This window comes from Patagioenas fasciata, chromosome 5 (assembly GCF_037038585.1).
Source record: "Patagioenas fasciata isolate bPatFas1 chromosome 5, bPatFas1.hap1, whole genome shotgun sequence".
Classification (NCBI taxonomy): Eukaryota; Metazoa; Chordata; class Aves; order Columbiformes; family Columbidae; genus Patagioenas; species Patagioenas fasciata.
Window position 1 is genome coordinate 23,749,699 of NC_092524.1, and position 112,206 is coordinate 23,861,904.

Here is a 112,206-nt window from a genome sequence, read left to right on the forward strand (position 1 = left end):
TCAATTTCTCTCACACAAAGTGCATGGCAGTCCATTTGTGCCATGTATTGGTTTCAATGCTGAGGGCAGACATCTGGAAATTCTCACTTGTCTGTCTACGGCAAGCAGCTTTCTTTGGAAACCATATTTTTCTCTTTATGCTCTAACCAAAGCTAAAAGGAGCTAATAAAGGTGATTTTTTCACTTGGGTAAGCTGTAGGGAAGGATTTACCTTACCTAACGCTGAAAGCTAGGTGTGTTTTGTGTAATCTCAGCTAGATGAAGTTAGGTAAAATTAATCCCACCTAAATCTTTTATCTCTCTCTGCTGGGCTAATGTTTCTAACTGTCCTTCTCATCTGCCCTTGCCATATATTAAAGCCTTCCCAGTACCTATGCTCCTGCATAGGTAACTGAGGGCCCTTACAAGGACTCTTTCCACAGAAGCCTCACCTTCTCCTAATGAGGGAAATCAAAGAGGACCTCCCCCTTCCTCACAGTGCAGTGGCAGGGATCTTTTCAGCTCTTGCCTCCATCTTCTCCCACAAGTGAGAGTCAAGCCATACATCAGGATGGTCACAGTAGGTCTGTGTTGTGGCAATGATGTCCCTCATAGTACTGAAGCTAGAACCACAAGAGTGTGTGGTTCCCCCTTGTAAAACCCAGAGTTCCACAACTCTGCATGTGAAGGTATTTGTCCCACACCTGGAACGTGTTGTCAAGTTTTGATGCATAACCATGTGAGTTAAAATTTGGGGAAAAATTCCAGCTTGTGTGCTGGGATTTTTATAAGAAAACCTGAGAATGTCTTTCAGATGGAGCATGTCACCTGACCAGGTATGTCAGGTCACCATTCTTTTCACCTGCAAATTCCTTAGGATCTTTGCTGGTCCATGGTTTCACTATGATAAATTACATCCTTGCTTCTGTAGTCAATCTCCCTTTAGTGGCACTCACTTTCTGGCTATTTCATGGGCTGCAGATCGAGACCACTACTCAAACTTCACTTCAGCAATACTGTCTCTGCAAGATTAGTAACTGTTGGCTTGGAAAGAAAGTGCAGAATTAACGACAATATGCACTTAAAATTGTTAGTAGATTAACAGATGCACTAAAATTTTATGCGCTGGATAGGTATGAACTCTCATCATATGCCACATCAGTCTGGAACAGGAAACATGGTTTTGTATGTGTTCATATAGCTTGTAGTTAAGTCCTGCCTGCAAGCCTCAGGTACTGATTTAATGTTGATAATAGTAAATCCTATTTGTATAACTAGTAGTAGCAATAGACAGCAGGTAAGTTTCACAGTACCTCAGTGAGCCTTTGCTTTATACATGTAGAGACAGAAAAGGAGGGAGACATGAGAATACCTCTCCTACAAACAAACACATACAGCAGGTATTCTCATCTAAGCTTGCTATGGATATCTACAGAACAACTTAAAAGTGTTAAGAAAATCCTATCATGGGCTGATGGATTAACATACTGGTTCCAGAGTAGCATCAGCTTTTCACATTTTAAGGCCAGATGTAACTTAGCTGGAAAGTTATTTTCTTAACAAACAGTGCATTGGGTTACCAAGCACTATCCATGCCATGCATAAATTAATTCACAAAATCCTCTTAAGCAGTTAGAGAAAACGATGCTACAGGGTGTTTCATAAATATGGAGCCAATTTCAAAGCAATATATTTCACAACTTTTGTCCAATGCCCTGTATTTTACAAATTTGGTCTGTCTCCTTTAAACACTTAAAAATCTCAGCACTTTAAATTAATGAGCAGCTTTCCAAAAGTCGCCCTCACTATTCGAGTTACAGGTTCAGTTGGAGCGGTCACTGATTGCAACTAATTGCGGCTTTTTAATGTTCTTAAGCACTCCGAATTACAGGTGGTTTTTTTTTTCAGTAGTTTCCTGCGTGATACCTGCTGCAGAACAGAGCAAACTGCACCGGGGCTGCACCTGCCAGAGGAACACTGAACCAAGAGATCAAAATAAAATAAGCCCTGTCTTTAAATGGTACATCCCCTTCCCCATGCTGCACGTTTAATGGGCCGTAGCCCGCCGTTTCTTTATCTGCAGCTGGGTGTAACAAGGCAAATTTCGCGCCCCGAGCCAGGCCTGCGAGGAGTCGGTGGCAGCTCCAGCATCTCAGGAGGCTCCAGGGACCGGGCCCGCCGGCCGCCCTTCCTCGGGAAGGGCCTCTGGGGCTCCTCTGTCCTGTCCTCTCTTGTCTTTTCCCTTCCCTTCCTTTTCTTTTCTTTCGCTACAGGCCAGAAGAATTTAAACTTCCTGACTCTGCCGGGGCGGGCTTCCCCCACCCCGCAGCGGTAGAGGAGGCAGCCCCCGCTGCCTCCACTCCTCCTGGCCCGGCCGCCTTTTGTTTCTGCTGGGAGGAGCCAGCAAGAGGCAGATTGTAAAAATAAAGGCTGGCCGGCAGCCAGAAGTGTAAAATCCTGGCTGGTTGGTAGCAAACTTCGCCAGATCTCGGCGAAGAAGCAACACGTCCGTTGGTCGGAGCCGGAGGGGCGTGGGGCGGTTACGTCCCGGGCAGCCGCCCGCTCTGCAGCCCGGCGAGGGTGAGTGCGAGGGGAGCTGCCAGGCGCTGGCCCCGCTCGGAGGGGACTACGCGGCCGCGGGGGCTCGGCGGCTGCCGGGTGCGTCTGTTTCGCCCGCGGAGGCAGCGGAGCTGGCAGCGGTGCTGGTAGCGCAAGGGCACCATTGGCGCTGCGCAGGGGATGTTTGCCGGGGGGCGGCTTGCGGAAGGGAGCGGGCTGAGACGGCTCCCCTTGCCTGGCGGTGCCTCTGAAGCAAAGTGCAGGCATAAAACCTGGTAAGTTCTCCGTTTAAAATATTAAAAATAGACCCTCCGGCTGCCTAGCACTGCAGAGTGAGTCATTTCCAAACCAAATGTCTCAGTCTAACCCCTCCCCCCAGGAGACACAATAATTCTGAAACCAGGGGTGAAGGGAAAGAGATCTTTCTCCTCTTTCTCTAAATAAATTGCATTAGCACATAACTGCTGCAAGAGGAGACAAAAGCCATAAGCAGAAGGCCATCTGTTTAAAAACCAGCTGCATCCTTTTCTGTCTTCCCTCGGGCCTCTCCCCCAGGGTGATGGCACCGATGTTTCCCCAGCAAGCATTCAGAGCCTCTCTGCCCTAGTAATATTTTCAATGCTGTTCCATTTTCACGGACATAATCTACTTTTTGGCTCCTTCAACTGCCAAACCTGTCCGCTGCCACCTTTTTCTTGATGGAACATCAGCCACAGCTCTGTGGCATGCTAGCAGTGACCCCTGTCAGTGGAGCTCCTGGTTGTCTGTGCTGAAAAAAGTAGTCCACAGCACAGCTACTTTTTTTCTGCGTTTTCCAGTCATATGTTGATTTGTTCATGCAAGTGGGCCGTCTTGACTAGAGTGGTTTCTTGTTTGTTTGTCAGCAACAAGTGCTGAGCCTATTTATCAGTAGTGCTGCAGTTTTGAGGTATAAAAGGCTTCAGTCATTGGTATCTGGATCCGTGTGCAAGAGCTGTTACATCTTACATATAGTACTGTATGTGCCCGCATACTTTATATACCCATATATCTTATTTCACAGTGAGGCAGCATGCACAAGATACGTAAGTTGATGTGCAGGCTACATAGTTTTTCCTAAGAGATGGCACAGTCCAAACTGTGCAGTAGTCCCTAATGGTACAGGTAGATCAGTGGAGACAAGACATTGTGCTCTTCTGATAAACTGACTTTCCTGAAACTAGACAACTACCTAGCTAAGGGTAAAATCCTGTCCTCTGACCACTGTGAAGAACTTTGTTAGCATTCTGGCAACAAAAAATGACCTATAGCTGAAAATACATGTAGTAAGTTATGCCAGCCATTCTACAGCCATGTGAAAGATGTTAGGTTTGAGAACATAATCTGTGGTAGCAACCCAAATCTAATGGCGTTTCCATGTAGGTAAGTGGAGAATCATGATATAAAAGCACTCACATGATTTTTTTGCCGTTTAGATTCAATTTATCTGATTAAAACTATTTTTTTTACAGCCAAGAGAGACTATTGTGATTGATTGAGCTGTCACACAAACTGAGAGAATCCGGCAGAAGGTTTGTGACTTTTTTTTAGCCATAACATGTAAGAGATAAATGAACTTTAAAGTACTACCAAAATATTGAACTAAAGAAAAAAGAAAATATTATTCTCTTGTGTTCTAAAAAACAGGAAAAAGCAGACTTCATATCCCAAGTAAATGAAAAATTCACAAAAATCTAAGGCAGTGTGCACTCTTGATACACAGTTCATAGGCAATGTATGGCATTGTTGCTGAGATTTTAGTGCTGTGGACTTCTAAAGTACATCAGATGGACAAAAATTCATAGACTTGGGGTGAAAAACAGCTGCTTTTTGGTGAAACTAGGAAGAAGCTTTTCCAGAGGTGAATTATTCTGTGGTTGTCTATGGTGGGAGTGTCCTGAATCTCTAAATAAAATAGCTGTCAAGTCAGGAATGGTGCATTGCACTGGGTTCTACATGGATGGTACCTGCAAGTTGACAGTGCCAAGGGTGGGCAGGGAAGTTCAAGTACATTTGAGCCCACATGGGAGTCTTTTTTACTATGCCAGTTTAATAGTAATATTTCCTTTTGGCAGTTTTACAGTAGGGTTAAGGTGATAGTCTTCTATTTGTCTTCAGCCTTCAAGATAAAATTATTTGTAATTATTTTTATGCAGTGTGTTTATGAGCTGTCTGATGTCAGCTGAGACTCTGATAAGACTTCCAACATTCGCTTTCAAAGTTCAGCTGGAACGGAGGTAGTGTTTGCTGACTCCTCAATCCCTTTTGGAAGAATTTCAGTTCCTTAAATTTCCAGCAACCAAAGACATGGAACAGGTGAGATATTTAACTGTTTCTTTGAGAAATAAGTAGATGTAGCTTCCATTTTTATGGGAAGAGAGGAGGAATGAGACTGGAATGCATCATCAAGGGCTTAGAAGTAGCAGGGGAATTAGTGCAATTCAGAGGAAGGATTTTAGCAAAAAACAGTTATACTAAAACTGGCTGTGATGTATAAGCAGGCTACTTAACTGCCATGTTCTCTAGCCCCAGGGTTAAACATGTTGGAGTATACTTAAGTTTTATTAAAAACAACAGGAATGTGAAAGCAAACAAACAAACAAAAAAGACTAAGAAAACAAAAAGGATTGAGTGTGAAGTGCCAGAAAACACGAAGATGATAGTCATTCCAGTTGTAGCAGAGATAGTTCATAAAATAATTGCAGTTGCTGACATTTTGTTTGATTTTTGAGGAAGTGTATCCTGTATGCTTTCTAGTTAATGTTCCTAAAAAATTATATATGTCATTACATTTAGACTGATGTGACTTTTTTTGCTTCAGAAACTGTGTTCTTCCTCCCTCTGTGCTTCTGGCTGCCATCTTTAAGAGAGCATCCCTGTGGCTGTCCCTTGTCTGTTCCCTCTTGTAACTTTATGAATTAGTTTGTGGATTTCACCACATTTAAACAGGGAAGGAAAGGTCTAAAACCATAAAGTTTCTCTGAGCAATGTGAAAATGTTTTTAGAGCTGAAGGAAGCATTCTTAGTGGGCTTATGCCCTCCTGCATGTGTGAAATTCAGAAGAGATTGCAATGTGGGAGAGCAGAGCTGGTTTAGTTCTGCTGCTCATGTAACTACCAAATATGAACGATGTGCTTGTTGAGCAGCTATGGCTTTTATTCATTTTAAATACAAGCTAACAGCTTTTCAGTATGCTAAGCAAAACTGCTGTGATCTCTACAGACTATTCAATGCACTTTGTAGTTTGTTTTGAATGAGTTAATACACATATTTCCTGAATTTTGGAGCATATGCTACGTGGAAGTGATTTGAAACAGGCTGAAGCTGCTAAATTGGTTTCTGGGTTTGAAAACACGTTTGTCAATTCAATCCTAAGGCCTTTCTGCAGCAAGAAGTTTGACAGCTTATTCGTACTCATGTCATTCAAATGATACATTCCTGTCCTGTTTAACTCCAGTAGAGATGCATGTACTAGTGCATCTATTACATTATATTCCCAACAGTGGAAAGAAATAACTATTTATGTGCGTGTCATCTTTTTTTTTCTTATTTTCATTCTATGGCTTGTTTTAATCAGCTTGTTTTTATCAGCTATGCTGATGTAAAGTCATTCTTGGTAATCAACAGAGTTTAGGACTGGTAGGCCTGGGAATAGCATAGGCCACTGAACTGGGGCCCGTTGCTCCTTGAGGTACTACTTTGCTATTACATCAGTTGTGGTTTTTAGAGTGTAACTATTTGAATAAAGCCTTGCTATAGAATTGGAGACAAAGCAATGGTGATTTTAACTCTGCTGTCTGAAGCGAGCTACATCTTGGTGGGTGAAACTCAAAAGAGGGAGACAGATGAGCTTGCTGCCTAAAAAAAAAAAATCTGTGCTAGCTGCTGTGGATTAGGACAGCACTGCACTGAGCTAATTTTGAAAGTATGGTTACTGTAGCTGTCATAGGTACAACTTTATGGAATGCCTTAAAAACCCTAATGCTTTCAGTTAATCAAAAAATGGTGATGTTTCTCTACTGTTCCCCTCTTATCCCTTCCTCCTCTCTATTAGATGGGGTTCTTATTTAATCAAAGATGTAATTGTATTTTTTCAGTCCCAATTCAGTCCAGCAGTTTTATGATTCTGAAACTCCAGTACATTTTTTGCTTCTTGCCTTTCACAGATAGGTTTTTGGTGTGGTAGTTGCTTATACAGGGAATACAGTTTGTTTCAACAAGATTCTATCAGTTATTAGGAGTATCTGATTAAAATTTGTCTCAGTCTTCATACTGGTCAGAACACCTCATTAGCTAAGCTAAGCTAATGAGGTGTTCTCTACCTAAACATTTCAGAGGGCTTTGCATACATGTGGCACCTTTTAATAACCATAACAATTTTGCCCATTTTTCAGTGATGTAAGTCCAAAGAATTAAGTAATGTTTGTAAAGTAACACAGAAAACCTGTGGTACAGAACAAAATAACTTGTCTTAGATGCTACTCCTATATTACAAAATATTTCTTTTTCTCTGTGTTCTTTACTATGACCTGATATTTTTAATTCACATTGAACTGTCTCACTCTGTGTCATTACTGATTACTTACATTTTTTAGTGAGGAATTGTACTATTGTATGAGGTAGCAGCCTTACTTCTAACTGGCCATGAAATCCAAGGGGGTTGCAGTGGTCTCTGAATTACAGAGAAGCTTCTCAGACCATACTGGGACATAAGTGAGGTTTTTCTCCCTCATCTTCTCATATATTTCCTCTCACTCTAAGTAGAGTTTCACTTTGAGTTTCACGTTTGCTTTAACCTCAGGAGCTCAAAGCATAACTAAGTGGAAACCACTGAGTTTCTTTTCAAATGTTACATTGCTCTGCTATCAAAGCCAAGTTAGATCTGTTTGTGAATTTGTTTGAGATGTATTATGAATAAAGGCATGATGTGAGTCCAGTTTGAAGAGGGGAATATGCAAAAGATGTGGAGGAAGGTAGGGATGCTGGGGTCTCATTTATGGAGAAGGGTGTGTACTAGGAAGATAGAGAAGATGAGATCTTGTTCCGTGTAGTCAAAGATTAGCAGTAAAATTGTTGGGTATATGGGTGTATAGCAGAGTGTCAACATTTTGTATTGAGAGGGCTGTTCTCTCATATTCTGTTGATGTCACTTCTACATTCTTCACATGAATTATTAAAATCTATCAAGTTTCATTATGGATAGGTGAGGCTATTTATGGGGCACAAAATTGCTGCCTTCATGGTGGGGTAACCCAGCAAAAGAATAATATTAAAAAAAAATTGACACTTTTTGGTATTGATTCAGCTTTGGAAAGGAGAGGTAGATCAGATGAATCCTTGTTCTTTCTAACTCCATGGAATAATTTGAAAAGCTTCATTAAAGGATCTTTAGAGGGATATTTTTGTTTGGTGAATAGGATCCTGGGTTGGGGGAGGGAAGACCTGGGTAAGTCATTTCACTGGCTTTGCAACTTTATTTCCTCAACCAGAAAATTGAGATAATTTTTTTCACTCTTATTAGTAATCATCCAACAGCTCTTGATGAAAGGAACATTTTGCAGGACTCAGTGGCCCATCCACCAGGGGCTGAGGCTGCGTGGGATACCTCAAGGCTTTCCCATGGTGCAGGGTGGGAGATGTGGGATGGGCAGGTGGGCAACCACAGCAGCCCTTGGCACTGCACGTGCTGGGCCCAGCCAAGGGCTGGCAGGAGGTGTGCAATGGGTCTGTAGGTAATGTGCTTTGGCTTGCTGAAGTCCTGTTTTGCAAGCTAGCATGTAACCTGCACAGAGAGTTTGAGGAGTCACCTTGCTGTCCCCTATGTGACAGCATCTGGGGCACAGCCAAATGAGGTGTTGGTGCAGCACTGTCCTTCCCGCCTGGATCCTGTCCCTGTGCTGAGAGTAGGGGCATGGCCCCTGAGTGTGCCTCTGGCCTGTGATTCCTGATCATAGCTTCACTAGAGTTTTCCCTTGCAAAACTTCTGAGCTGGTTTTGTTGGTGGGATTTCAGAAACAAGTGGCAGTAATACATGGGTTGAAGAGGCTGCCTTTTAAAGTCTGCAACTTGAATCAATCCTGCTGACAAGATTGTCTGACCTGAAGGCTGGTCTTGCACTCTTCCATTTACCTTCCTGCGCTAAGAAAGTCTCTTGGCATGGGCTGTGGTCATGGTGCTAGCATCAGCACACCTGAAGATACTCTGTGCCTTATGTGAGGGGCTGCTCGCAAGATAAAGTATCTACACTTTTCCTTGCTGCTTCAGGGCTTGACTCAAACCACATTAAGACCAATCTTTAGATTCCTATTGTTTTTGATGGGATGTGAATTAACCACTAAAATTTTCATTGGTCAGATTTCCAAAGATGTGAAGGCATGAAAGGATGATGGTATAGGCAGGAGATTGGGCACCAGACTGCCTCCAGAATTTTTAACATCTGACATGCATCTAAGATGGCTTCTGATCAATGTTAAGCAGAAGTGACATTTGTTAGTTATTGAATAAATTTTGATTTGATCACCTAAGCTGACCTTGTTTATTTTTAAGAAACTCTATAAGAGGAACCAAATGTGTTGTTAATTTAACAGTGACAAAAGCTGTTGGTGTTTTCTTAGAATATAGACTAAGTTCGTTCATGTGTAGTTGTCATGACCTAAAAAGCTTGAAGTTACAGGTTGTGTGCTGGTTTTCCACTTCTCAGTATGGCTGCATGACAAATAAATGAGGGTTTTTTGTCAGAAGTAGTGTCTTCAGATCTTGTCAGTTGAACTAAAAACAAGGATTTTGCTAAACACATACTTTGTTAAGGATCTACTGCGTTGGAAGGAGAATGAGCTAACAAGTATCTAGATGGTTCTCTGCATATATTTTGTGTCTGAGGTAGGGTGAAACCACTCATTATGGGTCCATAGGCCTGATAGAGAGTGGAGGATTTTTCTTAAGACTAGGCTCCTTCCACACCCAAAATCATTAGAAAAAATTCTGATGTATTTTATGGTCATGTGTTTTCAATGTCACAATTGCACAAGTCATATGAAGGAGAGGAAAATGGACAAGTGGATATCTTTCTTCATGAAGGGCCTATTTTTTTTACCACTAAAAAAAGCTTAAATGGCAAAGCATCACTTAATTCTGGATAACTCCTTATTTTCTTTTGCTCTGTTTCAGGAGACCTGGGAAATGCTTGTTTGAATGAGCTGACAATCTTGTGATTTCCCTGATCTCTTTCTGTCCCTTGCCATTTGATTTAAAGTTACTTTTTGACTTGTGGATTTTTTGTGTGTATTTGGTGTGAAGCACAGGGTGTTTCAAAAAGATGGATCCAATTTCAAAGATACAGTGATTTCAAATTGGGTCTGTCGTTTTGAAACACTCTGTAGTGTTTTCATGCTCTAAGAAGCAAAAACGGTTATAGCTTTTGCTGCCTTATCACTTCCAGTAGCAATTGTTGCTCTGAGTCTTGAAGAGAAGGCAGAAGAGGAATTTAAAATGGTCTGTTCTTTTGATAAATCTCTCCATGGGCATTTTGTTTGTTTGGCGAAAGATTATAATGAAGATTCCTTATTTGGAGGAATTGCTGCCAACCTTTTGTTTTTTTCCTCCTCCAGACAGTCAGATATATTATTGTCTGTTGGGAGGGAAAGGTCTTTTCATGAAATACTTTTAGAATGATTTCTCTGATGGTTTTCATGGCAAATACAAAACAAATTAAAAAATTCTTAGCAGGATGACTGTAATGTTTTTATAAATGCCTGTATCTATGTGTGTTGGAAAAGTTTTTGTCTCCATGCTTGATTCTTCTCTTTAAAGATGCACATTAATCCTTAAAGTGTTTACTCAGATGTGATGAATTACAAGTGGATGAAATTGCATTGTTGTCAGATTGACTCATTGTCCTGCTTTGCTCACCCAGTTGAGAAGGTTGAGTTTCAGCTCTGAAGAGTTTACTTGCTCAAAGACATGGGTTTTACACAGATGGCATATCTCCCTTGTTAGAGATCTAGAGGGTTTTGATAGCTGGGTTTTGATATGATAATAAAGGATATGAGAAAAAAAAAGACCAGGGTGTAGGGCAGTTGAGAGGCATGGAAGAGCAATACCTATCTCTCTGACTTCCTTATGATAAACTTCTTGCCAAAAAAGATATGCAGGGTCATTAAGGAAGATGAGGGGAGTGGGAAATGTTCAAGCAGTTTGAAATGCCCGGATGCCACATAAAGCATTTCCCCAGCAGCTGGAGTGTGTGACAGTGAGAGAAGATCTTGGTGTGGCTGTATCTCTTGTGTGGTTGCTGCACTTCAGTCTCCAGGTCTTTGTGCCTTTTATAATCAATGGTGAGAGTGTAGCTTGGTGGCTAGAATATGCTGCACCTGGGTGTCTCCCTTCACTCATACAAAAGGGGGAAAATAATAATTGCTTCTTTGTAAAGTTTTTTCTAGTTCTGTGGTTGATAAATAATAGTACTATAATTATTAGAAGTAGGTTTTATTTTGTAGCCTTCTCAAACACTTTAGTCTTAGGAAGAGGAGATGGAATATATGAGGGAGTTTGGACTGAAGGCCTCTAGGAGGGCAATATCTGTTTCCGTATTTCTGGGTAATTCTGTGGGAGTTTTCATGGCAAACTGAAGAGGAAAATTGTTCCTTGCTGTACTCAGCGTTTTGCTAAATACTGTTCATTCCCTATAGCTAAAATAACCTGAATACCATGAGGGCTTCTTACTACCCTATAATTATGTTAATACCTTTCTTGCCACAAGGGTCATTTTTCCTCAGTAAAAAGCCAAAAATTGCGCACTGCAGAATGCACACTGTGGACATTGCCAACAAACTGCTGATGCAACTTCCCTGCAAAAATGAAGCAGTATTTACAAGGCTATGTTACTTTGGGGAAAACCTTCAGTGGAAGCTGATTGCTGTGAAAGGAAAATCTGGTCTGATGGAAGTGTTTGATTGGGTGTTTTGTTGTACCTTCAGGAGCACAGGTCTGCAAGCTACTTATGCCAGAAGTTTGGTTTTGAGTAAATACTCTGTTACTTCAAGCTTTATGAAACTCTGAAAATAGTTTAAATAGGCTGTGGGCATGGGAAGAGTGTGGTCCTTCTCACAGACTTTGGCATTTCCAATTCTGGTAATGTGAGGGTCAGTTATGTGTGGATACCATTTGGTGGCTAGCCTGCCTTCAGGGTAACACTTTGCTGTGCCTGCCATTTAACAGTGATTGGTGTAGATAGGATAGGAGACATTTTTATCTTTAAGTCCTGAAGAAATGAAAACAAGACTCTGAATCTGGTTTCTCTGGTGTCTGATCTGAAAGGAAACCTGAATCTGGTCTTAAAGCTGAGGATCTTGTCTTAAATTCCTGATGTGAATCTAAAGTAAGGTTGACTTGACAGTAACATGGGATGGCAGACTGGAGCTACGGGATGAAGGGGGAAGAGGGGTGTCTTATCTGCTCTTGGCAGACAAGAGCTTGTTATTATCTGTCCGGGTGACTTCAACAGAGGTTAAGGAAATGCCGCAGTTCTGCTGCTATGGAATCAATCTCATAAATCCCAAGCTCAGGCAAGACCTTCCTGATCATGGTGTTTTACCACTTTGCAGAGAACAGGCCAAATAATTTCCTACACAAACTTAAAATATAGGTATTTTAAGGCACAGAGGTGGTTCTCCTGACTTACATTCCTGGATTTAGACTTTCCCCTTGCAACTGAATCTAGCTCAAATTAATATAAATGCAGCTTTATAAAATGTTTTCATTGCTGGTGAGAAAGATACTTGTACACATTAATGGCACGTGGAATGGTGGTACTAGGAGGCTTGTGGACTACCGCAGGCCTCTTAACCACTGTTTGTAACCCCGTTAAATGCCTACAAATGATCTAAAGCAACACTTACATTGCATTTTTTTTTTTTCTCTGAAAAATATATGCTCTTTTCCCAGTGTAAAAATTTTTAAGCTAGAAACGTTACTGCACTGCTACGAGTGAGCTGTCGCTCATTCAGCTCCTCACACTGTCAGCTTTGGAGCTTGGAGATGACAAATATTGGCACAAGCACTTGTTTTGCAACAGGAAAGTCTGTTATACTTACGCTTTGCCTCCCGGACACCTTTTCTGTGTTGTGAGGAAAGCCTGCCTTTGGCTCTCCAAGGTGCTGGAGCCTTTTTCTTTTCATTTCTGATGTGGTTACAATTTCCAATAGAGAAATTGCTGGCAGATTGAGAAGGTATGGGCAATGTCAAATGAACTGTTATTCAAAATGCACACAGAATACCTTGATGATTTGGTTGTATTAGTTTACATTTATTGTTAATTTCTAAAAGTTACTGTTGTTTTTTTTTTAATTGGAACAGAGCAGCCACAGAATCAGCAGATTGCTGCTCTTGTGAGCAACAACAGTAAATGCTAAGCTGATGTCATGAAAGACTGTCTGAGCTCCATCATCTTTAAAGACAGCCAGGAGATGTCTAAAGACAGAAAAAAGTTGTAGCCATGTTCCAGTTCCACAAATATCTGTGCAAACTGTATTTAGCTTGTGGGGGAATAATAACTGTACTTATTTCTTGAATAGCAACAAGAATGATAGTACCAGTTTCAGTGCCTAAAAAATGAGGTGTTTTCTCTGTATTTTCTCCTTTAACTTCCTCATAGCAGGGTGTGTGGTGCCTGTGGATCAGCAAGGGCTTCATGGTGGTTGATCAACAACTGACAAGGCCATGTGGAGGCGGGGTAGCAAAGTGAGGTCAGCATGAAATGGGGCTGGCCGGGTGGGAAGGAAGCTATTCTTTTACACGTAGAAGAGTTAATTATGGTTTGGGGAGTGGAAAGAGGTTCCTGAAGCTGACCTCTAGTCAGATTAGAAGCACTGTGCAGATACACAACATTTCTTTGGCTGATGATCTCTCTTTTCACTTCATGCTGAAGATGTAGTGGAAAAAAGATGACTTTGCTTTACATCTTTCATGTGCCATTCAGTTATACAACTTTTTTTTTTTTTTCCCTCCTCTCCTTTCTCCAACATCTCCATTCTCCAAAGTGCCAACTACATCTACTGATGGTGTTCATCTTAAGTGGGAAGATTTTGAAGTACAGAAACTTTGCCAATTTTTTTTTTGTGGTTTTTATCCAAGCTAACTTCTTGTATTTCTGTGGTTTACTTGGGGCTACATATTCATCTATATGGAGTGGAAAATACGGGCATTCTGTGTTTGGCCTAGCAATTCTCATTCTGTAGAAGACAAAACAAACATAAAACTCCTGCTTGCTCTCAAAATATCTGGTTGTCCAACCACTTTTGCAGAGGCTCCCTGTTGTATCCTTTTTGTAATGAGTGGGTTTATTCCCTTGCACAACACTTCTCAAAAAAAACCCCAAACCAAAACATTGTGTTTGTTGGTTCATTTTTTCTTCTGTTGCTCATCTTTTGTTCCTTTCTGGCCAAAGAATTTTCTCTTTCTCCAGGTTCTAATAGTATTTTATACAGGCTGAATGTCTAACTGTAGTTAAAGGTATTTGTAAAGTGCCTCTGGCAAAAGAGTTTAGGCATCTCTGCTAATTGAAATGGAGAGACCGTGCTTGTATTTCTGGCTGGCTGTGTAGGTTCATTGTTTAAGGAGCATGATGGGAAGGGGGACTACTGTTGAAGAACTCCAGAAGATTTGCCCAAGTTTGCTGTTAATGGGATATGATATTTTTACCCCTCCCTTCTCTGTCTTACTCTTTTCCTTTCTCTTTGCTTTGCAGGACTGCTTCAGTTCCTTCATTGTCTTGCAGTGCATGTTTGTGTCACAACCTGCTGCTGTGGGAAACTGCTAGTCCAAGACTGACTCTTTGCTTTTGTTGCAGGGTGAGTCCTTGGGCTTGAAGACTCATTGACATTACTGAGATTGACACTTGGACCTTCAAGAGCAGAGACTTTCTGATGGCCCTGCTCCACTCCACCTGAATGTGTGAGTGAAGGGTTCACCATAGCTCCATCCTTCGCTCCGCAGTTCCACAACATGGGTTCATTCAGACGGCCCCGACCTCGCTTCATGAGCTCCCCAGTCCTCAGTGACCTGCCGCGGTTTCAGGCAGCCCGGCAGGCTCTGCAGCTCAGCTCCAACTCTGCGTGGAACAGGTGAGCAGGACCCATCTGGGCCGAGCTTTTACCTTGGAACAGCCCTGCAATAAGGGCTGTGCATGTCTGATCTTTGTGCTTCAGGCAATTTATGGCTCAGCATATCTGTTTATAAGCATGCATGAATTCTTGACATGCCCAAGCTTTTCCAGCATTGAAAACCTCCATGGAGGTGAAAAAATTAAACCTAGTAGTGTTTGGCCTTGTTTTTGGCCAACATTGTTCAGAGATATTGTCTTGATGTAAAACAGAATTACTTTTTGTTAACAGTTGATCTTTTTAAGTGCCATTTAGGAAAACACATCCCTAGTATTGTAATAAAAACCAGTTTCTTAATGCACAACAGGAATTTATTTGCATATTATGAAGCTTTTACCACAGCTGAGTTCCTCTGACAACTGCTAAGCTCATGGCTTCTACCAGCATTTCCTATTTACAGCTAAATCCTGTCTGCAATGTGTGTCATGTAGCAATGGCAACTGGAAAAACTATTTATAGGGTGGAGAGTATGATGTCCTGATCTGATCTAATAGTCTACTGCTACCAAAACTGGGTCTTCCCGCGCCTGCTTCTGCCACCTTGCATTAGCTCTGCATTGTGCTGATCCCTCTCTTTTGCTGGCCTAGCTCACCTTACTAATACCACACAAAAGTAGCCCAGCAAAAACATCACGGTTTTACGCTAGGATAATGAGCTGAAGTCTGTGAAGCATGCAAATGCCGTAACTGACCCACAGAAGGGAATGCCCTTTAAGGAAATGACACCTCCTCTTGTTAGCCATGGCAAGCCTTTAGACGTGCTAAATCATCTTGTATGCTGTCACTTTATTACTTCCTCTGTGCTGATGAGAGAAGTATGAGTTAGAAGGTCCTCCAGCAGCATCTTACAGGCATTAACAGGGCTTAAAGTTGGGTCTAAGATGATGCTGGCTGCAGAATGTCATCCAGCACAGCCAGTGTCCTGTCAGACTCTGCAGATTGGGTGGTTCTTGCTAGCATCACTGGATAGTACAACGTGATGTGTTCAGCAGATACTGCCAAAAATCTATGACTTCTCATAGCAACTAGCCTGCAATGCGCAGCAGAGATCCCCCAAACAGATGTGTTAAAGATATATATCTGGTGAGAACATGTTCTTTGTGTACAGTGTCCCTTGCTTACTCTAGGCACAACCTGAGTTTGGTTGCGCCCTGTCTTCCATGAGAGATATAAGTAAATAAGAGTGATTATTTCGAGGGAAGAAAGCGTGCAGTTATTTAAATGCACTTAACGTCTCCACCCCATTGTAACCACTCAGCTTTTGGCGGCTAGCTCACATTGCACTCTGTGTTAAATCATACTGATGGCTGTTATTTATGGATGTTGTACTGTCTTATTTCTTTTTTGGCAGTGTTCAAACGGCAGTGATAAATGTATTCAAAGGTGGAGGCTTGCAGAACAATGAACTTTACACCCTCAATGAAAATATCAGGTAGGTTTCTGAAATGCATGAAAAGGGATTTTTGTTGCTGCATGTTTGGTGTCTGCTTGGTTTTGTTCCCCTACAAAGCTGCAGTTGGAAGATATTGGTGGGAGGAGAAGGGACTGAAACAAACTTAAGTTCAGCTTTGGGGTTTCAGGCAAACTTTGTTTTTGCTGTTGGTGGAGGACATGGGACACTTGGATAATGTTTCTCTGACCTGTGTGGATGTGTAGCTTTGGCAAGGACAGGATCTGTATTAACTTGAATTATAAGGATTTTGTCCCCTCCTAGGGAGTTTGCCTCTTCTGACTGATTTTTACACATAAGGGCATTCATGATGGTAGTAACATCTCTTTTCTAAACCCAAGCTTCTCAGAACCATGAAGTGTTTAAACTGAAAGCAGAACATAGCGTGTCATTTAAAAGTTTCATCTTCATGTGACAATTACAGAGCGAGACCTGAAAATATGAACCCTAAAGATGATAAATGGGAAAGCCTAACAAACGTTTTCTTACACTGATGGTAACTACAATTAAAAGTTGTGGTTTTGGTTTTTTTTTAAGCAGGTTTCGTGATTATCTGTGGTTTCATTCTGATTATTTGGAAAGTTTGGTTAGCAGTAGATAGGACTGTAGAGTAGATAAAAGAACAATTTATTCTTGCTTTTGTTCCAAGTGCTGCTAGGAGAAGCATTGTTGGAGCTGATGTATGTAGTTCCTCCTCCCTCTCTCTTTCCCACTGTATCTATATTCATTCATCATAAATGCTGTCATACAGGGCTCCAATTTTCCTTCTATATGTCCCCCATCCCTACTGCAGTTTTTCCAAGCACCAATTGAAATGGCAATTTGGGCTAAGCACATACTAAGCAGCAGTCTGAACTACCCATTTCCCTACTTTCAAAATAAATGCAGCTTGCAGGGTGTGAGACTCTGTCCTATTTGGTATGGTCCCAAGGTGAAAGTTTAATATAATTCCTTTTGGCAGCTGAGTGAGGGCAGTGTTTCATTCTTTAATGGTATTTTATTGCGTTCAGGTCAGAAGTCCTTAAGTTAGGCTTAAGTGCTTGGAACAGTCTTAATTCTTCATGGGATGCGTATTTCTGTATGTGAAAAGAAAATTAATTTCCTAAGCCTTTGGAAATACCCTAACCTAGAGTCTGTTGGCAGGCTTGGGGACTGGCTTTGGGGTTTGTGACTTGTCTGCCAGGCTGTTGCTCACTGTGGTGGCTGCAGCCTGCACTTCGGCCCCAGTGCAAGCAGGGAGTCCTTCCCATCCTTGTGGGGAGGCAGGACACCAGGCGGAATAGCTGTATTGCCTGGGCTTGGCCACAGTAACTGGACTATGCTTTCTTCATGTGGGTTACTGAAGCGTATCTAGACTGTCAAGAGCTGGGCGAAGAACAGGAAATTCATTGTGAACTGTGTGTGCTTTTCAAGCAGTGCTGATGGTAGGAGTGGAAATGCGCTCTTCCATTGACAGGGACTCTCAGGCAGCGCTTGGAAGCGCTCACCTTGAAATACGTGATTAATGTTCCTGCAGGTGCCCTGAGCATTGGTTACATCTGCAAATGTCATTCTCTAAATAGATCACTTAAACATTCAAGTTACTCATTAATGTCCATCTAAGGAGCAAAGGACGTGCATCTGTATGTTTGTATGCACACCTTCAGTCTCGTACCTATGACTCTTGATGTAACTGGCAACACATTAGCTCTGTGCGCATGAGGTGAATCTCTAGCTTGACAATGGGCAAAAAGCTAGACCTGTCAGGCAGCCAGCTCTTGTGTGCCGTTAGGTTGCGCTGGTGCACTTGTTTGTAGTTCTTCATTCAGCTCCTTGGTGAAAGTTAGCAAAGGCAGTGCTTTAAGACACAGATATTGCACAGCATTTAATTATTTGACAGTGGGACATGCAGAAAAGATTTAAAGTAGAATAGTAATGGCACAACTAAGAGGCGAACAGGTGGTAACATTTTGCTCTGGATTGCTGCCAGCAAGTTGTTGGCGTGGTGGTGTTGTGTTGGTTTGTTTTTTTGTGGTGGTGTTGTTTGGTTTGTTTGTTTTTGTTTTTTACTGGTCTAAAAGTCAGTTGTCATGGCAAGAGGAAATGTAAGAAAGGCCATCAAGATTTGGGATTCCAGAAAGCAAATAGGAAGAGACTCCTTCCTTGCATTCTGTCTAGGGCTCAAGCCTCTAATTGCTGCTCTACCTCTGTGAGGTGAAGTTGTATCATGGGCTTGTCAGTCAGCTGGTGGAGAACCCCCTGGACTATGCTGAAGCCAGTGGAAGAACTTCTGACAAACAGGCCCCAAAAGCTTATCTGGTTTATCCCATCTCATAGAAACATAAATGTACTTTGAGATGGGAAGGGTAAATATAATTGCCCTGAGAGAGAAGGAGTGAAGAATGTTGGCATGCAAATAAATTTAGAAGTGTTACTAAATGGTTAGGGTGGAAAGTTGCTGTCAAAATTGACTTTCATCAAAGATTAGGAAGAAGTGGTGTAGTTTCTTGATAAGAATGCAGCCTGAGAACTGGATGGTCCCTGATTCAAATGCCATTTTTAAGCACTCTTGATTATACTTCATGTTGGTTAAAAGCAAATCTCTTAAAACAGGAAAAATGCAGTATTTTACAGTCAAAAGTGTTGGGCACATATTAAATTTTAGGCAGAATTTACTGCTGCAGGATTTATGCTTACAGTTACTGAAAGCTGAAAGTGCAAATGCTCTTTGTGAGGTTTAGTTTGTTTTGTTTTTTTTTTTTTAATACTGCTTTGGGTTTAAAACAATACTGATTTTTTATATCAGAGTTTTGAAATATAAATATGTATTACAACGTAAACGTTCTATCATAGCCTGATTTAAAATACAACAGTTTTTATCAGAAATACTTGTTTAGAGTGGCTTCTGCCTGTGTGTATTTAAAATACGTCTTGTTAAATTCCTTTTGTCTACAGACGGCTTCTGAAGAGTGAACTGGGATCCTTCATCACGGATTACTTTCAGGTATTACATGATTTACTTGCTTTCTTTTGAGGTTTGCTCCCTCCAGCTTTTTAGCCTATAAAAAAAAAAAAAAAATAGGGCCCCTTTTTACATGCATGTAGCTTACAAGTTTCATTTTTGTCTTGCTACAGAAGATGATGGAGGTACTGGACTTTTTTAATGTGGGCCATATAGCTTTGGGAGTAGTCATATTCATAAATGTATGTGCTAAATTAAGGATAAACTTCCCTTTACACTTAAGAAAGGCTGCTAGTAGCCTACCAAGGTCAAGAAGGAAATAACTTCAACTTTTTAAAAGATAGGATGCCATTCATAGTGTTTTCTTTGATCTATTTGTCTAGTATAGAGAAATCAGGGGTAGGTTTTCTGCAACAGGGGCCAGCAAAGGGGAAAAGAAATCGGCTGTTGGGTCGTGTTTTTTTTTTTTTGGGTGGGGGAGGACAGGCAGAGAAAGAAGTCCCTATCAGCAGGAAATAAACCTGAGTACTGTTTGCCCTTTAGTCCCATAAATATAAATGCAACCTGCAAAAAAGTGAAAGACGAAGAATGAGGTAAGACCTGGTCAATCACAACTGTGAGTAACTGTTATTGCCTTTTACTGATACTATCCAGATAGACAGAGGTTCAAATATAACCACATGAAAGTGTGCTGGATTATTTTCAGAGGGTACTGATGGCTTTCAGTGTTGTAAGTTGTTCAGTGTAGTGTTGATTAAAAGAAAAGAAAGGGAGGCTGCTGAAAGCAAGAAAGTTTTCTTCCCTTTGAGAAAGAGAGAAAATTTCAGTACTTTCTGATGCAGCTGACACTGCTGTGTGCGGTGCTAACAGCATAGAAAGGCAAAAAAGAAGACTAGTGTTGTTTCCTGTCAGTATTAGATTACCTGACTTAAAAAAATCCCCCACGTTGTGCTGTTAAGTGAGAAGCAACCTCCTGCCTTAAGTATAGTGATGTTTTGCTTCTTTAGACCCTATCTGCACAAGTTCTTTCCTGGAAAGAGGTGGCTGCTGGTGCCAAATGGTGGGATGTTTCTTATACCATGAGTGAGGTCTGGTGGCAGCCCAGCAGAAGGGCTGAGAGCCTGTAGCGCACAGTGCCTGGCTTAAGTGGAAATCCGCTACTGCTAATCCAAAACCAGGCAAACAAAAGTTTACAACTAAATACAGGTGTCAAATTGAAATTTGAAAGGTCTTGATCAAGTGTGCAGGTACTACACTGTTAAGCGTGGTGTGCAAAAAATGTCCAGAGGCAACTTCACACAGCCATAAGCCTGAATGGAGCATGGAGCTGAACATAGTCCTGAGGGATGTGAGGTGTTGACATATGACTGTTGTGTGGTTTTGAAAATTCAGACTGCAGTGAAATAGGCCTAGGAGGCTTCCAGTGCTGAGTGAGACACAGCTGTATTGTGTCACTGCACAAGAGGAAGACAATGACTGCTGGGGACCAAATGGTTCCTAGTGCTAGGGTTTGGATGTGTTATTCCCTTTACTCCAGACTGCAAACCTCAAGCCTGTCATGCTAGGGCTAGTGGCATTAGCTGAGACTCCTTAGGTCTCTTAGTAGTAGAGCTGACAACTGGAGAGACTGCTTAGACTACAGCCTGCTCACTGCTGGGGCCTGGATATCTGTGTTGCATCCCTCTTAGCAAGCTGAGGGTATCTGATCTTGTCCTGGGAGAAGAATCTGATCACCAGCACAATTTTCAGCAAAAGCAGGTGCGAAAACTGCTCTTTCACCTTAATGGCAGGGCTGTACTACTTCAGCCACAGGCCAGAATTGCAATGTAGATACTCAGCACTGGACTACTGCTGAGAGAGTGATGGCCTTTTCCTCAGAGACCGTGCAGTGCAAGGACTTGGCTACTTTCACTTCGGCGTTTGTTTTTGTGTCATTCTGTCTGTTCACACGTTCACAGTGTATGTATACTAGTTCACCTGCAGCTGCTGTTCTCCTACTGAAGCCACTGGGACTCAAATTTAATTTCTGGGATTTTTTTTTTTTTCTTTTTGCTCAATGTTAAAAGGATTAACTTGGCATCCATCAGACTTAGTCTGAAGTAAAATTCTTGGTGCTGGCAAGCCATGAGACAAACTGTGAGATAAAGGCCGTTGTAGGAAATGAACTTTTTATTCTGTTGTTAGGTAAGATGCAGGCTTATTTCTGATGTTAGACTGAAGGTGCATGGCAGTGATAAAAGATACTGCTCCCTTCTGAATGTTTTTACTCAAAAATCTTTGGGCCATGGAGTGGGGAAAGACTATTCATGTGCCGAAGAAGGGCTGGCAACATTATTTCATTTGTATATGGGTTCAGTTTCGCTGCTGATGCCAATTGATTTAGGGCAGTACTGTTGCCACCAAAATGAGCAGAGAATTTGGCTGGAAAATAACCTCGAAACAAAAAATAAAGTTTTCAACTACTTCCCTTGGCTTGTTGTGCTCATCACATCTGGCATAGGGGAGGTGATGGGAGTGGGTCACCATGATGGGGGTGGAGTGGAAGTGCATCTTTTGGTAGTGATTTCTTCTGCCATCTGCTAAAGCCCACTGAAAAGCTATCCCGAGAAACAAGTTTACTGTTCTCTTAGATTGAAATGAACCCTGAAGGATCTGCTCTCATGTGTAACCAAGCAGTTTTAAATATCCTAGCAGCAATTAGAGCAGCTAACTGGGTCATGTAATATTTAGATGTGATAAATCGACTTAAATGTTTTCTGTTTCTTATGCCACAGCACTTGTAACAGGAGCCACTAAGATAATTTTTAAAATCCCATTTTCCATTTTTTAAGAGTTCTGGCTCTTAGAGTATGTATATTTTAAACACACATAATTTTTCTAACCACTGAATATTTGAGACTAAAACACAGTAGAGCTTTTATAGTGAGACAAATCTACCTTTGTGATGAACTTGACTTGGTTACTTGCAAGTCCTTTTCACCAACAGTCATGCGAATTGCCAGGTTTTAGCTCCTGAAGTTGATAAAAGAATGTTTAGGAAATGGGTAGAGTTTAGACAGTCTTTCTCTGCTACCAAACTGTCATCATACCAGAGTTACTGAATCTGTTTTGTATTTGAAAGAGAAATGTAATTCCTATAAGTGTTTTGGTGGAAACTCAGATGTTTCGTTCTCAAGATTTGTGTTTAGAGATCTGCTGCCTTCACAACACTATTATATATACAAGGTATCTCCTTGGATCAGAGTCTGAGTGTAAATGCCAGGTAGTGGGGGCTCGTTTGCTGCAGATCTGCTTTAAAGCAACGCATCATGCTCCAGGTTTTCCAGTACTAGCTTTGCCCATGAACTGATCCAATGATTTCCTGCTGCTGAAAAGGGGCACTTTATACCCACCCCTCTGTTCAGTAACACAGCAGGGCACCATTTGCTCTCTCTGCTGGGTTAGTTCTCTGGTGTTCAGCTGAACTACAACAGGGAGGAATCCTGTGACCATTGAAGGTAAGAAGCTGGACTTTGAAGGAACAGGGTGTATTGGTGATTAGGACTTCTTTGGGGCAACTCTGAGATTTATCAGATAACCTCCCTTTGTTTTCATGCTGTCTGACCCTTGTGGTTGTGGAGAAAATTTTTCAAATATGAAATTAGTGTGTGTTGATAAACTCATGCATTACTTTCCTGATTCTGCAGACAGCCTGAAACAAAACCTTTAGAAAGGCTGAACTGTTTCTTTTCACTCTCTGGGGGCTTGTTAATCTTGAAACTCACAGGGGAAAATGGAAATTCTAGCTATTTCACAGTTAACCACTTTAGCAGAACTGCCTGGTTTATGCATATTAACTCCAAACTGTGTCCTCCTGAGGCAGAGTGACCTGATCCCTTCCTGGGAACTGTAAATTCTCCCAGCACCCTTGGGCTACAAATGCAGAAAGTCAGATGCCCAGATTGATGCCTCTCCAGCCTGACATACACTGCCTGCTCTGGCATAGCTGGTAGGTGAGGGATGGTGAGTGGACTGTATTTCCTCATTTAATCCAATGAGAACTTCAGTGTCTTAAAACCAGGAGTGAAGCTGCTACATTTTCTAGCCTGCTGCAGTGAAGAGCCACAAAGGTGGTAAGTCCTGACTCAGTATTAGGCCTAGCTTTCTGTTTGTAAGGCAAAACCGTAGAAACAGCAATGTGCGAGAACCCATGTTGCTGGAGTGTCAAGCAAAGTCAAAATAACAAGATGATAATGGATAGCTGTGAAAGTAAGCAGCAGCCACTATAAGGCAAGCCCAGATCCAGGCCAAATTTGATTGTTGTTCTCTGCCTTCAGAGTGGTCAGAAGTAGGGCTGGTGAGCCTTCCTGTGGTCGGAGGGCCTCTTGCTGTAGGTCAGCTGGCTGTGCAAAGTGGCTGCAGCAGTAGGGGGAAACATGCACTCCTCCCTCTCCTGTGGCACTGTAAAGCTTTTGCTTAAGTCCCTGCTGCATGTCTTTCTGAGACTCCAGCCTATCCAGCATCTCTTATGATGCTTGCTGTCCTTTGAAAGGCTGCTTTGTAAAGCCATGCTAGAAGCTGAAAATGCTTGTGTGTTGCTCTCTCCTGCTTAGTCAAAGAGAAAAATCTGGTGTGTATGACATTTCTTTCCTTGGCACAGGGTTTCTAGTTCTACCTGTTTCACAGTAAGGCAATGAAACAGTTGTGTAGGTTATTAGAGTGATGATTGCTGGATAAAGGCAGCTCTAGCTCTTCTCTGGCCATATGCTGTCTTGTGCCTGCTGACAGGGGCTGCAGCAGTTTGGCTGCTGCACAAGGGGAGAGAGTTCACACTTGTGTGATTTGCAGAGCTCAGCCGTATGTCTGCAATACTCTTTTGGGACAAACTGGTCTTTATTATTGTATTTCTCCCCTTGCTGGCTGGGAACCCCTGTTCATGCAGGTCTCCTGGTTAATTCTGCTTTGTCTGGCACTGTACTGAGCTTTCATGGAGCAGCTCCAGAGATTCCATAGCAACTGCTCAGCTTTGTTATCACAGGTGGAGTCGCCAGGCAGCTCAGCCCCCTTACTGTGAGCTAAGCAGAGGACCTAGTAGTCCTGGGTGGCAGCAGCAGTAGGGACACTTGCCTTTCAGACCCTGTAGGCATTGACTCCCTAGGTGTGTGTGATTCGCTTGAAGTGGTGCCTGGTTGCTGCTGCTCAGACTGTGGCATGGCATGGGACAGCAGCGTGCCATGCCCTGGTAAGCAGGGCTCCTGCCTGAAGTGGCGACTCACCAGCACAGAGCCGGGCCGGCTGTGGGGTTTTCCCATAGCTGCTGCCTTGCCGGCGGGTTGCGGTCTAGATTGTAGCAGTGCTGCTTACTCTGTCTGCTTGGTCTGCTCTCCTTCTTACTCTCCCTGCCTCACTTTCTCTCTTTAGGTGGGCTTTTTTACCTATTTTGAACAAAGCTGTCTATAGAAGAGTCATTTTAGGATGTTATTTCATACTGATCTTGCAGTTTGTTCTCTGCGTAGGACTGAAATTTTCTCTCTGCTTTTGTCACTATTTCCTCTCTTTATAGAGTAGTTAGGGGGGGATGCTCCAGGTGTGAGATGCTACAACTCACACAGATTTGCATTTCGTAAAACACTGCCAAGAAACAGGTAGGTGGTTGTGTGCAACTGGCAATAACTTTGTAGAAAATATTTGTCAAGTAAGTTGTTGTGATGCTTTTTTTTCTCTCAAAATTAACATCAGGTTGTCCAAGTTTGTGTGATTTTTTTTTTTTTTCCTCAAAATTAACATCAGATTATCCAAGAATCAGTGGTTATGTGCTTCTAGAGCCTGTAAAAGAGTGGTTTAACACTAGCACACAAAGCCTCAGTTGGCTGCAAGACAGGCTGCTTTTAAGAAATAACTGTGATGTGTAGAAGAAAAACTGATTTTTTCACTCAGCAAAAAGGGGTCAATTATTTTGACTTTTCTCTGGATTAGTTTACTCCCGTTCCAAGCTTATGTTTCTGTTTGATGAACTAGTATTAATTTCTTAATTTTAATGTGGCCTTTTAAAAGCATACTGTCCATGTTCAGCATGGAGACATGAGAGGAAAACAAAATTTGTCTGTAATTAAAGGGGTGTTCATGTAAACCTTTTTCCCCCCAAGAGTGTTGGCTTAGCAAGAGAATTCCTTTGTGGCATGCTACACTGCAGAGACATGGCTTTCAGATGAGAATTGAAGTCACCTGTGATGGCTTGAACCTCCTTGATGTTTTCTGTGGAGCTGCTCCCAAAACTACTTGTCTGCTTTTTGTTACCATTCTGCTTGGAGGTACCACCCACAGAAGAGCAAGCTGTGCTAGTGGCAGGGCTATCACCACGAAAACCTTCCTGTTGGTTTTGCATGGAGGCCATCACCATGACCAGGCTGCTGTCAGAGCGCTCCCGACAGCGAACATCTAATTTGCCTCTGGCAAAGTCAGATGGGTACCATTTTGCCTGGAGTGTAGTGAGAGCCTGCACAGGAAGGGCCTCCGTGGCCCCTCTTTGAGATGACCAGCTCTGACAAGGTGGAGGGAAGGAGAAGGTGCATGTCACTGCTGGCAACTAACTGCTGTTGTGCTTGGGACAGATTCCATCTGCAGTCATTGTGCTTGGAAACTGAAATTGCTCTTCTGGGTATAGATGGAGAAATTTTCCTCAGTTTATCTAATAGGGCAGGGGAAGGGGAAAATACCTGTGCCAGGAAAAAGAAGGAATTAGCTGGAAAGTGTCAGTTTTATAGCACGGCGTGTGATTGCCTTCAGACTTTTTTTTTAAATTCCCAATGATTTCAGCACAGCTTACTTTGCAAGAGTAGCGAGCACATGCACATCATGGGAAGGGTCTTTGCTGAGGAAAAAATGAAAAGTGATTTTTCTAGAGCTTTCAATCCTGTCTTCCAAAACTCAGTGCATTTGAAGACTTACTTAAAGGCTTTCTCTTAGCTACACTTCTTGGTGATATACCTGAAACTGCTACTGTGGATTTCTGCACTGAGAAATGTAGTGGGGTTTCAACCTGTGAGATTTCACAAGCTTACTTCTATCTGATACAGAATATTTCTCTCCAAATTTCGTGACTTACTTGTACGTGTTGGGGGTTAAGTCAAGTCTTTGTTTCTCTGGAGTGCATTCTTCACTGTAGCAAGAGTAACAGCAGGTTTGTAGCACCTGCAATGAGCATAGCCTGTGTTGTACCAACAGCAGGGTGAGGACTTCACCCGGGGGATCCAGGGAAAGCTGATTTGGGGAGGGAATAACTTCCTTCCCAAGCGCCCAGTTCAGCTGTGATTGCAGAGACGAAGTGTCAGCTAAACTTTTTCTAGTAAATCCACCCTTCAAGCTCACTTGGTGTCTGGTTTTTCTTGCAAATAAAAGTTTGTTTTTCCTTTCAGCTCTGTGCCTCTGCGTTGCCTCTGGCAACTGGGGATAAAGCAGTAAAATGAGACTTGTAATCTAGATAAGATCTGATACAGACTTCCGCTGTTGTTGTGTTTATTAGATTGTACTGATTTGTCAGCAAATGCTGTAGGGTTTTTTAATGAGAATTTACCTGTCTGGCTTGATCTGAAGGGTAATGTTCAGATTGAAATAATTTCTAAGCCTGTGACTTTAGCAGAATAGACAGATAAGTAAAATTTCCAGATATTTTGAAGAGGGGGAGAAGGGAAATGAGTCTCTCTCTTCCACAGGAAAAAGGAAAAGTTGAAAGGATAATTGAAATATCTGCAGTAACTATGCAGAGCTAAGCTTTTTTTTTTTTTTTTTTTTTAAAGAAACATTAAGAATGAGATGATGCAATCTGTTTAGCACATGGAATTACTGATAATACATTCATAAGAGCATTATCAATTCTTTATTACAGGGGGATGATTAATATCTCTATTTTTAATAGGTAGAACTGTGCTGTCCATAAAGGTATACAAATGTGTGTTTTGTTTGCTGACATAGCTGTAAAACGTACAAGAAAAAAAAAATCTCTGAAAGTAGAAAGCATCAATAATATAAGCAAAGTAGCTGGAAATCTGTATCCACAGTACTCAGGAAGTGTTATGTAAATGAAAACCTAATGTTCTAGTGCAGATAGAGAAGGAATTCATATTTCTTTAGAGAAACACAAGAAAATAAGTGTGGCACCTTCGTATATGTGTGTATTTTTTTTTCTGATATAGTAGTTTAAAATGTGTTAAAGATCAGCTGTAAATTTCCCTTGCAGTATGTGAGAGGTAATTACCTAGAGCTATAGGTTGAAAAATAAAGAATTTAAGTACTTTATTAGTAAACTGAAAGCATCTGGAAGGATTAAAGTGCACTATCACTCCAAATGTTATCTTATTGTTCAGGCAGGAAAATACTTACAGTGTAAGTGGGTTTCACTTTTTCCCCCCTCTATAGTTTTTTCCATTCCAGATTTTTCTCCTTTCTCTTTCACATTGTTTGCTGTTGGCTTTGTTTTTTGTTTGGTTGCTTTGTTTGCTTTTGAGTTTTGTGTGTGTTTTGTTTTTCTTTTGTGTGTGTGTTTTTTGGGGAGGGGGTTGTTTGTTTGTTGGGGGAGAGGTGGTTTTTTGTGGGTGGTGGTGGTTGTTGTTGGGGGGTTTTATTTGTTTTGGTTTTTCCTGGAAAGTTTTTGTTGTTGTTGTCCAGAGCCTGACATGTGTAGTCATTTATTTTTGCTGAACAAATCTAAAAATGTAATGGAGATCCCAACAACTTAGTATTTCCCCCCAAAGCCTGTATTTCTGCTTTGCAAAAGTCACCTTTATAACAACATTTACAAATGTTGCAATTTTTTTTTCATCACATGAACACATTTATCCAACTTACTAATTGCTGTAGTCATTGCCCATGTGAAAAGTATCACCTCGTCACATTTTCTTTGCAGTCTACCTGTCCTTTGGAATCCCTGTTTCTCCTGTGCTCTACTGGGAACTCTGTCTTTCTCTCAACCTGAACACTCACCCTAACAGAGGGGTAAGCCCTAGACAAAGCGCCCCAGCCAGTAAAAATTTTTCACTGGCAAGTTCCCTTCACTCCTTACAGTTTCTTTTGACAGTCCTTTGTCATATTGGTGATGATGAATAAATCAGAAAATTGGCTTCTGCAGGGGAAAAAAAAAAAAAAATTGTTCTATTGGGAATTCCAGAGTAAAATAAAACTGCAGAAATTGGACTTTATTTTTGGAATAAATGTATGGCTTTTTGGCAAAAACTGAGTAAGCTGTTGTAAGCAGGTGAGATTCCACAGGTCTTGGAGGTGGCTTGAGCTGCCAGGCAGTGCATGTCCTGCTGGAGGTCCCTGCTAACCTGAGTGGGCACTGGTGTTGTGGAAGTAGTCAGCAAAGACCAAAATGTACCCTCCTAAACTGACCGCTGTGCACTGCATGAGGCCTAGAAGCAGCTGCTTTGCAGTCTGCAGTATTGACAGAGTGCTTTGCTTTTTACCTGTTGGCATCCACAGCTCTTCAGTTGCAGTTAATGAGAGTCATTTTTACCTTCTTTGTGAGTGGGTTCAGAAGGTCACATGCAAAAGTGCTTTGGGTTCCTGTCTCCACATGGTCACCTGTGTGCAGAGCAGCAATTTTAGAATGTTCTGCTGACAAAACAGGACATTCAAGTCAGCTCAGATTCTTTTGCTGAAATTCGTAGGATTGGTTATATAGTAGAGTACTGAAAATTATTTAAAGCTTGACTGTACTGTATGGATAGGGTTGCTTTTGCACGCTGCTAGAGCTAGTAAAGGTCAAAGTCTTGTGACTTGAATGGGTTTCATCCCATGTGTTGCTCCTAAAATGCTCTAGTTTTGCTGTGTAATAATTTTAACAGAATCTAAATACTACATTACTTTGAGAATAAGACTATACCAAATATTGTTGGGCTTGAATTCTGAAAAAAAGCCACCTGCTAGCAGGGCCAAATGACCTTAATTACAAGCATGACCATTAATTATTTTTCCCTTGTGTGCACTACACAATATTTAACCATTATTGCCACTAACACCACTGGTGAATTGGACGGTCATTCCTCCTTGTGTTGTGATTGAAGTCTGGATACACATTAGGGGATGCAGGTGGGGTTTTTGTTTGTTTGTTTTTAAAGCAGTGTCTCTGAAGTACTTATATCTGTCTCATTTAGGACAAGTAAGCCATTGTAGCAAAACATGAGTTTATCTTTTAATGTGCATGAGCCAAAGACAAGGACAAGAGCCAAAGAAAGGTATCCATTTCCTCTCTGTTTTATGACATTACACTTCTTTCACACCATGAAGAATGCAATGTCCATTCAGTCTTTTCTTGAGATGAAACTTTTCATGGAAGCTTCCCCTACTACCCATAGCATGTGAGGCAACTGATGAGCTTGTATGGCTTGTTCTTTCTCCCGGGCCCTTTTTGCTGAAATCTTGACAAAGATGCCAATGGAAAAAATTATCTCTAGTATTGTAGCAGGTCCCAGCCCTAAAGGGTCTTGGACCTCACCTTGCATAAGGTGAGATTCCAAAGCAAAACGAGTTTCTTGAATTCAGCCCCTGATTTTATTAGTTCCAGTATTTTCCTACCTGGCAGCTTCGTGAATGTAAATTCTCCACCAGGACAATGCATCCAGAGATGTTTCCTTACTGATAGAATGTATGGTGGTCTCTTCAGTCCCTCAGCCTACTTGCAAAAGACTTCTGGAGTCTGATTAGAATACTATTTATGGAAGAACCCTTGCCTTTCTGCGCATTTCAATGATATCTGATGCTAACAAGTAGGTCTTTTGAGTGGCAAGTTTTTCTTTTGTTCTGGAAAGCAAAGTACAAGTGGAGAATGTCACTGAACAATTATTTCCTTCTTTTCATTCCCTTCAACAGTAGCTCAGTTTAGTATTGCTTCTTGTTGTAGGGAGGATGCAGAGGTGTGCTGCCTCTCTTTGCTTGGTGTTGCTTACAGTTACCTGCTTGTGTGTGTCATTAACAAGCCAGCCTGGTATATGGTTACAGGGGGCAGGTCTGTCATCCAGAGCAGCAGTGCAAGAGCAGGTATGTGGTACAGCAGCTCATCAGGAGGTCATGGTGGTGTCTAAGGCAGTGGTGTAATAGCAGTGTCCATTGGGAGTGAAAAAAAGATGTGCCTTGTTCCTCAGCTGGCAAAAGGTTGAAAGGTGCAACTTTGACCTGGTTACCTGTTAAAAACAGAAGCTGGCGGATGAACGTGAGAGAGAGGGGGAGGTGTCTGAATGTTATGTGCTACCCTGTTACTGAATTCTTTCAGAAGGACAGAAAGCTTTGTTCTCTAACAGTGTGATCTCTGTGGTAGGATCTGAACCTTTTAGGATGCAGTAATAGTCTGTTATTTGGTGACAGCAGTTCCTTTCTCTGGGATTCTCAAAGCTTTTTGAAATAACTGATTCTTCTAGTGCTGTTGGGAGAACAGAAAGGTAGGTGTTGTTTTTGCACCATTCTTGTGTTTGAGGAAATAGAAACAGAAAGCTTATCAGATGTTTAGATGTCCTGAACTGCAAACAGGCACATCGATATCTTGACTCTATTCCTGTGACTCAGGACAGATCTATCCTTCCCACTTCTGACAGATGTTTCAGCTGTCTACTGTGTTCTTGTGTCTGGCTGAACAAGAAGGGGTTAATGAATGTACAGCACTCACAGTGAGACCAGGTCTGGCGGTGGTGCTGGGGGAAAGTACTATGATATGGCTAATCTTTCAATAACTGCATGCAAAGTGGATAATATCTGAAAAGAACCTTATTATTCCATGTTTATTTTAAATGTCAGAAAAGGCAAATGCATGTCTCTCTTCTCTCTTGGCAGAACCAGCTCCTTGTGAAAGGCTTGCTGTTTATAGAGGAAAAGGTTAAGCTGTGTGAAGGCAAGTATAGTAAGAAACCCATTTCGGAAGGGAGTTGTTTTTTGCTGTTTGGTCAGACAAGATGATTTGCATGTCTGGAAAGCATACAGCCCTTTCTGGTACTGTCTTAGGATGTCATACAACCTTTTGGGAACTGGATTGCACTGCAGCCCTTGTGAGGCTTAAGGTATGGGGCAGGCTGTTTGAATAGCCAAATAACTGCAACACTCCCACCAGCCACGTTTTCATTGCGAGCACAGGAACGTGCTTTTGAGAGCTGAACTAACAGGCTTTGTGTAATTTTAAAGAAAAAAACAATCACTTGGGTGGAAAATAGATCTTTCAGGAAATAAGTTGACCACACATGAAATTCTTTTCAAACCACTGGCGTATGGATGCTTGTTACTCCAGAGACTGTGGACAAAAGCCAGTGTGTTGCAGCGACTCTGTGTTGGATGTGTGGGGAGTTAGTCATGTTTCTTAACAGCTTGCTCAAGCAGAGCAAGTTGTGTAGAGCACATGTCTTCATTCAAAATGAGGCTGGTTTGATTTGACCCAGTTTTGTAGCTTGTAGGGAAGATCCCTTGCTAATCACTGGTCTGCTGTATCTGGGTTGTTAGATGCCAACAGACACTTATAATCTTGCATCATTATTGATGGTGGTTTCCTCCGCACTGTTCTTCACCAAGTGACTTCTCCAGCTGGACAGCAGGCTGTAGGACTCGGACCTGTGGAGGGGTTGTGCAGTTTCCAGCCTCCAGCTTGGTTTATTTTTCTTTGGTACTGGCCCTATAAGGGAGGAAAAAAGGCAGACTCACACATTTTCCTGCCTCTAGGTACCTGGCCTGCCACTGCCAGCTCTTCAGAGTGAGTGCTATGCAGCTTATTATAGGTTCTGTTTTCTGTGTTCATATAAAACACCAGTACCTGTTTTAGAAGTATGAAAATTGAGTTTTGGTCCATAATAAGCAGAGGGCTGCCTGGGAAGTAGTTTGCAGCTGCTGAACGAGTTTGCGTAAGATGAAGTTTCCCAGCCAGGTAACAAAACTTTCTTCCTATGGCTCATTTTTGGTGCCCCAGTTTGAGGTGACAGTGGATCCACTTTGCCTATACAGGCTGGTATCTCTGCAGAAGATGACTCATGGGCACCTTTCTTTCATAATGTGTAGGTTTGTTGCAGCTCTCGTGTAACAGCAACAAGAACTTCTTGTACATACTTCTCAGGTAGCTCTGTCTTCCTGGAAAATTTCTACTGTCCTAGTAGTCAGAGACAGAATAGTGTTCCTGCCGCAGGGCATGACAGTGTTTTACTGTGTCTGTTTTTCAAATCACATGATTTTTCTTTATACAGTCTCTCAGAATCTCTTTCAGTACCTGTGGGATCTATGATTTCTTGAAGAAAAAAACCATTCCCCCTTCCCCTTCAAAAGAAGCTATCTATAAAATTTCGCTCTGGCTCCATACACCAAAGCATTGCAGTCCTGGGGAAGAGACAGAGGAGGGAATAATTTAAAATTCAGTTAGTCTGGTTCTTGTTGTCTTTTTCACTTAGAGTTGGCAGTTTCTGGTAATGGGTAGCTGTTATGGGGGTATTGAGTAGGTGGTCGTTTGCCTGCAGTTTCAGTTTTGAAGCTGGTGTCATACATGACATGGTGAAGCCTCTCTCTGAACGCTCCTGCAGTCATCAGTAGGCTCTCTGCTTGAAAGGAAACATCTGCAGGATCTGGTCCTGCTGGCTCTGGCTATGTCCTAAACAGTACAACCCATGGGCAAGCACAGTGAAAGCCCATGTGTAAGCCTCCAGATGGAGAAAGCACTTCAGTACACTGTGATAAGGCTCCTTTGAGTTGCAATTTTATGTGTAATCCAGTTAATACTGTTGGGCATTTAGTCACCTTGAGACTGAGCCTTCAAAGCTGCCTTGATCTCCCTGTTACTGCTTCTTGAGTCTTGACTGCTTGTGAGCTCCAGCTGAGGCTCCATGGAAGGTATCCTGGAAAATTCTGTTGTCAGAAACTTGTGTTATTTTACCTGGGTCTGTATTTGCACCTGAAATTTCTGGGAAAAGTATCTAAAACTTGAAAAAAACGTTGCAAACCTTTGTCTTTTGTGATGGGAATATCTCTCAAAAAATGTAGACTTTGGACCCAAATTCTGAGGAACACAAAGTTCTATAAGTCAAGCCTTTGAGCATAATTTAAAATGTCTATTCAAATGATTATGTTTAGTAAAACACTTTTTGTTAATAACAGGCTGTTGACCACAGTTGTATGCCTGTTTTAGGAGTCATGAGTTGCATAACTTAGTCTGCCTTCATTTTAAATACCCACTTAAATTTGGGGATATTTGTTTGAATGGGATTCATGTGAGGGGTGGCCACAAGTGGATTTTATTTGGGAATCTTCCCAGGTACCATGTTTGTGAGGAGGATGGTGACTTTGTGGCTCATCAAGGTCCTGACTGTCATGTCTGTGCTTGGGAGTGGGGGGATGCTGGAAGGGGCTTTTGTGAATGACTCAGTTGCTGCAAAAGAGTTGATGTTGGCTGAGACCTGCTGGTTTTCAGATTGAGTTGCTAATGTGTGGCCGTCCTCCTGTGCTAGTTGAGCATGCTAACTGGCCTATGAGATTACACAATCCTTTGCTGTGGAGTTAAGTGTCCAACTGAAGAGAAGATTCACTCTTGTGTTGGAATTGGTCTCATGTTTTGAACAGAGCTGTCTTCTTTGTGATAAGCGACAGAGCAATTGTGACTCCGTCGGTTAACATAAAGCTTAGCCAAGTGAGGTCCAATTTTGGATGGAAACTGTGAATGTAAAGTGTGGGTTTGTATCTCTTGTTTGGGTAATTAGAGTAGTGGGAAAATTCAACTTGATTTTAGTGTCCCTGTCACTAAAGCTCTTGTTCCCAATCTCTGTTTACTCAGGTGAGGATCGCATTGATATCCTGTCTGAAATCTGGGATCACTATTTTACAGAGACTCTTCCTACGCTCCAGGCAATATTCTACCCAGTTCAGGTAATCTTGATTGTAGTTCAGTCTTCAGTCAGGTGAGGCAATGTAACTCCAATGTCTGCTAACAGCACATGGAAACTTCCATTCCAGCAGCACTTTTTGGCAAGTGGCTGAATACATCTTTTAAAACCTTTAAACTACATTTGGGAGGAAGCAGAGTTTGCCTAAGTCCTGTATAAAGACTGCTAAAATCTACAAGGCAAGCACAGTGTTTTGGGCTGAATTTATTGCTATTTGTTTGCCTTCTGTCTGTGCTTATCTGAGCTTGAACACTGAAAATATTGAACTATACCTTGTCTAGACTGAAGCTCTGGCCCATTTGTATTTATAGTTCTTCCATTTTTAAGTACATGGGACTCTGTTGGTGCAGATGACAACACTAACAACTTGTCTTCAGAGTGGGATGAGTCTGAAGACTAGATCAGGAGCAAATGTGTTTAACTCACCCTAACTGCTCTTGGAGGGCTGTGTCCTAGTTGTGCCTTTGGAAAATCCCCTGTTGTTTTTTAAGCTATAAAAGACCACAAGTAAATCTATGGGTAGAGGATGAATGAACAACTTTATGTAAGACCTGTTTACAATGGGTATTTTGAAAGCTAAGTATCCCATCAACTGTTGAGCTGTATCATTTTTTAATGTACTTTTAGTCAAGGTTTCCATGTGAGCAGTCTAATTACCTTCACAGCCTGTTTTGATCTTTTCTTCCATCAGAGGAAAAGAAAAATGTACTTCATGAGGAGACTGATGTTCTTGGAAATACTAGCCTCTTCCTCATAACTTTTGTCTCTTCCACAAGACGTGCTTTCCAGAACCTTTAAAATTATTTTTCCCTTGTGTTGGTTGAAAGCTCAAAGGTTGCCCCTTTTCCTCTAATCCTATTGAAGTTGGCATTTCCTAAAAGAGAAAGGACTTGTGTAAAGACAGACACTAACCTTTCTACTGTGTTGATTTTTTTATTCTTTCCTTGCTGCAGATGCTTAAAGGTAGGTGTTTGGCAGGTAAAACTGCACAATTCTAATATCTTCCCTTTCCTTTTGCAACTAATTCTGTCAAGAAGTGACCTAATCTATTTAAGCAGGATTTTTTCTGCACTGTGGCTATCTATGCACTGTGGAAACAGCTGACCTACCTGTGTGTCATACACAATAATGCTAATAATTCTGCCACTGAGCAGAAAAATCTGCTCCCCTGCTGTTAAATGTCTCTAATGGAAAAGTGGACAAAAGTTTTCACACAGTCAGTACAGCTTTTGGAAGTAACTTGGTGATAGTGGTGAAAGCATGACTATGGGATGTGAAGATTCTTTGAAAGCATAGCTTTCTTACTGTATTTGTCTTGTCACAATATCTGAGTCACTAAAAAATATTTCATAGAAGCTGTTGGGTTAGGGAAGTATTTGACACTGTCCCACATGATATCCTTGTCTCTAAATTGGAGAGACATGGAACTGATGGACAGACCGCTCAGTGGATAAGAAATTGGCTGGCTGGATGCATTCAGAATTGTGGCCAACAGCCTGATGTCCAAGTGAACACGAGTGATGCTCCTGAGAGGTCATTATTGGTTGTTTAACATCTTTGGTGATGTGGACAATGAGACTGAGTGCACCATCAGCAAGCTTGCCAACACCACCAAGCTGTGTGGTGTGGTTGATACACTGGAGGGAAGGGAGAGACCTTGACAGGCTTGAGTGTCAGGCCCGTGTGAACGTCACGAAGTTCAATAAGACCAAGTACAATGTCCTGCACCAGGGTGAGGGCAGTCCCAAGCACAAATGCAGGCTGGGCAGAGAATGGAGTAAGAGCAGTCCTTAGGAGAAGGACTTTGGGGTGTTGTCTGATGAGAAGCTCAGCATGAGCTGCCAATGTGTGCTTACAGCCGAGAAAGTCAACTGCATTCTGGACTACATCAAAGGAAGCATGACCAGCAGGTCAAGGGAGATGATTCTCCCCCTCCACTCTTGTGAGACCCCACCTGGAGTATTGCATTCATCTCTGTTGGCTCTTAACATAAGGACATGGACCTGTGGGAGCAAGTCCAGAGGAGGGCCACAGCAATGATGAGAGAGCTGGAACACCTCTCTTATGAAGACAGGCTGAGAGAGTTGGGGCTGAACAGTTGGGCCTGGAAAAAGAGAAGGCTTTGGGGGAGACCTTATGCCCTGTTTCCCCAAAAATAAGATAGGGTCTTATATTAATTTTTGCTTCAAAACTTATTATTTTTTTATATGTGTAGCTGTCTGAACACTATTTAAATTAACTTTTTTATGAACTGTAACTAGGGCTTATTATTGGAGTAGGTCTTATATTTTGAGCATCCTCAAATCCTGAAAAATCATGCTAGGGCTTTTTTCAGGGTAGGTCTTATTTTCAGGGAACAGGGTAGCAGCCTTCTAGTAGGGGCCTACAAGAAAGCTGGAGTCTTTTTACAAGGACATGTAGTGATAGGACAAGGGTTAATGGTTTCAAATGGAAAGAGAATAAATTGAGATTAGATATAAGGAAAAAATTCTTCACTATGAGGGTGGGAGACACTGGAACAGGCTGCCCAGGGAAGTTGTGGATGCCCCATCCCTGGAAATGTTCAAGTCCAGGCTGGCTGGGCCTTTGAGCAACCTGATCTAGTGGAAGGTGTCCTGGCTGATGGAGGTGGGTTGGAACTAGATGATCTTTGAGGCCCCTTCTAAAACAAACCATTCTGTGATCCTATGAAGTATTGCCATTTTAAGGATGAGGAACTGAAAGGGAACAGACAGCATATTTAAAGCTTTGTAGGCACCTAAGTCTTCACAAATGTGTGAATTTAAACTGCTAAAATACATCCAAGAATTTGACTCTGAGTCAGCTGCCCTAAGCCACAACAGAGAGAGCTGCTGGTGCAGTAAGAAATAGCTTTTATTTCAAGCCAGTGCCCTAATAACAAGATGGGGTTCTTCCTACAAATAGGGAATTACCTATTTATATGGTGTGTCACAACATGTGAAGAGCACTCATCTAGCCAATCTCTTTCAGCATGCTGTAGTTCTTCATGTGCTACTCTTGTAGATGGGAAAGTCAATTTGTTGTTGGTTCGCCATCCTTTGCAGCAAATGTCAACATGATATTCTCCTCTATCCCCACAGTTGCAGGGTGCGATGAGGAAAGATACAGGAAGACCCATCAGATGAATACCTGGCTGTGGGACTGGTGTCACTTGCAGAATTTTGGGTTTTTTATGGGTTGGCTTACATGGCACCTGGCCTGCTAGCAACAAATGGGATGCACCTGTCTCAAAAGGGGGAAAGGATCCTGGGGCAGGAGTTAGCTGGACTTATTGAGGGGGGTTTTAAACTAGATTTGAAGGGAGAGGAAACCAGGTATGGCAGAAGCACACTCAAAGGTGACATGCTGTCATCTGAGGGTAGTACTACTGAGGCCCTTCGATCTGCTGTTCCAGTAGAATTAGTAGGCTTAGCTGAAGTGCATCTATAGGAATGCACGCAGCATGGGCAACAAACAGGAGGAGCTGGAAGCCATTGTGAGGCAGAGAAACTATGATTTGATTGCCATCTCAGAAACGTGGTGGGGTGACTCTCATAACTGGAGTGTTGCATTAGATGGCTATAAACTCTTCAGAAGGGAGAGGCAAGGAAGGAGAGGACGTAGGGTAGCCCTGTATGTTAGGGAGGGTTTTGATTATCCGGAACTACATGGGGTGATAGGGTTGAGAGTCTATGGGTGAGAATCAAGGTGGACATCCAGGTGGGGGTCTGTTACAGACCACCCAACCAGGATGAAGATGCAGATGAAATATTTTGCAGGCAGCTGGGAGAAGTTCCTTGATCGCTAGCCCTTGTTCTTACGCAGTACTTCAACCTACCAGATGCCTGCTGGAAGTACAACACAGCAGAGTGGAAGCAGTCTAGGAGGCTCCTGGAGTGCATGGAAGACAACTTCCTAACACAGCTGGTTAGTGAGCCTACCAGAGAAGGAGCCTCGAGTCTTGCTGGATATGTTGTTTGTAAATAGAGAAGCGCTTGTGGGCAATGAAGGCTGCCTTGAGTATAGTGATGATGAAATGATTGAGTTTACTTTTCTTGGAAAAGTAAGGTGTGCAGTTAGCAGAACTGATACTTTGAACTTCTGAAGGAAAGACTTTGACCTGTTTAGAAGGCTGTTTGGCAGAGTCCCTTGGGAGGCAGTCTTGAAGGACAAAGGAGTCCAGGAAGGCTGGTCTCTCTTTAGGAAGGAAATCTTAGAGGTGCAGGAGAAGTCTGTCCCCAAGTGCCACAAGGCGAACTGGTGGGGAAGAAGGCCGGCCTGGCTGAATAGAGAGCTGTGGCTGGAATAAAAAGAGAACTTACAACCTTTGGAAGAAGTGGGAGGCTACTCAAAAGGAATACAAGAATTCTGTGAGGTTATGCAGGGGAAAAATCAGAAGGGCCAAAGCCCAACTAGAGCTAAGCCTGGCCACTGCTGTGAAAGACAACAAGAAATATTTCTATAAATATATTAGCAACAAGAGGAGGGCTAAGGAGAATCTCCATCCACTGGTGGATGCAGAAGGAAACACAGTGACATAAGATGAGGGAAAGGCTGAGGTATTTAAAACCTTCTTTGCCTCAGTCTTTAGTAGTCAGAACAGTTGTGCTCCAGGTACACAGCCGCCTGAGCCAGAAGACAGGGCTGGGGAGCAGAATGAAGCCCCAGTAATCCAAGGGGAAATGGTTAGTGACCTGCTACACCACTTGGATGCCCACAAGTCCATGGGGCCAGATGGGATGCACCCAAGAGTGCTGAGGGAGCTGGCAGAGGTGATCACTAAGCCACTTTCCATTATGTATCAGCAATCTTGGCTAACTGGGGAGGTCCCAGTTGATTGGAAGTTGGCTAATGTGATGCCCATCTACAAGAAGGGCCAGAAGGAGGATCCGGGGAACTACAGTTCCCCTCAGTGCTGGGGAAGGTCATGAAGCTGATCATCCTGGCTAACATCACATGGCACATACAAGAGAACCATATGATCAGGCCCAGTCAGCATGGGTTTATGAAAGGCAGGTCCTGTTTAACCAACCTGATCTCCTTCTACGACAAAATGACCCATCTAGTAGATGAGGGAAAGACTGTGGAGGTTGTATACTTAGACTTCAGTAAGAGGTATCCCACAGCATTCTCCTGTCATGGCCTGGATGAGTATACTCTTCGATGGAGAAAGAACTGGCTGGAGGGCTGGGCCAAAAGACTTGTGGTGAACAGAACCAAATCCAGTTTGCACACGGTCACAAGTGGTGTTCCCCAGGGCTCAGTATTGGGGCCAGTTCTGATTAATCTCTTTATCAATGATCTGGAAGAAGGGATTGTGTACACCCTTAGTAACTTTGCAGACAGTACCAAATTTGAGGGGAGTGTTTATGTGCTGGAGGGTAGGAAGGCCATTGGGCTTTATGAGGTTTAACAAGGCCAAGTGCCAAGTCCTGCACTTGCCTCATAACAACCCCAGGTGACATTACAGTCTTGGGGAAGAGTGACTGGAAAGGTGCCTGGTGGAAAAGGACTGGGGGGGGGGGAGGGGAGGGTGTGTTGATTGACAACTGGCTGAATATGAACCAGCAGTGTGCCCAGGTGGCCAAAAAGACCAACAGAATCCTGACTTTTATCAGGAATAGTGTGGCCAGCAGGTCTAGAGAAGTGATTGTGCCACTGTACTTGGCACTGGTGAGGCTGTACCTTGAATCCTGTGTTCGGTTTTGGGCCTCTCATCATAAGAAAGACACTGAAGTACTAGAGAGAGTGCAGAGGAAGACAGTGAAGTTGGTGAGGGGTCTAGAGGACAAGTCTTATGAGGAGCAGCTGAAGGACCTGGGGCTGTTTAGCCTGGAGAAAAGGAGGCTGAGGGGAGACTTTATTGCTGTCTACAACTACCTGAAAGGAGGTTGTAGCATGGAGGGTGTTGGTCTCTTCTACCAAGTAGCAAGTGACAGGACAAGAGGAAATGGCCTCAAGTTGTGCCAGGGGATGTTTAGGTTGGATGTTTAGGAAAAAATTATTCATGGAAAGGGTTGTCAGGCATTGGAGGGGGCTGCCCAGGGAAGTGGTAAAGATACCATCCCTGTAGGTGTTTAAAAAGCATTTAGGTGAGGTTCTTAGGGACACGGTTTAGTGCTAGAGTTAGGTTATGGTTGGACTCGATGATCCTGAGAGTCTCTTCCAAATGAAATGATTCTGTGATTACTTATTTGTGTTCTTCTGTGATCCCAGCAACTGCCCATTCAGCATGGAAGTAAGTCAACCAAATGTGTGAGTGTGTATTACTAGAAGCAACTTCCTGTCTCAGCTAAGTTTAGATATGAGGCTCATAGCAGTTGCAGAAATATGACCTTTAAGCAACCAAGTTGGTTAAATTACGGTACAGAGGGAAACTTTGTAAACAAGTCACTGGCTTTTGCATAATTGCAGCTGTTGCTGTAACTACTTCTTGTGGAAAAAGAATAGCAAGTCTTGTTTTGCTTGGCATATCAAGGTGTTTGGATTTCGAAGTGGGGTATGAAGTTAATGACACAATACTGCGTTATATAAATGAAAAGTGTGTACCTACTGAAATAGAGTTCAGAGATACAAACTGGTCTTTTCTAAACCTCCACGTTTCTAAACATGCAATGATGCTTTAACATAGAAAAGTACTTTTATTACGGCCAAACTGCCCTCCAGACTGTCGCCTTTAATTTGTATTTACATATTGATGATGCTGTTAATTATGACATTAAATCCATTATAAATTAATGATTAACTGCTGTGAATTCCTTCCAGGTAAATATTTGCCATGTTTAGTGTGTTATGGAGACCATAAAATGGTTCCCAAACAGATTGTGGGGCAGAGATTAATATGCTGGGAAACACAAGGGAAACTCTTCAGGCTGGAAAGTGCTGGGCAGGGCTGAAAGGAAAATTTCTGCTGCTAAGCTGCAGTGGAGCAAGAGAAAGCTGTGCAGGTGTTAAGCACAGCAGAGGGAAAGAATGCCAAATGGAATCCAAATATGCTGAGAAATACTACATTTTCAGCTGTTAAGCCTGCTCACTTTTGTTGTTGATATAAAAAAGTAACTGGGATGACACAGAGTGCCTTGTGGTGGGAATAAAAGCTGTTGCTTTTAAAAATGAAATTTGTTACAAGCAGTCTCACTAGCTTTGCTCTAGCCTAAGTTCTGAAATCTATAATGGACTGAATTGTCTGTCATATCAACAAGGACTGAAGTGCAGATGTTGAGCAAAAAGAGTCAACACAGGCCAGAAGTAGGCTTAGTTAAGGAATACTCTGTACCAACCTCTTTCCCTACAAAACCTTCTCTAGTTTCTCATCTCTGAGTGGCAAAAGCATGAGCTGCATCTGTCCTGGGCTTTGGATGTTTGTAGCCAAATCGAATGTCAGTTGGGTTTCATGAGGATGTAGTCTTTTGCAGAAATACAGGCCCATTTTTGTCTTTGCTCCAAATCTAGTGGTGCCTTAGGTGAGATGTTACTCATTTCAGAATTTTGTGGGACAGAGACTGAGAGGGAAGTGATCAAAGAGTACCATGAATCCTCAGCCTGAGCAGCTTGGGGTTGCTTTGCCACAGTAGCAATGGGGAGGATACAACCCTTCTGTCTGTGTGCATACATGTGTTGGTGCGATGCTCACATGTCCCTTTACCAACTCTTGGATTTTGCCTTCTGTGTTTTTTAGGGCCAGGAGTTGACTATCCGTCAGATTGCTCTTCTTGGCTTCAGAGACTTGGTCTTGCTAAAAGTAAAGTTGGAAGAAATTCTTCCTCTGGTCCAGACAAAGCTCCCAGCTTCCATTGTCCAGATGCTGTTAATTCTGCAGGTGGGGAGCCTCTGCTCTTCTTTGACTCCACTTGGGTATCTCATCCTCATTGAACTGATATGAACCCTGAAAAGGAGAATGGGAAGATAGAGAGGGTATGATGAAAGGCAAGTGATGTGTCCTTGTTTGGGAGTGGTAAATGTAGAAATTAGAGCTGAATTTGAGTGCCCTGAGATTTCCTGGGAGCAGGTAAGGAAATCTGTGAAAGAGACGGGTTCTGCTCTTTGATGTTAGTATTTTTCTCAGTACCTCTCCTCCCCAGCTAGGAACATTCTCATGACTCTTTTTTTCACATAAATTTTAATCTCTAGGCTTCTTTGAATGCCTATTTGTACCCTGGTTCTCCTGGTTTCTCAGCCTTGCAATGACAAGGTGAGTCTTCATCACAGTGGATTGTGGAATTTGAACAAGCTGTGGCTGCTGGCTGCCCAACACTGGCCCCTTGGCTGGGATTCTGAGCAGAATCACAGAGCAGTGCTCATGAGAGAAGGAATACCTTTTCTCATGAGGCAAAAATGCTATCTATCTTCCAGAGGCCTCTCTCAAAAGAACCAGACCTTCTGTGAGGACTATCTTCTTTATCCAGACCTCAAGAAAATATTTTCGAAGCATGCCAAATACAGCCAAGTATACCAGCTATTTTATCTTTTATATCACCCAGCCTCAGTGTGCTCCAAAATACTGTATTACAGGTGGCGCTTTGGGTTCCTCTCACTTTTATTTCTTCTCCAACATACCTTATAATGAGCGGTGGGAAACAAAACTTTCTGAAGTACAGCCAAAATTGCAAAGTGGCTAAACTGATATTTCTATATGAGTTCTCGCTGTTCTGATGTTCCCAATGACCCAGACTAAAACAGCAGGAGGTACTAAAGTGCTAGCTCAATTTCCCTGAAGTATTTTAATTAAATAATCTTGAGGGCATTGAGGGTCTCAAAGTGGTGCATTTGAGGAAGAAGAGCTTCTTGAGGCTTAGCAGGAAGTTAAGGCTGTGAACAATTTCTGAAATTACTGTTAAATTGGTTAGTGCTACGTACCATCTTCCCAGCTGTAAGCCAGACTGCAGAGGGGGATTTTCCTGCAGTCCTGCCTAGGAAAAGAACAGTGCTTTGCCCAAGGTATGTTAAGGCATTTCTACAAAGAGATGTTTCCTGGTAGAACTGCCATGGTATAGTTATATTGCTGTAGTTACACTGTGCAAATCTGCAGTGTGAGCGTACCTTGTACCATCCTTTCCTTTGGTCAGAAAAAAGACAGCTACCTGCTCAGTGTCCATAGTGTTACAGCTATGATTTGAAGAAGGAGGTTGACCTGAATGGCACCTGAACCTCCAATTGGCTTTATCAGCTGTGCTTCTCCAAATGGTCTACCAATATAGTTGGGATATTCTGGTGGAGAGAGATTTGACAGACCCCAGGCTTTATTCAAAAACCTTACTCAAAACTATGTAAGTGTAATGTTGACTTTTTATGTTTGAATTTCAGAGTGTCCATGAGCCTGCTGGCCCCAGTGAGGGCTACGTACAGCTGGAAGAACTAGTCAGGCAGGTCGTATCGCCGTACCTGTGTTTGTGTGGGGATCACAGCTTCTCTGGTACCACCTGCTTGCTTGGTAAGACATGCACATCATACGGAAGCTCTTGTTGGGGTACACAGGTTGATTAGTGTGAGGCGATGCACATCTGTGCTAGAAAATAAGACAGTTCATGACTCCAGGAGAGACAGGAAACAAAGGCTAAAATACCCTTTAGAAGGTCCTGATTAATGTTTCTGAATGTAAATTTTTGTGACAGACATTTTATTTTTCCATGACTGAATGAACTATTACGGCCTCATGACTGCATACGAACATGTGTGAAGTCTTCCCTCTCTCTGGATAAAGACTGGATTTTTAAACATCCTGGTCCATGCCTGATGTACTGCTCACACCTCAGTGAGAGTCTGCACCTTCTCGTTCACTGCCTGCTCTGTGTCCCTGCTTGCTAGCCCACTTTGGCTGCCTGGATTCCCATGCTCACTGCTGCACCAGCCAGCTTTCACAAACAGCAAAACTGTCAGATGCTCATTCTGAGGGATTACAAGTTGTTGTGTTTGTGTTTTGGTTTGTTTGTTTGTGGTTTTGTTTGCTTGTGGGGTTTTGGTTTGTTTGTTTTTGTTTCGTTTTGCCTGTTTGTTTTAATGGAATTTTAAATGGTGGATAAATGGGTCTAGGTGAGAGAACTGCCACTTCATTTCAAGAAGGGGAGGCTTACAGTGGAAAACTTCTCCACATATGGTCCAGGAACTCTACTTATACACATGGCCAGCCGGAAGAGATTGGCTAGCTAAGAAATGGACATAGTGATACTGATCTGATAATCAAGAAAATTTAAAGAGAAGTAGCGAAGAAAGCTCCAGCATTCCTCTTTTTTATAAGCTTTAGCCTTTGCTTCTATGCAAATTGTAGCAAGCTGGAGACACACGAGCTGTCTTGTACTACACCTTAGCAGCACAGGGGAAAAGATGGTCTTGCAGTAGAAGGACTTATCAGGACTTAGGTGATCTGTGCCTGTAATCAGCTCATGGCATTGTTTTAGGCACACTGTGGCTCAGGTTTTTGTTCTTGTGGTTGATGAGCAATTAACTATTTTTTTGTGCAAGTGAACTTCATTATATAGTCCAGCATTGATTTACAGACTGGATTGTGAGGCTAAATCTAGACCATGTTCCCTTGTAAATGTTGAGCTTTGACTAATTTGATTGGTTTGCTGTTTATGGAGATCTGCATGCTGCTGGGATAGTTTGAAAGGTAGCTGCCTGACCTGTACTGAAGTAGTCATTCTGGATTTCGGCCAGCTGAGCAAGGCATTAGTGTCATTAAAAAAAATCATCACGCGGACTAGCCTTGTAAAGTTTATGTGCCTTAAAGTAGTATTTATTTTAATCCTAGATGTCATTTCTTTCTGTGTATTTCCAGGGCGGCATTTTGCCCCTGTTCCACCCCGTGCTGAGCAGGAGGAAAGGAGGAAAATGTGCTTGCATTACACAACATTGGCAGCAGTGCAGTACTTTTCCACAAATAACCTTGGTATTTTCAAAGTGCTGCTGTGGAGGTGGTTAATTTTCCTTAAACTTTTTTCTCTTCCTCTCTCTCTTTTTCTGTCACTTTTTTGCTTTCTCAGAACTAATTTCTTCTCTCACTGGACAACCTGTAATGCCGATGAAGCCCAGTAGGTTCCCTGTAGTAGCTTTTTGGTAATGCCCTGTTGGGCTTTGGGTGTGCTTTTGCATTCTCAGCAGATGCTGTGGAGACCCAACTGCGCTCTGGACTGGAGCGTTGAAGATGAACAAGTGTTGAGAAATATGACTGAAGGTGTCTGATTGTGGCTGTTAATACACCTGAGGCTTCAGCCTGCAAGGCTGCTGCATCTTAAACTTTATTTGAAGTGAGAGAGGAGTGCAGCAGGAATAGGTGTGAAAGAGGACAGGACAGCTCACAGAGGGGATTTGTGGAGGGCAGTGTCCTCACCTGCTCTTCTGTTACCACCTTTCCTCCTTTGCCTATCTAAAATAGCCAAAACCTGCATTGTAAAGATGGAATATGCTGAAGGGATCCAGTTGTCTAAGAAAAAATGTTTAAATGGGGAATAGGGAAGAAGATAAAACATTTTCCCTATTCCCTCCGTGTATTAAACCAAACATCACTGGTGATTTGAGTTTGCTTGAAAAAAAACCCTTAAAACCTCCTCCCAGTTTATGTTCCCGGCCATAATGCACCAAAAGAGAGATAAAAATGTATAGTTAAACTATGCATGACAGCTGCCTTAAGAGACTGTGGCTGAGAAAGTAAAGGGGGAAAAGTAAAGCAATAAGTGAATGTTCAGAGTTTAACCTATTTTTACCTGACTCTCATCATAAAGGATTTTAATTTTGTTGCACAAAAATAGTCTATGGGTATTTTTTCCTCAAAAGAGTCAAGTCATCCCTCTCTTGAAGAGAATAAACAGTGAGAAATTCCTTACTGTCCGTCTCTCTCTTTTGTTACCAGGTCAGTTGTATGTAAGCCATTTCTACAGCTAGCCTGCTCTTAAAAACTTCCACTGAGGGCAGCTCCTCAACTCTTCTGTAGTTTTTTGCAGCTCTCACCTTTGGCGTTAGAAAACATTGCTTAATGTCATAAGAATGTCTCTGCTACTGTTGTGGGGAGAAAATATGAGCAGAGACCTATCAGGTCTTAACTGATTTAGTAAATTCAGAAGTCAAAAGCCAGGCCTATTTCCTTACTCAAGCTGAAGGCTGAGTAGCCTCAATAGATGGCAACCAAACTGTCATTCCTCTTCTTGTGTTAGTGACACAGCACCTGTCCTCCTTTGACTGCCCAGACAAGCTTTCCCAGTCCTACATCTTACAGCCAGAACTTCAGGAAAAACATTTGCTGGTGGGGGGTGAATGAGGAATTCTTCTAACTTCTTCCATTGAGTGCCACCAGTCACATGTGCTTCCAACACGTTTCACTGGAGTCCTACCCATTTTGCTGTGATAGCAGGATACGGGACCACTCCTGTGCTGCTGGGAAGTTGGATAATACCTGTGGATACATCAGATAAAGTTTGCACTTTGACCTCTTTAGTTTATTTCACACCACCACCACTTTCCTCCTCCCTCCTGTCTCCCAACTTCTGTGAAATTTTATGGTCATGGATGGGCACAGATCAAGGTCTAGGTTATCAAAGGCAATCAGATACTTAAACAGTTGGGTTTCCAAATCCACCAGTGAAATGCTAGCATTTTTCTAGTTGATGGATAAGGCTGTGATAAGAGGAGACGGAGGACAATTTCATTAATTTTCAAAACTGGCCTTTGCTGTCACTTGGTTAACTCTTTTGCTGTCTTCTACAAGTGTTTTGCACTCAGCTGCATCTGAAGCAGTGTCTGAGCAGCGCCCTGTCATCTCAAAAGGTCATGGTGGCAAGAAGAGTATGGTGAAATGCTGCTGTTTCTGGGATAGGAAGTAACAGCTTGACTATAACAGAAAAGAAGGGAGGAGAGGAGTTAAAGTTTAGTTTCTCCAAACTAAAGTATGCACTGAAGATAACGTGCTATCAATTACTTGCCTACTTAAAAAACATGCCTTGTGAATGCTGACTAAATGTGGGTCTGCTTTTAGCATAAATATATTCATGCTGGTAACTAGCTGCATGGTTTAGGTGAACAGCAACTGTGCTGCAGCAGCACGAGCCTCAGCACAAGCTGCCTGCATGTCTGACCAGATTCCTAGGTGGGTTTGCAACCTGCATTCAATTATGGGCTCTGCTCATTGCAGTGTTTCTGGTTTATGGTAGTTACTTCAGTATAGTAAAACTTAGGAGCCTTACTTTATTTTTTGCATGAGAAGGAGGTCCAGTGCCCCTGTTTCCATTCTGATATAGATTTGAGGGGAAGAGCGTGGCCTTATGAATTACTGTCGGTGTTGCCTTAGATACTAGCAGGTTTTTACAATCTCCCTATCCAGATTCTGATTATATTAAAAAGCTAAATGGTGTCAGACTTAGAAACACTGGCATGTGTGTCAGCTCTTGTTCAGTCTGCTAGTCAGCAAGTGTATACATATGCAATCAAGTACATACATTGTGTATAAGCCTATAGTTGATGTAACTAATGATACTAGTTGACCATGTTATCACAGCACCTGAAGATGTGGCAGAAAAGGATCTCAGGATATCTTTGCCAGTTCAGGTGAAGGTAGGGTCACCAAGGTGGGCAGGAATAATTTTATGTTATTACTTCCTATATTATACTTGCTCTTAGTGGACTTCAATCTCTAAGTCATCAGGCTTGGCTCTGTCAGCAGGACAAAAAGTTTACACATAAAATTGGCACTTTTTTCTCATGGGAATATTTTTATTTATCTATTAAGTGAATATCAGACCATGGCCATGATTTTTCTTTTTCTCATATGTCCTGGCTTTTTAGCATAGAATCATTTTGGTTGAAGACACCCTCAAGATCATCAAGTCCAACCATAACCTAACTCTTGCGCTAAACCATGTCCCTAAGAACCTCATCTATATGCCTTTTAAACACCACCACTTCCCTGGGCAGCCTGTTCCACTGCTTCACAACCCTTTCTGTGAAGAAATTTTTCCTAATATTCAATCTGAACTTCCCCTGGCACAACTTGAGGCCATTTCCTCTTGCCCTATCACTTGCTACTCAGGAGAAGACACCAATACCCTCCATGCTACAACCTCCTTTCAGGTAGTTATAGAGAGTGATAAGGTCTCTCCTCAGCCTCCTTTTCTCCAGGCCAAACAGCCCCAGTTCCCTCAGCCATTACTCATCAGACTTGTGCTCTAGACCCTTAATCAGCTTCATTGCCCTTCTCTATAATCTCTTCAGTACCTCAATGTCTTTCTTGTAGTGAGTGACCCAAAACTGAACACAGTATTTGAGGTGCGGCCTCACCAGAACTGAGTAAAAAGAGACAATCACTCCTCTAGACCTGCTGGCCACACTATTCCTGGTACAAGCCAGGGTGCTGTTGATCGTTTTGGCCACCTGGGCACACTGCTGGCTCATGTTCAGCTGGCTGTTCAATACCCCAAGGTCCTTTTCTGCCAAGCAGCTTTCCAGCCACTCTTCCTCAAGCCTGTAGCATTGCATAGGGCTGTTGTGACCCAAGTGCAGGACCCAGCACTTGGCCTTGTTGAACCTTATACAGCTGGCCTTGGCCCATTGATCCAGCAAATCAGATCCCGCTGTAGAGCCGTCTTGCCATCAAGCAGATAAAGGCTCCTGCCCAACTTGGTACTGTCTGCAAACTTACTAAGGGTGCACTCGATCCCTTCTTCCAGATCATTGGTAAAGATAGTAAACAGAACTGGCCCCAATACTGAGCCCTGGGGAACACCACTCATGACTGGGGGCCAAATAGATTTAACTCCATTCACCACAACTCTTTGGGCCTGGCCCTCCAACCAGTTTTTTATGCAGCGAAGAGTATGCCCGTCAAAGCCATGAGCAATCATTTTTTTTTTTCTCAGGAGGATGCTGTGTGAAACAGTGTCAAAGGCTTTACTGAAGTCTAGGTACACAAAATCCACAGCCTCTCATCCACTAAGCAGGTCATCTTGTTGTAGAAGGAGATCAGGTTGGTTAAGCATGACCTGCCTCTCATAAACCCATGTTGGTTGGGCCTGATTGCTCGATCGTCTTGTGCGTGCCATGTGATGTTAGGATGATCTGCTCCATGACCTTCCCCAGCACCAAGGTCAGACTGAAATGTCTGTTGTTCCCTGGATCCTCCTTCTGGACCTTTTTGTACATGGGTGTCACATTTGCCAATTTCCAGTCAACTGAAACCTCCTCAGTTAGCCAGGACTGCTGATAAGTAATTGAAAGTGGCTTGGTTAGCACCTCTGCCAGTTCCCTCAGCACCATTGGATGGATCCCATCTGGCCCCATACACTTGTGTGTGTTTAAGTGGTATAGCAGGTCGTTAACCATATCCCTTTGGATTATGGAGCCTTCATTTTGCTCCCCATCCCTGTCTTCTGACTCCGGGAGCTGGGTACCTGGAGCACAACGGGTCTTACTATTAGAGACTGAGAGAAAAGAAGGTATATAGTACCTCAGCCTTTCCCTTGTCTTCTGTCACTATGTTTCCCTCTGCATCCACCAGAGGGTGGAGATTTTCCTTAGCCCTTCTTTTGTTTCTGATGTGTTTATAGAAGCAATTTTTGTTCCCTTTTACAGCAGTCGCCAGATTCAGCTCCAGTTGAGCTTTGGCCCTTCTGATTTTCTCCCTGCATAACTTCAGGGCCTCCTGAGTAGCCTCCCTCTTCTTCCGAAGTTTATAAGTTGTCCTTGTATTCCTGAGTTCTAGCCAAAGCTCTCTATTCAGCCAGACTGGTCTTCTTCCCTGCTAGCTTGTCTTTTGGCACCTGGGGACAACCTGCACTTGCACCTCTAAGATCACCTTCTTGAAGAGAGACCAACCTTCCTGGACTCCTGTGTCCTTCAGGACTGCCTCCCAAGGGACACTGCCATCCAGCCTTCTAAACAAGTCAAAGTCTTCCCTTCGGAAGTCCAAAGTCTCAGTTCTGCTGACCACCTGCCTTACTTCTCCAAGAACAGAAAAGTTGATCGTTTTATGATCACTATGCCCAAGGTGACCTCTGACTGTCACATTGTCCACACATCCTTCTCTGTTTGTAAACAACAGATCCAGTGGGGCTCCTTCCCTAGTTGGCTCACTGACTAGCTGTGTTAGGAAGTTGTCTTCCATACACTCCAGGAGTGTCGTAGATTTTTTCCTCTCTGCTGTGTTGTATTTCCAGCAGACATCTGGTTTGTTGAAGTCCACCACAAGAACAAAGGCCACCGATTGTAAGACTTCTCCCAGCTACCCGCAGAATATTTCATCTGCGTCTTCGTCCTGGTTGGGTGGTCTGTAACAGACTCTCACTAGGATATCTGCCTTGTTGGCCTTCCCTCTGACTCTTACCCATAAACACTCAACCCTATCGTCACCATCTTAAGCTCCAAACAATCAGAACGCTCCCTAACATACAGGGCTACCCTACCTCTTCTCCTTCCTTGCCTTTCCCTTCTGAAGAGTTTATAGCCATCTAATGCAGCACTCCAGTTGTGGGAGTCATCCCAACATGTTTCTGTGATGGCAACTACATGGTAGTTTTTCTGCTGCACAGTGGCTTCTGTCTTCTCTTGTTTGTTGCCCATGCTGTATGCATTCATATAGATGCATTTCAGCTGGGCTATTGATCCTGCCACCTTTATGCAGTGAGAAGCCCTAGTTGCTTTGTGAGTATTCTCATGTGCTTCGGTGATTTCTAACACATCTATAACCTTTGTGTCTTCACTACCGCACAGCTCTCCATCCCCTACTTCTGCTGAGACAGCAGACCAAAAGGCCTCACTAGCATGCCATCCCTCGAATTCCTGGCTTGTACCAGGAACAGTGTGGCCAGCAGAACTAGGGAAGTGATAGTCCCCCTGTACTCAGCACTGGTGAAGCCCCACTTTGAATACTGTGTTCAGTTTTGGGCCTCTCACTACAAGAAAGACATTGAGGTACTAGGGAGAGTGCAGAGGAGGGTGATGAAGCTGGTGAGGGGCCTAGAGCACAAGTCTTATGAGGAGTGGCTGAGGGAACTGGGGCTGTTCAGCCTGGAGAAAAGAAGGCTGAGGAGAGACCTTATTGCTCTCTACAACTACTTGAAAGGAGGTTGTAGCATGGAGGGTGTTGGTCTCTCTTCCCAAGTAGCAAGTGATAGGACAAGAGGAACTGGCCTCATGTTGCACCGGGGAAGTTTCAGATTGGATATCAGGAAAAATTTCTTTATGGAAATGGTTGTGAAGCAGTGGAACAGGCTGCCCAGGGAAGTGATTGAGTCACAACGTATAGAGGTGTTAAAAAGATGTGTAGATGAGGTTCGTAGGGACATGGTTTAGTGCTAGATTTAGGTTACAGTTGGATTCGACAGTCTTAAGGGTCTTGTCCAATCAAAATGATTCTAAGATTCTATCATCACAATCAAAACACTTCCTAACATATAGGGCTACCCTGCCTCTTCTCCTTCCTTGCCTATCCTTTCTGAAGAGTTTATAACCATCCAATGCAGTACTCTGGTTGTGGGCATCATCCCAGCATGTTTCTGTGAAGGCAACTACATGGTAGTTTTTCTGCAATAGCTTCTGTCCCCTGTTTGTTGCCCATGCTGCATGTATTGGTATAGATGCACTTCAGCTGGGCTATTGATCCTGTCACCTTTATGCAGTAAAGAGCCCTAATTCCTTTGTGACCACTTTCAGGTACTTCTGTGGTTCCTAACACATCTATAATCCCTGTGTCTTCGCTACCGCACAGCTCTCCATCCCCTACTTCTGCCAGGACAGCAGACCAAAGGGCCTCCCTAGCATGCCATCCCTCAAATGTTGGGTTGCTGCCCTTGGGTTTGTCTCTGCTGTGCCTGGGTTTCTCCTCTTCCTCCTTCAAAGCTAGTTTAAAGCTCTCTCAATGAACCCTGCAAACTCCTGCCTAAGGATCCTTTTCCCTCTTTGAGACAGGTACATCCCATTTGTTGTCAGCAGGCCAGGTGTCATGTAAACCAACCCATGATCAAAAACCCCAAAGTTCTGCTGGTGACACCAGTCCTGCAGCCAGATATTGATCTGGTGGATTTTCCTATATCTTCCCTCATTGTATGGTGCAACCTGGGGGAGAGAGGAGAACACTGCTTGTGCTCCTGATCCCTTAACCAGTCATCCCAAGGCCCTCAAGACCCTCTTGATTTGCTTTGGATTTCCCATTGCAGTCTCATTGCTGCCTACCTGAAAAATTAGTAGATGATAATAATCTGAGGGCCTTACCAGGACAGGAAGTTTTCTCTTCACATCTTGAACCCTGGCGCCAGGAAGGCAGCAGACATCCCTAAAAAGTGGGTCTGGTCTGCATATTGAGCCTTTTGTTCCCTTTAGAAGGGAGTCTCCTATGACCTTGACCTGCCTTTTTTCTTCATAGCAGCTGTTTTGATGGAGCATGCAGATTGACCTGCAGCACCTCCAACTTAGTTGAACCACCTTCCTCAATGTTGTTGTTTGGTTCCACCTGCAGAGCCTCATACCTGTTGTACAAGGGAACCTGGGAAGGTGGGGTAGTCACAGCAGAGACACTCCTCCTTCTGGACCAGGCAGGAACATTCTGCCATCGCCCCCTATCCCTCAAGTCACTACATTCCACCATGCAGAGAAGAAGGTAGGGAGTTCTCTGAACTGTGTGCCCTGTCTATGTCCTGGGCCTTTCTGAGGGAGGATAGGGTGTGACTCCAGCAGTCTATCTCCCTCCTACACTCCCTGATACTCCAACCTGCTCACCTCCTCTCAGAGCTCTGTCACTAAGCAGAGGAGTTCCTCTACCTGGTCACACCTCCCACAGCTGTGCTCACTGCTGCCATCTGGTATTGGTATAAGAGCAGGGCACACCCTGCAGGCTGACACCTGTGTGGAAATCTCCTCCCACTGCATCTTGGTCCAGACAGCTGCATCACTTGTGGTGGGGGCTGACCTTATGGTTTTCTGCTGGGTGGGCTTTTGGAAGGGCTGCAAGCTGTCCTTGTTTAAATGAAGTATGTTTACATTTTGAACGTGTTGTATAGGAACAGAGAAGAACAAAGATTCAGCCCTTGCCTACAAAATCTGCAGCTGTAGAGTCTGGAAAACAGTGATGTTTTGCAGAGTTCAGTTTAATCTCCTTAGACCTTTCTGGTCAGTTAAGACACCTCTTCATACTTAGAAGCCACTTCAGGATAAACATAATATAAATATTAAATGAGGGGGTGGGGGATTGCAATGTACCATTACCTCAAGAGGCTACTGAGCTCTCTTTCTCCTCTCAGCTCAAGAACGGAACAGCTCTTAAAGGTGTCTGACTTCATAATGTAGACAGAAAATGGGTACCTAAGCGTGTTTAAATATCTCAGCCTTGGTTGGTCATGTTGCAAATATATAACTGCCCCCACCACTGACTTTTCTCTGTTTGTATCAATATTTCACTTTTTTTCACAGAAATGAGAAATGAAGAAGCCCTGATAAGTTCTAATCAAGTTGGAGAAGCAGCTACTGCTAATGACACCAGTGTTATTTCGGTCTTGTCTATGCTTTCCAAGACCCAGGTGTGAGCAGCAGCAGAACACTAATGCAGTGTGCTGAGTTTGGTGATGCTTGTGCTGTACCAGGATGCTTTCCTGCTGCTGCCCTGCCTGCCGCTGCTGACAGAGCTGCAAGGACAGGTGCTGAGTGGAAGAGTGCTTGCATGGCTCCTCCCTTAAATTACTTTTTCCCAATGCCTTCCAAAACTGTGGCTTGAGCTGCGGAGGCATGTAAGAGTATATTTACTCTAACTACCCTCAAAAATTGTTTGCACATATTCTAAAACATGAAAGAAACCATTTTGAATTAATGTATTACTGACAAAAGCAGGGTTAATTTTTGTCATAGCTTGGCTGTTGCTAGTGATGGAGTTTTGGCTGCTCATCCATTCTTGCCTGGAACAACACAGAGTTTGTTTTCTGCTTTTCTTCCTGATGCAAGCTTCCAAAACTTTTATAACATTCAGTGATGACTGCTTTGCTATGCGTTTTGTTACCTTCTCTCTTATGCTCTGCAGTCTTGGGGGGAAATATTTTGTATGGTTTAAAGACTTCCAACTTTATGAAATGAGACCTTCTACTTCAAAGAAGTTGTAGAGAAACAGAGTCAGGTAGGAAATAGCTTTATCAGCTGCTTTGGAAATAGACCACATGAGGTATTTAACACCACATGGCAATGCTGCATGGTGGTGAAAGACAGCCAGTGAAAAGAAATACTGTCTGATTCAACCTACTAGGTAAGTGAATTATAGTAACCCAAAGCACAGACTCGGACTACAGCTTTTCTTAAAGCTTTCAGTGTCAGAGTTGAAATGGTGGTTCACGATATAGGGCTGGGGACTGCCTTGGGTTTGAGTTTTAAACCTGGTGTTTTTCCCCCTTAATGCCTTTGCTGAGCAGATTATAGACCCTGCACCCGTCAATTCTGTGTCACCTGTGCTCCTCAAGTACTGCCTGTCTCTTCTGTGCCTTTCCCCATGGTCTGTTTGTGGGCTGTTGCTCTGCACTATTAGGTGTTTTCTATGTCTAGCCACAAAACCAGGCATGTTTTAAAGTTGATGAAACGTTCTTTTTCTTGCATAATCTTTTAAAAAATACAGCAGGATAATGCCAGCAGAACCACCTTTCCCTCGGCAGCTGGAGATGCAGCACAGTATAAGGATCAGGAATTTCATTTTGATACCACCTAATGGCATGTCCTGAGAGAAGTTTTCCAGAGAGAGGGATGGCAACTCAGGTCCTCACTGGATGTTTCTTTGGGGATTTGTGCCACTTTAGTGGCACTGATTTTAGTGAACCTGCACATGAGAGCTCCTATGTGGTCCTCACCCGCCTGGGTGAGAGAGACCATCAGGATGCTGAAGGAAGTCCCTTTGCACTCATTACTTTCTGGCTCACATTTCTCACAGGCAGCAGCACCGTTACCTTGCAGCAGGAGGGGAGGTGTCTCCTAACTGGTGGAGCAGCAGACCTCCTTTCCAAACCCCCAGCATTATGAACTAATGAACACCTGACTCTTCCCAGGTGGTAACAAAGTGGAACGCTGTGGCTGCATGCTGAGTCCTCTCTGTTCTCTGGGGCCAGCCTAGTAGTTTGGGTGATGCTTTATCTGTGCCCTGTTGACCTTCTTGCTTCCTTTTTCTCTTCCAGAGAGACGGTATTCTAGATCCCGTCCTAAGATTGGTGTACCAAATTATTCGTCTCATGTGGTGACGTGTCGGCAGCCCAGCGAGATGGCCCTGACCCCACTGACAGAGCAGGAGGGTGAGGCTTACCTGGAGAAGTGTGGTAGCATCCGTCGCCACACTGTTGCCAATGCTCACTCAGACATTCAGCTCCTGGCAATGGCCTCCATGATGCACACAGGGATGGTGATTGAGGAGTCAGACAGTACTGACAAATGCCTCCTCCTGCAGCCCAGTTTTAGCCACAGGCAGTGCTCCAGTGAGCCCAGTATCACCGATGGGCCAGACGGAGTCAAGGCAGCAGGTAGGCAGGACACAGCAGAGCTGAACTGCATGTCTGTCAGCTAGAAGAAGTCTTGCTGAGGAGAGGAGAAATGTATGCGCTAAGCTGGACAAAGCATCATGTCATCCCTGCTAGGAAAAAAGAGAAAAATATGAGTTATGTTCATGTCATTGAAACGGCCTTGAAGGATCTTACGGCTCTTTGGGAATACTCTCTAGATTTGTTTTTCTTACCTGTCAGGGATCATTGTTGATGGAGGTAGCAGGCTGCTCCTAAATGAGCACTGAAGGCTGCAAACATTTCGCTGTTGAACAGTCCAGTCTACCTTCTGTAAGCTTTCTTCCTCTACTAGTCCAAACTTTTTGGCCTTAGGTTTCCTTCTGTTTCTTTGGTATGATACAAATTAGCCTTTTTTTATTTTCTTCATCTTTCTCAGCTTTGTGCTGCTTGTTTGTTCTTTGTTCCTGCACCAAAGAGCTCAGTGCTAAATGTTCTCTTTGCTTCTGGCACTAGGCTGGTGATGGCTGTGGACTGCATTTTTATCTTTTAAAGTTGTACTCAGGGATGAAACCATTTGCATCCTGCAGAAAGATCTGCTCACGTGCCTTGTGATATAGTTCACTTTGCCTACCATGAGAATGGATGAAAAATCCAAACAAATCAGACTTTTCCCAGGCCTGAAGAGAACTGAGTATACATGGGGTTGCAGCTGAGTACTTCATATGTACTTTTTTTTGTTCCAGTCATATGTTTGGGGCTGATGGTGAAAATTGGGTGCAAAGGGAGGGGTGGATATGTAGATTTGGAGCAAAATATAGTCATGACATTTGGCATCAATTTGCCCTCAAAATTTTGGTGGTGGTAGGGCTATAATGAAATGAGAAATCTAAATGGTTTCCTTTGGGAAGGAGGCACTGGGCAGAGTCTGCACTTGTGTGAGAAGCAAAAAGGTGCTTCTCAGCACTGGACTGTCATGATTCAAGATCAGGAGGTGATGAACACGATTGCATCCTTGGGCTGCTCTGGTACTTTTAGCACTTGCAGATTTTGTGACACCAAAGATAAACAGTGGGGTGTAGAAAGGAGCCCTGTCTCTGTAGTGTATTCATGAAGTGCTCCTGACCTCCAGTGATATCTGACTCAGGACAGTGTTGTTTTTAAGATAAAGCACTTTGCAGCAGTCTTGGTTTTTATTTTGAAGATTAGGAGTGGGTCCAGTTTGCAAGTGTCTGTGTCAGGCACTACAATCTGCAGTGTCTGCTTTGTAGCATCACTTGCTGCTCAAATTCTGTTTCTATGGGAACAGAACCAATCTGTTTGAGCAATCCCCTGGGACACTCTGCTGATGTCTTGCTAAGCAGATTTACAAGTGTAATTACAAGCTTAGAGGTGAATTGAAATGCTGCCTTAAATGTCAAATCCTATTAAAAATGTGGATATAACACCACTGCCACTTTAATCTAGTCCCTGTGGTACTGACTGTAAATAAGTCTGTCTTGACAAGAAAATACAAGGTTAGGATGAGCCCTCAGGATGTTTTTTTCCATGTTATGACATTAACTGCAGAATCTGCCATGCTTCTGTTGGTCATTAAACATGTTCTGCTCCACTGGTTGCACTGAGAGTACAGCTCTGACCTGTCAGAATTTGGCCTTAGTAGCATGTGCAGCAAAAAGAAAGCAGATTATCATTTGGTAACAAAGCATCGAAAATATCAGTGATGAGCATAAGTCACACAGCCTTCATAAACAAGGGTGTTGCTTTGTCTCTTGTGGTTTGCAAATGTTGAAAGAGATACTTGAAAGGGCCTGCTTTTTCTTGCAGTCACCTAAGGCACCCTAACTGTTGGGGAAATACTGAGTCTTTTGACCACCAGCTGAGCTTACATGTTGAAGAACAGAGTGCTGGCTGCCTCCTCCTTGGAGCATGCAGGGTCCAGGTAGATGTGGCTTTAAGCAGTCTTCGCTTCAGATAGATTCTATGATAAATTACCCTCCAGTTCATAAATTGGACTGACCAGGTGAAATTATTTGTTGTCATTTGCTGCAGGGTGGCCATATATTGTGGTGGGGCTTCAGAATCTCTGTGGCGGCAGCCAAACCTAGTAGACCATGCTGGTCTCATCTTGTGATCCCTCCAGCATGGGGCAGATTATGGGATCCTGCGTAAAAAGAATTTGTTTGGCCCCTTGTAGTGATTTAAAGCCTTCTTTTAGTCACAATGGGACATGTGGGGAAGTGATCACCTTGCAGCATTTCAGTTCACTTGTATGAATGTTTTTCTTCTTCCTGTTTTTCATCTAACCCATTTGCCTTCTGTGAATACCCAAACCATTTGGATTAGTGAGCAGTGCCTTCTTTTATGGTAAAAATTAGGATGATTTATTTATTTTCTGAAATACTCTTGCATAATCTCTAGGGCTAATAGGAATCCACTCCTAGTTTTAACTTGCATTTATTTTGTTTTACATGTAAGTATAATTTGAATTATTTGTATTTTGTGTGTTACTTTGCCAAAATTTGCACCAAGCCACTCTGAATCATGCGCTTACTTGGTTGTTTTGGTTTTTTTTAAGGAAAATTAAAGCTGGTGGCTTTACTTGCTAAACTGAAGTAAACAAAACTTGTTTTATAAACCACACTGGGGTCTGGTCTTGAGCATCACTTTTATAGCCACAGGAGATGCACAAGCTTCTGTAAGCCCATCCATTTTACAGGCAGACTGGCTCAGAAAGCTGCACCCTGCAGCTGTCATGATGGCAGTGCAATGGTGGCACCTCAGGACCATGGGGGTGGACTTGGGGGCAACGCTGAGGGGCCACCCTCTGCTGAGGAGGCTCTCAGCCTGCAGCAGCTCAGTCCGCTGGAAGCAAAGAGCAAAGAATCTGTCCCCGGGCCAGAGCCTAGGCATGAGAAACATTTTCATTCTCAGGGTTCTGCTCTGGGGTTATACTTCTTCACTGTTCACCATGTCACACAGACATGACAGGGGCACAGGGCAGGTCTCTTCTACCCTCATGGTCAATCCACTTGAGAAAACCTCCTGTAAGAGCTGTAAGAACAGGAAGAAGAGATTTCTCTCACCACCTCCCAAAGTCTGTCTGTTATCTTCTAACCAGGTAATTGTCTAGATTGAGTCACTTCCCATCACACCAAATCTGTGTTTTTACTCTGTCTCCTCTTGTTAAGGTAAGTGATTTATTCTTAGTAAACTGACCTTTTTCCTGACATCCCCCATAGGCAAGCAGCATGTTTTTATTGCTCGCAAGCAGAGTTTTTTCATTGCCCAGATGGGTGGGCAGCAATCTGGTTGTTGTTTGGTGAGGGCTTTTTTTTTGTTTGTTTGGTTTTGTTTGGTTGGTTTGGGTTTTTTGTGTTATTGTTTTCTAAAGAAATGCAATAGATCTTGATGCTGTCACTGGTTGCATCAGAGGGAGCACTGCAGGGTTTGGATGTAGGGTGTTGCACTTTCTTTTTAGGTCCGAATGACAATGGCTTCCCCTGGAAGGAATGCTCTTGATGTTTACAAACCTGAGTAAACAGACTGAAAATGCTTGGCTCTTGCAGGCAGCCTGTGTGTCCAAGGGAGCAGAAATGGAGTGTCTGGTGAGGGACAGACTATGGTGTTTATGGTTTACTTACTTATGTGAACTTCTTAATTCTGCTGTAGATCTAGAGTAGCCGGTTTCGCTAGCTGGATTCCCTGTTCCTTCCCAACCTGGCTCCATCCCCATGTCAGCAGCAGGTCTCCTGGACCAGGCACACACCTTGTATTGTGTGCGAGGATTTCCAGCAAGAGAAAGGAGAGTTAAGTTGTATAGAAACTCAGCCAAGGTTGGTGACACTGATTTGCACCCAGCTGCCAGAACCAGAACTGCATGTTCTGTGCTAAGAGCACAAGCTGCTGTTCCCTGCACTGCAGGCTGCAGATGGGGCCTTGCTGCGACACTCACACTCTGTATGGGTCTGTCTTAGACTTAGAAAAGGCTGAAGAAGGGTGACTTCTAAGTATCAGTGCTATACAAGCAAAAGTAAGCTCCTCTCCTCATTCACAACTGAAACTTAGAGGCAGATAAAAATCTATTTAGCCATCAGAAGCAAGTGATTATATTTTATCCACTGATTTTAGTGCAGGAGGCACCTGTCCATGCCATGAGGCTGGGGCCCCTCCTCCCCAAGCCAGACTCAGGCTCTTTCCATAACACTGCGAATCTTCCAGGCAGTTTGGTCAGTGGCATGTCTTCAATAGGCTGGAAAGGAGGCTGGGAAAATGCATCCTCCTGTTGGCCTGCCCTTTGTGGTAAGCCACCCACTCCTGATAGGAATGTGTGCTTTATATGAAGGCACAAATTTGGCATCTCAACTCCCAGAAGAGGTGGGGTACCAGGTTGCCTGCGCTCCCTGGCTGCCCTCTTCACCTGGGTCTTCGCAGAGCCTGCACCACTTCCCAGGTGGAGCGGCCTGGCAGTGGAGCTCAGGAAAGCAGGTGAGAAAGCAAGACTTACCCTGGCATGGATGGCCCATGGAGCCTAGGTTGTTTCCCAGGGGGACATGAACTGGAAGTTCAGCCCACAGCTTGTTTCTCACTCAGAAATGCTCCAGTTCCATTGGAAAGTCACCACACATTCTCCTCTTAATTCAAAGTGAGAAGAGTATGGCAAGTATTTGTTATCTCCCTAGGCAAAGAGGAGATAATTATTCATCCTATTCATTTTCCAAATGTCGAACGAGGATCTGGCAGCACAATAATGGTATTTTGTTACTTATTTGGAAAGACCTCACTGTCCGCCTTGCTATCCCAACGGTATGGGTTATACTCAACCATTATTCCCACCTTGGAGAGTAAGTACTGTGTAACCGTTCTGCTAGTTTACATCTCCCTTTTCAGGTGACGAATCCTGCCCCAAGCACTTCTCCAGGTCTAGTGAAAACTGTCCTAAGTACACAAGAAGCAGCAGTTTGGGGTATATTAGTAGTTTGGGCTGCATTTCTCCCGTTCAAATGATAAAAAGAAATGACAATTCCAGTGAGGAAACTGAAAATTGTAGTTATTAATTAGTTTTGTATGGCCAGCACACTCTCTGGGCCACACATAATGGTGCACATGTAGGAGGCATATCTGTGTGGGTGAATGTATGGAAGAGGACAAGAAAGAAGAAACAGGCAAAGAAAATAGCTGACTAGATCAATATTTTCCCAGATAATTGGTATAACAGAAGGTAGGGTAGAGGCTCAATTACAGTTTGGTTATCATATTTTTCAATGAGCAAAAGGAAAGCAAACTCCATGAAAAACAACCCTAAAAATAAAATGGCTTGAAGGGTCTCACCTAGTCGTAATTCTACCATAGTAGAGAGCAGTTTTGCAGCAGCTATAAATTACAGCAATATTCAGGGAGTTGCTGTTTGAAGTGTTTGTCGTTAGGCTTCAGACCTAACTCACACTTAGGCCAAGAGCTAGTTTGCAGTTCTTGTGGCATGATTAATATAGACTTTGTTACATTGGAAAATAGAGTCAAGTCACAGAATCATTTTTTCCGTTTTCATAATTTATGAAGACAGCTGCACTGGCTCATACTCAGGAGTTCTATGCAATTGCTATAATAATTAAATTTTCTTTCTTTTTTTTTTTTTTTTTTTTTTTTTTTTTAATGTGAAAGCGTGAGCTCTGTGAGCTCATGGGGCTTCTCCAAGAGCAGATAGGCCAGTTACAAGTTACTCAGAGTTCAAGTCAGTACTGCACCAGGACCACCAGGAAAGTAACAGAATTTGTATATATTAAATGTCATTAAATAAACCACAGCATCTGTACCATAGATCACCTACCCTGTAGGCCTGTTAGACTGATTTTTGCCAGTTATTGGTGCGTAAGCCCTCTTTTCCACTCTGGGTTTTTAATCCACTTCACACTAGATGCTTATCGACTAACATGCGTCCATGGTTTTTGCAGCAGTAAGAAGTCCTCCCTTGTCTCCTGCGTATCTGTCTCTACCAGGCAGCTTTACTACTACAAGTGCTAAACCTGCTGTCTTTCTGCAGGCTCATCTCAAGCCAATGAATTATCATTTATTTGCTCTGTGGTTGGATATAAGAGATGAGAGGGTGGGAGAGGCTGTTCAGAAGCAGGGGACTGATGGTACATGTGAAAAGTCCTACTCAGGTGGTATAAGCACTATTTTTACAAGAAACACCCTGCTCTAATCCTCTTCTTTGTCTCCTTTGGTGGGGATGGGAGGGGAGCTCCAGTATGCATTTGGGACTTTGAATCTCAGGGATTGTAATGACTCCCCTTAACAAGTTTGAGTGGGTGCTGAGGAGGGGAGAGATGAGGGGATTTCTTGTGATTTTTTTTTTTCTTTTTTTTTTTCCTCAGGAGACAGCAGTGGGCAGCTGTTACACGCTGAGAATCACTGCATTTGGTAGTGCAGATAGAACTCCTCTGAGCTCTTCTGTTCAGGCTGGTGCTAGATACCATCAGTTTGTTTTCTGGCTCTTAAATGTTAGACATCTTTCTTCCCTGAAACCTCAGTGGCAGACTGGACACATGCTGCCCACTGCACTCATAGTCCTGGTTAAAACTGGTGGCTGATACTTAACAGCACAATGGCAAAAAGCGGCTACCACCATCTAGTCATTCCTCCATCAGAGCATCCCCTAGTCTTTAAAAGTTCAGCTCTTCGAAGTGAAAATAAATGCCCAAGGAAATGAGGCCTGACAGCATTTGCCAAGAGCTTGCTCCTAGTTTATAGTGAGTAAGCTGGCGTGAACAAGACACCCATGCTTGTCAGCCAAACAACTGAAAAAGTCCATCTTTAAAAGCTTATTTCTTTTACTTTCCCCGGTGCTTAATCTAATCCACTGGCTGTCTGCATCATTATTGCTGTCCTTCTTTGCTCCGGGTTTATAATGTGGAATGGAAATTGGTTAAGAGCTGCACCCTCCCCCCACACCCCCTTTTTTTTTTTCCTGAGTAATTGTGATTAGCTGATTCACCTGCAGAGGGAGTGATGCCTTCAGAGGGCAGCAGCAAGCCTGTGTCCACACCTCCTCTGGCTTGGCAGGGGTTATGAAGCTCTCTGTAAAACAGTGAGAATGTCCTGAGTTGGAAGCATCACGCAGCATCGAGTCCAACCCCTGTCCCTACACAGGACAAGCCCACACTTCACACCATGTGTCTGAAGGCATTGTCCAGTCTCTTCTTGAACACTGTCAGGCTTGGGGCTGTGATTACCTCCCTGGTGAGCCTGTTCCAGTGCTCCACCACCCTCTGGGTGAAGAACCTTTTCCTAATGTCCAACCTGAACCTTCCCTGGCACATCTTCCTGACATTCCCTCAAGTCCCATCAGGCACTCCTATCTGTATGGGCTGTGGAGAGGCAAGTGGAGCAGAATTAGTCCTTCAGGGGAGTGGATATGTTGTAGATGTGTTCTTCCTACATTGCTCCTTTATGGTTGCCCTTAGAGGGGGAGCTGCAAATGGGCTTTTGAGAGCTGTAAAGCACGTTTTTTCTTTGTCACTTCCCTGTCTCTTGCACTGTTTGCAAACTAGCCCTTCCTTCCCCTCGGTTGGCACCCCTCACCTCCTGTACCCCCTGTGTGTGCACTGTTGCGCTGCAGTGCATCTAGCTCAGGAGCTGTGCCCAGTTTGTGCTATGCATAGAGATGCAAAGTGGCTCTGAAAGCAGGTAAATTAATTTTGTCAATGCTGGAGAGGATGTGCACGGTATTACTGCAGAAAATGTGGGTTTGGGAGGAGGAGAGCAGAACCTATGGGCCAAGCTTGCAAGGGCTCCAGATGCTTCGCACCACCACCACCTTCTGGCACCGCTTGTGGTGAAAGTAAGGTGTGTGTGCAGGAGGTGAAGCTTTTGGGTTGGCAACAGCCATGCCCATACTCAGTATATCACTTAAAACTTTCCTATCCTGATCCACCTTCCTGAGACTACTAATTGGTGTTCTTTTTCTCACTAAAGTTAATAAAGCCATGTTTACCTCGATATTGCAGATCCAGCAAAGTGTTTGTAAGTGTAACCGTTGGAAACCAATGAACAGAAGTCCATGGCTGCCCTGCAGGGCTCACTGCCAGGGTACAAATTTTCTCCAACCACAGCACGTTTCAAGGGAGTTTCAACCGCAATGGTGTCCAAACTGGGAGGCCTACACCAGTTCAGTGGTTTTGGTTGTGCCTTTAGATCATACATATCAAATTCTACTAGCAGGTTTTGCAATCATCCTTTCATAGACAATTGTGTCAAAATGTTGGCTGAGATGTGGCTGCTGTAGCATCAAAGCAGGCTTGTATCTAACAGGCAAGGCAGCCTTTAGTGAAGGGATAGCCACCTGCAGAAGTGGGACTAATGTGGTCCTGCCATTAATGGTGGAATCTTCTTCTGCTTCAGACACAGATAATAGATACTGAAAACTGCAGCTCTGTTAGCAAGCTGCCCATCAGAAACAAACTGTTAAAGGCTTGATGGGGGAGGTCAATTATTTAGGTCACTGGACAGCAGGGGAGTCTGATATGTGGAGAAACCATCCATTGGCTTTTCAGGGGTTCATCAGGCAGCTGGATGCAAGTTTATCTTGTGACCTTGAAGGCAAGCAAGTAAATAGGATGGTTAAATGAATCGTAACAGATCAGCGTGCTTATCTGAAGGACAATCAATAGAGTGTAACAACATAGATAGCTGTAAGGGTTGAAGGTCACACTGCAAATGGGAAAAACTGTTTCCGTCTTGCTTTTTATCAGAATTGCTTCTTCAGAGATATTCCTTTCTTCGCTACTTGCCATCACTCAGTGATGAGCAGTGGCATCAGGGTCCTTGTCTAAGAAATGGTGTCTGGGAAACTGGACAGACATAAATTTGTAAAGTCATCAAATGAAAGTCTGTGCAAGTAAGCATCCCTCCCTGCCCCGAGACACAGATTTTGTGGGTACTGAGAAATCTAAGGCTAGGGGAAAGGATAGATTTTGTATGTGTTTGTGTTACTGTGTGCTCTGGTATTAACAGCAAAGGTGTGAAGGTACATCTATGTTGCCCTTCTCATGCATCAAAAGTGACAGGAACAAAGCCTGAGTTCATTCATGGCTTTTCTTTTCCAGACTAAAAGGTGGGAGAAAGTGTGTGGTTTTGTCTGTGGAAAGCCTTGACTTGGTAAAGAAGTTCTGCCAAGGTAGAAAAAAAGGTCTCCCTGCTGAGTGCCAGCTTGCAGGAGAGGCAGGAAGCAGCATGTGATGGGAGTGTGGGACACAGCACTGCACACACAGCAGACATGGAGCGGTGCGGCTAGCTGAGGAAGACTGGGATGGAAGGTCTTGGCTAAAACTAGAGGTTTGTTAAGATGGGCCCCAGACAGCAGAATGTTACAACCAAAATAAAAAATTCCACATATCAGATCTTACATGGAGTTTGAGGCCTAAATGAAAAGGAAATTCATCTATGTGGTCTATTAAGAGAAATTCCAACAAATTAAGCAAGGATCAAACCTCTCAGTTTAGGAAATGACTTGCAAGAAAATGATCTTTTAAGACAGGGAAATTGTAGATGTCCTTAAATGAGGTTTGTGTAAAAGGTCCTCTGAAGAGATAGATGTTCACTATGAATTACAGTGGTCAAGAAGCACCGAGGGCAGGACACTTGACTGGTAATGTGCTTTGGAAGACCCAGCCATAAATTTGTTTGAAAATAATGTCCCCCACTTTTCCCCCAGAAAAAAAAAAAAAGCGCACTGATGATTCAGTCAGAAGCAACTGGAGTGGTCTGCTGTTTTTCTGTGTGAATAAGTGGACGAATGTGTGTTAGTTTGTGCTTATAGTCGTGTTGGTTACACCTTGTCTAGTCCTGGAGAAAATGGTTGATGAGCTGCATATTGCAAGTTAACCCTAGGAGCTTGCTACACCAGTGTGCAGGCCAGTACACCTTGCTGAAACGATCTAATTGCTCTGTTATCATTCATTGACTTTCAGGAGTTTCATTTAATTTTGCAATAGGAATCCGAGACCAAAAGGGACGTAAAGGTATTACCCTGACAAAAGTTTTCCATTAAAGGAGGATTGAGCAAGAGGGTGATGCCTGGCACCCCATACGTGTGGGTATCTTGTATCTCTTCCTTTTTCCATTCCTTGTGGTGGCCTCTTCAAAGAGCATCGGCCCCACTTGGTGTAGGCTAATGGTGCTCTATTCAGCTATATTTTCAGGGAGCAATAAGCCTTGTCCAGTGATTACAATTAAATTGAGAGAGTTTAGTTGCAAGACCTTTAAATGCATTTTGATGCTCACCAGCAGTCCATCTCTGTTATTTCAACAATGTTACTGTGGCTGTTAGAAATGAATCAAAGGGGCTTACTCTTTTTTTTAACCCTTTCTTATTTTGATAATGACATGTGAGGGTGTTGGACACACAGTTCTGGCTCAAAAACCTGGGGACAGTTGGACTGGGATGATTTTTATTAGAGTTCTTTCTTTTTATCATTTAAAAAGTATTTTTATATATATTTTGTATATTTATATATGACCTATTTATATTCTACATTATATTATATTACATATACTTAATACATTATATCACTATTATATCACACCACATACTCTCAACAATTTTAAAGTATTTAATTTGTATATATTTTTATTATAGACTTTTTTTTATTGAGTTTATTATTTTTATCATTACTTCATTATCTTTATCTGAGACTGTTACAGCTGGACTGAGAATATATGAGTTGGAAGTGGGCCGAGGTTAAAATATGGCTGCTTTGCATTCACACGCAGGCTTCTATTGCTGTCCGAAAGGAGTGTACGAGGAACCAAGGAATCTCTGTGCTGCTGTTTGTTTGGTCAGGGTGTTTGGGTGGTCTGACCTTCCCTTTCCCAACAATACTGACTTGCCTTTCGAGATAATTGTTTTCTACACTTAAGATCCCCTTCCATTTCCAGGGGATCCAAACCACACTCTATACCTTTTTTTTTTTTTTTTTTAAAGTCCAGGTGCTGTAGCTGAAGCAAAACAAAACAAAAAAGCAGATCACTGAGTTGAATTTTGACTATTGATTCACTTTCTGAATTTTAACTAGAAGGATGAGGCCAGGCATATGCCTATATAAAGGACTTTGTCATGAAGAAACCCAGGTGTTAGCCCAAGGGGCTTTTTCTAGGAAGTGAATCACACTGGAGGCACTTGTTTAGGTAAGTCTAAGTTAAGCATACTGTTGTACAACTTGACTTCACATGACAGCTTCACCGCATACCCTGCTGCTGTGTGAGTGGTAAGTGAAAGGAGTATCTGTTGCTAAAGACAGAAGAGAAAACCAGCAAGTAACCAACACTGATCTGTAGCAGAGGAGTTGGGACGCTGCAGAAAACAATTGTCTCTACAGATCAGGTGAAAAAATGGAAATTTGTCTTGTTGCCTTTTTTTTTGTTGTTGTTTTGTTTGTTTGTTTGTTTTTTGTTTTGTTTTGTCTTTCCCAGTGTGTCAATTATCAGCTGAGCTTTGTGAAAATAAAGTTCTGGCTGGGAGGAGTAAGAAACCAAACCCACACATTTTTTGGACAGGTCATCACAGGGTTTTTAGCAAGCTATTGCTTCTGCTTTTAATAAGCTGAGAGAATGCAGTTTTTCTTCCAAACTTGTCAGTACACAGCTGCTAAAACTGCTCCACTTAAGCCTTGTCCCCTTTGTTGTTGAGTGGGGCAAGTCTCCTGGACAGAAGCCACCAGAAAACATGCTTATGGCCAATGAATTAATTTTGCTGCATACTGGCAGATCTGGCTGAGCCAAGTCAAACCCACTGGTACCTCAATGAGAAACTATCAGCTAAGATCTTCATGACTGTGAGGAAGACTAGGGCTTTCCCCGTGGTTTAGCACTGGGTGACTGACTCCACAGGGGCTGTGTGCCAGTCAGAACAACCAGCCACAGTTGCATGGGAGAGCAGCTAGCTCTAGAAGGCAATGGATAGCTGACTGGGACAAAAAAGTAGGAAGAAATCACTAAACTCAGGAACCTTCATGGGCTGTATTGTATCAGAGATCAGTCAGAACACAAACTGAATGGAAAAGAAGGCTGATTGAGGCTGGGACTGCAACTAACAGGGAGATGTTTTACCCTTTCCTCCTCTCACGCAGTTTCAGACCTGTGAAACCCAAGGGCTTGTTTTGGTGAAACAAAGGATTCAAAGAACATGATCAACTAAAGATTAGACAGAAAGCAGAGCCCCAGGTTTTGAGCAGAAAGATGATCTTCATGATTCTGTAGCTCAGTCTTTATCTGCTCCACCTCCATCATAAAATGGCAAGATAAATTCATTTTTACAATATCACACAGGGATAATAACAGGCAAGAGGAAACAGAAAAAGAACAGGCGAAACAAGGACAGTTCTGTCTGTGGTGTGTTTTTTGTTTGTTCTTTTTTTTTTTTTTTGTAATTGTTTTCTGTGAACTGGAAAAGACTGCAAAAGTAACATGAACTCTTCGTGCATTCTGAGCCCTGACACGCTCAAAGCAGCTGTTAAATGGCTGTCTCTGCACTCAGAAATGTACTTTTTTCAAGGAGGATAGGTTTAATTGAAAAAATTTAAAACCAGTGAAGGAAAAAGGCATGAAGGTCTAGAATTTTATATTCCAGGTCACTAAGACTCTCATATCCTATAAAGGTGGTTGTAACACCAGGATCCACTTTGTCCAACCTGGTCAAGCTACGCCTTCCAGATGGAGCAAAGGCTCAGTGGTGGGGAAAATGATGAGGGTGAGACAGTGGTGACAGCAAACCATGTTTCCTTTGGTCATTTTTCCTGCTAGCAAAACAATGTCCTCTTTGAGTGGCATGAGTGTGAGTCTGAGGTGGTATGTTGTGGTGTTTTGTTTTTTTCTTTTTTAGCCAAAATGTGCAACATGCAGAATTCATCAACCATCTTACTCAGATCTTACTCAGGGAAATTACTAGGCCTCATTTCCCTACTCACCATTTTTGGTTCATGAACTTGCCATTCTATTGCCTCATATTTATTGCACATGTTAATAGCACACTCAACCCTCCTCGGGGCTAATTTAGTAAGTTTTGTTGAGTTCTGTAAATGCTGTCTAAGAAGAGGCTAAATAGCCACAGCATCTAAATGAGACATGCAGCACATAAGAGCTGAAGTCTGGTACTGTGTGTACTCACTGAGGATAGTGTATTAAGGAATTGTACAAGGAATTTTCTTTCCAGATGGAACAGCCTTAGTACTGGGCTAGTGCATTTTGCGGAGGAGCTACTGGTTTTGCACTAGTAAGGATTTTAGCCAGAACAAACACGTTCCTCCTGTGAAGTCACTGTAATGAACTAGTATTTCTCTGATAATATAGTCAGAATATCCTGGTCCACATCTGGTTTAACAGTACCAAGCCAAATTTTTCAGAGATGTACAAGTAACATGAGACATTTGTATTTATATGGAAAAGAACATACTTTTATAAAGCTGGCACCTTCTATTTCTGCATGTTGACTTTCCATTCATAGGTGCGGCTGCATATACCTATTTTCCCCTGTTTAAAAAAAGGCAATTATTACTTAATCTCATCAAAAGAAGATTTTAGTGCACTTTAAAACAGACTTTTCTATCTTGAAATACATTAGTTGCCTTCTTGGTGCTACATGGTCTCCATTAAAAAACAGCCAACTCTAAAACCTACAAGACAGAAACTATGATAGAGGTCCTGTATAATTTAATCTTTTTGAACAGCCCTCCATACAAATAAAGATGCAACATACAGCGCACAGTTTTATTAGTTTATTTTTTTAAAATCATATCAGAAATATAGCATTGCATTAACTACAAAATATATTAAACAATCTATCAGTACTTCCAAGGGAACAGGAGTACTTTAATTCTGTTCAAATGGAAATCAATACTAACCTTTAACACTGACCCTAGAATAATCTTTTGCATCCATCATCAATACATTTGATGTGAAAGTGACTCTACATAAGAACAGAAATGCCACCCTGATGTTATTTCATTAGCAAGTTTAATCCCTTGATATCAACATGACCAGGCATACCATGAGACCACTTAAAAAATGAGTCTATACATCTCACATCATCTGAGCTCCCACATATACATTACATACCAACATTTTTAGTAAAATAATTTTCCCTGCCCTGCAGGGAAGACATTCAGAGGCAAACCCACATTTGCATTATATTATAATTCGCAAATTTATGCCATAGCAGCTTTGCAAATACACATACTAAGAGTGGCTGACTTAAAACATGTTCTAGACAACAGACATTTGGAAGATAAAAGAAGCCAGGCCACTTTCTAAACCACCTTGAGATAATGGTGCAAAGCCTCAAGAGTTACAGAACTCAAGAAATTACACAGAAAACTGGTTAAATACACATTTCTTTTAGAGACAACTCTTGACATTGCATTCCTTTCTGATTCCACTTAAGTAGTTCTAGCAATTATACCTCGATCCACGATGATTTCTCAGAAGATCAGATTTGCAGGGAGGGGAAAATAAAAGGGGCTGTTTCAGTGAAAATATATTTTCACATAGAAACTTAATCTCTTCATGCTAACCTTAGAAAAGTTTGAATAAAAGACAGTGGTCATGAAGACTATAAATTGAGATGGTAACAATAGTTCTTCCCTTACTTGAAAATAATATTATTTGTAAGAGAAAGCTCTGGAACTGCGGTTAAAATGAAAAGTAGCTTGGAAGGTGGGGGGAGATAAAGTGGAACAAGTTGATGAATAAACATTTTCTTAACATTTATAATTTTTCATGACAAAGATGTAACTGATAGCAAATTGGCTCTGAAGATCTCTCGTAAAACTCTGGCATTACAGTAATTTGGCATCAGTCAGAGTTCTACTTGGTAATATTAAAATACAAAACCAGTAGAATAGCAGCAGTGAATAAGGCATTCATATTACTGTAGCTAATACAGTATTATATATGCAGTAGCTTTCTATTTCCTATTGGTTTGTGCTGTTGTATAATATTAACCTGAAAAATCTAAACTCCTGAACCTGCCACCAAAGTGAGTTTCCTCCCAAGGCAGAAGTACATCAGATAGGGCTCAAAGCAAAATTCAGTTCATAACTTCAAAAGGAAAAAAAGTATTAATGCACTTACCAGGTCTATTAGAACACAGACTAAGGAAATTTCTATTAATATCACTATGGTTGAGAAAGGAACTGGGGCAGGAAGAAGCTCTCAAATTAGAAGTGTCTCAGCTGCATCCCCACTCCCCCACCTCAAAAAAAAAAAAAGGTGGTCTTTCAGCATCTTGGGAAAATATGGATAACTAACAAGAGCTTGAAAGTGATTGGAGAACTAGTGTACAGTGCCTTCTGTATACAGTGGATCTGGGCACTGCCATGTACATTAAAAGCACTTGGTTAAGAATGGTTTAACTACTAGGAATGCTCTAACTGAAGACAACTAATAGGATGAGGCTATTCAGCATGAAAAAAATACTTAAGAGGTTTAAAAAGACCATTTTAAAGCATTATACACACACCTGTCTTCTAAACACACAGAACACACTAAGCCTGAATGCATTTAGCATTAGCCAGGAAGTTCACATTTCAGTAGTGACTAGTCCATTCAACGCAATCCTTCTTGAACTAATAGCCTCTATCTGCAAAACAAATTTTATTCATCTGGATATGATAAACAGTCATTTGTTGGGTCCTGGAACTTTTAATCTCATGCAGGCAGGGAGAATATCCTCCAAAATCAATATCCTATAGTAATCTTTTATTAGCCTTGTATATATTAGGCATATGCACTTTCCCCACTGATGATCCCCATAGGATTGCTTTGATGAGGCCAAACAGTTGGAATACTCTCCAGTATCTTTTAAGAATCAGTGTCTTCACTAGTTTGGAGAAATATCACGCATATGCTTATATAGGGCTTATTTCTTTCTCCAGTATCAGACTGTATACTTAAGTTATGGGGTGAACAAAACCTTTTTCTTCCGTCCTTTTAAAGACAATATTCAGAACTTTATCAGCACCATAAGTTAAAATTTTTAGCACCAGTGGCCTTGAACTACTCAGATTTGACTGATCAAAACTAACATTTATACGGCATACAACCAGTACAGAAAACAATACACGTTATGAAGCTCATGAATTCTTGACATAGTGAATCTAGTGTTTGGTAAATGAGTAGTTACGGAAGCCAGGTTTTTTTCCTAAGAGCAAACAGGATTGCAGTTTTTTCTTATGTTGTCTAATATTCATTATTAGGGCTTTTCTTCCTTTCCAAAGTGTAAAGGGTGGCCCAGCTTCTGTTGTCTAAAGGGATGGGAAATACCCATGACAGCTGGATGTTGATGTGGCCACCTGTCCACTGAGAATTCATAGGAGATTACATAGGTCATACATCATCCAGAACACCAAGAGATCACTCAAACAGATACAACTCACAAGTTCAGATTTAGTACTAATTCAGGTTTCAACAACAGTAAAACAAATTCTCTATCACCCTATCTAGTTAGTACATACCTTTGCTCATGTATCCACTCACAACCTGAAAAATGTAGCACTAGGAAAAGATTCCACCAGCACAAAGGTATCTCATTCAAACATTACACTTTTATCTCTCTGCTGATAGACATTCTGGGCCTGGAGCACGCACAAAAATATTTATTAATATTTATTTATCAAGATAAAGAGAATTGGGGTGCTTTCAGAGCACATTACAAATATTTTTCAGTGAACTCAGCTCAGTCATTTAGCCTTCTCCACACACTATGACATGTCTTTCAGAACTACTAGTATCAACTCTACATCGACATGTAACTTCCTGAAGCTAACTCAGCAGCAAGGAAGGGTCAAAGCATCCTTCAACCCTAGGTTATGTGAGCAAAGTCTTAATCTGACTTCCAGTTTCAAGGGAAGCATAGGCAATTCAAAATTCTAGATAAGTCAATATAGTAACTGTGTCAACTTTCCCAAGCTCTGTGAAAACAAGCAAACAAAAGACCAATCAACCCTCATCTTTATTAATTTAGATACTTCCCTGCTACAGTATCTATTTCAAGGCACTAAGGCAAAAAGATCTACAGATCTTTTCTAATATTACTCATGTTTTACCAAACTGAGATGTACAGGTATTTCAACAGGATTTTCTTCTTGACTGTTAAGTTTTAATTAACACCACTTCATTTAGTTAGTTTGCTATAGAAGTAGCTTATTACTTTAATAGAGAACAATACCAAATATTTGAACATATGACCTTGTACAGAAAAAAGAAGTATATCAGCAACAACAAAGCTGTATTTAGGTGAAGATCAACTATGTTGGCAACTATGGTCTTTTATAAATGCAACACACACTTGTAATCTGTGGTGGAAGAACATGACTAGTGGCTCCATTCCTCTGTTTAAGACTTACAGGCTACATAGGTCCATCCGTACTGCGAGCCTGAAATCCTTCTCTGCGGAGACTGTTCAAATCTAGACGCGTTAGAACTTCACAGCGCACCAGAAGGGTGTCATCCTTTACGAAGGTTCTTTGTTTCAAGGCTTGCAGGTGCATGAATGTCACATAACCGAAACCTTTCGGATTGCGGTGAATTGTTGGTCTCTGGAAAGCTAGTAATTCTGGCTTGGCTTCCATTACTTCTTCATGATTCTGCCTTTCAGGGCCTTCTGATTGATCCAAAATAGAAAGTCGTATAGTGCCTTGAAAAGGCCAAGGCAGATGGCTGTCATATTCTCCCTGCATAGTGTGGACAAACAGAGATATAAAATTAGCACAACGCTGAGCATTTGGTAACTGAATATGCAGGCGCAAACACAGCTTGTAGCCGGGCTTTCCAGTGTAGAAGCCAGGACTGTGCATCACAACAGGTCTCTCTTCTTCCTGGGCTTTCTGAAGTCCACTGAAGTTCTCAATCTTCCAGATATAAATACCATTACATTGCTGTGCCTCCATTTCACTAATCTTCCCCTCCAAATTGCGGATTGTACGTTTGAGTTCTGCCATATGAGTGTTCTGAGTCTCCATTTTAGCAATGAGTTCTCTGATTTGGTGATCTTGTCTTACCAGACGACCTTCCAACTGCTGAATAGTTTCTTTGAAGTTTTCAACTTCTGGATTACAATCATATGCGGTGTGTGACACATGTGAGAAGAGGGCAGGCTCAAAGGGTAGGCCATTGATGAAGGGTACAGGATTTGTAGCAGTAACACTGATATTTTGAAAACTCTGAGCCATCATTCTCATGTGAACCTGAGTGAACTCCTGCATATGTCGTGCCAGTTCATTCCTTTGCATCTAGAATTTAAGAGATGTTGCATTAGGAACATATAAAAAGTTTTCTGCAATCTTAAACGTGGCTCTGAAGAAAATCAAACAACCTGTTGCTTCTGTTATGTGAGAAAAACTGCAATGTGAATCAAGAAGAGGTGATGTGACAAAGTAGCATTTTACCAATGGAGGGCTCAAAATTTAAGATCAATGTTATGACAAATGAAAAAAGTTAAAATGCAAGTGGGCAAATATTGTTCTACACAAAACAGAGACATGGTGAAAAAGTGTTAGTAAAAAAGTATGTTAAGTATTTTTCTGTGTTCTAAATCAGCATTGTAGTCCCTTAACTCCCTTAATTGATTTGCTAAAATGCTCCATATTATCAAAAACAAAGGTGTATTAAAACTGATGTGGACATGGTGAAGCTAAAAGATGCATTTCTTACAAAGCGGTGCTAACTAGAAATAAGAGTATCGAGATTAAATAATTTTAGAATTTAATCAAATTTAAAGCACTGTCAGGCTAGCAAGAAGGGCAGAAGGGATGACCCTGGCAACCACAGGCCTGTCAGTCTCACTTCTGTGCCTGGCAAAATCATGGAGATTATTATCCTGGGAGTTATTGAAAAACATCTGAATGACAATATAGTCATTTGTCCCATTCAACACAGGTTCATGAAGGGAAAGTCCTGCTTAACAAACTTCATTTCTTTCTACAACAAGGTTACCTACCTAGTTGACCAAGGAAAGTCTGTTGATGTGATCTTTTTGGATATCAGTCAAGTCTTTGATACTGTCTCTCACAGTATTCTCCTGGACAAGATGGCCAGCATACACTGGATAAATACTTAATGCAGTGGGTGGGCAATCGGCTGATGGACCAGGCTTAAAGGTTTCTGGTAAATGGGGTTATGTTGGCTGGTGACCAGTCACTAGAAGGGTTCTGTAGGGATCCATCTTAGGGCTAGTGCTCTTCAATGTCTTCATAAATGACTTGGAATCAGGACTTGATGGAATACTAAGTAAGTTTGCTGATAACACAAAATTGGGAGGAGCTGTTGACACTCTGGAGGGCAGAGAGGCCCTGCAGAGGGATCTGGACAAATTGGAGAACTGGGCAATCGCCAACCCCTGAAGTTCAACAAGAGCAAGTGCCAGATTTTGCACCTCGGATATGACAACCCTGGCTGTACATACAGACTGGGGGATGAGATGCTGGAAAGCAGCTCTGTGGAGAGGGATCTGGGGGTTCTGGTTGATGGCCAGTTGAACATGAGCCAACAGTGTGTCCTGACAGCCAAGAGGGCTGTGTCCTGGGGCGCATCCAGCACAGCATTGCCAGCCAGACCAGGGAGGTGATTGTCCCGCTCTGCTCTGCGCTGGTGCGGCCTCACCTAGAGCACTGTGTGCAGTTCTGGGCACCACAGTATAAAAAGGATATAAAGCTATTAGAGAGTGTCCAGAAGAGGGCCATGAAGTTGTTGAAGGGTTCAGAGGAGAAGCCGTATGAGGACCAGCTAAAGTAATTTGGTTTATTCAACCTGGAGGAGACTGAGGGGAGACCTCATCTTGATCTACAGCTTCCTCACAAGGGGAGCAGGAGGGGCAGGAACTGACAGCATCTCTCTGGCAACCAATGACAGAACCTGAGGGAATGGCAAGAGGATGTGCCAGGGGAGGCTTAGGTTGGACATCAGGAAAAGGTTCTTCACCCAGAGGGTGGTGGAGCACTGGAACAGGCTCCTCAGGGAGATGTCGCAGCCCCAAGCCTGACAGTGTTCACGAAGAGACTGGACAATGCCCTCAGACATGTGGTATTAATTTAGGGGTTGTCCTGTGCAGAGACAGGAGTTGGGACTCGATGATCCTTGTGGGTCCCTTCCAACTCAGGACATTCTATGATTCTTCACTAAACTCTAAGAGCCATAAATGTATTTGGTCACAGCTTTGGAAGAAAGGCTAGAAGCTACTTTATTGACAGGAAAGCCGAGAAAAGAGCCATGGATTAATAAAATAAAATTAATCACGCAAACACTTCACAGAGGTTTTTTAAATTTGAAAAGGACTTTTGAAAGGCAGTGTATTAATATGTAGTGGTTTAGAATCAAGGTACCTCAAAACAAACAAAAAAAATCCAAACCACACAACACAAATAACTGAGAATTTGGGCTGGTAAATCAAACAGAAATAGAAAAACACATTAAAAGAACACCAAGAAAAACATGCAGAAAGTCTGTAATTCATGATTCTGATAAAAGGCTTACCTTTTCAGGACACCCAAAAGCACTGTAAAAACATGGCACTGGGGCAGTAGGACAATCATTGTCATAATGGTTAGGCATCTAAACCAAATCAGATTTGAAATTAATTTTTCAATCAAGAGCATTCTTTTATAACACCCTAAAGGAATATGTCTGGATGAACTCTGAATAGGTATCTCAAGTCAGATCACTTTATACCTATATAATTTCTCAAGGAAATATGGAAGTTCTGACCAAAAATGTTAGCCAAATTATCTCATTTTTGTATATACTTTAACAATTCATTGCCTTTGTTTTTACATCAGGCATCAGAAAACATTCAGGTTTTCTTGCTAGAACAAATGGCTTTTGTTTCTAGCCTATCCTCAAGCTAGATCACAGTCCCTTTCCTTCCCTTCTGAAGCACTACTTGCATATAATTGTTGTGTCTCTCTTCATTATCCTCTTCTTCAAAAAGTTCAAGTTACTTCAATTTTTCTTATGGTCTCTGTTCTTCAGACCAAATTATCTCACTGCTCTGGATCCTCCCTATCCATCCCCACCTGAAAAAAGCCAGACAGCCTCAGCTGAGGCCTTACAAGCCCTAAACAGAGCAAAGGATAATTCTGGGTTTCACAGACAAAATACCGATTTGTATAACCCAGTATGTTTGTCTTGTTTAAATATCATGATGAAGCAGAACACAAGCTAAACATAGGTCAGCCATTAATTTTAAACCATTACCCAGGCTAGCATTCTCTGTTCCCTATTTTTGCAGTTCATTATTCTACCTAATGACAGATTTTTGCCTTTGTTGTTACTGAACTCAGGCATGTTTTACAGAGTATTTCCTCAATTTGAGAAGATCATTCTTTAACCCAGGTCATAAACACAGTTGCCATCCCATTCAAGCAGGGTCAGGCTACATATTAAATAACACTGATAATTTTCCTGTCAATAAACTTATTATTGAAGAAGTAATAATGGCTATTGCAAGAGTAATGGCCAAGCAGAATTCCAGCCAGCTTCTACAGTTGGACGGTAAATTATTTCCAAGAGGGGTTTTCCAATTACAACTACTCTCCCTCCCTCTCTGCCCAAATCAAAGCCTTGTCTTCTAATGTCAGCCATAACCACTGGTAGCTGCTTGGTGTTTAACCACCTTTCAAGATCAAAAAACATGCACCACGACCCCTGTCAAGAAGCAGTACAGCTAAACAAAGTTATTTATTTGCAGCCCGAAATCGTACAGAGTTTACCAGATTGCAATTGTAAGCTGGAGCAGCATTTGGAAGAGTATTACACCTGCACTGGATGCACCATTTTCAGAGAGACAGGTAGAGATTTATTACCTAGCAGACAAACTGTTTCTTCAAGTTTAATTTCATATTAAAGAAGCAATATAAATACAAAATATCTGACCCAGATTAAACACAGAGAAAAGTAGTCTCTTACCTGCTCTCTGATGAGCACTGTGTTGCAATATTCACAAAATACATTGGCAAGTGGGCAGGTTTGGTCATGAAGCTTAATTATTAGAGAAAAAGAGAGGAAAGAACCAATAAAGTTACACAATTTAAAAGAGTGCTAATCACCTCTGATAAGATGTTAAATTTTTATTTATGTTTCGAATTTTGCATTTAGCTGTACACAACTGTGAAACAAAGACAATCCCCTGGCCCCTAATAGTATGTTTTCTATAATTACTGTTTTTTCCTGGACTCATAAAAGAGATTCATAAAGTTGCAAATATTTTATTTCCTAAAGCTCTTATGCTCCAAAGGAGTCTGAATTTTTCCAGATGTTCCTGAAATTCATGTTCAGTTGTAGTACAGCTATATTAAAGGCTTTTTTTTTTGTATTGTTGGAATATATGAGGTATCTTCCGCAATATGTTATCGTAAGATATTCAGTTAACATATTCAGATCACAATATGATATCATAAAATTAATGGCCCTTGAGATAGAATGCATCCATATACAGATAATAAATGGAAGCTCAAAAAGGAAAGGACTGTCCCCAGTATCACCCAAGTGAAAAATGTAGAGCCAAAAGAATTCAGAAATTATCTTGGTCTTGTGCCTTAGCAGATATCTCCAAGAGATTCATCTCCTGACATATCTTTTCTGCTAGGTATAAAAAGTGTGTTACTGTGTGTTTCTTTGGCAGTAGATACTGGCCCCTCTGACGGTAAGGCCAAAAAAAAAAAAAAAAAAAAAAAACCCACATTTTTTTTTTTAGACAAGTCTTTTCAGATCATAGAGTTCTCAGCTTTTTTACCTGTTCTAGACTAATGTCCTGAGTTTGTTGCTTCTCACCCATGAAGCATAAAGAGCTCTTCTAGATCAACGCACACCTTTTTTTTTTAACTGATGTTCCATTTACGAGCAAACCCATATGAGGGAACGTTGAAAAACTGAGACTCCTACTAAGTACCTCTTTATCTTCATAGGCCATAGATGTGGCACAGTTTGGACAACAGACTTGACGCCTCGGACACTCCTGTGTCATGTGCTCTTTCAGATGGTTCTTCTGGAAGGCTCCTTGGCACTGTGGGCATTCCACAGTGGAAAAATCACACTGCAACTCGTGGTCCTGAACAAGGACAAAAGAGGGATTGGATACTACAGATAGGTACTACGATCTCATCTGTTTTCATAAAGCACAGTACAAGAGGAACAAATCATAATCTTCATGCAAGCAAGTCCTTATACATTTACGCTGACTTTACCAACAGCCTGTGATTGTCAGGACTTTGTGTATTCAGAGCTTTAAGAATGCTCTCAGGTAAAAATTCACCTTTATGTTTTTCCTTTTAACTTTGTACATTATTATCCAAAACAATTATTTCAACTAATATATCTAGCTGCTTCGAGGGAATATTAAACAAGTTCCCTAAAGTCAGTCTAAAGTACAGATACAGTTGATCAAAAAAGAAACATGAATTATCCTAAAGAGAAAGCTGCATTAGGTACAATTTTCATGCACTACGAAGTTCCCTTAAGAATCATTTAACTACAGCTGAAGACTCATCGAAAAACAAACATGTGCAGCTAGTTTTGAATGAACAATGAATTGAATCGGCATAAACAGGTATCAGGTATGACCATCTATGTTAAGTTATCTTGAATTTTTACTTGTCCATGAAACAAGGTCCCATATTTTCAAAACTAATTCTCACCTCTAAATGCCTCAGCTCCATCTTCGTACTGCAGCCCTTGTTGGGACACTTAACCATTAATGACAGTATTTCCCGTTTAGCAAAGTTGTCAGGAAAAAGTTGATTTTCAAGCAGAATTTCATTGTCTATTGGACATTTGTGACCTGCATCTCTACAACACATAAATGAAAAAGATCCTCCAAGTTTCCTTTACCTTTCATTTAAAATATTTTTACAGTAGCAAGACATTAGTGGCAAAATTATAACATTAAGAAAGTCTTTGAAAACAATAGCATTTACGTGGTAATTAGAAGAAATTATGTATGGTACATCAGAGAAACTGACAATACACACATTGCATTAGAGGTGGCATGACTGGGATGCATCACTTTTCTAATTCAGTCGTTTTTATTTGGAGAAATACTGTGATAGGTACTCTGGAAATAAACTTGAGGAGGATGTAAAGAAACTAAGAACTTATGGTGCCATTTCTGTAAGCACTTCACATAGCTCAAAGATCAAATATTTCCCATACTATTTCAAAACAATCCTTTAAAGATTCTTGGACCTTCTCTCCTTCCTTTCTCACTTTATAAGCAGCCAATGTGATCATAGCTGAGAGAAAAAGCAAAAACGTGGCTTCGTTGTTTTTTTTTTTTTTTCTTCCCCTAGATTCACTTCATCTATTTGGCATTCCTTTTCATGTAGCCTATTTTGCTGTTTTTGTTGTACAACCATTTGATCCATTGGCCATCCTTCAACTTTTTTATTTATACAGCAAAGAAGGGTGAATAAACTCCAAGCACAAAAATTACTAATAACTATAAAAACTGCACTGGATTTAGAACTGGGTGTTATATCTGAAGCCAATTTAACAGCCAACAGACAGGAAGTCAGTGCTAACTGGTGAAAGTTTGGAGTCTGATGGTGAAACACAGGCGCATATAACTTGCACAAGAGAACTTAACACCCTGTTCCACTTCATCAGGTTCTGTTCACCTGCATTCAAACACAAGAAGAAATGGAGTAAGAAAAGGATCACCTCCACCAAATTTTCCTTTAAAAAGACATTCAGTATCAGCTAATTTCTGAAAGCAGTAGGTCAACATATCTATTCATAATTAAGTAATACAGTAGAAGAGGCATGAAGGATGAAAGCTTCGGGGATGAAATGCTAATGGAAAGAGCAATAAAATGGAAAAATACATGGGGAGAAAAAATGTCAGAGAGCAGTTGTGGCACAAAGATCAAAGGGCAGATCATTGTCACTGCTGGCAGGCAGGAGGGGAAGTAGAACCTAGTGGGCTGTGGAGACCAGAAGGGCGTTTGTGTTCTTTGTTGGAAAAGGAAATAATTGCTCAGCAACTCCTTTATCACCAATGCTGCTAGAAGAAGCAGGGGTAAAGATGAAACTTCGGAAAGAGACAATGAACTTCCTTTCCTACGTTTTGCTTGCCAAAGCTATCTCGCCACAAGTCTGATAGTCATACTCCTAAATAAGTGGAAAAAAGAAAATAGCTATTTGGCCATTTTGCTTCATAGCTCCCTGAGCTACAATCAGCATGCTGATCTTTGTCATAACCCAGAAACATTCCCCATTTCACAGGCAACCTACAGGAAATCAGTTTTCACAGGTGTAACTTGGTTACAAATGCCCTGTTTAGTGAAGTATATGATAGTTTAGTTGGCCTGCTGATAAGACAACAGTGTTATTTCTACACAGAAAATTTAATCATGTATAACAGCCAAAACCAGATTAATTTTAAATAAAGATTACTAGATACCCAGTTTAAGTAACTAGCAGATGAAGAGTAAAATAAGAATGAATGGCAATTTTCCAATGATTACAGTAAGGAAAGAGCAATAAATTATTGTAGTATATTAAACAGACTTCAAACACCAATTACAAGTATTGGGATTGTGTTTAAAAAGCTGCTTAGATCCATCTACAGACAAAGATGTTGCTATCGACAGAATTAACTTCATGCACTTCAGTTCTAATGTACATTAAAATGAAGGCTTTGCTATGCTGGAATTACATTGGGTTGTGCCACCCACAACAGTACCTGTGAAACAATAATAATCTGCTACAAAGTACAATAGCTGTTCCTATAATTTCCCTTGGAATTAAAATATAGATATGAAAAGTAAAGCCAGAATAATTTTGTTTGAAAAAGTCGTGCTCCATTATTTTAGCACCTGAACAGTTTATACTAGAAGCTGAAACAGTTGGCATACACTTTAACTGCAGCCATGCTGGCTGTTTGATGAACTGCTAGCACCCAAGGCTTTCCTTGCTGCCCCTTGTCAGATCATAATTCTGCTTTTCCAATAAACAGAGGTACTGATCTTTGTTGAGCTTTACTACAATCCCTAAGTCAGCTTTGACCTAAGATACAGGAGAAGAAAGACTAGAGTGAAATTGAATTAGCTACTGCATTTGAACCTAGTTCTAAAACTTAGTTCTTTGTTAGAAAGAGTTTTGTAGACAGTAACCTTTGTAAACTATTGTTTGTAGATAAGCTTCTTCACTACCATAAATCATAGCACTTCAAAGCACTTCAGACAGCTATATTTAAGAAGACTTTCTATGAGGCAGACATTTACTGTGATCAGCTTCATCTCGTCAAATCATGTCCCTCGCATTGCAAGATCTAAGACTTCAGTCTTTAAAACCTTTTAAAAAAAACTTTGTAGTTGCAGCCACAACTTAGTCAACATGGACAACTACAATTGCTTGTGTAAGTCACAAAAAGCAATTACTCAAAAGCTGCTTGTCCATCCTTTATAATTTGAAATCCTTAATCTGTGTTCTCTTGAACTAGACACCAAGGAAACAAGGAATAAACAGAAGCAATTTTTTCCTGATTAAATAAAGGCTGTAACAATCACTTAATGAAAAAATAGTATTTTGAGAATGTAAAAATCACTTTCCATTTTCATTTTAGTTCTGCAGAAGTTTCTCAATGACATCAATCAATATGGTACTGTAGACATTACATACTTCAAATCAATATTGCACCAAAAACATTATATACGCCAAATCAATAGCTCGATCCATGGGTCCCAATTAAGCATGCAATTCAGCCCTTCAGGGATTCAGATGGCCCTGACACTTTAAGTTGTCTACTCTGCTTTCACAAGCCTTCACTCAAACTGCATTCCAAAGACAGATTTCAGTGGGGAATGAGGAAAAACATTTTTTATCAATGAAACATCTGAAATATTACAGTGATGATCTATAGTATCCAAGATGAAAAATGCTTTCCACCTGTGTTTGGTACTCACTGAAGCAGTCAACACTATCTATAGAAAAGAAGTAAAACAGGACAAGGGTGTAAAAGAAGCAAAAGCTTCTGGTCATTGAAACTGTTTGGAGACCTAAAACTTCAAGCAAAGCAAATGCTCTATTAATTTAAAAAGGAAGAGAAACCATTTCCCATGCTTGGAATTTAAGAAGGAAGTTTCTCTACCTGCCATGAGATCTTGTGTTCTGAGCATGGGTTCAATATAGTTCCTCACTCAGTCCTGTGGCAAATTCTAATCAGGGACTGTAACTGTGAAGTTCATCAGCAGAAGGATTAGAAAACATGATCACCCTAGCTGTTAAGGATCTGAAAGATGGGAAATGACACACCTATTTTTGGTAATTTTAAGTTTAGCATTTTCTCCTCACTTTTCAGCCTAGGAGTTCTGTTGTCTTGAAATGATTGGTGAGCAGACATTTCTAAAGCTCAGTATACTCAAGTACTGACCAATCTACTGTCACGATTTATAGACATACTCCCATGAGAATGCTTAAAGATTTTTTTTCTTTAACTTGGCTATTTCTACAAGAAAGAAGAGTACAAAAACACTACTGCCAAGAAATAGAACAACCTCAGAGCAAGAAATTCCAAAATTTCAGGGCCTTTATTAGTACAAATGTCTAATTCAATGCTTACAAGCATGCATTAAATTATGTACATTAACCATTTGAAATAATTTCAGTTGGAATTTGCAAAGCAAAGGCCTGGAAGTGAAGACAACTGCTAGTGCATAGGAAACTGGATTACAGTCAAAGCTGACAGGTTCAGATTTGGGGATTTTTCGCTTCCTTCCATGCACCCGGCTGATGCAAATACACTGAGTGATGCAGCTGGGTAAGACCTGACATATTTTTCTTGCAGAAGTAGGAACACTGTGAACAAGGCAAGGGACTAAGGGAGCAGGGTGATGTCATGGTATGATTAGTGGTGAACTGAATCTCTTTCAGCTTCCTCTGCAGAAGCCACAAAGCGAGTCACTTTTCATAGGTGAACACTGGTGGTATTCTGCATCTTCTGGATAATGCACTTGCATCCTTTTCTCAGAAATATTGATGAAACTAATGTTAACAAGAACTGTGCCACAGACACAATAAATTTCAGCACTTGCTAGGAAGGAAAACAGCCTGATCTTTTGTTGTCATATGTAGGGAACACAAAATTAAATTTGTCTTCTCATACTCAGCTCCAACATTTCCCTCCTTATTCTAAAAGAGATGCCATGAAGAAATACAGTAGCATCAGATAAAACAGTGACAGAAGCTACAGAGAAGCTGAAGAAACAAAATACTCTATTCAGAGAACATTGTTACTGGCATACTGTTCATTTAGTGAGCTACAAATTATGGACCATGGAGGAAAAGAAATGGAAAAGAACTATAGATAAATGGTACGGAAAACAAGAGAGCAATGTCAATTTTGCATTCTAAAAATAAAAGCCTCGGAAAAACAACTTTGCACAGTAACACTTAAGACAGTTTGACGATCTTTACATAAAGGTGTGCAAAGTATGGTTGGAAATTAACGAATTCTATATGTGGGTCACACAGAATTAAATATTTAGATTCCTACCAAAGCACTGTGACATTTGAGCCAAGTGAGCAATCTATAAGAAAAACCCAGCTTATGCTGAGAAGGAAAAAACCTACAGTATAATATGTAGCCTTCTATCAATGTGTTCCTATACTCACTGACATGTGTGGGACACTGATGACTGTATTCCAGGTTTGAGGGAAGTACACTCTACCAGTGTACTTTCTGCCCTTCCTTACCCTTTCCATCAGTCATTTCTATAAGCCCAGCCTGTTCTCACCTTCATATCTCATTCCCACTCCCCCATATGCCATCTAGTTTCCTCTCTCAGTGCTTTGTTTGAGACCATTCCCGCATTACATTCTCTCTTCCAGCTCAACAAGGAGGCAGCTGATTTCAAGTGAAGAACTGAAAGCATAAATTGACGTATTTGCACCAAGAAACCATGTTGTCTGTACTTGCCTGTAGTTATCAAGAGAAACAATCATAGAGAAAAGACTGGTTTTATAATCCTGAGTTGAAAATGAAATTTACTTAGAGAATTTAGCTATATTTTCTAAATTATTATTTAATGTTTACTCATTCAAATTTTTAGGTTCATAACCTGGGTAAATTTGTATAAATGGCAAAATATTTAGATACATCCAACCTCCAAACTCACATGACATTTTGGCCACACATGGTGCTGATTAGAAAGCATCTTTACTGAATCACAAAATCCCAGAGTTCATAGAATCATAGAATGGTTTGGGTAAGAATGGACCTTCAAAGGTCATCTAGTCCAAACCCCCTGCAACGAGGAGGGACATGTTCAACTAGATCAGGTTGCTCAGAGTCCCAGTCAGCTTGACCTTAAATGTCTCCAGGGATGTGGCATCTACCACCTCTCCGGGCAACCTGTGCCAGTATTTTACCACCCTCATTGTAACATTCTTGCTCATGTCTAACCTAAGTCTGCCCTCTCCTGTTTAAAACCATTATCCCTTGTCTTATCATAACAGACCCTGCTAAAATGTCTGTCCCCATCTTTCTTATAGGCCAATTCTAAGTTCTGAAAGGTCACAGTAAGATCTCCCTGGACACTCCGACTCTGCAGGCTGAACAGCCTTAGCCTCTCCTCCCTCATAGGAGAGGTGTTCCATCCCTCTGATCATCTTGGTGACCCCTCTCTGGACCCTCTCCAAAAGGACCGTGTCTTTCCTGTACTGAGGGCTCCAGAACTGGATGCTGTACTCCAGGTGCGATCTCACCAGAGTGAGTTCTATTAACGCTCACTTGTAATGCACCTTAAGCAGTTCTATTAAGTTTACATTGTCCTTAAAGTGCTCTGCTTTGGTAAGTGAATTTCTTCTTTAAAGTAACTTCCATAAATTTTCCTTTACCTTATTGATTTGACAATGCAGCCTTTGCAGAAACGGTGTCCACACGGTGTCTGCACTGCTTCCCGAAGAGCCATCAAACAGATTGGACATTCATATTTACTTTCCAAGGGCGGATCAAACTCCACATCATATCCTTGTGGTTCCTCTGTAAAAGAACTTGGAGGGTTTCCAGTCCCACTGCTGATGCTTATGCTGTCTTCTTTTGCTCCAACGCTGCAAGCACTGGCCATGGCTGCACAGCAGCCACTTTCCGCCTCTTGGGTTCCACAACTGTTATCACTATATAGCAAGCTCATAGTAGCTAATCAAGTGCTACACAGAAATGCTCTGCAAGATGACAAAAATATGTGTTAATTTCAAATATTCCAAGATCTTCCTTTCCAGTCAAGAACAAATCTTATTTCTGACCAGGAATGATGGAATAGTGATACAGATTTGCTTCCACTCAAAATCACTGGTTTTGTTTTCTCCCAGTTTCTGTATCTATCTTTTTTACTTATCTTGTGATACATAGGAATGTGTACTGCATCCTGTCAGCCTAATTCAAACACAAACACTTTTCTGTATTCACTTTCATCTGACTACCTAATTTCTGTAAAAAGAGGAATACTATTTCTCCTTGCTGTGTTTACTGAAAATCCCTCTTTACCCTTTCAGCATTATGTACTTCTAAAGCATTCAAATAAAATTTGCATGAAAAATGCTGTACAAAACTAGGTTTTATTGTACGACATAGCTCAATTCCATATTTTCCTTGAAGTGAATAAATGTTATTTAATTTTTTTTGTATGCAGCAATTTACAGTATACGTTTCAGATCAGTTTAGGTGTATGTCCATAAATAAAATGCACATCCAAGTACCCAAATGAAGCAGATGCTGTGTTGCAAATGAAGTTCATATACACAACACTGCTTATAACATTTTAAAACTTCCAATAGGACTTTAAATTGAGTAAGAAGCTACACATGAGATAAGGCTAGTACTTCCGCAGATTAACAGCTATTTGCAAATTAGTAGTACTCAAACAAAGTTCTTGCTCTCCTTTCCCTCTTCCAGTCTAGCTGGCAGGGAGAACAAGGGACATGACTGGAAGAACAGAAGATAAAAGTCACATTTCCGTGAAGACTGATGAATGGTACAGTGAAGCCTGTTTTAAATTACTGTTCACAAAGCACGTTGAACTCACAGGTATGAAATAAAAAACATACTGGTATCCCCAAACAGATTGCCAACGTTTCTACACAGAATGAGGGAACTTTAAAGAAGCCGTAAACAACAAATACAAATTCTAAAAGTCCAAGAAATTTTCCTCTCCCTCATTTTTTTAATGGTACAACCATTTTCTTAGAATCCTATTGTGTTTAGTTTTCTATAGATGACATTTCTCTGAAACACAGAGGTTATCTCCAGGTACAAGGCAGTATGAGTAGGCTGAGGGTTACAGAGCCAGGCATGCAAAACAAGCCCATTAAGCCCAGATTTGATCCATTTTGCATAGCAGTATAAGCAAAGGTCTCTTGCAATGTTCATCTGCTGCATTCACTGTAATACCATCACATCATTTAAAGCATATTAGTGATGGAAATTGAAGGATTAATCAAGAGCTGAACTGTAAGGAATGTTGATCTGCATCACTACTGCAGACTCTGGGGGCAGTGAGAGATGCAGAATGAATAGGGTTACCTTGACTACAAGCTCACAAAACCAAACTATTTCCTGCCTTGATCAGAATTTGAACATCACAAGTCATTTTAACAAAATGTTCATGGATAGGAGGAGGAGATACAGGTAGTTTTATTTGGGCACTTACTATATACCTGAAGATTACATCAACAGAAATACTAATTACACAAAAACTCAACTAGCATTTACTGGAAATATATTTTGAACACATGCAACACTACAGAATGTGCTTTAGGCCATGTACATGATAAACAATTAGCAATACTACCCATGCTAACAGTGTATGAGCTATTTTTTTTCCAGTTATCCAGACCAAAAAAGAGAAGAAAAAAAAAGAAAAAGGCAGATCTACTGAAGAAAATCAAACAGGCAAAGCTGCCACATTTCAGTCAGTTACAGTTAGAATCAAACCTGTTGTGTAAATATGTGACTTTGCATGTTGTTGAGGTATGCAGAGGTATAAGGAGTATCTGGAAAGCAACGTTCTTGACATTTCTAAAATACTGTTAAGGTACAGAATCTTAAAGCAGAGTTTGACAATTTATAGAGTTGTACTGAACCAGTCAGCAATGCTTATTTTATGCAGAAATTACAGCAGAGCTGTCTGTATCCAAAGAGTAATGTCATAGATTAAAGGAATCATTTTGGTTGGAAAAGACATTTAATATCATCAAGTTCAACCATTAACCTAGCACTGTATTCCTTACCACTGCCCAAATCTCTGCAGCAAACCAAGCCTCACCATCCTGTAAATTGGGTGGTCTCCCTCTCGCCGCCTCACTTATGTGTGGAGATCCCCACGGAGGGTAGACACCTTTCCTCACTGAAACCCTCAGCGTCAGGAGCTGGCAGTGTGTGCCGAGAGCCCCACAGCCACAGGCAGAAGACTCTGCACCTAATGAAACAAGAATAACAATTTAAAAAAAAACTTGGCTTTTTTGCTTTCGTTTTTTTCTCTCCCCTTCAGCCTTGAGGCCTCCCACATGCCTCAGCGCCACCCTCCCCAGGGCTCCCTGCTCCTCATGACTGCTTCAGAGATTTGTGGGGTGGCTGGGGAAGCAGGCCCTTGGCAGGCATCTACTCTGCCTCTGAGAGGACTTTGCCTGGCCCAGGCTGGGAACAAGAAACAAAATTACTTCTATTGTTGTTCTCTGACTCCACGTATTATCCTATACATTATCTATCACAACAGGCTTTATAATCAAGGCTCCTAAACACAACAGCAATACAAAATAAACACCAGCTAAATTCTCAGCAGTTTCTTCAGGCATAGTCCAACAATAATCAATTTAATCCCATGGAACTGAGGAGCTCCCCCAATGACTGAGAATGGAAGCAGAAGAATCAATGCTTAAAAAGATTCTCTGTGACAGAAAGATTTTTTTAGACTGCCATCAGTAGGTCTCTGTCTCTGAAGGAAAAAAAAATCCAAGCAAAAAACAAACAACAACTTGTTTCTGTTGTTAAACTAACATAACTTCTATTTAACAGCTGCTATAGAGCATGAGCCATATTTCACAAAAAAACACAGGAACGAAGTTAGGCCAATGGAGTGGGAATGTTGGTGTGCAGGATATCAGAATCTACAGGCGAGCCTAGGACTGAAAAATGCATATTAGTCTTACTAAACATACCCTTATGGCTTAGAATAAGAAAGGGAAGAGGAACATGTATCCCTTTACCAATATCAAAAAGGAATTCAGGAAGTTGCAAAGAAGAAAATATAATAGCTTTACCAAAATTCAGCTGTCACATTAATTGCAAAGAAGCGCACAACTCTTCTCTTGGGCTGTTCCTCGGAAAAATTAATGTTTGAAATATTGTTCGCATAAGGAAGAAAACAAGATCTGACTCAGTACAATCTTGATAGTTGAACACTTTTCAGATTTAAGCGCTGTGCAAGTAGTGTTCTCTTTGCCAATTTTTTTTCTACAAAACAAGTATGTACCTTCAGTTTACAGAAACAAAAATCCTATACCAGAGTCATTTTAATATATGAGTCACTGCAACCAGTCAACATCCAAGTCTCACACAAAAATCCCCTTGTTCAGTGATATACTCCACTCCCACATAGAGTTTTTTGTCTACATATGAACAAGGGGTTCATAAAAAAAGAAATGCAAGTATCAATGGCTCCTCTTTTTAAATACGGAAATTCAGGCACAAAGAGGCAACTTACACAAGGTGATTAAGAGCCAGATTTTTAATTTTGTTCCTCAGGTAGATAGAGCATTAAAACTATGTTTGGTAATGCACCTGAAACACCCTTTTCTAGAGCTAGGATGTCCTATCAGACTTGCCCTGTAGACAGATAATGGGTTTTAGCTTGCACACGTGAGGTACCCAAAGTCTTTGCACCAGCAAAGGTTGATTTCTCTCTCTGAGGCAACAGCTGTATTGTTTGACAATGGAAAGGAAGGTGCTTTCCAGGCTAAATGGTAATGGACAGAATTTGTTCAATCATAATTCCTGCTGCAGAAATCTGGAATGCCCTAAGGATCAAACCTTCATGCCCCAGAAAAGACACAGTTAAGACTATAGTGAGTCCCCATACTCTTCCAACTTCAAGATCAAATCACAAGGAAACCTTTCTTCAGTAAGTATCCTGTGCTATATTGGTATTTACACTGCTGCATTACAAAGTGATTAGGTTGATCTGAGAGAGCACAGTCAGACCAGAAGAGCAAACCCCTGAAAGAATAACATACCTTATGATTGACAAAAACAATTTCAAAACAGAATTAAAAATCATCCATATTTTAAATTAATGCACACAACAAAACTCAGTACTCTGATTTCAAAAGTCCCATAGTATAATGGAGTTTAGGTAGGACTTTCACGTATTTTCATGCTCCGAAGAGCCACAGGATTAATTCAGAAACTTCTCTAAATCGAAAAATACTACTGGTACCAGAAGACATCTTCAGATTGCCTGGGAAATTATACTATCATTAGGGTAAAAAGGTGGAAACAAAAGTAGGTGTTGTATCCTATTTGCACTAAAATATGAAGCAATAGCTTTGAGCATTTGGCAAAGGTGAAGAAACACTGTACAGAGAGAGTATCAGTTACCATGAAATAGAAAAGTTTGAATATTAATCGGTAATTATTAAGCACAATTAATTTCCACATGCCCTTTCCAAGAAAATTCCTACTGAGTAGCCATATAAATAAGAAAAATCAATGCAGAAATCTATTGGAAATTCCTTCTCTTATTTGAAGTTCATGAACATAATTATCTGGTAGCAGCCTGGACAGTACACAGTCAGCAGGGGAAATACCTTCAACACCACATGGACAGAAAAACATGCTGAACTTTTCTGTTTTCTTCTTTTGCCTTGCTGAGAACAGTTTTGTAAATATAGTTTTCTGGGTCATGAGACTGACAGACCAGTGGAGTGACTTCGGATAACTTGTTTATGAAGTGCTACTTGCAACATCTATTTCCAGGCAAATTAATCAATGGTCTACTGACAACTGATAAGCACTGTGTGTTTGCATTATGAGGTTTGCAACTGTCATCACTGTGGCCTTATCCAGGCAGAAGATATACAATAACGCAAGTTACTTTTAGTTAATACTTTTAAAACACTTTCATTTCAAAGCTATCAATGGCTAGACAAGTCAAAGCAATAGAAAATCTGGACAAAACTCACAACTGCGAAAAACAAATTCTCATTTCTTGTAAAAGCCTGCAAGTATGTTGCAAACCTTTTGTTGAGATATCAACTCTTTCTCATAACAGCACTAATTGTTAAGACTCCCAATTCTTTTGGATAACTGCAACATTTATCATTTTAACATGTGAACCCAAAGACTTCAAATAAGAATTTTTATTTGAGGCAAACATAATTGAACAACAATATTAAAAGCTTATTAGACATGATGAAGAGCTCCTGCCACTGAAGTAGAGTGGCTTTCAGGGGTTTCTGAAGCTTTCCAGGTGACTTCTTGGAGAGAATGCAGTCAGGCTTTATTCACATGTGTATTTTTATGCTTAAGTGTTACTCAGGAAACTAGATGGTGGCATATTCCTACTTATGGTCATATTTTATCCTGCTTAAGTATGTCAAAACAAATTTAATTCTAGTGAACAGTGGAAGTGCACTATACTGTATTTAACACCAAAATTTTCCATGGGCTTTTCCATAATCAAAAAAACAACCCTAACCAGAATCCCCCAAACTCTACTCAAACTTATGAAATTCTAGACACATTTTATTGAGAATTGTTCAGATTAACAAATGCAAGCAAAGCGTTGTTACTAAGAATAATGATACTACTTAATTATTTGGCAGAGATCTTGCTCTTCTGTGTCTCTGCTCTGCCTTTGCACACTGAGAACACTCTGAGATATGCATTGTGCCCTTCTGTATCTCTCAGTAGATCTGCAGAGAATTTAAGATGCTTCTATAACGGGGACAAAATAAACATTAGGACAGAAAGTACTTCAAAAAGAAGCAGGGAAAAATACAGCTATGTACAAATGTCATTTCTGTGAGGCACAGCATCCAGGCTAGATTTAATTACCATCTCAACAAGGATTAAACTTGTATCTGGCATTAGTTAAACTATTTGAGACCTTGGGAAAAGAAACCGTGAATCAAGTATACACTCTGGAACAACTAAAATATTTCTGCTTTTCACTCTGCCTTATGTTTACTTTTATTTTCTTTTTTACATGCTTTATACCCATCATCCTTTATCATTAGTTTTCAGTCTGCAACTCAAACTTTCAAATATTTGTTTAGTTAATTTGCGCTACTGAGATTCAAAAGTTACTCTTCTTGACATAATAAACTCAACAAGTGAAGAAAAGGCATGTTCACCCCAGACTTTTCCATTCTTAAGTTCTATAAGCACAAGTAACTACTGTGTGCATTGTCTTTTTAAATACAGTAGTACATTTTTTAAAATACTATTTTGCAATACTACAGAAGTTAAAAAGCCATTTGTGTCTTGATGACTTCCCATTCAGTGAAACCTGACTGAGCTCCACAGATCTTTAGCTGCTGGGAAAAGCTGAAGGTGATGTGGAATACGCAGAAGAATTACCTCCAAAGTGATACCTGCCATGAAAATAATCCAGGTGCTTTTATCAGCATACTTCCATAACCTTTTTTCCTTCTTATCCTAGTGGGACTAGTTTTATGGCCCTTTCATACTATGGAACAATAAAGTAGTTTGCTTACAAGTGTTAATACAGTTGGTGAAAACAAGGTAAAGTGTGCAGGAGATGTTAAACAAGCTGTCAGTGAAGCCAGTAACTGTTTCTGCCCCTCATTCCTTTTCCTACCTCTCCCTCAATGGAAGCTTTAAATCAATACTTTCTTAATCATTTTGTCAATGGTATCTAAGTTACAATAAAATCCACACAGCTCACCGGTAGCTCTGCAGCATCCAGAGCTTATCAGAGGCAAACACAGAGGAATACTCTTGACTACCTTTAATTACTGGGTATAAGGGATCTAATTAGAACATTTTCCTCCCACCTAAAGCTGAGATTTCTGTTTAAGTATGAAAAGGCTCAGTATGACCTACCTAAACCAGATGAAATTCATGGAAAGTACTACTGAAGTCATAACTTATGACTCGTCCTAATAAATTTACCATAAATATTATGTACTGCCAGTCTCTACTGAAAAACAGAGCCATCGGTTTTAGAAACAGTAACCTGTTCTGCAAATTATCCTTGCAGACCTTTAAAATGCTCCCAAACAATTTATTGAGTATCTCCATTTCACAGTTGGAAAAACAGAGCCCACTTTTAAGGTTATGTACTCGAGGCTGCACAGGAACTAACAATTCAGACTACAACTCGGAAACTACCCGTTGCTAATGTTCCTACAGCTCATCCGGACAGTTAAGAGGGAAAAGAAAGTCATTCCCGGCAGGTTCCCAACCCCTCAGTAAATCAGCGTAACTGAGCCCCTGCCGCGGACACGCACTGCTGGGCCTACAGCTACCCTGCAGCCGCAGCACAGTTTCAGTTTCGGAGCAGCACAGGCTGGCGAGCCCCAGTAACCGCCCTCCTCTACCGCAGGCCCTCCTCACCGGCAAGTCCCGGACCGACACCGGCGTGAGCCGAGGCGCCGCGCCCTGCTCTCACACAAGAGGTCACAGGGTTTCGCGCCGCGGTCCGCCCGGGCTCGGCAAAACGGGGACTCCGCCCAGCAGCGAGGACCGCGCTTCGCTCCCGAGCCAACAGCCCCAGCCTGGGTGGGAAAACGCTCCGCGTCGCGGGCTGATAAACGCCTGCAACGGCCCGCGCCGGCGGAGTCACAACCGGCCCCTCGCTTGCCAGAGTCCGGCGAGCCAGATCCGCCGCGATCCCCGCCGCGATCCCCGCCGCGATCCCCGCCGCGATCCCCGCCGCAGAACCGCGGGCAGGCCCCGCCGCAGCCGCCGCCCGCAGGCCCCGGGCGGACCAGCTGCCGCCCAGCAGCGCACCACCCTTCACGGCCCACCTGCCCCTACTCACCGCCGACCCGCGGCCCCACCGGCCGCTCCCCGCCGGTGCTACTTCCGCCTCCTCCTCGGGAGGCCGACGGGCGACTGTCGCGCAGACCAATCGGAGCGCACCGAGGCACCACGTCCGCTGCAACGCCCCCTGTCGCCGCGGAGGGGGCACGGCAGCAGGGTCGCGGCGGGGCGGTCGGTACAAGCGCTCGGGCCCCGCCCGCGGGCAGCGCTCCAGGTCGCGCGGGCTGCCCCGCGGTGCGGCACCGGGAAGCTTTTGTCACTGTCAGGAGGCGGCGTCCCTCTCTGTGTGCACCGGAGCGGGCAGCCTCGCCCCAGCTGCGGAAATGTGAGGCTGTCATCCCCTGCATAAAAAAGAAACAAACTGTCCCCAGTGTTTGTGTCAGCGATGAATTTTACTGCCATGCCAGTTTTCACTCTGCGCTGCTGATGCTTCCATGAATAACCTTCAGGATTCACTCAGCTGCGTTGCGAGTGCTGTTAAAAATGAGGCATTGAAAGCTGGTTGAGGGGAGTTTTTGCGAATCACTTAGGATTCGCAAAAAAGCCATTTCCCAATGTAAAACAAATTATTAAAAGAAATACTTTTCTCTCTCAATCTGAACTGACCCAAGGGGACTCCTGCAGGAACTAAAGCAAGGTACCTTACCTCCCTCAGGGCAACCACTGAGGTGAATCTTCCCAAGTGGCTTCAACAATGGGCAATTTAAAGGGATTGGAAAATCGGGACAGTGCAAACGCAAAGGCAGCTTCATTTCCTTAAAAAAGAACAAGGTGGATTTAGTCGTTTGCATCGGTGAGTTTTCTTGGTAAGAATCTCCAACCTACACAACTTTAATTTAACAAGCACTTACGTTCCCGCTGTTTGAGAGGATATAATCTGGGCAGGTTGTGAGGCCATAGTTCTCCAGTGATTTTCAGAGTCTCTGGCTACATGTCATGCTCCCTGGAAGCTGGGAACCAGGGGCTGGTGCAATTGCTAAGACACCTGTCTCCCTCCTAGTGCTGACCTCCCAGGTGCAGGCAGAGTCCTACTTCTGGAGCAAAGGTGCATGCCAGACCCTAACATGCCATTCCAAGCATTGTTTTTGCCCAAAACATTTTTTTGTTAGAACCTGACAGGAAGCTAAGAGTTAGAGGAGAGAGATACCTGGGTCATCAAACAGAGCTCCAACATACCACAAGAAAGAAATGGTTATATTGAGAATAAATAAAAAAAATAAAACTTTGTGCAGTCTTTCCTGGACAACTGGCAGAATTTCAGAGCTACCCTTTTTCTTCTGCCAAGTGAACAAACTCTGTGTCACTTTCAGTAGCTGTAAAATGAGGAAATTTATCATTAGATAGCTTTGTAACATGTATGTCCTTAGATGGAGTGTTTCCTATGGCTGAAAAATACTATTTTTAGTAATCTTTAAGGTACCCAGAGCACTCATGTCCAGCTTATTTTAATTAAGGATTCAAGGAATTTATCTGGAGGTTTTATTCCAAGTGTAAATGTAATGTCTTTATTCAGAGCAGTTTCCAAATCTGAATGGTTTGTGGGAAGCTTAAGCTCATAATCACGTATTAATGCTCATGCTGTAACATAAACCAGTGCAAAAATGCTCTTCTCCACTCGATGGTGCCAATTGCACAGCGAAAACATTTTCCATCACTGGATCTGTGCAGCTCTAACTGTTGAGCAATTATGCTCAGACGTAAAACTCACCCAAAGCTGTAGCAATTCAAGATCAATTAAAACCTTCAGTAGCCTGCAGTATCCCTACGAGACAATGATTTTTCAAGGTGATTTCCTGGGTACTTTGGAAGTAAAGCACTTGACTAGGCTTACATATGCTCACGTGGTTCCCTGGATAACTAAGCTGCTGCCTGTACAGTGGTGTTTGCATAAGAGCTCAGGATCCCAGGGAAACAGGGCAGGTAGCCACCTATCTGGGTGAAGTTTTGAATAAGCACCCCAGAGGGAGAGATTTGCTGAACTGCTTCTCAAAGAGCCTCAAATCCCTCAGTACCAACAATGCATACTTTCAAGGAACTGCATCTGCCATTTCAAGATAAGGGAAGAAACTGGTATGTAACTGCAGAGCATGACTCTGATTGATACCTGGTATTGCAGCCCAATCTGATATATATTTGAAAACGTCTCTCCAAATGCTAGGGAGTGAATAGTGTAAATAGGCAAGTTTTTAGGAAGTACAGGCAAAACTGTGACAGCAGAAGAGCTGAGCTCAGAACCTTGCCATCTAGTGCTCTCAGAGGTCTATAAATGCCTCAGCCATGACATCTTTGCCCCACACTCCCTTGGCCTGGAATAACCTCTATGAATTCTGTTCTGTCTTATTCTGACACTTCCATTGATTGTTTCTGATTGGGATTTATTTCACATTAGGGTTTTGTGTGAGTCAGCATCTGAGCAAGGATATCAGGGTTTGGCCCCAAACTTTGTTTCCTTTCTCCATGCATTACACACTCCATACATACTTTGTTTACTTTCTCCATATATTACTTGCTTTGGCATGAATCATTACACTTTGTTCCTGAGGGACTGTTTGCCTCTCTGTGGCACACAGACTCAGGACTTCTTCAAGACATCATCTTACAAGAATGGCTTGGGGAAGAGTGGCTGGAAAGCTGCCTGGTGGAAAAGGACCTGGGGGTGTTGATTGGACAGTTGGCTGAACATGAGCCAGCAGTGTGCCCAGGTGGCCAAAAAGGCCAACAGCTTGCTGGCTTGCATCAGGAATAGTATGGCCAGCAGGACCAGGGAAGTGAATCGTTCCCCTGTACTAGACACTGGTGAGGCCCCACCTTGAATAATGGGTTTGGTTTTGGGCACCTCACTACAAGAAAGACATTGAGGTGCTGGTGTGACTTCAGAGAAGGACAACAAAACTGGTGAAGGGTCTGGGGCACAAGTCTTAGAGGAACAGCTGAGGGAACTGGAGCTGTTCAGCCTGGAGAAAAGGAGGCTCAGAGGAGACCTTATCACTCTCTACAACTACCTGAAAGGAGGTTGCAGTGAGGTGGGTGTCAGTCCCTTTTCGCAAGTAGCAAGCGATAGGACAAGAGGAAATGGCCTCAAGTTCCACTGGGGGAGGTTTAGATTGGATATTAGGAAAAAATTTCTTCACAGAAAGGGTTGTCAAGCATTGAAACAGGTTGCCTGGGTAACTGGTGGAGTCACCAGTGCCGGAGGTATTTAAAAGACTTCTTCATGTGGTGCTTAGGGACATGGTTTAGTGATGGGCTTGGCAATGTTAGGTTTATGGTTGGACTTGACCTTAAGTGTCTTTTCCAACCTATACGATTCTATGATTCTAAGAATTGGAAGCATCATAAGATCAGAGGGGATAATAGAAAGAGAATCTCCTTACCTCTTTTAGCTATAGCAGATGTCAAATATTACAATGTTTGCTGATTTTCCCTCTGGCTACTATCAGTGTTTGTAAGACACTGACCAGTAGGAGTCGTATTAACTGGGAGATCTCGAGCTGCAGTGAAAGCACAGTGTCCTCCCTCATAGTCGCCTTGTCAAGGAAAAGCGTGCAAGTCAGAAATGGATTTGTGTCCTGTAGGATCACAAAGCTGCCTGAGAAAGGGAAGCTTGGGTAGGTGCTTATGTAGTTATGCTGCTATTTCAAATTCCCACTTCTGCAGTGTGAACTCCTGTTCACATTTGGAAGGACTTGATAGATTGCTAGAATTTTTGCACAATATTATTTTGGAAATTGAAACTTTCAGGGTGCCCTTGTATGTCAAAATTTGGTTTCTTTCCAATTTGAGTCAGTTTTTGAGACAGTTGCTCTGTGGAAACTAAGCATGGGTGTTTGACTGGGCTTCTCCAGAAAAAAATACTTTACTGCCTACTCTTTGTGGCCACTTGTGGCATGGTGTGGTATCTACCAGCTACTCAATATGTATATAACTAGCTTTTATATTGTTGATTCGTCCTCCCTTCACCCTCCCAGGGCCTTCAAGACCCTGGACGCACATCACCAAAGAGCTAATATCCTTGAAAATTATAATAAACACTGCTATCAGAAGAAAGGATATTTTGAGATCCCCATTGTCAACTCACTTAAACCCCAGAAGGTTGGCTGCTGTTGACCTGAGGAAGTGGACCATTGGTGTCCATTGAATTAGCTTTGATGTGCCATAGTGGTGTGACCAGATACCAAGTTCTCCTCTCTGAGAGTTAACAGTGAAGAAAACAGCTCTGAAACTATAAAGAAAGCAAAATGCAAAACTTCGTGTTATAAAACAGTGCAGGTGCTTTTCAGAGAGAGTCTGCATATTTATCTCAGAGCCCAGAGGTCTCACACATTGTTTATACGAATTTTGTGGTTAAGCCTCATAAATTGCCAGGTGCCACCTGGATTTCAGAGTTCTGTATTGTGTTTAGTTGAAGTAACCTGTGGTTAGCACCAGGGTGGTATTGGGAGCTCGGAGGGACAGGGCTAAGTAAGATAAACAGCACTCAGTGTCTTTAAAAAGCAGAGAGAACACAGAAAGAGCAAGAGCATGCATGAGAAAAAGTGAACAAGCTCGACATTTGGAGCAAACTGGGCAGACATCGCAGCAGCTCTTCAAACTGACAGTGAGCTAAAGGTAGGCTGGCAGTCCTAATGACAGCATCCCAGATGCTTGTAGGACATTGGAATGTTGGTTCCTTTTCTTGGTTTAATGTGGATGTCAATGATTTTATTCTATATGTGCTTCCTCACCTCAGAGGTTGTTGTGTTCATTTTGGTGAGACTATCTATAAAGGAAGACCTTCCTTGATGTAAGTAAAAGAATTGCAATCTTGCTTATCTCCAGAAATGTATGAAATGTGTGATCTGGGAAGAAAAGGGATTTCTTTTCCCTTTTCAAGATAAGAAGAGGTGATATTGAACACAGCTGTCAGAGTTGATTAAATGACCACAGCTGGGGTTCATGTCAAGGGTTCACTTCCTAAGAATCTGAGTTGGGTAGGCAGGGAGAAGAAAGATTGTTCAGTGTGACCCCCAGCTAGAATAACAGAACACAGGAAAATTTAGCATGAGTAGCAGGAAATGTTTCTAGCACTAGGAATGCTTCTAGCTCTCCCAAGATTGCTGCTGAAGTCTCTGCTGCCTAGGAGCTAGGCAATTCAAAGCATTTGATAAGTAGTCAGCAATTGATAAGTTGGCAACGATTATCTGCTGCAGGTCACCTGAGAGGGCTTCTTTGTCATCCACTTCTTCCAGGGCATGCTCAATGAAAGAGAAAAAAAATTAACACAATGCTTGAACTTTTAGCAGGGGTAAGCCCTGTCTGATTCATCGGAGCTGGTGATTAGTAGCAAGTGTTATGTCACGGGTTTGGAGATGAGTATGGCACTATGGTGGCAACAGTGAAAGAAGAGTTAGAAGACTAGTGAAAGTATTTAATATTTTGCTCTAAATGTACTCCGTGCTGGCTGTTTCTTTACAATGATTTAGCTACTGCTCTGAGGAAGCATCATTGCTCATGGTATAAGAGGTTCTGAAGGTGCTGCTGGAGATGATGAAATTACACATAATTTCATAGACTGCTAGGTAGAAGAAAAGGATTTGCGGACAGTATAAGGCAACTAGCTATACAATTACTCTGCAGGTAACAGAAACACAGGACTATTCAGGGGCAAATGGGTTGTTGCTCAGTGGATAGATTTTATGAAGTCTGTCACAGGATGCAGCCAAGAAAGCAAGATAGCTATAATGCTCTAAATACATCTGGGCACAGCTGCACATCACAGATCTATGAATAGCAGAACACAAGCAAGCATGTTGCCAGGCTGGATCAGTGATGGACAGCAGGGGACCACGGTGTGGACGGAGATACTTAGCAGTGTAGGCAGCTGGACGAAGCAATGCAGGCAGATGGGGAAACAGTATGGGCAGCTTGTTCTCAGTGGGACGAAATGAAGAGAAGCTGGGAAGAAAACAAACCTAAATTTTAGTTGCCGAGGCCTAATGAGTGATCTTGAAGTTAAACACAGCCCTTAAGGAAAGAGCTATCAGACTGATACGTTATCCTGGATTTGAAACTTAATCAAAGCATGCAGTCCTTTCCCAATGGATTCTGTAAGACCGTACTGAAATGATGCTTTATTGAAAGGTTATAAATGAAATAATATCAGAAACACGCTGGGCATCATGACGTAAGACTATGACTTGTATGTATTTCTTATGACACACATCTTCCTAATAGATACTGAACTGAGATACTGAGCAAATTATGTGAATTGCTAAGTGGCAATATAATCAGTTAAAGAAACCACAGCTGTACTCACATGATTTCCAGTTCTAGCATATAATATTAATGTAGAGTTTCCCTAATTTTTATTACTCATACCAACCATATCAGTAAAAAAATAAGATAAATCAGAAAATGTAATTGAGTCTTCTCTATACTGTCTGTTCACTTTGTGCACCTCTCATAGTTAGGTAATGAAATAGTCACTTCTATTGTTGTTTCTACACAATTTTGTTTTCTAAGTCTGATGCTATAGCAAAAGTTTCAATGTATGAGGTGAAAGTCTTGTATTTATTTTTATACAAAACCATATTTCCATGGCAACGACATTCATATTACTTTTGGCTGCATTTCTCTGAAAGCTAAAATCGGGGTCAAATTTGAACAGAATTTTTCAGCTTTCCAGTACCATTTATCCTTACAGAGAGAGTTCTCAGCAGAGTACTTAGACTACTAATTTACAATGTATAAATATTCTCTCTGGAGCAAATATGCAGCCAGCATAAATCTCCTTTAGAGTCCAGAGAACTGTAGCACTTTGCATCAACAGAGGATATATTCCTCCTGCTTTAATGGAGCTACTCACATTCATTAAGCACATGCTAAAGTATTTTACAAAACTGGTTCCCTAATAAAATCTACACTGTCATGAAGTAGTATGTGCTGCTCTGCCGGTGTAGAATGGCAGGTATTAGACACTTCAGATCAAGGACTAACAAGTGGTGTGAGCACATTGGTCTTGCTGATAGAGCATGAGGCAGAAAAAAAAATCTATATTTCAGACACCAACTGAGTGCAGTTTCATATTAAAAAGTCACCAAACTTTCAGAATGTAATTCTGTCGTCTATAGTAGCTTTCCTTATGGTAAGGTCAGTCAGGTATAAGAAGGAAGGGGCAGATTTGGATATTTGTACTGGATGATTAATAGCTTTGTGTAAGGTGGATTGGTGATCTAATAGACATGTGAATGCTTCAGGATCAAAGTCAAAACACATTTGGGTGCTTATCAGAGATACTGAGTGGACAGTCATGTCTGAGCCTCTCAATTCAGTAAGCATCTTGGACAAGTAGCACACTTTCAAAGAATTTCCCAGTTCAAGTGATTAGAACTGTTCTATGAAAAACCATGGCATTATTATTAATTTTGGAAGATAAGCTAACTTACAGCTTCTTTCTCTTTCTCAGGTAATCTGGTTTGTGCCACATTGCACATGTCAGTAGACTCACAAATGGACCTGCCTGAAGAAATTCAGCATCCATATACAAAATTTTCTGAATGGAAATTCAAACTCTTTAAAGTGAGACCATTTAAAAAAATACCTTCTGATAACAGCCAGCACATAAACAAAGATCAGGCAGAAGAGATTGCTTCTTCATGCAAAAAAGTCATACCGCATAAAGATGAAACAGTGCCAAAAGGAGAAAAGATGGACTTAATGGGCAATAGGCAGGCACTTGAGAAAGATGGCATGAAAACACAAGACAATGAAGCTCATCAGAACAATCTGAGGCAACTTTGCCGTATCTGTGGAGTTTCGCTTCAAACTGGTTGTTACAAGAGAACTCATCCAGTGCATGGGCCAGTGGATGATGAAACTCTCTGCCTTCTGAGAAAGAAAGAGAAAAAAGCAACCTCTTGGCCAGATCTTATTGCTAAGGTTTTTAAGATTGATGTTCGAGGGGATGTTGATACTATCCATCCCACTAGATTTTGTCACAACTGCTGGAGTATTATCCATAGCAAATTCAGTAATACTCCATGTGAAGTATATTTTCCTAGGAACAGCACAATGGAGTGGCAACCCCACTCCCCAAACTGTGTTATATGCCACACTACCAGTCGGGGAGTTAAGAGAAAAAGCCAGCCACCCAGTGTACAACATGACAAACGTGTGAAGACCCTTGCAGAATGCGCTCAAATAAGCAGAGGTGTAAAGAACCAAGCACAGATAAACAACAAAAATGTAATGAAAGAGAGAATCAATTGCAAGAACATACATCTCAGCACCAAGCTGCTTGCAGTTGATTACCCGGTAGATTTCATTAAATCCATCTCTTGCCAGATCTGTGAGCATATTTTGGCAGATCCAGTGGAAACAACATGTAGGCACTTGTTTTGCAGAACTTGCATCCTTAAATATATCAAGGTTATGGGCAGCTATTGCCCATCCTGCTGGTATCCTTGCTTTCCTACTGACCTGGTAACCCCAGTCAAATCCTTCCTAAACATTCTTGATAACTTGAGTATAAGATGCCCTGTAAAGGAATGTGATGAAGAGATCTTGTATGGAAAATACAGCCAACACCTCTCCAGCCACAAGGAGATGAAAGATAGAGAGCTCTACAGCCACATAAATAAAGGCGGCCGGCCAAGGCAGCATCTCCTGTCTTTGACCAGGAGAGCTCAGAAACATCGTCTGAGAGAACTGAAACGTCAAGTCAAGGCTTTTGCTGAGAAAGAAGAGGGCGGTGACATAAAGGCTGTATGTATGACTTTGTTCCTGCTAGCTTTAAGAGCTAAAAATGAACACAAACAAGCAGATGAATTGGAGGCTATAATGCAAGGGAGGGGATCTGGACTTCACCCTGCTGTCTGCCTGGCAATCCGAGTCAACACGTTTCTCAGCTGTAGCCAATATCATAAAATGTATAGAACGGTAAAAGCTGTCACTGGGAGGCAGATCTTCCAACCTTTGCATGCTCTTCGCACAGCTGAGAAAGCCCTCCTACCAGGTTATCATCCATTCGAGTGGAAACCTCCCTTGAAAAATGTATCCACTAATACAGAAGTAGGAATTATAGATGGACTATCAGGATTGTCAGTCTCAATTGATGACTACCCAGTAGACACAATTGCAAAGAGATTCCGATATGATGCAGCCTTGGTTTGTGCTTTAAAAGACATGGAGGAGGAGATCTTGGAAGGCATGAAAGCAAAAAACCTGGATGACTATTTGAACGGTCCTTTCACTGTGGTAGTAAAAGAGTCCTGTGATGGAATGGGAGATGTCAGCGAGAAGCATGGAAGTGGGCCTGCTGTCCCAGAGAAGGCTGTTCGCTTTTCTTTCACAATCATGAACATTGCTATCGCACATGGGAATGAAATCAAGAGGATCTTTGAAGAAGTAAAGCCCAATTCAGAGTTGTGTTGCAAGCCCTTGTGCCTTATGCTGGCTGACGAATCAGATCATGAAACTCTGACAGCAATCTTGAGCCCCCTCATAGCAGAAAGAGAGGCTATGAAAAACAGTGAACTACTGCTTGAAATTGGAGGCATCCTGAGAACATTCAAATTCATCTTTAGGGGTACAGGATATGATGAGAAACTTGTGCGGGAAGTGGAAGGGCTGGAAGCTTCAGGTTCCACTTATATTTGTACCCTGTGTGATGCAACCCGTTTGGAGGCGTCCCAGAATTTGGTCTTACACTCCATAACCAGAAGCCATGCCGAAAATCTGGAGAGATATGAAATATGGAGGTCCAATCCATATCATGAATCTGTTGATGAGCTCCGTGACAGAGTGAAGGGTGTTTCAGCCAAACCTTTTATTGAGACTGTTCCCTCCATAGATGCATTGCACTGCGACATTGGCAATGCAACAGAATTCTACAGGATTTTCCAGATGGAGATCGGTGAAGTTTACAAGAATCCTGATGCATCTAAAGAGGAGCGGAAGAGGTGGCAGTTGACTCTTGACAAACACCTCAGGAAGAAGATGAACCTGAAGCCTATGATGAGGATGAGTGGAAATTTTGCTAGAAAGCTCATGTCCAAAGAGACAGTAGAGGCAGTATGTGAATTAATAAAGTGTGAGGAAAGGCATGAAGCCCTAAAAGAATTAATGGACCTTTATCTGAAGATGAAGCCAGTGTGGCGATCTTCATGCCCTGCCAAGGAGTGTCCAGAATTGCTGTGCCAGTATAGCTACAATTCACAGAGTTTTGCTGAGCTCCTGTCTACAAAGTTCAAGTACAGATATGAAGGCAAGATTACAAATTATTTCCACAAAACCCTTGCTCATGTTCCTGAAATAATTGAGAGAGATGGGTCCATTGGGGCCTGGGCAAGTGAAGGAAATGAGTCTGGAAATAAACTATTTAGGAGGTTCCGAAAAATGAATGCCAGGCAGTCTAAATGCTACGAGATGGAGGATGTCTTGAAACATCACTGGTTATATACGTCTAAGTACCTTCAGAAGTTCATGAATGCTCATAAAACATTAAAAAGCCAGGGCTTCACCATTGATCCAGAGGAAAGTTCAGGTGTCTCCATGCCATTGGAGGTATCAGAAAGCAACGATTCAGCAGAACTCTAAATGTAGAGTGCATTTGGTATTGAGTTTGTGATGGTGTCTTCCTGCAAGTAGGCAGCTTCTTTTGCAGGCCTGTAGAGACACAGGGAAGTCTGAAATGACCACTTTTACACTCCCTGTTAAATGTACTGAGTGGAGTTTAATAAACACCATGTCTGTTGGGAGTTTACAAGAGGCAATGCAGTGATGCATTTACCAGTTGTTACGTGAGATGAAAGCAAACACAAATTTCAAAGAAGGGTCTTCAGTATATTTTGGTCTTAGAATGTTGTTTGTGAGAAAGTGAAAGTAAACAAGGTTTTATATAAAGTAGTATTTTGAAATGAATATGATTCTGGAGAGTTATGACAGTTCCTGCAAACAGAAGCATGGCTATTTGTTCTGTTTGTCACTTTTTTAGAAGGTTTGGTTAATTTATTGATGGTCCTTTGGCTTTTTAAAGTAAAGATTCATCAGTGAGACACTTGGGTAAGTGTTTTGGGACAAAGTTCAGTTATTTTTTTATAAAATACTTACTAAAGAAGCAAACTTTGATCTCACAAGCTTTAAAAAAATATTTTTTAACATTTATATTGTAGTACTTCTTAAGAGCACATAGTGGTATCAACATGCTAATTTACTATAGGAAGATATAGGAAAGGTAGTTGGAACTTTTAAATTATATTTTTATTGTAGTCTGTTTACTCTAAAATGTAAACTTGTGCTCCTAAAACAGGACTTAGAGTGCCATATGGTTGTCTCACTATACAAAGTACATTCAAACTCTGCCATGTAGCTTGTTGCTTCATAAACATTTTAGATTTCTGTGGTAACTTCAGTATATAGTATAATATGTATTAGTAGAGTTTTATTGGGTGAATTCTTGGCCTCACTGAAGTCACCAGTAAATAATCATTAATACCAGCAGGCCCACAGTTTCGACAAGTCACTTAGCACACCCATTTCTCAAGAGATGGATATTACCTTTATCAGATACATGGCAGTGTTCTGATCATCTTCTCTGTTAGGATATTTCACTGACTGCTGCTGATATGCTCCAACTATACCAAATAACAAGCTTTTTCACGCCTGGGACAGACCACACTCACAGTCTTATTTTCCAAATCTGTAAAAGAGGAATTACATTTATTAACCTCAAAGCTGCTTCACATGCAAGATTAGTAAAAAAGCAATGAACTGTCTTGAAATTACTGCACACTGTATTTTATATTATTACAGCAATGCTTAGTTGGCATTCCTCTGTACTATATTAGATGATTAGATGAACCATTTTGTTTGTGGTGCAACACAAACCAGCTTCTGCCCCATAAAAATAAGGAGTGGATTATTTTAGATCCATATGAATATACTAAATACCACTTCAGAAGTATATTCATATACTAAAATTATATTAATTCAATGACATGTTCATGAAATATACTGAAAAGTACCTGAGATGCCCTAAAATCCTCTAGCCTTTCAGATTTGCACCTATAGCTAGGGCATTACTGGATTTGCAATAATATTACTGAAACAAGATTAAATGCTGAAACAATCAAAAGATGGATCTGAAAGAATTCACTTTTTATTTTTATGTGGCAGAAGTTGGTTTGTGAGTGAACAACAAACTTAAAGAATTAATGGTCTGATGTTTGTTTACTAGCATCTTGTTCATGTTATTTACTATACCTTTGAGGGTCTGGTATTTACCATTTATGGGCAATGAAAAAGTAGATTCAAGCATTAGTAATTAGTACAAATAGTTTTATCCTGATTATGTCTTTCTTTCCATTTTATTAATTAAAATACTAATCTTTAAAGTATTCTGTAATTTAGGATAATGTTTTAATATCGTTTCTTTAACCATAGTTCAAGATTATGTCAAAATTTGCAGTTGGAAACAATGCCTTTTACTTAAAACATTTAATTTTCTAAGCAGTCATAAGGACTACAGTGTCTTTTGTATGGTGGACCATTTGCATCTACTGAGTGTTTGTTTCTAGATTTTTTTTTCATTATTTGAATAAAACAAGTATTTCCCCCAGAGCATAAATACCAGGTTTACAAAAGCATCATTCCTTACCAAGAAATGCAGACAATGAGTTTTCCAGGGAGTATAAATATCAGGGGCACCCTTTAGCAGTAAATGCAGATGGGGGAGATGTGCTCTTACAAGCTGAGAAATGCGGCCCTAGACCACTGGCAAATGACTAAGGCAATGCTGGAAGCTTGCCTCAGTGTTGATTTCTTATTTTTATTTTTCAAGGGCATCTTTCATTATCCCACAGCCTATAAGGTTACACCTCTTCTGTCACCCTCCTCCCTTTTCGTGAAATTGTTATTTAGCCTCTGATAATTTCAGACATCTGATCTACAAGCAGAACATAGGCAATTGTTGCTGCACCACTGGACACGGAGGGCTGTGACATCCAGCAGGCACAAGAAGGAAAGGGTGGATGCGAAAGTGTCCTACCCAGCCTTCATCTTCAAACCAGACCTTCTCCTGCTATGGCTATCAGCTGAGCACTGCTGGCAACTGCTTATGTGCTTGTAGCCCAACCACAGGCAAAATAAAATGTTAAGAGCTTAAATCAGTAGGAATAAAAGAATCACAGAAAGGCTGGTGTTGGAAGGGACCTCTGGAAATCATATAACCTGCTAAAGCAGGTTCACCTAGAGTAGATTGCTCGGGAATGTTTCCAGGCAGGTTTTGAATGTCTCCAGAGAAGGAGACTCCACAACCTCTCTGGGCAGTCTGTTCCAGTGCTTTGTCACCCTCAAAGTAAAGAAGTTTCTCCTCATGTTTATATGGAACCTCCTACATATCAGTCTGTGCCTGTTGCCCCTCATCCTATCACTGGGCAACACTGGTCCCATCTTCTTGACACCCACCCTTCAGATATTTATAAGCATTGATAAGATCCCCTCTCTGCCTTCTCCAGGCTGAACAGACCCAGCTCTCTCAGTCTCTCCTCATAAGAAGGATACTCCAGATCCTTAATCATCTTTGTTGCTTTCCACTGGACTCCCTCCAGTTGTTCTTTGTCCTTCTTAAACTGAGGAGCCCAGAACTGGATACAGTACTCCAGATGTGGTCTCACCAGAGCACAGTAGAGGCGGAGAATGAAGACTGCATTTTATTTGCCCTTTGGACTGGTCAAAGAGTGCACAGGTACCAGTGCATTTAGCCACAACACCTGGATCTCCTGGAGTAGTGTGTCCATAGATGTGGTAGATGCCTCATCCCTGGAAACATTCAAGTTCAGGTTGGATGTGACTCTGAGCAACCTGATCTAGTTGAAGATGTCCCTGCTCATTGCAGGGGGGTTGGACAGAATGACCTTAGAAAGTCCCTTCCAACCCAAACTATTCTATGATTCTGTATAGTTTGCATTTTTGCCTGGCATTTATTTCATTATGCACATAGTTGCACACTTTTTTCTCTGCATGTGTATTTCAGACAACTGTATTACTTTATGTTTATCCTTGACTGTGCTTGAATGACCTAGGGCCAAGTTTAACAATCTTGACTCACCTCATGGTGATTTTCACTCAGTTTAAGTGGTATATACAGTTTTTGCTGTCTTTTGCACAGGGATGAGTTTCACTCCCAAGTAATCCAGACCCATTAATTGCAATACATATGTGCCACTGGAGTGACAGACCAGACTTTTTTCATTTTGCACATGTAATTTCAGTGGCTCTGCTGAAATTTTCAAATTCCAAATTCACGTTAACAAGCTACTGATTTAACAGCAAGTGATTCATCTCACTGCCTTCAAAAAGGGTTGACTAACTTTTACCCATATATGTAAGATTTCTCAAGACAGGGCTTATATCATGAGATAACCTGTCAGCCTGAACACAACCTGGATGGAGGCAAAGGAATGCAGTGGCACATGAAAGTGTTCTTTTGTGAAATATCATTAAGCCATTAAGACACATTTCACATTCTACCAGTTCTGGGCAGGACAGCTGACACAGAGATCCACTACTATTATTTTAAAATTTTCTTTCTTTACACTTGAATCTAGTTCAATCTTCCTTTTCCCCATTGTTGACATCTGTAAATCAAGAGACTCTCTTTGAACTCATTAGAACAAACCACACTAAAAGGGTAAGTACCTGCAAGTGAAGCTTTTGTAAACAGGGATAATAATGCTGCATGCACAGAGCTATACATCAGAAGGCAAACAAATTCTGACTGCAGACAGGTGCATCATTTGCTTATGCAGTCTGTTATTAAGCTTTTTGATTTTGAAGAGACTTTAGAAAAACGGAGTCACTTTTATTTATAGTAGTCTTTCAAACCTTCAGTAATTCACAAGAAATAATTTTCTTGTTCTGGAATTATACTGACCGTAGTTTTTATACAATCACATTGTATATCTTGTTTTGCTTGGTTTTATTCAAGGGCTTTGAATTGTGAATTGCCATGTTATGAAACAATGTGAACTATATTAAAAGCCATGATTCTGGTCTCACATAAATCTTTCCTCATAGGAATAATTCTATTGACTTAAAGCAAATCAGCTTTGACTTTCAGTCAGGTAGTTCAGAAACAAATTCTAGATATTTACAGCATCCTAATTTCTGACTACATGGAGTAGTGTGCTTTGTGTCACTGCACAACTTCATAATTTTACTTTTTACTGTGTTACAGTTTCTTAATTTATCAAAGCTGTTTAAAATAAAGGTCTTGTAAATATTGACATTTCTGGCTTTGTATTTCTTACCCATTTTTCAACTATGCAGATCATTTCATGGTTACAGTCTTATGTTTCATTCAAATTGTGGATGCTTTTCATATTTAGGCTGTTCTAATACCCAGAGACAGCTGTGATTCCAGCCCCGTTCTGGAAGTCAGTAAATTAACACAAATGAAGACTACTCTGAGCCTCAGCAGTCCTTCTAGCACCTTTCCTTATAGGCAACTCTTTGACAGAAAACTAAACTAATTTAAAACCCATTTTATTTAGTCTGTAAATGGCTTTTGCTTCATTACCATGCCCACGTGTGTTTAAAATCAGCCTTGCACTGTTATATCTATGTTAATATGTTAAGCCTCTTTACTGGCTTCTGTGCATCCTTTGCATCAAATTTTGACCCTTCATCATAAACTGAACTGCAAAGATTAGTTCCAATCTACCTTTAAATGCATGATTTGTAGCTTCCCTTTATTGCACTTCAGAGAACCTTTCTTCCCTGCAATGATATCTCAGGGTCAAAAGACTTACATAAACCAACTGGTTTGGATGGAATTAAAGATGAGCAAATTAAGCTACCTGATTTCTTTGTGCAATTAGACATCTAATTGCTGGACTTTATATCACCAATTTAGTTATTTCAGCTGACTTTGAATAAAAATGTTGGATGGAAACACAGAACCCATGTCAAACAAAAAAAAAAAAAAGCAAGCCTCAGAGACCTTCCTGGTAAATTAGGATGATTTAACTCCTTTATCCCTAAATCTATAATAACTGACTGAATTTTACTCTCCATGTATTCCTGTTAGAATTGGGATCAGATGAAGCATAATGAGGCCTGTCACTGCTTTTCTTCAGAGTACTGCTTTAGGTGACTGAATATGGCATAATTTTCAAACAGCTGACAAGCTGCAACTCTTAAGTGTGGGAGCTTTTCTACCTTCTGCATCAAGCTTAATGTTGTCCATAATACAAAAAAGACACATTAGAAAGGATTTAATTAGCACTTTTTCTAGTAGCATTGGGAGAGACATCAAGAAGTGCATTTTCAATGTGCAGCTCTTCCTCTGAAGATGAGCATTCTGAGCCAGTGTACAAAGGAATACACAATAACTACCACCTGAAGGAGGTCCTGCACACCTGTGGTAGTAGCCAGTGTCCTCTTCTTCCTGTATATGTGTATGTATTGAGAAATCTGAAGGTTTATAAGGTTATTGCCTTACTTTTTTAAAAGAAAGAATGGGCTTCATTATCACAATTTTCAAAGGCCAAGCAGATACATCAAACTGGAGTTTGATTTTCAGAGGCTGTTGCTCAATCCCTTCCCTTAAGTTAGTCTTGTTTGACATGGGCTAAGGTAGGAAACCAAATATGGAGGGAGCTATAGCCAGCAATCATGAAAAAAAAAAGAAGCCAGTCGTTTTGTCTTTAATACATTGAGCCTAGCAGTTGATAACTTTACAGATTCCTTTTCAATTTGAATTCAGTCTTTTCCTTTTGCTTTGGGCTCCCCGTTGTATTATTTCCACTCCTTTCAATGGTCTGTTTCTGCAATTAGTCACTGTGAACTAAGACACATGCTTTAGTGCTGCCACTGAAGACTCTGTTGTGCCTTTCCTGTAGATTAATCAGGCACTTCAGGGTCCAAGCACCTTTCAGTAGCAGTAAAATCCATTATTATTCTCATAAAAGTTGGTAAAAACAACATAGCGTTACTAAAATGTAGCTGGGAAACATGATGCTGCTTGTTGTGGTTACAAAACACACAGGTCAGTTGGACGCAGATACAATAGACATTTACTTCTGTACTCAAATCTACTTCATTTTATCTTCTAATTCTAACCTGCCTGATGAGGAAACATCTCATATTGATTAGTTGGTTTTGAGACAAGCAATGCTCTAACAAGTGCATGACTAAAAAGTGTCATCAGAATTATCAGGAAATTAAGTTCTTTCTGCAGTCTTGAATGCTATGTCAAGTGTCTTCTTTACAGGCTGATGTTCATATATCTCTTTATGTTTGAGTCCTTTGGAAGATGATATTTTACTTTGACTTCCTTCTTCTGCAGTGGCTACAGCCTCTGAGCTGTGAATAATGCTGCTGGTACTGCCCTTCACTATGAGGCTGGGATATGGTTTGACCTAACAATTTCTCCCGCCTACACAAATAAGTCATGCATTTAAAAAAAAAAACAGCTCAAGCATACAATACATTAACATTATGGGTCTGATAAGGCATATTGTAACATCTGACTGTGAATTGCCTTTTTCATAGCCACAGCCTTAAAGAAAAGAACAACAACTCAGATAAGAATTGAAAGGGGCTGGAACATGTGCTTGTGCTTGCTGCATACTGAGTGTACCTGCTCTTGGCTCATAGGAGCTCAGGGAGTCCCTGCAGCTTCAGGAATCAGTTCTGGAAACTCAAGAGATACTGCAACAACATATGGTAACCGCACCACCAGTGCCTGAGCCATCAGGCTTTATCTCAGGTTGAATGTCACTATTGCTAGGCCAGTATCAAGCTTTCCCTTTGGAAAACATTTCCACCATTTTATTTGTCTGTACTATCAGACAAATTTGTCACGCAATGTGGGCTCTGAGCAGTTTGATACAATGATAGTAAATGGGAGAAGTAACAGGCAAAAACACGATTGGGCATTGCCAGAGAGTTCAGTAATTGTGGGCAGTCTTGTTTTTGTTAAATGGTGAAGGGGCAGGGAGTGGAGTTTTTTTTTTGTGAGAGTATATTGTCTCCCTTTGTTAGTACTGTGATGATGTGGCTTTAATTTTTGTGTGTGTGGTGTTTTTTTTTTTTGGTTAATGTAAATGAAGTGTATGAAGAGTGTGTGATAAATATAGATTTTAATGACAATTCAGCTGAATAAGACTTACAATTAACCTACAAAAGACATTGACTACTGAATTTCATCAGTTTGAAGGGACTTTATATAGGCATTATATTAATTTATACATTTGAAAAACATATAGCACTATATACTCTGAGCTTAAGTAAAGTAGCATGACAAAGGAAACAGGAAGTTGGCAATGAACTCTATGAATTTATAGCAATATCAAGCTGGTGAGAGGGGAGTCAGGGTGAGATACTTCCCATTTATAAGCTCTACCTAACCTATAACCTCCCTCACCACACGAAAAGGTTGGAAATGGAAAATTTGTATGGTTGCCCTTTACTTTATCTGCTGTTGACTTGAGTTGCAAAGGTTTTAAGGACTGTGCATACATGTCCGTGTTGACCGGAATACTCTGCTACACATACTACACATACAGTATAAGAGTGGCTGCTCAGGGTCTGCACACAGTGATCAAATGGCTGACAGCTGCTCCTGGTTTTCTTTTTTATTCAGGGGTCTGCCATGAGAGCTGGACTGTGAGTACTGAGCTATTAACACTGCTCACAAATGTTGAGCTGATAGTATTGATTTTTAAAAATATGTTTGGAACGGTAATTAAAAAAAAAAAGTCAAGAATTATGAGGC

General features: G+C 41.6%; 3 protein-coding genes across 10 annotated transcripts; 2 read left to right on the forward strand and 1 right to left on the reverse strand.

Moving 5' to 3' along the window:
* Nucleotides 1-2,386: 2,386 nt before the first annotated feature.
* On the forward strand, nucleotides 2,387-85,438 carry PRR5L (proline rich 5 like). Of its 6 annotated transcripts, XR_011739321.1 has the most exons (13): nucleotides 2,387-2,813; nucleotides 4,029-4,088; nucleotides 4,713-4,872; nucleotides 14,402-14,675; nucleotides 16,065-16,145; nucleotides 19,098-19,146; nucleotides 30,904-30,961; nucleotides 33,866-33,957; nucleotides 41,653-41,793; nucleotides 43,278-43,404; nucleotides 55,091-55,429; nucleotides 84,938-85,138; nucleotides 85,304-85,438. XR_011739321.1 is itself a non-coding variant. In XM_071809095.1 (11 exons), the coding sequence occupies exons 4-11, from the start codon at nucleotides 14,557-14,559 to the stop codon at nucleotides 45,003-45,005; spliced, it is 924 nt and encodes a 307-aa protein (XP_071665196.1). In that variant the 5' UTR covers nucleotides 2,387-2,813; nucleotides 4,029-4,088; nucleotides 4,713-4,872; nucleotides 14,402-14,556; the 3' UTR covers nucleotides 45,006-45,787. The 6 variants fall into 6 exon arrangements, 5 of the variants coding, with proteins under 5 accessions (XP_071665196.1, XP_065695266.1, XP_065695264.1 ...); XM_071809095.1 differs by lacking the exons at nucleotides 55,091-55,429; nucleotides 84,938-85,138; nucleotides 85,304-85,438 and adding an exon at nucleotides 44,749-45,787; XM_065839192.2 differs by lacking the exons at nucleotides 84,938-85,138; nucleotides 85,304-85,438 and having other exon boundaries at nucleotides 2,388-2,813; nucleotides 55,091-60,992.
* TRAF6 (TNF receptor associated factor 6) lies at nucleotides 69,160-93,538 on the reverse strand. 3 transcript variants are annotated; one of them, XM_065838806.2, is made up of 8 exons: nucleotides 93,448-93,538; nucleotides 87,709-87,861; nucleotides 85,283-85,609; nucleotides 79,084-79,234; nucleotides 78,339-78,497; nucleotides 77,357-77,428; nucleotides 75,926-76,003; nucleotides 69,160-73,686 (listed from the first exon to the last, which is right to left on the reverse strand). In XM_065838806.2, exons 3-8 carry the CDS (start codon nucleotides 85,576-85,578, stop codon nucleotides 72,805-72,807), a joined length of 1,638 nt encoding a protein of 545 aa, XP_065694878.2. In that variant the 5' UTR covers nucleotides 85,579-85,609; nucleotides 87,709-87,861; nucleotides 93,448-93,538; the 3' UTR covers nucleotides 69,160-72,804. The 3 variants fall into 3 exon arrangements, with proteins under 3 accessions (XP_065694878.2, XP_065694877.2, XP_065694880.2); XM_065838805.2 differs by having other exon boundaries at nucleotides 87,674-87,861; XM_065838808.2 differs by lacking the exon at nucleotides 87,709-87,861 and having other exon boundaries at nucleotides 93,448-93,514.
* Nucleotides 93,539-97,956: 4,418 nt separating this feature from the next.
* Nucleotides 97,957-104,250, forward strand: RAG1 (recombination activating 1). The gene is made up of 2 exons (XM_065838674.2): nucleotides 97,957-98,057; nucleotides 100,894-104,250. Exon 2 carries the CDS (start codon nucleotides 100,920-100,922, stop codon nucleotides 104,022-104,024), a length of 3,105 nt encoding a protein of 1,034 aa, XP_065694746.1. The 5' UTR covers nucleotides 97,957-98,057; nucleotides 100,894-100,919; the 3' UTR covers nucleotides 104,025-104,250.
* The last annotated feature ends 7,956 nt before the right edge of the window (nucleotides 104,251-112,206 follow it).

Coding starts and splice junctions, on each gene's coding strand:
- RAG1 (XM_065838674.2), top strand. CDS start 100,920: ATGTCAGTAGACTCACAAATGGACCTGCCTGAAGAAATTCAGCATCCA.
- PRR5L (XM_065839192.2), top strand. CDS start 14,557: ATGGGTTCATTCAGACGGCCCCGACCTCGCTTCATGAGCTCCCCAGTC. Junction 30,962..33,865: donor AAAGGTTAAGCTGTGTGAAG/GCAAGTATAGTA, acceptor CTGTTTACTCAG/GTGAGGATCGCATTGATATC. Junction 33,958..41,652: donor CAATATTCTACCCAGTTCAG/GTAATCTTGATT, acceptor TGTGTTTTTTAG/GGCCAGGAGTTGACTATCCG.
- TRAF6 (XM_065838806.2), bottom strand. CDS start 85,578: ATGAGCTTGCTATATAGTGATAACAGTTGTGGAACCCAAGAGGCGGAA. Junction 78,498..79,083: donor TGGAGCTGAGGCATTTAGAG/GTGAGAATTAGT, acceptor GTCCTTGTTCAG/GACCACGAGTTGCAGTGTGA. Junction 77,429..78,338: donor TGGCCTATGAAGATAAAGAG/GTACTTAGTAGG, acceptor CTAATAATTAAG/CTTCATGACCAAACCTGCCC.